Here is a 103,579-nt window from a genome sequence, read left to right on the forward strand (position 1 = left end):
CCGGCCGAGCACCTCCGCCGTGATCGACGGCGGCTGCAAGGGAGGAGCTTAGAGCTGAGGATATTTAGGCAGGTTCCCCAAGGGGGTGCGCTGGGGGTGGGATGGTCTCCCTCCCCCCAGGCCCCCGTCCTAGCTTCGTGGCCTGCAGCTCCTCATCTGGACAGCGAAGCTGCAGCATGAAGTCCCCTTCCACCTACACCTAACAAGTCGACCATAAAGTTAGTTAAGAACCACCGATAAGTGCCCAGGCAGGGCTTTCAGCTTTCCGCAGGGCCGCCCGCCTGCCAGCTGCAGCTGCGGGGAGAAGCAACAAAGGGCGGGGGCTGTTCTCCTCCCTGGACGGGCCGTGGGGGTGAGCGGCAGTCCGGGCTGACCTCCACCGGAAGCAAGGCCACGGGCCGCGTCTCAGGGAAGCCGCTGGGATAACAGGTCTCCCACTCCCAAAGCAGAGTGACGTCTAATAAACCCTCGGGAGACAGCACAGAGCCCCCGCTCCTCCGTTGGCTTCCATACTGCTTTCCCCTCTCCAGACTAACAAAAAAGGGGGATTGCATGCAATGCCCAGCCCTTACACCAGCTCAGCGGCAGGCCAACAGACCCGAGACACCTTGCAAAAAAGACTTAGGAATTCATCCATTTAGTAGCAGAGGAAGTAGACATTCAGGAGAGAGCCGGGAGGGTGTGTGAAGGTGTGGCCACATCCACGGCCGCAAGGACAGCAGGGGGCGGGGGTGAGGCGCAGCGGAAGAGACCTGAAGAAGCAGAAGACAACTCCACAGAAGCCCTGGCATCTTAGGAGCTTGACAGAATGTGAGATTGGTAATCAGAAGTCAGAGAGTAGATGGCGGGACAGCAGAATGAGAGCAAGGTTTAAGAGCTGAGGAAACACAGTTCCTCAAAATCATGCCGTCGCTGGAACAAGAAACAGCGAGGGGCAGGATGTCGGGTGACTAACAGGGAAGGCTGTGCGGTCCAGTGGGGAGCGGGGGAGAGGTGATAAACATGACATTGCGGGCCTTGAAGACAAAGTGATGAGGGTCAGGGGACAGGGTGATCATCGTGGGGGCACTGTTTGTCTGGAGAGGCTGGGACATCGGTGAAGGAGGGACCCATGGGAGTCCAACGGTGGGTGAAGTGGCCCAGAGGCCACTCGACGGGGCCGCGTCCTTGTGCAGGGCCTGGAGAGCCCCGAGTGACCTGAGCTGACCTCTGGTGAGGGATGGGGGAAGCAGCAGCAGATGTGGAGGCAAGAGGCCTCAGAGGAAGGCACACGGTGCCAGAGGCCATGCGCGGCTAGAAAAAACTCTCAGAGACTCACTACAAGAAAGTTCCCCCGGAGTCACCTGGGAGCCTCCAGGACCACGGTGGGGTGCAAGTCACACGGAGACCCACCTTGCCTGCTTACTGAACTTCAGGGATTCTTACAAGTGTTTTTCAGAGAAAGCATGTCACATACAAAGACAAAACCCCAAGTTGGCCCTGTTCTCTCCAGCAACATTCAAAGCCTGAAGAGCAAATCGCGAGGGTAAGAAAGCTAAACTGAAGAATCCTGCCCCAGCCAAGTTCTCATGCGAGTTTAAAGGCCTCAGGAAAACGTTTTTAAACCTAGAAGAACCTGAGAAATAAAGTTCTTTAAAAATGTGAAAGCTGACCTTTAAGACAGCCAATAAAGATGTGATTGAAACAAAGACTGAATGGGCAGGTGCTGGTGGTGAGCTCGGCCCCCCGGTGGGATGCAGTTATGACACGTGGCGGGCAGGGGACGGGAGTGACTTTGCAAGGTGGGCCGGGGCCAGCGGGGAGGTGCCCACACACTTCACCGTTCAAAGCCCGACATCGGATGGACGCACACCACCCAAACCCCAGTGACACCCATCTCTCAATGTTTGTTGTAATTTCTAAAAATAATCTTAGCAAAATCTTGTAAACTTGGGGTGAAGAAGCGTTCATCTAATTTCAGCTATCATGTTTTCCCTTAAAATTAAATTTTTAAAAATTTGAAAGGAGAATTCTACACTTATTCTGTTTTTTTTCTTTAAGATTTTTTTTTGATGTGGACCATTTTTAAAGTCTTTATTGAATTTGTTAACAATATTGCTTCTGTTTTATGTTTTGGTTCTCTGGCCACAAGGTATGTGGGATCTTAGCTCCCCGACCAGGGATCGAATCCACACCCTCTGCATTGAAAGGCTAAGTCTTAACCACTGGACAGCCAGGGAAGTCCCTATTCTGTATTTCCATATATCCTCTCGCCTCTGCCTAGGCCTTTAGAAATATCTGAACAACCTCCACCTAATGTCGACAGCGGTCCTCTCGATGATGAAATTGTGGGCGAGATTTTTAAACTCTATTGCTGGATCGCTGAATAGTGAGCAAGTGTACTTGTAAAGCCAGTGAAGTCATTTTTTTCAACCGGCAACACTGGGCAGTGACTGACTGCGGCCCTCGGTAGGGCACGAACTGCACACACCTCCCAGGCGCCCTGCCAGCCCTCGGGGGGGGGGGGGCGTGCCCTGTGGGCTGGGCTGGGGGGCCCCCCGTTCTGCTTGGGGTGTCCAGAGTGGCCTCTGCTCCTGCTCTGAGCCCACCTCATCCACGAGCACAGGCGGGTGCTAGGGTACAAGGGAGACCACACGGGAAGGTGGCCGTCCTCTCTGCCACAGGAGAACCTAAGCAGACCCCCTGCCCGGCGGTGTCCCTGTGAGTCTGGGGAGGTGCATTGCTCCTCCTAGACTTCAGGAAGGGACCTCCCGGTTGGGAAGCAGAGCAAAGGGACACTGCAATGCCCACCGTCAGCAGTGACCGGGGGCAGTGTCCTAACCAGAGTGGTGCTGTCTGACCTGTCTGCTGGGTGACCCCCTCCTCTCATCCGGGTTCCCAGGCCCCCTTAGACCCTCCTCTCTTCCAGGGGCTCCCAGCTGGGTCACTGGTGACGTTGGGACCCGGTCATTCTCAGCTGGGGGCGGGGGGGCGCGTCCTCTGCTCTTGGGATGTTGCGCGGGCCCCAGCCTCCAGCCACTCGATGCCAGAGTGCCCCTCCCTCCGAGATGTCACATCTTCACCCCAAACCTGTGGCCGGCTGGGTTACGCGGCAAGGGGGAAGTTGAGGTTGCTAACCATGTGGCCTTAAAATACCATCCTGGGGTGTCCAGGCGGCCCCTCATCATCACAGGGTCCTTAAAAGCGGAGGAGGAGGCGCTGCGCTGCTGGCTTTGAAGATGGAGGACGGGGCCCCGAGCCAAGGCGTGCCGGCGCCCCGAGGAGCTGGAGAAGCCTGGCGCCCCCAGCGGGAAGGCAGCCCTGCCCACGCCTTGATCTCAGCCCAGCGAGACCCGTTTCAGACTTCTACAGAACTTAGCGTCCATGGATTTGTGTGAAGACACTAAGTCTGCGGTAACTTGTTAGGGCAGCGATAGGAAACCAACACACCCAGGGTGACAACAAAACCATCTCCAGCACCGTCACCTGTCCTGGGGCTCCACGCCTTACTGGAGCGGGCCACGGGCTCCACCAGGGGAGCCCCGCGACTTCTGCTGATGTGGTGAGGAGTGCTGGGTGGTCCCAGTGGGGGAGACCTGGTGCAGAGGAGAGGCCCTCTCGCAGGACAGAGGGCCGGCCAGCCCAGCATCCTGGACCCACCCCATCCAACTGCGGCCTCATGAGACACTCTAAGTGAGACCAAGAGACCTGGCAGGGTGAGCCCAGTGAGGCCCTGGACATGGAGTCCTTTAAGGTCACTTGGGGCAGAGAACTCCACAGCACTTGTCACCTCTATCATAACTGTTGGCACTTTAGCATGGGAGGGGATCCTCCTGGCCAGCATGGAGCCTGGCCCAGAGCAGGTTCTGGCCTTTGACACCTACTCCCCACTTCACCAGGGTCCCTGAGAAGGAGGGGGAGGGAGTCGTGGTGTCCCCCAGGGCCCAGCCTAACCCTCACCTCCACCCTTCTCCCCCACGTCTTAGGACACCTCCCCCAGCCCCAGCCTCCACCCCACATCCCTGCGGCCTGCCACTAACCCTAGGGGTCAAGGGATCCTGAGAAAGGCACAGGCCTGGAACAAGATTATACTCAGGGGACCCCAGAGAGAACAGGGTGGGGGCCTAGCCGCATGATCTTGGAAGGCTTCCTGGAGGAGGGGCCTGCGCTGAGGCCAGGATGGGCAGGTGGGGTCGCAGCACCTCAGCAGCTGGCTCTGGGAGGGAGGCGGAAACCCCGGCATTGCCCTCACCCTGGGCCTGGGGGTGGGGGTTGATTACCTCATCTTGCCCAAAGCCCCCCTCCCTCACGGCCACCCACACACGCTGCCCCCAGTCAGCCCCTGTCAGTCACCAAGTCCAGGGGATGGCACCGCACCTGCTGCCCTCCTTCCACCCCCCCACACGGGCTGGGAGCCTATCATCACCTCCCTTCTTCCCCTCCTCCCACTTCCTCTTCCCCTCCAGCTTGGTCTCCCCAAAATGCAGCCCCATGTCACCCCCAGCCCAGAACCCACCCGCCCACCCCTCAACCTCGGGGCATAGGCAGACACCGTGGCAGGCCAGGGCCAGCTCCTCACAGCTACCCCACCCTGCCTTCTCAGGCCCTGTCCCGCTACAAGCTCCCTGTGCAGAGACGGGTGGCGTCACCTCCTCCAGGAAGCCTCCCTCTGTGTTGGGAACCTCCTTGGCTCCCGCAGGCTCTGGGCTTTTCCCCATCACGGCATCACCCCCGAGTTACATGTGCCCCTATGGGCCTCCTGGAGAGCCAGTGCTCCTGGGCTGGGCGGGCACCAGTACCAAGCAGTTCATGACCAGAACCTCCCCGCTCCTGGAAGATCGCTGGTCCCACCTCACTGCCCCCTGCAGGCAGGCACCCAATTCCCCAAGGGGCTAGGCTCCCCAGCCCAGACGCCTTCCACACAGGCCAGCTAAGCGGCTGTCCATGAACCAGGCCCCGAAGGGGGGACTGCCAAGGCCTCACACCCCTCCCAGGCCGCCCACAGTGGCTGGTCCCCAGGATGACGGCCCCTGGGGGGTGTGGGCAGCCTCTCCTGGCAGCCCAGAGGGCCATCTTGGAGGGCCACTCTGCCCTGTCCCTCAGGCCCCGCCAGGTGGCCTCTTGGAGATTGGGCTGGGGCAAGTCACCCCAACCGGAGGTGGCCTCCAAGGCCTCAGGGGTGAGTGTTCTGAGGAGAGGGCAGCCAGACGCCCTCCCAGGCCTGTTTTCTCATCCCTGGGCTGGTCATGACTGTCTGGTGGGCACTGGGGAGGGCGCAGGGGCCGTGCGCCCCAGACCTGGCAGGCCGCCTCCCCAGGACCCACAGGAAAGGCACCGAAGGCAGACAGGCGGGGCTGAGTCGTCTCTTAGGAGGGCGGCGACCTCGAGGCCTGGGCCTCCAGAGTCACGTTGCGCCAGAAAGGCGCGCTCCGGACCAGGAAGCCTTGGAAGGCGCTGCCGGACTCGGCGGACGTTGGTGGATGGGGGAAGAGCACGTCCTTGTCCACGTCCTCGGACACCAGCTGGGCCACGATCTGCGCGAGGTCCTGCGGGGACGGCGGGGCCAGGGGGCGGGGCGAGCGGGGCTGGGCGGGGCGAGCGGGGCGGGGCGGGGCAGGACCGGGCCCTCGGCGCACCCCGCCCCGCGCACCCTGTAGGAGAGGGTCGCCCCGGCGAGGCCCGGCCTCTCGCCGCCGCCCAGCACGGCCGGCCGCCAGCGCTCGTCTACGCTGACGTTCCGGCGGCGGCTCGGGGGCCTGCTCCCCTGCGGCTCGCACACCTGCGGGGACAGGGCAGGGGTCCGCGCCGGCCGCGCCTGGGGGTCCCGCACCCGCCGACCCTCTGCACCCCCCACGCGGAGGGGGCCGCTTCCAAAGTGCGGTGCGCTCGGCCTCCCCAGTGCCGGCGGGCGGGCAGGTCCTCAGCCTCTGGTCCTGGGGCCTTCCGTGGCCGTGCCCGGCGGCTCGGCCCCTGGGCACCCCGGCCAGCACCTGCCCTGCCTTCCCGTGCACGGGTCGCCCCCCTGCATGCTGGGGGCCATTACCGCGGAGGCCGTGGCCCTCCGGCTGCTGCCCGGTCCTGGCTGGGCAGAGCTGGCCCACACTCGGGGGAGGCCCCAGAACAGGCAGCGAGACTGCGGCCGCCTCAAGAAAGGCGGACCCAAAGGTCAGCCTCCTCCCCAGGCCCCTCTAAAATGACCATAAAGAGGCGTAGGGCGAAAAATATCGCTCAGGCGTCCATAGGGACACAGGAACAGGCAGTGAGGCACGGGCGTTGGAGGGCTGTCGGCAGAGGCTGGAAAGCGGTTACTAACAGGGAAAGACCAGAAGCGGGCTGCACCGCTGCAGGCACCCTCCCCGCAGGGAGAACTTCCCAGGTGGGCTGTCCGTGAAAGACCCTCAGAGCCTCTCCTGCTCTGCCCAGCCAGGGAGCCATCCCGCTGCCTCCCTGGGGGAAGCCAGGAGGTCACTCTCTGGAGTGCCTTGGGGGGCAGGGAAGGGTGCCATGCTAAAAATAAAGAGAGGATTAAGACAAACTCAGTCCCCATTCCTCAAAAAATTAAAAATAGAACTACCATATGATCCAACAATCCCACTTCTGGGTATAGATCCAAAGGAATTGAAAGCAAGTCTCAAAGAGATATTTCTGTACTCATGTTCATAGCAGCATTATTCACCGTAGCCAAGAAGTGGCTGCAACCCAAACGTCCATCAACGGATGAATGAATAAGCCTAATGTGGTCCATCCACACAATGGAATATTATCCAGCCTTAAAAAGGAAGGACATTCTGGCACAGGCTGCAATATGTGTAGTGAAATAAGCCAGTCACAGGAAACACAAATATTGTTTAGTCCAGGGATCCCCGGCTCCCCCCCACCCCCGCCAACCAGGCTGCGCAGCAGGAGGTGAGCGGCGGGTGAGCGAGCGAAGCTTCATTTGCCGCTCCCCATCGCTCTCATTACCGCCTGAGCCATCCCCCCCCCCGCCGCCGCCGGCCCCACCGTCGGTGGAGAAATTGTCTTCCATGAAACCAGTACCTGTGCCAAAAAGGCTGGGGACCGCTGTCTTAGCCCACTCATACGAGTTACCTAGGGTCATCAGATCTGTAGAGTCAGAACATGTAATGATGGCTGCCAGGGCTGGGCGAGGGCGAGGTGCTGCTTAATGCGGACAGAGTTTCAGGTTTGCAAGATGGAAAAGTTCTGGAGATGGGTTTCACAGCAATGCAAATATACTTAACACTACTGAACCGTACACTTCAAAACGGTTAGGATGGCCCAAAAAAAAAAAAAGTGGATACTTGGACCCAGAAACACGCACAGAAGGAAGATGATGTGAGAAGACACAGGGAGAAGATGGCCGTCTACAAGCCAAGGAGAGAGGCCTGGAAGAGACCCTTCCCTCGCAGCCCTCAGAGGGAACCAGCCCTGCTGACACTTTCATTTTGAACTTCTTGCCTCCAGACTGCGAGACGATACATTTCTGTTGTTTAAGCCAAAGAAAGTGAAGCCCCCAGCCCCTCTTCCCACTCTGCACCAAGAACAGTGGCAGCCTGGCTAAGCTCCTCTTCTGCGCAGGAGAGGGGAGGGGTCCTTTCTGGGGAGAAAGGCCAGCCCCAGAGAAGAGGCCTACAGACACTAAGAGTGGGGGGTGCCCAATGCAGAGCAACCCAAACCTGCCCGATCACCCCACAAAGAGCGTGACCACTGGTGAGGCTGCCTGGCGCACGGGGCCTTTAGCCTGCCCTGCGTGCCCCACTCTTCAGTGTAGACCAAGAGCGGCCCCCGCCCCCAATCTGAGAACATCTCCAGTGTGAAACACAGAGGCCAAACCACCAACCCGGGCAGAAGAAACTCAGAGGACAGGGAGCTATTACAGGGAGCAGAAGAAAGCAGGCCACCTCCCCCTGTAACTGTTGTTCTCCTAGATTCAATGTACCTATGAAACAAGAAGAGGATGATGTGAAAAAGGGCTGTTCAGAGAACAGGGATGAGCTCTTTCAAGTTAAAAATATGATGTCAGAATTAAAACTTCTATAGAAGGTGCTGGGGTACACTGTTGACCCTAGTTCGTCACTGCCTTCCTGTCATCAAATCCTACACCTCCCCTTTAACATGTGACGTCACGCCGGTTCCCACTAGAGTATATTTTCCTGCCTCAATGATGTTGGGCAGGTCCACAGGATGCTGACAGAGCACATGCATCGCCAGTGTGGTCTGAGTGGGCCTCCTGAGATTCTGTGTCCACACGAGCACAGGGTTTGCTGGGAAGACCTCTGAGGGTAAGAGGCATGGAAGACACACAACCTGCGAGAGGAAAAACAAAAGTTTGCTGTTGTGAATCATGGAAATTTTGGAGTTGTTTATCACAGAGCATCATTACAGCAAATGCTGATAATAGAAGGGCTGGCAGCAAAGCCCAAAAAGCCAAGGTAACAAAATATGAGAAAATGGGAGAGTCAATCACGTAGGCCCAACATCCAACTAATAGAGTTTTCAGAAAGAGACAGAACAGAGAAGATGAACACACACACACACACACACACACACACACACACACACCACGAAGGGAACAAGGCTCCAGATCGAAGGGGCTCACACAGGACCAAGAAAGGGAACAGACTGGCACCAGAGGACAGTGTGGTGATATTTCAGAACCAGGGCAAGAGGAGAAAGAGGCTGACTTCCAGAGACTAAAAAGCAGGGCACATACAAAGGATGAGAAGTCCTCAGGGTCCAGGGCATCAAGCAACCCCACTGGAAGCTGGAAGGCAATGGAACAACGGCCTAAAAAGCCTGAAAGAAAATTATTTGCCACCGAGAATTTTCACCCAACCAAAGTATCACTCAAGTGTGCAGGCAGAATAAAGATATTTTCAGAACTTTAAAGTCTCAGGACATTGAGTATCTTCAGGGCCTTCTGAGGAGCTGCGAGATGAGGGGCTCCAGCAGACAAGGGGGGAGCCGGCAGGAGGGACACCCAGGGCCCAGGAACTGGGGTCCCGGCCAGGAGCGGCAGGGAGGGTCCCTGGGTGAGGCAGGTACAGGGTGGCACAGAGGCAGGGGTGGTGGAACCCCCAGACCTGAGGGGTCAGGTCATTTGCGAGCCGAGTGTCACAGTTTCTCTGGAAAGTTTGGGAAAGAATCAATAATCAGTGCACAGAAAATGAAGAAGAAGGGGCAGGAGGGCGCGATTATTACCTCCAGGGAAAAAGAGAAGTGGTCCGAGAAGAGAAACCTCGACATTTTGAGGGAAACGTCCCCACATTCAGCTGTGGGCAGGCTTCCAGAGGTCACTGGGGAGCAGACATTCGCAGCAGGTTGAGGTAAAAGGATGGGCCGACTCCAGGTCCGGGGAGGGGGAGGTGTCTTCGGGGCGGGTGCGGCCCGCAGTCCCTGTGGGGGAGCCGGCAGATGCAGGCAGCTGGGCCATGACCCGCAGGGCCAGGCAGGGCTGCTGTTCTCAATTATGCGCCCGCGAGTGGTAATAAAACTGGCATAAGATTTTGCAAAGAGATCGAAGCAATTAAGTAGAGTGACCTAACAGAGAGCACACACAGGGGACCCCCATTCTCACCAGCAAGAGGAACCATCGTGCACACTGGCCGGGCTCCAGGCCACGGGCAGAAAAGACCCCCCGTGGGCCCGACTGGAAACCAGAACAAGGTGCTTCTGTGGGCGCGGACGCAGGAGTGGAAGGGAAACCCAGTCCCCGGGAGGAGCCAGGGGGGACTCCCACCGGCCAAGAGGGTGGCCAAAGCTGCCCTCTGAAGACACACGATAGCTTTAAAGGCTGGAAAATTAGAAAACAGCCCTGGAACGAGGGACAAAGCAAACAATTCAAGAAGCTAGGAAAACAGCAACAAAAGCAGTTCACTGAAAGTTTAAAGACAGAATTAGGAAAGACTGGTGAATAAATTAAAACGAAAAAAATAGTGTCCAATGATCACAAACTGGTTCTTTGAAAAACCAGTAAAACAGAACTACTGTTTCCCTTGCGTCCTCACCGACTCCACACAGATCTGTCTTTATCATCTTGTTTTCCTTTTCTTAATTCTAGTTTTATTAGAGTATCGTTGATTTACAATGTTGTGTTAGTTTCAGGTGCACAGCAAAGTGATTCAGTTACACATATGTTCATTCTTTTTCATGTAGGTTATCACAGAATATTGAGTAGAGTTCCCTGTGCTATACAGTAGGTCCTTGTTTGTTATCTACCTTGTATATAGTAGTGTGTGTATGTTCACCCCAAGCTCCTGATTTATCCCTCCCCCCAACACGTTTCCCCTTTGGTAACCATATAAATGAACTTATTTACAAAACAGAAACAGACTTAGAGACATTGAAAACAGAAACAATCTTCCTGGAGCACCAATCACTTCCTTGTTCAAAACCATTCCCTGGCTTTGTTCACACTCTCCCTGGAGTTCTTTGCCCACTTGCCATGCCATCCTCCTCTTGGGCCCTCATCAGGCTAACTTCTACTCATCCTTTGAGACTCTGGAAGCACTTCTTTGCTCTCCACTCTGCTGCCAGGCTCTACCAGATAGCCCCACTATCCCACTCCCCTTTGAATGTGTGTACTGTAGCACTCACTGCCTTAATTGTAACTGTGCCTGCCTCCCTAACGGGGCTGAGGACTTCCTGGGAACAGAGGTATATTTCATCCCAGTCACCTAGCAGAACTCCTAGCCCATACTAGCTACTTAGAAACTTTAATTAATTCATGTTTTCTCTGGGTCCAGAAATGTCATTGATCTAAAGCAGAACAGTCATGACCCAGCCACCTCAATCTGTTCAGTGAAGCAAAGCAGAGGTGGGCTGAGATGCAAGCCCAGTGCCCCAGACAGATGCCAGAGTCTTCGTTGGACACTGGTTTCTGCATGTGGCAAATGCTAAGTTGGGTCAAGTTGACGCTAACAAACTGAGGCAGAGCCATTCTGACGGCCGTTTCTGTTTCCCAGTGAACGCTGCGTACAGGAGATGCTACATTAGGCAATTATTTTACACAAAATGTAATCAATTTCCCGGTGTTGCTTTCTCTCCAGCAAATGATTCTGCATAAAGCAAAGTTTAATGTTTTGGCCTGGCTAAGAGGCTTTATCTTGGATGGAAAAAGAAGTGCTCCAGAAACCTTGCCAGAAATTTCCAAATATCACTGAGTCTTCAAATATTGCACTACGCTGATCAGTTTTCGTTGACTTCCACATACAGCGTTGACTCAATTCCTTTGCAAATCACTCCGTTCTTTAGACCTCATTTTCTCCATCTGCTGGTGTTGGAGGGTCTCCTGCGGAGGCGGGGTGCGCTGTGTCTCACCGTGAGGACGAGGACACTGGCAGCGGAAGCCCCGGGGAGCAATCCCTGGCGTGAGCCCTCCGAGAGTCCGCCATTAGCCCCACCAAACAGCCCGGGTCTGTCTTTGTCATTTTTGCCAGTCTTTTCACATTTAGCACCCATTTCGTCTCTCCGTTATGAACTGTAAGTCCATAGACTTAACACACTTTTCTGCTCAGTTTTAAAAACCGTTTTCTCTTTGCTCTGAAGCATCTCTCCACAGATTCCGGTTGGTAAACATTTGTTTGTTCTAAATATTACAAGTATTTTCTTCCAGAGTGTCCTGTAACACTTTTGTGTCTTTGATTGTACTAGCCTTTAAAAACGGCAGTCAGATTTGTCAGGATTTTCCTTTACGGATTTGGCCTAAAATGGGCATTTCCCACTTGGATTCTAAACACTGCTACATTCTCCCTGTGCTTCTGTGGTTTGGTTTTAATGTTCAGCACGTGCGTGCGCGTGTGTGTGTGTGCGATGAGTGGTGGGGATCTACTTTACGATCTTCTAAATGGATAGCCAATCACCCCAATACCATTCATTGAAAAGTCTGTTTCCCACTGCTCTGCAGAATCTCGGAAATTAAATTCCCAGATTTAAACCAGGGTCCATTTCTGGACTGTTTGTGCAGGTCATAAGTCTTCTTGCCAACTTCTGCCCCAGCACCACACGACATGCCCTGCTCTTCTTTTTTAAAACTCTTGCATGGGGACTTCCCTGGTGGTCCACTGGCTAAGACTCCACGCTCCCAATGCAGGGGGCCTGGGTTCAATCCCTGGTCAGGGAACTAGATCCCACATGCTGCAACTAATGATCCCGCGTGCCACAACTAATGATCCTGCGTGCCGCAACGAAGATCCCGAGTGCCACAACTAAGACCCGGCACAGCCAAAATACATAAATAAATAAATATTAAAAAAAAAAAAAACTCTTGCATGGCTTCTTTTGCAAGTAAAAAATTTTAAAATCTCTAATTTTTCAAATTATGTTGTTCCTCTGCAGTAATACACTGTTTTCTTTTGCCCACACCGCATGGGTACCCCGCCTCCTGCTCCTTTCCCTGGAGGGCGCCCACCAGGCCGCCTTGCTGTGTGTGGAGGGGCGTCCACCCGCCCTGACCCCAGAGCCCACGGGACGCTGGCGGCGTCTGGCAGCTGAGCACCGCTGAACTAATGCCAGACTGTTGACAGTAGGCCTCCTCCCACTTGTGGGAATGTTCCATCCTTCTCTCCGCAGCCTTCCATGTGCGTGTCGAGGGCTTGGGTGGTTTGCAGCCCGCTCTGACAACAGCTGCCTTTAACCTGAGTTGACCGACACTGCTAATTCCCCTTCTGCCGCGTCTCCTGCTTTGTTGGTCTTGCCTATTTTAGGGTCTTTCTCTGTCTTCTTCTGGCTCGATCAGGTGTTGTTTCTAGCCACTTCCCCTCCACTTGTTCAGAGGCAGCTCTCTTCCTAGTCTTGTGATGTAATCAAAACCCACCAAGCCCACCTGAGCCTGAGGTTGACAACCATCTCCACCGGCGTCTCCACCAGCGCCGGGGATCTAGAACACTGACTCGCCAGCCGCTCGAGGCAGCCACGATCTCCAGCCTTCCTCAAGCTTCCGGATGACTGCAGCTCTGCCTGGCGTCTTGGAATAACCTCACGAGAGACCCCGAGCCAGAGCCACACAGCTAAGCAGCTCCCAAACTCCTGACCTATAGAAACTGGGACAAAAATATTTATTATTGTTCTAAGCTGCTGAATTCTGGAGACTTTTGTTATGCACTAACAGATAACTAATACACTGCCAGAAACGCTGTGTACCTTTAAGATAAAATTTTCAAGATTCATGAAAAACGTTTTTTCTTTTTTCTAATTAGGATTGCCCTGAATTATTTATTTTGGGAAAATCTGGCAGGTTTAAAACATTAAATCTTCCCACCCAATAATATGACACAACTTTCCCTTAGGAATTCTCTGTCATTTGTCGCATTTTATAGTGTTCTTCACATAGGCATCAAACGAGAACAGATTTATTTCTAGGACATCGTAGTTTCTGTTGCTAAAGTGAATGGATCCTTTCTGCTACTACATTTCCTGGTTGGTTATTTTTAGTGCATTGGAAACTATTAAGTTTTGAATGGTGATCATATATCCGACCTTCCTCTTTCATTAGTGGTCTTTTATTTTGATTGTCCCGCGTGGATTTTCTAGGTAGACGGTGTGCTAGCTGCAGATGGTGGCTGCTTCAGGCGTTCACGGTTCATTTCATTCTCCTGACTCCTGCGCAAGCTCCATGTGCTGCCTCATCGTCATGGTGATGCCCTGCCTGCTGCTTGACGCTTCAGGAAGCACGTCCACTGTGGGCTCTGGATGCTCCCCTTCGCCAGGTTACAGAAGTGTCCATTTCTTCCTACCTTATTAAGAATCGACAGGTTTTGTTTTTTATTTTTTTAATTTTATTTTTTATTGATTTATTTTTGGCCGCCTTGGGTCTTCGTTGCGGTGCGCTGGCTTCTTATTGCGGTGGCTTCTCTTGTTGCGGAGCACGGGCTCTAGGCACGCGGGCTTCAGTAGCTGTGGCACGAGGACTCACTAGTTGCGGCTCGCGGGCTTAGTTGCTCCGCGGCATGTGGGATCTTCCCGGACCGGGGCTCAAGCCCGTGTCCCCTGCGTCGGCAGGCGGGTTCTTAACCACTGCGCCACCAGGGAAGTCCCCTCAATGTATGTTCATCGAGCACCTGCGACGTGCCGTGCACCCTCCTGGCGCTGGGGACAGAGCTGTGAGGAACGGAGGCCCTGCTGTCCTGGACGGGGTTACCCTTCGTGGTCGTGCAGTTTGCTGCTTGGTTCAATTAACTTCCTGCGCGTTCAGGACTTTTCAACCTGTGCTCCAGTTAGAGGGCGCATCCTTTCCTTTCCTTTTCTCTTTCCCCTCCTCCTCACCCAGCACTGGTGTCAGGGTGATACTCTGGGCAGCGGGAACCTCGTTGATGGGGAGGACTTGTTTCTTAGCTGCTTGGGGACGCCTACCCACAAATCCTTCATTAGGGAAGACCCAGGCCCACTTTAGAATTTCCTTTGTTATCAGTCTCTTCAGGTTTTTGACAATCAATTTGTAACACGGATTCCGATCATCACGGTTCGGGGTCCTTGCTTTGCTCCTCACGTGGCGAGACTGCACAGTGAAGGCCTCCCGCCGTCTGTGGGCGCTGGCCCTGGGGGCTCGGGTCCCACTGGCCTCAGCTGTGTTTGGGGCACTCCTGGGTCACCCCAGGCGAGGGGAGGGCTGTGCCCACCACGGAGGAGTCCCTGCAGCCAGCCCCCGGGCCTGCACACAAGGCCCCGTCCGTGGAAGGGCTGTCCCACCCTAGCCCGGCCTTAGGCACAGTTTAGTTTAAAACTAATGGTAACCACATGAGAAAAACGCAAAGGAAAATACATGAAAAAACCCAGGAATCCACTACCCAAAATGAACAATGCCATACTTGCTTCCGACCTTTTCCCCCAAGAAATAAAACATATTGATATGGTCTCGTGCAAGGCTCCTCTCTCCACCCCCAGTGAGGGAGGTGAGCCGGGAGCCCGGGTTTGCTTCCCGCTTTCCGGTCCTGCCACCAGCAGATGTGGCCACAAACCACGCGAGGCACCAGGCTGGTCTCTGACGCAGGTAACCGGAGCCACGGGGTGCGGAGTCTCTTCCGCGTGCTTCTCAACCTGCTTCTGAGACATTTCCCCGTGGACTTGCAGGGGCTAGTCCATCAACTGTCACTGCTGTGCTGCCCTCACCTGAACCAACAGCCCCGATTACTTCACCACCCCCACTGTGGGGACAGCAGGCTGGACACGTGGGCTCCTGCGGGGCAGCTGGCGTCTCGCCTTCTCCAGGCGCTGCCTGGGGCCGCCCCAGAGCTCCCACCAGCAGGGGTGCTGGCTCCGCACCCCGCATCTTGGCCAGAACTCTGGCCTCTCATGCTTTTGTCAATTGAACTTCATTTATTTCCCTGACATCAAATACCTTTTAGTTTTCTTTCTAGCCAGTGGGGACTCCCTTTCTGCGAAGGGCCTGTGAATCCTGGGGACCATCTGCCTCTCCTGCAGGCGTGCGTGTGGTGTGTGTGTGGTGCGTGTGTGGTGTCTGTGTGTGATGTGTGTGGTGTGTGTCGTGTGTGTGCATGTGTGTGTAAGGTGCCCCTCTGGGCCTCACACTGGCCCTCTGTCCGGTGTGGGTGTTGGGACAGGGATGGGCCTGGGGCTTCCTCAGGAAGGTGACAGGCGTTCACACTGTTTCCAGTGCAACCTGCTGGTCCCGGCTGCCTAGGGTGTCCAGCCCAGACTGGCCCGAGCCCTGTGGGGCCAGCGGTGGGAGAATCAGGCCCAGCGTGGCCTTGCTCAGCCTCTCCCCGGTCCTTCTGGAACTTGTTCTGAAGTTCCCCTCCGGGCCTCTAGCCCTACTTCCCCGCTCACCTGCGATTCATCTAAGCCTCTCGGGGCTGTGTCCTCGGTTAACTCAGGACCAGCCGTGCTCACCAGCCCTTCCTCCCGGGCCAGGCCAGACCCTACTCATTACAGGAAGCTCCACTTCCGGGACCTGGAATTTGTTTTGCTTCGCCCTGTTCCATCAAGTGATCTCTTGTTCCTTCTATTTTTTTCTTCCCTTTTTACATAGTTTTTTTTACTGGGATAAAATGCACATAACATAAAATTTACCATTTTGACCATTTTTAAGTGTACAGCTCACTAGCATAAACACATTCACATTGTTGTGCGACCATCTCCAACATCATCTCCAGAACCTTCCATCTCCCCAAACTGAGACTCTGTCGGCATTAAGCTCACTCCCCACCCCTCCTCCAGCCCCTGGCACCCACCCTTCTACTTTCTGTCTCTAAATCCGACCCCTCTCGGGACCTAACGAGTGGACCATACAGTGTTTGTCCTTCCGTGTCTGGCTTATCTCACTCAGCGTCACGTCCTCAAGGTCCATCCGTGTTGTGCCATGTGTCAAAATGTCTTTCCTTTTTAGGGCTGAGTTATACTCCCATTGCATGTTTTTACCACATTCATCCGTCAATGAACACTTGGTTTGCTTCTACCTTTTGGCTATTGTGAATAGTGCTACTGTGAACATGGATCTACAAGTACCTGTTTGTGTCTCTGCCTTGGATTCTTTGAGATATTTACTCAGAATTGGAATTGCTGGATCATATGATAATTCTATGCTTAATTTTTTGAGGAACCTCCATACTGTTTCCCGTGGTGACTGTGCCATTTTACATTCCACCCAGCAGTGTACAAGAGTTCCAATTTCTCCACATCCTCACCAGCACTTGTTCTTTTTAAAAAAATTATTATTATAGCCATCCTAACAGGTGTGAAGTGGTATCTCACTGTGGTTTTGACTTGCATTGCCCTAGGACTAATGTAGTTGAGCATCTTTTCATGTGCTTGCTGACCATTTGTGTATCTTTGGAGAAGTGTCTATTCAAGTCCTTTGGCCATTTTTTTTTTTTTTTTTTAATATTTATTTTTGGCTGTGTTGGGTCTTCGTTTCTGGGCGAGGGCTTTCTCTAGTTGCGGCAAGCGGGGGCCACTCTTCATCGTGGTGCGTGGGCCTCTCACTGTCGCGGCCTCTCTTGTTGTGGAGCACAAGCTCCAGACGTGCAGGCTCAGTAGTTGTGGCTCACGGGCCTAGTTGCTCCGCGGCACGTGGGATCCTCCCAGACCAGGGCTCGAACCCGTGTCCCCTGCATTGGCAGGCAGACTCTCAACCGCTGCGCCACCAGGGAAGCCCCCCCTTTGGCCATTTTTGAATCGAGTTATTGGTTTTGTTGTTGGTGTTGTTGAGTTTTAGGAGTTCTCTATATATTAAGGATATTAATCCCTGAGCAGATATGGATTTGCAAATACAGTTGACTCTTGAACAACATGGCTTTGAACTGCATGGGTCTGCTTATACGTGGGTTCTTTTCCATAAATGTGTACTAGAGCAGCGGTCCCCAACCTTTTTGGCACCAGGGACCGGTTTCGTGGAAGACAATTTTGCCCTGGGGGTGGGGAGGGGGGATGGCTCAGGTAGTAATGCCAGTGATGGGGCGTGGCAGATGAAGCTTCGCTCACTCACCCACCGCTCACTTCCTGCTGTGCGGCCCAGTTCCTAACAGGCCGCAGACTGGTAGTGGTTAGGGTTAGGACGTGGGACTTCAAATACAGAGGGCCAACTATAAAGTTTTACTCAGATTTTTGACTGCTGGGCAGGGGGTCGGTGCCCCTAACCCTCAAGTTATTCAGGAGTCGATTATGCTTTCTCCTGTTCCGTGTGTTGACTTTTCACTCTGTTGGCAGTGTCCTTTGATGATCAAAAGTTTTTAATTTTGATGAAGCCCAATTCATCTATTTTTACTTTTGTCGCCTGTGCCTTTGGTGTCCTATCCAAGACATCATTGCCAAATCCAGCGTCAGGATGTTTCCCCGTTTTCTTCTAGGAGTTTTATAGGTTTAGTTCTTACGTCTATGTCTTTGATCCATTCTGAGTTAATTTTTTCACGTGGCATTAGGTAAGAGTCAAACTTCATTCTTTTGCTTGTAGATATCCAGTATTCCCAGCACCGTTTGTTGAAAAGACAGGGAATTCCCTGGCGGTCTAGTGGGTAGGACCCTGTGCTCTCGCTGCCAAGGGCCTGGGTTCGATCCCTGGTCAGGGAACTAAGGTCCCACAAGCCATGTGGCGTGGGCAAAAAAAAAAACCCAAAAACCAAAAAAACCGCCTTCTGCCATTGAACAGTCTTGGCAACCTTGTCAACTATGATTATTTTTTATTTCCGAAATGAAAATATAGTTTATTACAAAAAGTTTATTATATTCATAAATTATAAGGGAAAAAACAATGAAGTCATTTCCAAAGATGCCAAAAAGGGACTTAATATAATTTAACAGGCCTTTCTAATTCAATAAAAGTTATTAGCGTATTACAACAAAAAGAATATAAGAGAAATTAAAGCAACATTAGATTAGATTAACAGTGAAACACTAGCAGCCATTCCATTAAAGTCAGGAAGAAGACAATGATACTCACCATCACTGCTATTTAAATCATGCAGGAAATCAACTTAATAGGCCAACTAAAAAAAATTCTAAAAATATTAGAAGAGACAAACTTTTCACTATTTTCAGATGTTATCATTGTCTTCCTAAAAATTTCAAGAAAATGAACTGGGAGAGGACTTCCCTGATGGTCCAGTGGTAAAGAATCCGCCTTACAATGCAAGGGACACGGGTTCAGTCCCTGGTCAGGGAACTAAGATCCCACATGTCGAGGGGCAACTAAGCCCATGCGCCACAACTAGAGAGGCTGCGTGCCTCAAACTACAGCGCCCACGTGCTCTGGAACCCGCACACCACAACCACAGAGCCCACGCGCCCTGGAGCCTGCATGCCACAACTAGAGAGAAGCCTGCGTGCCTCAACAAAGAGCCTGTGCGCCACAACAAAAGATCCCGCATGCCACAGCTAAGAGACCCGACACAGCCAAAAATAAATAAAATAAATAAATATTAAAAGAAGAGGTTAACTTGTTTTTTAAAAAAAAAAGAAAATGAGCTGGTAAATTATTAAAAAAATAAGAGTGTAGTATAGTAACAAATTAGAAAATAAATATTCTGAAATAAGTAGCTTTCTATATACTGGCAACAGACTGAAATATAACTGAGAAAAATCCATTCACAGTTGTGACAATAAAACGATCAAATATCTAGGAGTAAGTGTAAATTGAAAATAAATGAATAAAATCTATATGAAGAAAACTGTTCAACACTGCTGAAGAACAGAGAAGAAAACCTGAACATGTGGAGTGACATACCATGTTCATAGATGAGGAAATTCGATATTGTCAAGAAATCAATTTTCCCCCAAGTAGATTTTTAAATTCAAAGCAATTCCATTAAACATATTCTACATTTGAAATAGTGAAAATGTATAATCTACATAAAAGATGAAAATAGTGCAATAAACATTTGTACACCCCTCACCTCAATTTACCAGTCGTTAGCATCTTGCCACCTTTACTTCATCTCAACTACTTTTATTTTCTGAACGTTTCGAATGTAAGTTGCAGAAAGCAATGTCACTTTGCCCCTGAATACTTCAACATGCATCTCCTAAGAATTAAGGCATTTTGACACAGCCATACTCATCAGTTTCACACTTGAGACAGTTAACAATAATCCTATAGTTCCACCAAAAACAGTGCTTGTCAAATTTTACTATACATGTGAGCCACCTGGGGATCTTGTCAAAATGCAGATTCTGATTCAGTGGGTCTGGAGTGATGGCTGAGGTTCTACATTTCTAACAAGTTACCAAATGATGATGATGATGCTGGTCTGGCAGAACACACTTGGAGTTTCAAGGATCAAATGTTGTTCCTTCTATACCCCCTTCCCAGGTTATCACTCCTCTCTCCTCCTCTAAAGAAGGAACCATTATCTTAAACTTGGTGTAGTTTATTCCTATGCATGTTTTCATACACTTATTAGATATACGTATCCCTTAACTATATACAGTATGTTTTCCATATTTTTGAACTTTACATACGGTATCACATTGAACATATTCTGGGGCAACTTGCTATCTTCATTCAGCATTATGTGAGGTTTATCCATGTTGATAAATGTAGTTCTGAGCCATTCATTTTAACTTCAACAAATCTTCCCCAAGGAGCTATGGCTGGTGGGTAGGCTGGCTGCAGAGAACTCGCAGAAGTGTGGTGATGGAGGAGTTGGTATTTGGAGTTGGACATTAACCAGGCTGCTTCATTTTCCATTGTGAGGTTGTAATTCACAAACAACCTAGCTTATACAGTTCTGGAGGTGGGAATTCCAACATCAAGGCTCCAGAATATTCGATATCTGGCAAAGGCCTGCTTCCTTGTTCATAGATAGCCGTCTTCTTGCTGTGTCTTCATGTGGCAGAAGGGCCCTTGTCAGTTATTTTGACTTTGCTCATGGTGTATATTTTGCCTTGATGGAGGGTTTTTTTGTTTGTTTCTCACATGTGGTTAAATGTATCTCTCTTTGCTTTTATGGCTTCTGGACTTTGAGGCTTGGTTAGAAAGGCCGCCCCTACTCCACGGTTATAAAGGGATCTACCCAGGGTTTCTTCTAGTACTTTTATGGTTTTATTCTTCTACATTTAAAACGTCAACACATTTGGAGCTCATCCTGGTACTCTGTGAGAGGTATGGCTACAACTTACTTTCTTCTAGGCAGCTGCACAGTGTCCCAGCGTCAATCAAAAACACCACCGCCTCTCCCCCACAGCCACGGATTTGAGGTGCCATCTTCAGCCCACACTAAGTGTCTGCAGGCATGTGGGTCAGTTTCTACATTTCCTATTCCGCACTGTGGCTCATGCATCACATGACAGGACCCTATCGCCCTGATAATCGAAGCTTTGTGATATGAATTCACGTGAGAGCTGAACCTATTCTTGCTTATTTTTCCATTTGACCAGTTTGCCAAATTGAAAAGGGAAGATGAGCTTTTAGCAATTTTTATCGTTGATGACACTGAGCTGTGAAGCACCTGGGGAGAACCCTCTGTGCTGGTGAGTCTTCCTCTCCAAGAACATGGTGTCCTCCCACCGCCAAGTCTCTTGATAATGCCCTGCAGTGTTTTAAAGTTTCTCTCAAACAGGTTTGCGCTATTTCCTGTTAAGCTTATTCCTGTTGTCAAATGTGCCTTTTTCACTCATTTATCTTCTAGAGTCTATTTACATCTGTAAAGACCACTGACTTCCGAGCCGCTGTCTGCACCCTCTTCCCGCCGCACCCTCTGCCGTGGACGGATTCCAGTCCACTCTCCTGTGCTGGCGGGGCACAGTCACGTGTCTCCCGTGATGCTGGCGTCACCTCCTCCCCAGTTGCTCATGTCCTCCGCCCCTCTTGCTCGGCTGCGTGGGCCAATGTTTCCAAGATGGCGCAGGTCACCTTGGGGATGGTGACACACCTCCAGCTCTGCTCTGCCTGGCACTGTGGTTCTTCTGACTCCTTTTTTTCCAGGTGTTTTGCTCTCCTTCGTGGCAGAGATCCTCCCCGAATGTCTGGTGCCCTTGGCTGTTAATTCGTGTTTAAAGCGGGGACTGGGGCTTCCCTGGTGGCACAGTGGTTAAGAATCCGCCTGCCAATGGAGGGGACACGGGTTCGAGCCCTGGTCCAGGAAGATCCCACATGCCACGGAGCAACTAAGCCCGTGCGCCACAACTACTGAGCCTGTGCTCTAGAGCCCGCGAGCCACAACTACTGAGCCCGCGTGCCTAGAGTCTATGCTCCGCAACAAGAGAAGCCACCGCAATGAGAAGCCCGCGCACCACAACGAAGAGTAGCCCCCGCTCGCCACAACTAGAGAAAGCCTGTGCACAGCAACGAAAACCCAACACAGCCAAAAATAAATAAATTAAACTAAACTAAAATAAAAATAAAGTAAAGCGGGGACTGACAGCTGACAGCAACGTGGGCAGACTGGGGCTTGGTAGCTGGGGCAGCTTCCTGTTTCTGCGGCCTCAGCCATGCAGCTGGGAGCTGACTCTCCAGCTCTGCCCACCCCGTGGCCACCCACCGGAATGTGGCTGCCACCTCCTGTTGACCGGTCCTCCAGTCCAATTCTGTCCTGTGGGTTCTTGCCTTCCTCAGAGCCCTCTGCAGTCATTTCGGTGGGACTCCTCGGAAGCAGAAAGGCACAGGTTTGCCCAGCTCTCTGTGGGAGGCTGGACGTCTGCAGACCCTTGTCAGGGGAGGTCTTCTGAGACCTAGGCCTCAGCCTGAGGTCGCTGCCCTTCTGTGAGCACGGGTCCCCACCATGCGGGGCACTGGGGGCCTGCAGTGACACTGCAGATGAGGGCGGCTCTCGTGGGGCTCGGGCTGGAAAGGGCAGGGACCAAGGGACTGGTAGGGCTAACCTGTGCCAGCCGGGCTTGTCCCTGAAAGACGACGCCTGACAACGCCCAGGTGTGGGGAGATCCCGAGGAAGAGCCTTCCGTGCCGAGGGTGCGCCAGGAGGGGACACACAGGATGGACACCCTGCAGGACAGAGAGACGGCAGCCTGGAGCGCCCGTCAAGGCCACAGCAAGTGGCTGACATCGCCCAAGGGCTGGCAGCAGTGGAGGGAAGAGGCAGCATGACACCGGCGGAGCGGCCAGGGTGTGGGGGACACTGCAGGGACTCCGTGCCCCCAAGTTAGAAACCTGGGAGTCTGCGGAGAGGGGTCTGCACCCCTTCCCCGCCGCCCCAGAAGCCCCTCTCCTCTGCGCCGCCTCCTGCCTCCCAGCCTCGTCCCCACACACCCCTTACCCACAGGGGCCCCCACCTCCCGGAAATGCAAACTTGGCAGGTCGCCCCTGCCCAGGAGCCGCCCGGGCCGTCCATCGGCAGGTGCGCGGTGGGATAGAAGCCCCATGCCCCGGCCCCTCCCGAGAGGTCCTTGCCCCCGACAGGTACACGCTTGTGTGTTCTATGTCCTAGCTGGCCCATCCTGAGACGTCGGCCTCATGGAAGCTGAGGGGCGGCTGGTTTCCGGCAAGGGCACAGCTGGTAAGGCACACGGAGCCCGCTTTCCTTCTCCACCACCTTTTCACGTAAACCTTCGACCTCGAGAACACCCACGCAGACGGGTCCAAGCACACAGCTTCACGGGCTCCACTGAGCCTGGCCTGCCACAGCCCGGATCCATCTAGCCTGGCTTTGACCCTGACGCCCAGGGAACAATACAGAACTCCTGGGGGCGTGGCTTCTGTTGCTTGTGAAGCGCCCCGGGGGCCAGAGGAGCTGTGACCTGTCCCCTCGCGGCTGCAGGGCGACGAGCAGCTGCCCGCCCACCGGGTTGGGAGGCAGGCAGCGGTACCTCCAGACTGGGGCTGGCTCAAAGCAGCGCCTCCAGAACCATTTTGGCCAGACTCTGGTTGACAAGTCCTCCGGCTGACTGCCCGCCTGCCTGGTCAGTAGGACGCCGTCCCTGCTCTGGGGGCAGAGCTCCCCCTGACTGGGATCCCTCCGCTCGGTGGCGCCCGGGGTTGGGGTGGCCGGCAGAGGGGCAGAGCCCACGGCTGTGGGGGACAGGAGGGGCCACGCCCACCCTGGTGTCCACCCAGGGCTCTGGGAAGAGAATGCTGACGCTCTGCATGGCCCCCAACCCAGCACCTGCTTCTCATCAGACGCTGTTTGGCCCTCCCCCAGCTCGAGAGGCCCCCTCTCCACCCACACCTCCCCGGCCAGTCCCCGGGGTTTCCAGAGAGGAGCCCGGGGGCCCAGAGGCCACAGCCCGCTTCGGCTTACCCAGTCCTATCAGCACCTGCTGACTGCTGCTCGGGGCACTGCGCTGGCCCCAGGCCACCGCTGGGCTTGGTGGAGCCGAGGGCCGCCCATTCTCTTGGGACGGCTGCGACTCTGGCATCTTCCCCAGGAAGGCCTTAAACAAACGCTTCCCGCTGTCCACCTCCAGCCCCTTGGGGGGCTCGCCTGCACCTCTGGGGCTCTGGGGGTAGGTGCCCGCAGCTACGTGTGCCCCTCGGGCAGACGGAGGCCGCGTCAGGGTCAGCGGGGCTCATCTTCCAGCCACTGCCCAGACAGTGCCGGGTGGGCCTCAGCCAGGGACACCCAGCAGGGTCGACCCCCTTGGGTGTCCTGGGTCCCCAGCTCCTACAGCCATTCTTCTCCACATGGTCAACCCAGGCCGGAGCAGCTGCGGCCGCCGCCCTGCCCGGCCTCCTGCAGGCTCCCCCAGGGACGCCCCTTCTCCCACCGCGGCTCCAGCTCCTCGGATCTGCCCCCAGACGGCCCGGGTGCGTCTCCTCAGGACCCTGCCTGCGGGGCGCACTGAAGGCGCGGAACGACCAGGCGAGAAAGAAGGGCCGCCCTCGCTCTCCCCGCCTCCCTCCTCCCGACCCCTGTGACCTCACCTCGACGCCCCCCCGGCCACACCCCAAGGTCCAGGCTCTGCGCCCCCAACCCGCACGACCACGCGTGAAGACGCCGCAGCAGACGGCAGCCGGCCCTCTCCACTCCACGGGGTCTGGGGATGAGGAGTTCGCTGAGGGGTGGCAGGGCAAGGGTCATGGGTACACACGGCGAGCGTCAAAGGGAGGGAACCATGGGAGGCGGCGGTCAGCGGGGGAGGGGCGGGATACACTACGGGTACGGAGGTGGGGGAGAGGTGGGGTACACAAGGGGGGCAGGGGTGGGGGAGGGGCGGGTACACAAGCTATGGGACGGGTGCGGGGAGGGGCACACTACGGGGACGGGGGCGGGGTACACTGGGTGGAGGGCGGGGAGGGGTGGGGCACAGTAGGGGTACGGGGTGGGGGAGGGGAGGGGCACACTGGGTTACGGGAGCGGGGGGAGGGGCGGGGCACACTACGGGAATGGGGGCGGGGCACACTACGGGTACGGAGGTGGGGGAGAGGCGGGGTACACAAGGGGGGCAGGGGTGCGGGAGGGGTGGGGGAGGGGCGGGGTACACAAGCTACGGGACCGGGGGCGGGGAGGGGCACACTACGGGGACGGGGGCGGGGCACACGGGGTGGAGGGCGGGGAGGGGCGGGGCACAGTAGGGGGTACGGGGTGGGGGAGGGCAGGGGCACACTGGGTTACGGGACCGGGGGGAGGGGCGGGGCACACTACGGGTACGGGGGCGGACCCATCGTGGTGGGAGGGTCAGAGGGTGGGGCCCACAGCGGTTCTGGAAGGCTCGAGGGGGCGGAGTCGAGCCCCACGAACTTCCGCTTCGACAGGCTCCGCCCTGCCGTTTCCGCTTCCGGCCCGTTTTCGCGCCTGCGTCCTGGGCTCGGTTGTCAGGGGCCGGCCGGGGTTCCGCTCGCCACGCGGACCTGGTCCCACCCCGGTGTCCATGGCCCGGGGCTTCATCTCGGGCTCTCGAGGAGTCCCGGCCCCGCGCCGCTCGGAGGGGATCGCCTCGCAGACGCCCCCAGCCGTCCGCACCCTGACCCCAGGCCCCCTTGGGTCCCCGCCTCGCGTGGGGGCCTCGGAGCGCCGGCCCGCGACGTGCGGGCGGAGCTCGCGCCTGGACGGATGGAGGGGCCGAGACCGCTCGAGAGGAATCACACAGCAGGCGAGGGAAGGCCTGGGAGTGCTCCCCGCGTTTATTAGTGTCGCATCAGCACCTTAAAATACTCCACGTGGTCACATAACGTGACAGATTAGAATCTGTTTTCCAAAAACGCTATTTACATTAATCCTGTTTTCCATTAAAAAAAACAACAAACAAAAAACCTAGCAACACGTACATCCTAGAAACCAAACAATGCACAAAGAACTGGACGGGGGGTCTGCAGGAACGCACGGTGGCACCCCTTAGCCTCCCCTGGGGGAGGGACCCCCAAGCCCAGTCCTCAGGCCCCTGCCAAGGACTTATCTTCCTCTCCACCGGAGGACAGGACGGGTCTCGGGAGGGGGTCAAGGAACAGGTGCAGGGGTCAGGCAACTGGCCTTTGGGAGCGAGTGGCCCGGTCTTGTCATGAGGAACCTGTTCTGGGACAAAGGCCAGTCAGGTCTTCATATCTGGGAGTGAGGACAGGGCAGCAATGCTGGCCCTGGCCGCTCTGATCTGCCCGCCGCTGCACAGAGACCTTTGGTTCTGGGCCCAGAGTCCCTCTCCTTCCGGACCTGCAGCCGTGACACTGACTCGGGACACCGGCCTGCATGCCCTGAGGAGACGGGGACCCAGGGGACCAACACGAGGAGGGAGAAGCAGTGGCCCGGATACAGGGCTGGAGCTCACCTCCACGGGGCCTCAGCGAGGGCAGAGCCTGCCCACACCGTGCCACCAGGCCCACGAGGAGCCTGGCCTTACCCGAAGGTAACTGGTCACCCAATGGGCTGAGAACCCCTGCTCCTGTCCTGTGCGTCATGGTCTGGGGCCCGTGTTCCTCACAGGGCCACACCGCCCTCCATGTGCTCACGGCTGCACTGGCTCAGTCACAGACGGCTTTGGCTTCTGCATCACCTTCCTCCCAGGGACAAAGTGCTTTTATATGTATCCTCAGAACAGCTCCATGAGGTAGGCAGGGGAAACGTGACCATCCCCGTTTAGCCGATGGGGAAACCGAGGCACCGGCGTGAGCAAAGCCCAGGTCTCCAAGAGAGTTATGGTGATCGGGGCCATCTGCACGACTCCTGGGCCCATGAACAGTGTGGCCGGTGGGCCCCGTGGCACTGGACAGACCACAACTGGGCTCTGCAGGCCCAGCGGCACAGGGTGGAGGTGCTGGGTGTCTTCTCCTTGTGGGTACAAGGACACAGGGAGGCGTGAGGAGGACAGCTCACAGTTGGGATGGATGGGACAGCCCCCTTTGGCCCTTCTTCTAAAACTAGCTCTGCAGCTGTAAAGCTAAGTCAAGGGTGTGTCACCTGCACCTCCTTCCTGTTGAGTGTGACCTTTGGAAACTCGAGCAGTAACCAAGGCCCTGAGGCCAGTGGTGGGAACAGGGGTGGGGAGGCTCAAGGTCCCCAGGCTGCTTCTGAGTGTAGCCGCAGATGGGTGCTGCACAGGCCGCCCAAGGCGTCCTCAGCTCAGCGGCCTGCACCCTCACCCAGGTCCTTCCCAGGGAGGGTCAGGGCCCCTGGCCCAAGGTCATGTCCAAATCCTGTCTGCCAGCTAGGTCCAAGGCCCTCAGCCATGGACACTCGGACCCTGTACAGCCGCCTGGGGAGGTAAGCAGGTAGTCGCAGGTAAGAAAAACAGGCCATTTTCCATCCACCAAGTGGGACCCCTCTGTGCCACGGGCTGTTGGTGAGGCCGGTCCTCCAGAAGAGCGGGAAAGGCCTGCAACCTGTCTGCGTTTGGCACTGTTTTTCCGAGCACAGCACGTGTGGCTCTCGGCCCTAGGAAACTCGGCTCACGGCTCCCTGGGTGGGTCACCACGGTCCTACAGCCACAGCTGCCAAGGGGCAGGAGCTGGGGGGCTCTTCCTGTGGAGTGCTGGGGTGCAGGCCTGTGGGGGAGCAGGACTGGCGAGGAGCCTGGCCTCAGGTGGAGGGTAGGCTCGCCCCCCTCCGCAGGGACCCAGACCCCACACCCCTCCGTCCTGAGGAGCCCGGCCTAGAGGTGGGGCCCCAGCTTCACCCACAGCCCCGACGGGGCTCGGCCCCTATGGTCTGGCCACATTAGTGTTGCAGGTGACAAACACCTGGCTGCCTGGCCAGACACCTCCCAGCCAGCAGGGGGGCTGGGGTGGGGGCAGGAAGTGGCAGCTGCGGAAGCCACTGTGCCCACTAAGTTTGGGGCGGGCACAACCCGCAGAAGCAGAGCGGCGCCGCAGGGACGGCCGGGGGAGCAGTGGGTGTGGGGGGCTGGGACTCCGGGCAGCACAGCTGGCTCTGCCTAAGCCCTAAGGGGCTGTTGGGGCTTCATAAGAGCAACGTCTGTTTGGCAGCTACATTGCAACATGTATTTGAAAGCATTAAAAATATCCGCTACTATAAAACCTCCACTGCCCCCTGTGGCTGGAGTTTACTGGGATCCACGAGTGGGCGGTGCTGGGGCATCTCTTGGCTGGTTGGTGGCTGGAGCCCAGGGCTGGGCTGACTGGCCTGACTGGCCTCTGTTCCGCCCAGGACGCCCCCAACAGAAGGCTGGACTTTGGCCTCTGGCCACCCAGCTCGGTGCCTGGGCACACAGGCAGCCTGGGGTCCGGGGGGCCGCCCGCCGGACCCTGGCTCCGAGGAAGCAGAGTCCTGGCTTTCAGAGAGGACAGGACGCAAAGGCAAGAACCCTTCTTGTTGGGGGGCTGGGTGGGGGGAGTCCTGAGGCCACAACACACCTTCCACAATTCTCAAGTTCAACACTGTCCGCCTGACCTCCCACCCCTGCCGGAACGTTCTGGTTAATAAGCAGAGCAGTTATGGGGTCCCGGTGGGGGGCCGCCCCGTTAGTTTCCAGGTAGTGAGCATGTTCATACTTAAGACTGTTTTTCTCTGGGTTTTTAAGGGTCTGTCTCTGCAGTAAACTGAAATGTTAACAGAAAAGCAGCTGGGCCCTCCCGGCGCTCGGCCATCGCAGGGCTGCAGGGCGGGGAGCCGGCGCGGCCCCTCGGCAGGCAGGGCTAAAAGGTGGACTTGGAGTGTCCGAAGATGCAGATGGGGAAGTGCTTGACGTGGGAGGACCACTGGGCCGCCAGCTGGAAGAACTTGACGTCGTTCCACTCCACACCATCGATGAGGACTGTGGGGGACAAGACCGCCTGACCCACCTGCCCCTCCTCCAGGCCGCAGCACAGAGTGAGGCTGGAGGGCCTGACACCCCCGGGGATTCCCAGGCTCCCGGGTGACACTCGCCGGTTCTCAGTGGCCCCTAGGAGGAGGAGGTGCGGGACGGCCCAGCCCACCTTGCTGACCTTCCTGCCACCTGCCCACCACCGCCCCCATGGCCAGCCCCTCCCCGACTTCGGGGGAGCTGCTTGTCCGCAGCCCCTCTGCCTCAGCAGGGGTCTGCAAACCCAATTTAAAACACTCTCCACTTAAAGCAGAAAATCAACAGAGGCAGGCCAGGGTGGTTCTTGGCCACTGTGGTCAGACTCAAGCTCGTGAAAAAAGAAAAATCTCGAGAGCTCCATATTCTGTTAGTTGTAGAGTATCTTCTATAGAGAGTCTGAGGTAAAGCACAAAGGACTGAGAAATTACTTCTCAGAATTGGAAAAGCCACTCCACGCACACAAATAGCCTCATCCACGTGTGTTCAAAGCTCAAACTACGTAATATGACTTCATAGCAAACAAAAGCATTTCCTGAGGTGAACTTAGAAAAGCCACCCAGTTCGGTTCTGGTTTACTTCCATATCCTACCGCCCCCCCCCACTCCCGCTGGGGGACAGAGAGAGAGGGAGGGAGGGAGAGAGGGAGGGAGGGAGAGAGGGAGGGAGGGAGAGGGAGGGAGGGGGAGGGAGGGAGAGAGGGAGGGAGAGGGAGGGAGGGAGAGGGAGGGAGAGAGGGAGGGAGGGAGAGGGAGGGAGAGAGGGAGGGAGAGGAGGGAGAGAAGGAGGGAGAGGGAGGGAGGGAGAGGGAGGGAGGGAGAGGGAGGGAGGGAGAGGAGGGAGGGAGGGAGGGAGGGAGAGGAGGGAGAGAAGGAGGGAGAGGGAGGGAGGGAGAGGAGGGAGAGAACGAGGGAGAGGGAGGGAGAGGGAGGGAGAGGGAGGGAGGGAGAGGAGGGAGAGAAGGAGGGAGAGGGAGGGAGAGAGAGGGAGGGAGAGGGAGGGAGAGGGAGAGAGGGGGAGAGGGAGAGAGGGGGAGAGGGAGGGAGGGAGAGGAGGGAGAGGCAGAGGGAGAGAGGGAGGGAGAGAGGGAGGGAGAGAGGGAGGGAGGGAGGGAGGCAGCGCTCACCCCGCAGCATGTTCTGCTGGTGCTTGGCAGTGCAGATGAGCCGGCTGATACCCTCAATGCACTGGCTTTTGGACTCTACATCCTTGTCCTTGGTTTTCTTGGGCAAGAACATCACTAGGAGGAAAAGGGGCTGTGCTGTCCTCCCGCTGTCCCTCAGGGGTGGGGGGCTAGCAGGGGCTGTGGGCGCACCTCGGCCCTTGGACCCTGCTCATCTGGACCCCCTTCCGCACGGACCCTGCCTGCCACCGCCCGCCCACCGGGAGGCCTTTGCCCGGGGCTCTGGTCAGAAGCGGCCCCCAGGCCTGTGGTGCCCTCGGGGCCTGCCCGGCGGCCCCTTCGATTGTCCCGACAGCCAGCCCGCCTCCCCACCTCACCCTTCTTGTTCTTCTCCTTGGTGACCACGGTCATGGACATGGTGGGCGTGGCCGCAGCCTCGCCGCTGCTGGGCAGCCTGCTGACCTGGAGAGACCGGAAGGTGCACTTGAGTGTGTTTTTGGTGGTGGGCGGGTCCTTCCTCTCCGCATCTCTCTTCCTGTCTGTGGGCTGGGCTGCCGTCCAGTAATCCACCTGCAGCCCCATCAGCTCGGCGCCGACGCCCTGGCTGTGAAAGACGAGGGAGGCTCACCCCTCCATCCTCAGCGGGTGACGGCAGCACCCCCGCGGCTGGCACAGGCAAGGAGGCGCCCGCCGGGACGTCAGGGGGCCGCCGGCAGTGGCTGAGGACGGAGGGGAGCTCGGGGCCCAGAGCCCGCTGGCGGGCCGTCCCGGTCTCCTGGGGCAGCCCCGTCTGCGCCCGTGGCTCCAGCGTAGTCACGATGCTGGGGTCACCCAGGAGTGTCCAGACCTGCCGCCCGCCCACGCTGCCGCTTTGTCTGGCGGGCCCAGGCCAACCGCCCCCTTGGAGGTGCAGCCTCAGGGCCCAAGTCCTCCCCGACCCTGGGGCAGTCCTGCCTGGGTGAGTTCTGCTCACGAGAGCCCCGAGGGCAGCCGAGAGGGGCTGCGGACCCCCACCCACTGTCGCCACGCCTTCTACTCACATCTGAGTTTCCAAAATCCCCTCTGTGCGCAGAGCACCCCGTATTTATACTCTGTAGCTCCCGTCTCTAGGAATGCAGGGGGTGGGGCGAGGTGGGGAGAAACCAGGCCAGGACTGAGCAGTCCAGCGCCCCAACTCACTTGTCTGATGAGCCTGGGTGGACACCACCACGGCCCCTGCGGGGCCGCTGAGCCCACCTTCCGCCCTGACCCTCTGCTTCCTGGCACCCCCGGGTCCGGCCAGGGACCACGAGGAACCGCCAGTGTTCTCAGCACAGCCCCTGCTGCGCTGGGGGGACGGACGGCGTGAGCTGGTGGGCAGCGTCCGCCCACATGGCTGCATTTACCTGGGGGAGGACAGGCCCCCGCTCACCGACGGGGAGGAGGGCGGGGTGGGTGAGGCCTCCTTGGCCGCGGGAGATGTGGACGGCGGGGTGGACGAGAGTGCGCTGGAGCCCGAGGGGGCCGCGTCATCTGAGTCACCTTGGGAAGGAGTCGGGGGGGCACCGCTGAGCTCCCCCGCTGCTCTGCCCCAAGCAGCCCCAGGCCCTCTGGACCCAGACATGGCAGGGAGGCCAGGCAGCTGTGGGCTGGGTGGGGGTGTGTGTGGGAAGCGGGAGACCCCCCCAACCCCGCCGCTCAGGGTCAGGGGTGGCCCATCCACGGGGAACAGAAGCCCGGCAGCAAGGTGCGTGTTGGTGCTAAGGCTGCCCCAGCCCTCCTGCGTCCCAGCCCCCCCCCCCCCCACCCCCCGTGCAGGGATGATGGAGTTACCTGACGTGGCCGAAGACGGCTCCACTATTCCAACCTTCACCACCTAGAAGGCAACAGGACGCTGCTGGCAGTGGCGCGGGGGTGGTGCTGGGACTCCACACCCGGGCAGGGACCTGTTTTCCTACCACCCGTCCTCCATGTCCCCCATCCCCCAGGAGCTCCTGGGGCCGAGCCAGGTCCCAGCCCCTCGGTCTGTGGGGCAGAGCTAAGCTCCAGGGAGCCACCGCCTGGGTGGGTCCTGCTGAGGGACCGCCCTGTGCCGGGGGCGTGTTTGGGAGACGCCCTTGAATTAAAGCAAGCTCTGTGGCCATCCTGCACTCCCGGGACGAGGGCTGCCAGCCAGCCCCTGGCCTGGCCCTGACCTGTGGCCAGCATTCGGGACACATGTGGCCTCCGGCAGGACTGGCGCCCTCCCTCCACGGGCGAACCTCTCAGGTCCCACTCCCCGGACTCAGCAAACTGCGTGCCCGTGAGACTGGCTGGCGCAGACGTCAGCGGGTCAGGTGCTGGAGCGAGGGAGCCCTGCCCAGCGGGGCACAAAGGCAGCCCTGGGGCCTGCACCAAACCCGCGTGGGCTGCCGGGGGAGCCCGGCCCCACCCCGACCAGGGCGGGAGCTGTGTCACGTGAAAGAAATCACGACAACGGCTGCTGCCTCGGTCACACGGTGGCATCTCAAGTGCAGCCAGCGGGACAGGCCCTCCTGTCACTGCAGCAGCTTCCTCAGGACAGGCTGCTCCGGACCAGCACCCTCCAAGTACAGCCAGCAGCCACCCGACGCCTGAGCAGACTGAACCACGGCCTAGAGGCCCTGCTGCCTGCCAGGCGGCCGTACGGCTCTCACAGCAGACGCTGGGCTGGAGACCACGGTGGGACCACAGGCTGTGGACGCGTGGCCTGGCTGGCGAGGAGTAGCCCTTACTCCTTGGCAGTGGGAAAAAGCAAAACCTCCCAGCTTACAGGGATGATCCCAGATGAGCAAGCCTGCCCTGCGGCTCCCAAAGGACAGAGGCAGCCCTCTGCCCCCACCCCAGGCGGGGCCTGTCCTGAGGCCCGCCGACCCTCGGTACCCCCTGAAGAGCCGAGCCTCACACTGGCCCCGGACACCCAGGACGGTGCTGAGAACTGGACCCTCACCCCCAGGTGGGCTGCCTGCTTCCACATGTCAGGCCGCAGCAGAGCCGGGGCAGCGATACGCCTGGGCTCACCCCCCCACTCAACAAGAAAAAACAGAGAGCTTTAGGGTGGGAGAAATGTATAAGGCAAGTCCTCAGCTCAAACTGGTGAGGAAGGTTCTGGAACATATCAAGTTAATGCAAGAACAGACTGATTATAAAAGACCTCTTGGCAGATAAACGGCCTCCCAGCAGCAGCTGGAGCCAGCCAAGCGGCAGGAAAGCTTTGGGCAAAGCGCTGCCTGCCCGAGCAGTACTCACCCCTACGAAGGGAATGAACTTCTGAGAGGACTCTTCGTCGGGGCTAAGACGAGGGAAACAGACAGTTAGCGCTCTCCCCGAGGGACAGGCCCTTTCGGAGTGGCCCTGCCCCACCCACTGCCTCGCTCCCACCTTCCCGCAGGACGCCTGGCCTGGACCTCGGACCCGCAAACCCTTCTGACATAGAGGAAGGGCAAACGCATCTCTGCACAGAGGTCCAGAGGCCCACGGGACAGCCCAGAGGGGAAGGGTGGAGAGTGCAGCCTCGCCCAGGAATCTGCCACTCTATCCTGGGGGCCTGGGGCTCAGGGCAGCCAGCCCAGCCCAGCCCAAAGGTCTTCCTGCTGGCCCCACTCACTGAGCCCCAAGACAGGCCGGCTTTCTGTGCCCCCAGGATGCCCCAGGAACAGTCTGGGCCTCCACCAGTGATTGGGGGTGACTGTCCCAAGCCAGACTAGGGAGGTTTTCTCCCACATGGTCTGGGTAAAGTTGGTGCCCACTGTGGGGTGGGCCTATTTCCAGGACTTTGGCCTCGGTGATGGGGCGCACATGTCACGTTCTAACAGAACGATGCCCCAAGGGTAGCCCGAGGGCGAGACCAAGGCTCTGTGGGCTGTGCTGCTGTACTGTGCCCACGGGCTCTGCAGGACTTCTGGCAGAACCTCAGCCTCGCCGGAACCGCTGGTCGCGGCCCATCGGTGGCAAAGGCATCCAGTGTCCAAGGGCCCTGGGTGTGGGCGTTGGCAGGAGCCAAGGGGGTGCAAACCCCTGTCTCTTCCTCCCCCTCTTCCCCAGCCAGGGCCGCTGCTGTGGCTCAGCTGGCAGCAGGCTGCCCCCACCTGGTGTCTGCCTTAGCCTGGCCTGTGGTCCGAGGGGCTCTCCCGCAGGACTGAGGCTCCACCGGCAGCTAGGAGAGCGCCTCTTTCTTGGCCCCCTCCGTGTAGGTCCCCAGGGCGGGGCCGGTCCTGGGCCTTCTGTCCCTCCCCCAGCTTCAGGGAAGATAGGCGCCCCCTCCCCGCTTCCTCGGCTGGCGGCGTCCACCCAGCCGCGGGCCTGCTCTCTGAGCTGACCTCCCAGTTCCACTTGTCTCATCTCCCTAAACCAGAGCCTGTCGTCAAAGATCGGCTCCTCTGCGGGTAAGTCCACACGTGCGTGCCACGCAAGGCAGTGGCCCAGGGGTGTCACTCAGGGAGAAGCCTCTGCTCCAAGCAAGCTGTTGGGGGGCCTCCCTGGGCACCAATTCCCGGGACCAGGAGCCCCACGTCGCCAGAGCCTTCAAGAGGCCCTCCCCTCCCTGCCCCTGCAGGGGGCGGAGGCCTGCACCTGGCTGGCGCTCCCCGTGAAGTGTGGCCACCAGCTGGCCAAGTGACCGTGGCCCAGGGGCCAGCACAAAGCGCTGTCAGGCTGGTCCTGGCAGGAGGTGCCGCCCCACACCCAGCGCCACGGCACCCACCAGCAGGAGCCGCGCCCCCCCCCCCCCCCGGGCGCCCCTGGGAAGCGGTCATCCACGACCTCTGCCCCAGCACCACCCACCCCACCTTCGCAAAAGAGACAGCAAACATCTTTGGGTGAAAGACCCTACAGGTTCAGTCCATCCAATTGAAAATAACCAGATGACCAGTCTCTCTCCCCGTTGCAAGGAGAGTACAGTTGGAAGAAAAAACTTCTCTTTTCATTTCAAGCAATGAAACAACCCAAATCCTGCGCCCAGACCTCCTTCTGCATGCAGGGTGGCAAGAAGCAGGAAGCCGGGTGGGGTTCCTGGCCCAGCGCACAGGAGTCTCGGGCCCTTAGGGCTCCCACCCTCAGCGAGCCACTGCCCCCACCCCGCCCCTCCGCCCCAGGATTGGCACGCAGGAAGGCAGGCAAGTGGGGGCCTCAAGAGATGGGACTCGGGAGACTGCACGCCACAAACACCAAAGCCAAGCCGTGCCCCTGGGCCATGCAGACCACATCCAGCACGCGGCACGCGCCCGGCGAGACTGGGGTGACACCAGCTTCCACTGAGACCCCTCAACCTGGACCCTGGATGCGGAGGGGCACATGTGTTCTCGGCAGGGACAGCGGACAGAACTCCTAGGGCTTGAGCCGTGGCTCTGCGGCAGGGCCCCTGGGCGTGGCTCCTGAGACCCGCACATGGGGGGAGGTGTAGCGTGCCTCTACTTGACACGGGGTGGGGGGGGCTTGGAAGCTGAGGGGGCGCAGCCCACACGAGGCCGGCGTGGAGGCGCTGGGCAGCCCCCTAGCGGTTGCCCGGGGGGACCAATGGCGGGTCTGACCCCAGGCCGGGAGCTGGCGCTGAGCAGATAGGCTCCGCCCTGCAGGTGCCCTCACGGGGCCCGGGCTGGAGAGGGACCGGAAGGGCCATGCCCGCTGCCCACCCTCTCCTGGGTCTCCTGACCCCTCCAGGTGGACAGCAGCCTGTTCTCTGTCACAGCAGGCAAAGGCCGACCTGCTACCCTTCCAGCCCCGGGCTCCAAGCGTGGATGGCACGCTGCCTTCACAGGGCTCAACCCAGGGCATCTGGAGCCCCCACCCGACCCCCCGTGCTGGTGTCACCACTGTAACGCGGAGGCAGGGGCATGAGGCATGGAGTTGGCTCGGGGTCTCCTAAGCCCCGGCCCGAGGCTCACGAGCGCCAACCGCAGCACAGTCGAGAAGCTGTGGCCCAGGCAGCGAGGCACGCCGCAGACTCCTGGCGCCTCGGCTAAGGGGGGGTGGGGTGGGGTGGGGAGGGGAGGGAAGCCGGCGCAGGCCCACAGGACAGCCTGAGGGGTCAGCAAGGCACACCACGGCTGGTCTTTCTCTAGCCCCTGAGGCTTGTTTAGCAGGACAGTCGAACGAGCTTAGACCCCCTCCTCCTGGTCTGCCCCAGGGCCCAGCAGAGAGGCCACTTGGGACCCAAGGACCCTCCCTGGGGGGCTTTCCCAGGAGAGCAAATAACCTGAGACCCACGGCAGAGAAGCGCCCTGAGGGACCCAGTGCAGGACGCCAGGCAGGCAGGGGCCTTGTGTGAAAGGGCAACTCTGGGAGCATCCGGAGCTCAGCTCCCAACGGACAGCCAAACCGAGGGTGGAGCCGCCTCAGGGGAGAAAAGCACTTCGCCCCTGTGCAGCGGTCCCATCCAGGTAAACTCGGCCCGGAGCTGCTCTCTGCCGCCTGGGTGCGGGGTGGCGGGGGGCTTGGAGCTGGCCACTGAGCACTGCCGTCACCCAGAGCGAGCTCCCCATCCCCTCTCCTCAGCGTCCCCACGTGGAGGGTCAGCAGGAACGCCAGCCTCCCGCAGCTGCTGGCACCACGTGCTGGGAGCAAAGCCCGCAGTCGGAGTGGTGCCAGCACCCGGCAGCTCTCGGGGTGAAACCAGCCCCTGCTGCTAATTTAAGAGGTAGCGCCGCCAGGCTTCAGAGATGGAGCAACTCAGGGAGAAGTCCAATCGGCCACTTCTTAAACCCAAACTCAGGACTGAAACAAAGAGCCCACCCAGCGACTTGCAGGCAGCAGGCTTTTGTCGCTGCAGCTGGGTGGGGGCCCGAGAGTGCAGGCCTGGCTAGGGCAGCTGGCAGCGCACCGGGGCCCACCTGACGGAGGCCTCCCCTCCTGACTCCTGGCGGGGAAGTGGACGATGGGGGATGGAAACCTGAGGACGCACCCCACCTGCTGACACTGCTAAACAGCCCTAAAGACCAGCCAGCGGGTGGAAGGGGGCGCGGCCCCAGGGACAGCGGTACCTGAGGGTAAAGTCAAAATGAAAGTTCTTTCTCCTTTTCAGAAAGCCACCAAAGAGAAAAACATGACGTTATCAGGTGCTCAGGTGCGGCGAGGCACCCCAGGCACGGCACCAGCACAGTGGTCCCCGTGCCCCTCGCAGAGGAAGAGCCGGGAACCTTGCACTAGGCTGTGTGCTGGGCGCCTGCAGAGGCTTTGGCTCGATTCTACCTCCGCCTTGGAAGCCGTGCACCGTCCCCCAGCGGGAGTGGGGGAGCTGTACTTCATCAGCCCGGCCGGCCATGGTCTGCCTATTCCTGCCCTTCCCCACCCGGGGCGCCTCTGTCCGGGGGCTGGCTAAGGGGCCGCTCGATCCCCCAACCTGTGCGCCCAGCCCCACCCCGTCCTGGGCACGGCCCCTGACCACCGTCCTGCACTGGGCGGGGTGAGAAACGGGTCTCCCTGCCAGGAAGCCCCGCTGTTGGAGGAGCGTGTGCCCAGGCTGGAGAAAGCAGGTCGCTGCTGGGGGCCAAGCACCAGGACCACTATTCCTGTAACTTTTATTACCGGAAGTTCAAACACATACAAAGAGAAAGAAAAAGCGACCAGCTCATTCTAACTCCGATTCGCGTCGGGAAAGGGTGCGGTGGTCGAGGAGAACTGGGGGCTGCTTGGATGGCTCACAGGCTCCCCCTGATCCCAGCTCGGCTTCCCTCCCGCAGAGCCCAACGAGCAACCCAAGGAGCTGGGACAGCGAGAACTGCGGGCTGCCCGCCGAGACCGCAGAGGGACGGCGGGTCGCTGCCGCCGCCCCACGCCCGCCCAGGCCCCACGAGGTACCTCTTCTGCTTGTAGGTCAGCATGGCCTCCGCGATGGGCAGCTGGTGGGCGCAGTTGGCCCCCGAGATGTACTGCGTGATCCTCGACACAATGTCCGGCGTGTCCTGCACTGCACGAGGAGACCAGAAGGGGTTCGTGGGGTGCTGCACGCCAGCACCCCGAATCCAGGCGGCCATGCTGGGGGCGGCTGAGCGGCTCCTCTGGCCGCCACCCTCACGGGGTCCTGGGGAGGGCAGCGAGGCCTGTCCAAGTCCTGAAGAGCCCTCCCCGGGGGCCCGGTCGCCAAGGACCTCTGCGGCTCACGGTGGGCAAAGGGAAGCATCCTGGCCGAGGCTCCACTGGCCCTGCCCGCTGACCCCACCTCCCTCCCAGGCGCTCAGGCCCCCCGGGGGCCTAAGAAAAAGGCAGGCACACAGGTCGCGTCTCAGGGGACAGCGAGTGACTCAGGCTCTCACGGAGGCTTGGTGGGGTGTGCGCCAGGGCTGGGGGGGCGTGGCGACGCGGGGACGCGCGTGAGGGGCGTGGCAGCGTGGGCTCGAGGGCGGGGGCGCAAGGGGCGCGGCCTCACCGGCGCTCTGGGCCTCCAGCTTGCTGAACAGGTCTCTCCAGGTCAGATCCTGGAAGAAGTTGTTGTACCTGTAGTCCACGGAGCCCAGGTATCTGGCCACCGGGTGGGAGCCTGCGAGCGAGGGGAGAGCGTCAGGGCGTGCGGACCCCGCGCGCAGTTCCGCGCCGCCCCGATGACCTCGGCCCCCAGCCCCCGGTCCCCAAGGAAGCGGCTTCCCGGCCTCCTTGGCACACAGATCACTCGGCCGGACCAAGGTGTGTCCTGCAGACCAGACGGCCTCTCGCGCTGCGGGGAGGGGTCTCCTCTAGACCTCAGCCCTTTGCAGGAGACAGATTTGTTTGCAACATATTGTGTAAGCCAAAAAATGGGATTTTGGTTCTGACTTGCAGAGGATTTTGATTAACTTTAAGAGGTTAATAACCAACCCCTGCTTGGCATTTTGACAACAAATCCCAGCCGGCATCGAGTCGCCCAAGCTGCGGGGCCTGCGGGAGCTCGGAGGGCGGACACCGCTGCCGGGCACCCGCGTGGCTCCTGCGGAACCAAGAGCGCCCCTCACCCAGCGGGATGACGAGGAAGCGCATGTAGCCCAGCCAGTCGGGGGTCTTGTGGGACAGCTGCTCCACGAAGAGCCGCAGAATGGCGCTGAGGTAATGCTGCGCCCCCGCCACGGCGATCTTCACGGGGGTCGGGGGCTGGGAATTGCAGTTGCAGCTGCGGCCCCGCAGGCAGGACGAGAGGGAACAGGCGCCTCAGGGAGCCGGCCGCGCCGCGAGGGAGGCCCCGGGGCGCCCCTGCTCCCCTCCACCCGGCCTCTCCCGCGGCCCACGCTGATGGAGCCACCGGAACCCAGGCCCCCCAGACCCGCCCGGGGTTCCCCCAGCGCTGAGGAAGCTCCCGCCTGGGCCGCTGCTCTCCACCCCGCTCTGGCAAGACTGCGGGTCGGCAGGACGGAGCCACACGAAACGCTGGGGTGCAGAGATCCCCACGGACTCCCGGGCGGCGGTGCCCCGCGGCAGCCACGGAGGGTGTGGGACTCACTATCTCTGTATCCGAGAGACGATGGTGCTGAAGGCCGCCTGGACGTCGGCAGCAGAGCACGTGCACACCACGGGGAGCGTGTGCCGCTGCAGGACGTCTGAGAGGAACTGGGAGGCGGGGGAGGGTGAGCCTCCGAGCCACCCACCACCAGCCTGGCCTGTGAGCGCGCCTCGGTCAGGGTCCTCGAACAGGCAAGGCTGGCCAGACACCCCCGCCACTCCATCCTGCGGGGAGGACGCCCAGCCCCTGGACGCTCCACCCTGCAGAGGGGCTGCGCCGCCCCTCCCCCGTCCCCCCTGCGGGGAGGATGCGCCGCCCCCTCCCCCTCCCCCCTCCCCTCTGCGGAAGGATGCGCCGCCCCTCCCCCCTTCTCTCTGCGGGAGGATGCGCCGCCCCTCCCCCCTCCCCTCTGCGGGGAGGCTGCGCCGCCCCTCCCCACCTGCCCCTGCCAGTCCGAGGTGTTGACAAGAATGATGTTTTCGGGGAGCTGGTCATCGGAGATGAGGATGTGGTTTAACTGGTCATACACAGTCTTCCTGGGGATCTGAAGACACAGAGCCCGCAGAACCCAGCGTGAGGGGAGCTGCGCCCGCCGCCCCCTCACCTGCTCAGCCCACTCCCTCTCCGGCAGCCACCTGGGAGCACTCAGCCCCCTCTGCGCTCAGACACACGGGCTGAAGGCGCTGCAGGGCCACTGCAGCCCACGGGCAGTGGGGCGGCAGGAGCGGCGGCAGGGGGCTGTCCCGACAAGCCCTCCAGGTGCAGGACAGGCGCCCTCGCCTCGGAGCTGGGCCCGCCCTGGGCCAGCCGGGGGTGGGGGGGCCGGGGTCCCCGCGCTGGGCGGCGCACCCACCTGCAGCGGGCTCCGAGTGTCCGGGCAGCGCTCGTTGTCCAGGCTGTTGGCCCGCTCATTCTGCGGACGCGCCGGCTGCCGCTCCTTCAGCGACGTGCTCCGGCCCCGGCGGCCGGCCTGCTTCCCCTCGGACCTGCGGGGGGAAGGGAGAGGCTGGGGCAGCCCGCAGGCACGCGCTGCCCCAGGCAAGGGCCACCCAGCAGCAGAGGCAGCTGAGGATGGTGGTGCGCGCTGCCGGGCAGCAGGGCCGGAGGCCACACAGAGCCCCCCAACCCCCGAGGGCCCGAGGGGCACCTGCGGGGACCGAGACCTCCCACGCCCTGGACACAGCCTGGTGCAGCCCAGTGCCCGGCATCCTGGAGCGCCTCCCCGTCCTGACACCGGCCTCTGCGCGCCCCCGCCAGGTCAGTGCCAGCACCCAGACCCACCGCTTCTGGAAAATTCCTGTCACAGAAACAAGACAGGGCACCCTGGTGCTCGAGGTGCCTGTCCCGCTGGGTCTCACGCCGGGGCAGGGGCTGCCGTTGGGTGAAAATCTAGGCTGGGGGTTTCAACACCAAATGCCGTATTAATGCTGGGTTTTGTTTCTCGTTTCTGTGAGTAGACTTGCGTGGGGTGGCGGGCAGGCAGTGGGCAGTGAGGGCTGATCCGTGGGGTCCCACACTTGAAAATCGGGGCGTAAGGCCTGATGCAGCGTGTTGAGTGTCGGCTGCACGGGACCGCAGCCCCGGGAGAGGGCGGGGGGGAGGCCCACGCCAGCTCTGTGGCCCTCCAGGGGCGCGGCGAGCTGTGGGGTGGGATCCGAGGCCCTGAGGCAGTGGTGGGCATGTGGCCAAGTGCGGCCTGCAGGGGGGTGGGGGGAGGTGGGAGGTGACCACGCACGGCAGCTCAGAGGGCGAGGGTGGGTGCCCAAGTGCCCAAGAGCAGCAGAGCTGGGGCAAGGACCTGACCGAGGTGGGGGAGGGGAAGAGGGCACGTGAGGGACCCAGAAGGCTCATCCACCACCAGGAAGCCACCCGAGGTCACTGCAACTCAGACCCCAGCTTTCGACACTGCGCTCACCCCATCACATGACCCACTCTGGGAGGCAGGGGCCTCGGGACCCCGGCCCAGTTGCCCCCCGCCCCGCAGACGTCCCGTGCTGGACCCCCCACACTCCGTGAGGGCTGCTGTGCCCGTCCACACAGGCGCTGGGTCCAGCTCCTCCGACGCAGCGCACGTGGGCTCAGCAGGGCACACCCTACGTGCTCCGGCGCCCAGCGGCACCTAGCACAAGCCCTGCTGCACTCGTACAGTCCCTGGTCCAGGACAACGTGAGTCAAGGACAGCGGGGCCTCCCCTGCCCTTGGAGCAGGCAGCCACACCTCGCCCCGGTCAGGCCTGCAGGCGGCTAGTTAGGTGCAGATGGGGAGTGGGGGTCCAACGTGGACCTCCCGGGACGGGCCTGGAGACCTGAGCGCTTCCCGGGTGACGCTCATCCGGTCTGACGGTCCCTCCCACACTGGCCCACACAGGCATCGCCGGGCTGATGGCTTCCCCGGGCGGCCAGTCACCTGGTGGAGGGAATGACCAGAGACTCTGTCTTGGTGATCCGCCCGCTGGGTGGCAGCTTCTCGGTGAACATGTCCAGGGCAGAGGTCTCCACCTCCGGGCTGTCCTCGGGCTGGGCTGGCTGCTCCCCCGGGGCAGGTGGGCTCTGATGGGCAGAGAATGGCGCTGGTCAGGAACACACGCCCCTCCAGGGCCTCCTCTCGGCCGTGCACTCCTGTGCCAGAGGGGCCTTGGTTTGGGTGAGACTGCTTAGGCCTCTCTTGGTCTGGTGGCTCCCTGCGTGTGGACACGGCCACGTGCTGCCCTGGGAAGCGAGCTGACTTCACCCTCCAACCACAGGGCTCCCAGTCCTGGCTGCCACCGGGAGACCAGCACCAACCCTCCCCAAACCTCCTCGGGACCTTCCCTAAGAACCCTCACAAGGGCAGCAGGAACCAGCTGTGGTGTTCACGGGCCGTGCCTGACAGGGAAGTGTGGGGACGCCTGCTGCCCCCCAGAGCTGCGGTGAATCCAGGGCGGGCCTTGACCATGCCCCTGGGGTGTGGTGATCCGGGGGGCCCTGACCACCCCCTTGGGGTGGGGGTGAATCCAGGGAGCCCTAACCACATCCTGGGGCGGTGGTGAATCCAGGGGGGCCCTGACCGTCCCCCTGAGGTGGGGTGAATCCAGGGGCCCTGACCGTCCCCCTGGGGCGGGGGTGAATCTGGAGGGCCCTGACCATCCCCCTGGGGTGGTATGAATCCGGGGGGCCCTGACCGTTCCCCAGGGGTGGGGTGAATCCAGGGGCCCTGACCGTCCCCCTGGGGCGGGGGTGAATCTGGAGGGCCCTGACCGTCCCCCTGGGGTGGGGTGAATCCGGGGGGCCCTGACCGTCCCCCGGGGGGGGGTGAATCCAGGGGCCCTGACCGTTCCCCTGGCATGGGGTGAAACCGGGCCCCCTCCCTGGGGTGGGGGTGAGTTCAGGGGCGCCCTCGTGGTTCTGTGCACAGGTTCTGGGTGGCGGAAGCAGGTGGACCTGCCGGTCAGGGATCAGACCCCTAAAGGCAGCACGTAAGTGGGCTCTATCCTGGCACCCGTGAACGTGGCCCCGCCTGCTTACATGGGCCACGGAATCGGAGATGCTGTCACTTGGCTGCTTCCCTCCGAGGGCCCGCGTCTTCTCGGGCACGTCGGCCTGTGTGGACGAGACGGGAGGGAATCAGGCTGTGTCCGACCATGGCGCCGAGGCTGGCTCACCTCTGGGCAGGGGGTTCTGGGCTTGGAGGCAGCCTGGGGAGACTGGCCAGGATTTCCTGGACTGTGGGTTCAGGGTCACCCCACGACAGTCACCTGGAACCTGGCAGGGGGACTCGGGCCACACCAAAAGCCAGGAGCGCGCTTGGCCTTGGGTTGGTCCAGCACCGATGTGCAAGACGCCTCGAGCGACTCAGACAGACAGGAAGGAACAGGTCGCGCCCCACCCCCACCCGAGGACCGCAGTGGGAGCACGGGGCTGCCTGGTTCCGGGCCGCTCACCGGACTCGGAGGCTCCTTCTGGCTCCGGGCACTGTGGATGCTCCCGATCTCTGTCTGCGAGCTGGAGTGGGACAGGCCTTCGAAGTACGGCCTGGGCGGCGTGGACGGAGAGCGCGTTATTCTCCAATGCCTCCCCAAGCTGAAGGCGCAGCCACGGCGCCTGGCGGGGTCGGACGCGGAGCAGGGCCCCCACCCTCGAGGACCACGGCACAGGTGAGGACACCGAGGGCCTGAGAGCAGCTGAGCAGACCTGTGCCCCGAAACCCCATCGGCTCTCGGCCTTGGCCCTGGCGGGGTGGCCGGCGGCACACGTTGACAGCTGCACCCGACACCCGGGCTGGAGGCCTGTCTGGTGGGGAACCCACAGCCAGCTTGCAGGAGCTGAGATCAAGCTAAAACGAGGGGCGGGACTCACGCAGTGTCTGGTGATGAAGCCACGTGGGGCAGGACCACGGTGCGTGGCAGGAGGGTCAGGCCTGAGACGCCACGCCTCAGCCCCAGGACTGGGACGCTGGCTGGCCAGGGCTCGCCCTACAGGCACAGCTAACATTATGGAGGGAGCTACAGGCGGGGACGGCCCGGGTCAGCCGGGCGGCCGAGGTAACCACAGCGGCTGATAAAAGCAGAGATCTTCTCCAGCTGAAGGCAGAGAGGGGTCAGGGGGCTAATACTGAGGGACATGACCACCGTGTTGGCCTTAAAGGTGGCGGGGGCAGCAGGTAGAAGGGAGGCAGGAGCCCCGTCCTGCAGCCGCCTGGCTGAGCCCCCAGGAGGCCCGTGGCTGACACCCTGACTTGGGCCCACAGTCTCCAGCCTCCCAGAGGAGGAAACCTGGGCGCTTGGGTCAAAGGGCGCTGGTCAGCAGCTGGGGACCCTGCACCGGGAGGCGGGTCTGCGAGGCTGCGGCGGGAGCCGGAGGGCGGGTGACAACGTGGCCACCCCTTTCTCGTGTGTGCTTCCCTGTGTCTGACTTATGCTTGTTTTAAGTTTAAACACCAACCGGTCCACAGACCTTCCCACCTCTGACTTGGACCCCCTCCACCCCCACCGGCTCCTGACGCGGACTCAGACCCGTGCGCTCTCCCCACCGGGCCGGCCGTCAGCGCCCGCATCACCTGTCCCCCAGGCTCCCTTCCAGCACCAGCCACGCCACACCCGTGCCCCTGGGGGGCGGCCCCAGCACGCCCCTCACCTCCCCATCGGACGCAGAGCCCTGTGGCCCCGCGCTCGCCGGTCCCCTCCTGTGATGCCCAGCCAGCACCCCCTCCCCAGCCCACATCCCACCCGCCCCACGCCCAGGGCCCCTGCCTTCCACGCAACTTCCCAGCCCGCCCCCCTCCTGCCCCAACACCACGGCCTCCTGCAGGGAGGACCCGAGCTGCTCCCAGCAGATCCCAGAGAGACCTTTCCCAGCTGCAAACTGGACCCTGTCACTTTGCCACTTCTCACCTCTGGAAGCACCGCAGACCTGGGGCACCGTTGGGGTACGCGGCTCCTGCCCTCCCCTCCCCAGAGCCTGCACCCCCGAGGGCCTGCTTTCCCACAAACCACCTTTCCCTCTGGCCCCGACAACCCCCAAGATGGACTTCCTCCCAGCCTCCGGCTTTGAAAGCAGACGGCCGTGTCCACTGTGCCCCGGCATGGTGGCCTACGCCAGCCAGCGGCTGTGCCCACCTGAGCTTTGGCTTGGGGGTGCTGAGGACGCTGTCGTCGTCCTCCATGTCGGGGCCGCTGTCGCTGGGGTTCTCCATGTCCAGCGTGTCGTACAGAAGGTCCAGGTCCTCCTCCACCTCGGGGACGTGCTCTGCAGGGTCCTGCTCCGAGTCCAGGACCTACGTGCGATCAGAAGTGTGAGGCCGGCCCGGTGGGAAGGGGCGTCTGCGGGACAGACGGGAGGAGGGCGCAGGCCGCCCAGCACCCTTCCTCCAGCCTGCGCCACCAGCCAGTCCCTGGGGACCTCCGGTCACCCGGGCGCTGGGCAGGGCTCTTCTCCCCAGCCTCGGAAGCTTTAACACCCCAACGCACCCTTTAGAGCACCAAGCGGCGCTGTGACGGCGTGTGCTGTGGTGTGGCACCACCGTGATCAGGATGTAAAAGGCTTCCCTCCCCAGGCGCCCCCTGCCCCCGGCGGTCCCCCCACCCAGCCCCCGTGCGCTGGGCCTTTCCCGGGACGGCACGTGAATGGAACTGCTCCGCGTGCAGCCTCCCCTCACTCAGCGTGACGTGTGTGTGTGTGTGTGTGTGTGTGTAAGTGTGTGTGCCCACAGCCTGCTCCTTCTTGGTAGTGGGCCACCCACGGGGGGTCACAGCATGTCTGACCAACGGCCGGTGGAGGACAGGGCGATGGTCCCGGCGTCTGCACCACAGGTGAAGCTCCTGTGACGCTTATCAGTCTGTGTGTGGACTTGTTTCCATCTCTCGTAGGGAAAGACGCAGCAGTGGGACTGCTGGGTGCCTGGCGGGCCTTCCGAGGCACCGCTGGCCTGTTCTCCAAAGTGGCTGCACCGCTTCCGTTCCCTCCAGCACGTGTCACGTTCCCACTGTTACACACCCTTGTCGACACTTATCTTCCGTGTTCCTGGTGACGGCCGCCCTGGTGGGTATGAAGAGGAGTCTGTGGTTCTGATCTTGTTCCCCAAAGACGAGAGACGCCAAGCACCTCTTCACGGGCTGACTGGCTGTCTGTATTTCTTCTTTGGAGGACTATCCAGTCAGATCCTTTGCCCAATTTTTAAAGTGGACAATTAATTTTTTAACTGCATTGTTCTGTTTTTGAGATGTAAGTGTTCTTTATGTACTCTGGATACAAGTCTCTTATCAGATATATGATTTTTTAAAATTTTATTTTATTTATCTATTTTTGGCTGCGTTGGGTCTTCGTTGCTGTGCGCGGGCTTTCTCTAGTTGCGGCGAGCGGGGGCTACTCTTCGTTGTGGTGCATGGGTTTCTCATTGTGGTGGCTTCTCTTGTTGCGGAGCACAGGCTCTAGGCGCGTGGGCTTCAGTAGTTGTGGCACGTGGGCTCAGTAGTTGTGGTTCGAGGGCTCTAGAGCGCAGGCTCAGTAGTTGTGGCGCACAGGCTTAGTTGCTCCACGGCATGTGGGATCTTCCCAGACCAGGGCTCGAACCCATGTCCCCTGCATTGGCAGGGGGATTCTGAACCACTGCACCACCAGGGAAGCCCCAGATATATGATTTGCAAAAAATTTTTTCCCATTTTGTGGGCTGTTGTTTCATTTTCTTGATGGTATTGTTGTAAGCACAGCAGGTTTAAATTTTGATGTAGTCCAACTTACCTATTTTTTCTTCGTTTGCCATGCTTTTGGTGTCATTATCTAAAAAACCATTGCCTGACCCAAGATCACAAATACACCTATGTTTTCTTCTAAGAGGTCTATAGTTTTAGCTCATACATTTAGATCTTTGACCCATTTTGAGTTAATTTTTGTACGCTGTGGCATGAGGTAAGGGTCCAACTTCATTCTTTTGCACGCAGATATCCAATTGTTCCAGCACTATTCGCTGAAAAGGCTATTTTTCTCCCCACTGAATGGTCTTAGCGTCTTGTCGAAAATCAACTGATCATAAATAGAAGGATTTATTTCTGGACTCTTAACCTTACTTCATTGACCCATCATAGTCTGATGACAGTAGCTTTTGGTAAGTTTTGAAAATGGACAGGTGAGTCCTCCAACTTTGTGCTTTTTCACGATTATTTTGTTGATTCTGGGTCCCTTGCATTTCCACGTAAGTTTCAGGACTAGCTGTTGGTTTCTGCAAAAAGGCAGCTGGCGATTTGACAGGAATCATGTTGACGCTGTGGGTCAGTGTGGGAAGGACCGTGGCTGAGCCGGGCCCGTTTCGAGCAGCTGCACCTGCTAAGAGCTGCTGCAAGAGGATGCCCCACCACCGCGCGTGGACGCATAGCCGCGGCTTCCGGGAAGCACACAGCTCGCTTTACAGGCCATCGTGACACGTGTGATGACGACGTCTTGGGGCTTCGATACTTAAATGCCACCTCTCCTGGGTGGGTCCAGAACCTGGGGACTAATTTTCCTCTGATCACATTAAAAAAAAAAAAAAAAAAAAGATTTTTTTTTTTCTGGTTACCACAGTTACGCAAAGTCATCGTTTGGAGACTAGAAAAAAGCTAAAAGAAGAAATTTTAAAACACATAGTATGTTGATCATGGGGAGGCAGTGTGTGGGGTGACAGGGCACGTGGAAACTCTGTACTCAGTTTTGCTGTGAACCTAAAACTGCCCTAAAAAATAAAGTTGATTTATAAAAAAACACAAAACACAAAAACCCATGGTCACACCCCGCAAAGACAATGTACCGCTCTCCTCCAGGTCTGTTCAGCAAGCTGTCAAGAAACGCAGCAGGCATCGCCTGGGGCCTCTGCCTGCCCCTCAAGTGTCCCCGGGGGCAGGCGCCACCATCACCCTCGCTCCCGGAGAAGACAGTGGCGTGCAGAGGGCCACGGGGAGAGGGAGCAGCAGGGCGGGGCCTGGCCGGAACTGGCCTGCAGAGCCCTCCCCGCACCGGGACGCGGGGCTGCCACGGGGGGAGGGGCTGCTCACGCACCTCATCGGAAACTTTAAATCTCCGCAGCAGGGCCACGACTTTCTGCTTGAAGTTCTGTTGCTGCAAGACAAGCAGGACGGCATCAGAACCCTTGGAGCCGCTTCCCGGAGGACACAGTGGGGCCGGCACAGGGCTGCACCGCGAGGGCGGCCTCAGCAGGCGGGGGGCGCAGCTCAGACACGCGGCAACACCTGTGAACTTGGACACGGCTGCTGGCACTTTAACAACAGTAAGCGTTTTCACAAGCATCTGAAACCACAGCTGTGGACAGACTTAGAAATGGACCCAGAGAGGAGCTGCCAGCCTCAGAGCCGGCGACGGGGAGCCGCAGGGAGGGTGTGTCCATGGTTGTTCCAGAAGCCTCTGTGCCAGTGAGGCCCCCGCCCTCCCTCCTCGGGACCTAGGGCGCGGTCAGGGCGCGCCGGAGCCTGAGCCCATCTGCTCCTGGTGCTGCCCTGGCCACTGGCCTCCGACCGAGGCCACCCAAAAGGAGGCCCACGCCCCCTCCACAGAAGTTGGGCATCGGGTCCTGGACCTGAGGCTCAAACAGGTACTGTCACAGCAGCGTGCGGGCCTCCACACCCGGTATACGGGGACCAGCCCACGGTCTCCCAGCATGGCCGGGGGGGAAGTGGTCTCTGGGGCTGGGCTGGGCCATCAGCACCGGGGCCTCCCGGGTCTCCCTTCGAGCCGGCCTGGCCTGGGGCCGCAGGGCAGAGTAGCTTGGCACTGTGCGCTCGCCCAGGGGCTCTGGCACCAGCGGTGGACGTTCCATGATGGGCAGAGATGGTGGGGGGGGCTGGCCTCACACTGGGCGTGTCTGGGCCAAGCGGCAGGGGGCCGGCCCTCGGCTCTGCTCGGAGAGTGGCCTTGCCCGCTGTCCTCTGGGCTGTAGGCCACAGCCCCCCTCCCAGGGCAAGGCCGTGGCATGGGGTCTCCCCACCTTCACGCTGTATTTGGGGAAGAGACTGGGCCTCTGAAGAAGCCACAGGGCTGGGCTCAGGGGACAGCCCGTGTGCCCATGCGATCCCAGGGCAGGCCGCCTCACGTCCTGACCCGCCCCTCCCGAGGGCTCCACCCGGCCCCCACCCCCTGCCCTTCCCCAGTGTTAGTAAAACCAGTTTCCACCGACCCTGGTCATGGACGTCGTTCTTACTATCGATCGCCGTTGCTTCTTGGGCTTCCCCACGTCGAAGTCATCCTCGTCCAAGTCCTGCAGAGACACGTGGCACCTGGGGCCAGGCTGCCCTCAGTACCCGTGGGACCCCGCCCCTGCCTGCTCTGCGCCTGGCCCGGGGCCTACCCACGTGGACGGGGGGCCTCCCCGGGCGGCCTGGGGAGGGGACTGGTCCCCTGGGCGTCCCAGAGCGTCTGCTGACACCCTCCAGCCCGGGGACGGGGACCAGGCTCCCAGCCCCCTGTGCCCCCTGCTACCCTGGCAACAGTGGCTCTGGAGGGGCCTGGGCCCATCCACGGGGGGCTGCGCAGCTGCTGGGGGTCTTGGCAGGAGCCGGGGGCCCCGCGTTACCTGCCCCTGCGCGGCGTCGTCACTGGCCTCCTGCTCGGAGGAGAAGCTCTCGTCCTCCTCCTCGGAGTAGTTATCTGTGGGGGGAGCAGACGGGGGGGGGGCACCGCGACGTTCCAGCCGGCGCCCCAGTGACAGCCCCCCGCCCCCGGCGCGCAGCGGAGCCACGGGACACAGCCCCGCACGCGGCAGGCGGACAGTCGAGGGGGGAGGGGCCGCGCTTTGTAGCCCCCACGTGCCTCCACCCCCCACCGTGGCCCCCAGCCCTTCTGCCCGTCACGGGGTTCAGACTGGATCTCCTGCTCGACTAGGTCCCCACGGTGGCCCACCCTCACCTCAGGGGAGACGTGACCCCAACTGCGACGGAGGTGACAGCCCACACCACGACCGTGCCAGACCCTGGAAGGCACCACGGTCGACCCCGTGACCTGCTTCCTGACCGTGTCCCAGTGTGAAGGCAGGGCTGACACGCCCACAGCCCAGAGAATAGCTGCAGACCCTCACATCCCCTCCCCAGCCTCTCAAACCCACGGGCCAGTGGCCAGGAGGCGGCATCCGTGACGGAAACGCTGCCAGCAGCTGCACTCACCGGTGGACTTGGCCTTGGGGCCGGCCTGCATGCTGCTGTCCTCGTGGTCGATGGGCTGGCTGGACAGGGAGAAGATCCAGATCTCGGCCACCTTGACGGCGGCCTCCTTGATGTTGCTGCAAAGGCTCAGCACCTGGCCGCCCTCGGAGGGGTGCTGCATCACCTGTGGGCGGGGCACACGTCACCAGCCTCACCCCGCGGGGGGCACGCGCTGGGGGTCGGGTGGGCTTTCCTGTGGTGGTGACAACAGGGGATGCACTCAGCAGGGCAAGCACGGTGGCCGGGGGCGGTGCAAGAGGACACGAGGACAGGGGGCCGGTGGACGGGCCACGAGAGGAGACACGGGAGCAGGGTGGACGGGCTGGGAGGGAGCACACGGGGCCAGGCTGGGAGGTCAGCCAGGCCCAGCCCCTGAGGGCTGGAGGCCATCACGGAGGAGGGTCGGCGGCAGCGAGCAGCGTGTGAAGCCACGCAGGGGCCAGTCCAGACACAGCCACCGACCCTCCGGACTCAACCCCAGGAACCCGTGTCCCTGGGGGACCAAGGAGGACCGGGCCCCCAGTGCAAGCCAGGGCTCTGGTGCCGCGGAGCTGACATGCGCCAGGTTTGGCCCACTAGGATGATGAGGCCTTGCGGCCGTTCCGATCATGAGAGAATCAAATAAACTGGGGGGAGCGGCAGAGCCCCCCCGCGTCCCCCTGCCCGGCGCCGGCCTGAGCCCCGCGCTGGTCCCAGACACCCAAGCCATTCACCTTGATGGGGTCTCGTCATGACAACCCAGCGAATGCGTGCCTCTGCATTTTAGAAGCTGCCTTTTGGGTCATTTGATCACATCTAGATGCTGGGGTTTTATGGACCAGATTCTTTTTTAATTTGGGGGGGCTTGGTTAGGGGGGCCAACTCCTTAGTCAAGTAAGAAGATAAGAACTTTGAGAAAAGTAACATCGCCTATCACCATCAGTGAAAAAGCCAAGTTAAAAAGGTGAGCCGGCGGCCCCTCTGACCCACACGAGCACGTGTCCACCCACCCCAGGGAGCCCCCGTCCTGCCGAGCGGGACGTCCAGGAGGACAGCGTGGGGCAAGGGCGCCTGGAGGGATGCCCCCCCGGGGGGGCACAGGAGGGAGGTCTGGCCGCCACCCAGCCTCCCTCACTTCGGCCATGTTGATGGAGCCAGCTGCCAGCGTTTTGTAGCCCAGGATCGTCCGGTTCTTGTACCGCTTTCTTCGCTGCAACATGATCTGAAGCTTGTTGCCTTCTCTTTTCAAGAAGTGGGGGTACTGTGGGAGAAGGACGGGGTGTCACAGCGATGAAGGCAGCCACGCCCACCGACACCCACGAGGTCTCACGCACCCAAGCCCCAGGGCTCCCTCCCTGCTGGTCATCAAGGGCCTCGGTCACCAGGAACAGCCCCTGGCGGCAGATGTGTGCCACATGGCCAGGCCCTCGGGAGGGGCCCGCGCATCTGTGGACACGCGGTAACTGCTCAGCGGTGCTTCCGCCTGGCGGTCCAGGGGGCCGTGCCCACCCAGCACTCCTGGTCCAGGCCGCCTCGCCTGCTCGTGGGACTGCAGGGCTTTTACACGCTGCAGAGCTCGTGTGCACACAGCAGACGTGCACGTTTCCTCAAGGTTCACAAATAAAAACCTCCTTTAAAAGCTGGGGCACGGGGCTTCCCTGGTGGCGCACTGGTTGAGAATCTGCCTGCCAATGCAGGGGACACGGATTCGAGCCCTGGTCTGGGAAGATCCCACATGCCGCGGAGCGACTAGGCCCGTGAGCCACAGCTACTGAGCCTCCGCGTCTGGAGCCTGTGCTCCGCAACAAGAGAGGCCGCGATAGTGAGAGGCCCGCGCACCGCGATGAAGAGCGGCCCCCGCCTGCCACAACCAGAGAAAGCCCTCGCACAGAAACGAAGACCAAACACAGCCATAAATAAATAAATAAATAAATAATTTAAAAAAAAAAAAGCTGGGGCACGATGGGGCTGCCCTCCACCTTGACTGCGGTGGTGGTTACATACCTGTGCACCACGAAGCCGTAAACTTAAAAACAGTGAACTGTACATTTTGGAAATTATACTCAGTAAACCTGACTCCCGGGGAATTCTCTAGTGGTCCAGTGGTTAAGACCCCCGCCTTCCACTGCAGGGGGTGTGGGTTTGGCCGGGGAACTAAGATCCCACATGCCTCGGGGCATGGCCAAAAAATAAAAATAATAAAAAAACCCAAAAGCTGCTGTGGGTCTGGGCTCCGGCAGAGCCAGGCACGGCCGGGTGAGGTGGTCTTGGCGGAGGGCAGAGGCGGACTGCCAGGCTTCTCACAGACTCGCTAAAGCACGGCCCCGTCTTCTACACTTACAGGGAGAATGGAGAAGCTTAATGTATCGGAAAAGCACTGATACTAAATACAGCAAGTGTATTCAGCCAGAACTACATCCACTGAATTTAAATAATGCAGATCTTAATTATGCAAAGAGAAGCGGAGGGATGAGGAGCCTGGGGGGCGGGGGAGGGCTGACCTACTCACACCCCCCACCCCCCATTCCCCATCGGGGGGCCCTCTGTTTCACACGGTGGGGGGGGTCCCGGTCTAAACAGCCCACGTTCACCCCCAGCACACCCCAAAATAATACTCCCGAGGGGTTTGAACTTGCAACACTGAGTTTCCATAGGTTCCTCCCCATCTTTCCTTTTCTTTTTTTAAACAATGTTGTTTTTTTGAGTGGCTTCCCTCAGCCCCCGCTCCCCCATCTTTTCTAAACACAGGAATGAGGCGACCTAAACCGATCATCTGAGTTTTGGCCTCACTACGTTCTCTTCCTCATGGGAATGCGACGAGAGACTCGACCTAATAAGCAAGCACATTTCTAACCTTGGAGAGTGAGCCCTGTGGGAGAGGGGACCTCTGTGGCCACAGGGGCTGCGGGAAGGGTGAGGGTGGGGGGTCCCCCTGGAGGCCCACCTGCAGGGAGAACGTCAGCGCCAGGTCAGTCTCCACTTGTCCACTGGGGGGCAGCACGATCTCGTGGGACCGCAGGATCCGCTTGGAGCCCTGGGACAGAACAAGACACCTAGTTCAGAAGAAGGCATCTTAAAATGAAACAGCGAAGGTGTCAGCTTGTCAGGTCTCTTCAGACTGTCAGGCAAAGACCCGCAGATGGCGGGGGTGAGGCCTGAGCGCGTGTGACTCCCAAAGGCCCCGTGGGGAGATTTATCCAGAGCCTTAAAAGAGCCCATATCCTCTGACCCCCAAGTCCTCCTCTAGAAGTCTGTGCTAAGCCATGAGAGAGGAGATGGAGAACAGTCGCTGCCAAATTTCACGCAGCTGCAGGACAGAGATGCAGGTGCACAGGCAGGTGTGCAAGAAGCCACACGCTCCCAGGAAAGCAGGACGGGGAGCGGTGACGGCCCCCTCCCCGCTGAGAGCCGAATAACTGAAGCCCAGCGGCACCGTCACGAGGACAGAGAGAGCAGTACAAGCCTAGAACCAGATTCAGAAAACACACAGACTCGTGTAAAAACAAACCTAGTGTGTAATAAGGAGCCTTCAGGTCGGCAAGAAAAGCTAATCACTAAATGGCTGAGATACACGGGTGGTGAATCATCTGTATAAAACACACAGGTCCCGGGGGTTTCCTGGTGGCGCAGTGGTTAAGAATCCGCCTGTCGATGCAGGGGACACGGGTTCGAGCCCTGGTCCGGGAGGATCCCGCATGCCTCGGAGCAAATAAGCCCGTGTGCCACAACTACTGAGCCTGTGCTCTAGAGCCCGCAAGCCACAACTACTGAGCCCACGCACCACAACTGCTGAAGCCTGCGTGCCTAGAGCCCGTGCTCCGCAACAAGAGAAGCCACCGCAATGAGAAGCCCGCGCACCGTAACGAAGAGTAGCCCCCACTCACCGCAACTAGAGAAAGCCCGCGCGCAGCAACAAAGACCCAACATGGCCAAAAATAAATAAATAAATTAATTAAAAAAACAATTAAAAAACAAACAAAAACCCCCCCCCCAGTTTCCAACCTCAAACCTTGTACCAAAATAAGTTCCAAATGGATTAAAGATGTTCATGATAGTATTGTTTTAAAAATAGCTCTCCCAACATGGACGAGCCTTGGAGATGTTACACTAAGAGCAGGAAGCCAGACACAGCAGGACAAACCCCGTGAGCCCACGTCCAGGGGGCACCATGAGGAGCCAGATTCGCAGAGCCAGGCAGGAGAGCAGAGGTTACCACGCGGCTGACAAGGCCAGGGGTGGCCTCGGGAGCTCCCAAGGCGTCTCACCAAGATGAGGGGGTGCAGAGAAATGGGTGGGAGTGGGGTGTGGGTCCAGGACAAAGACGTGAGCAGCACAGACGTGTGAGCTGGCGGGAGTGACGGGGAGGGGGCCTGGGCACCAGTGTGGGGTGGCCGAGCGGCTGAGAAGAAGTCTTGCTGGAGACACTGCCCTCTGGATGCACGAGGCGGTGGCGCCGAGGCCGCGCTGCCTGCAGCTGCTCCCAGCATGCAGTGTGCCGAGGGGGCCCCTCCTGCCACTCCTCCCCCACCCCTAGCTCTCCCAGGGGCAGGCACCCCGTGTGGGGTCTGGCGCTCTCCCCACCCCCTGGCCCATTCCCCTTTGTCCCTCACAGCCGTTTCCCCCCAGTTTCCTGCACATCTGACCCCACTCAGGTCAGGACCTGAACCGATGGGCCCGTGCCCGGGGAAGGGGGATCCATGCGCAGACGGGGCGAGGGGGCAGCAGTGGACACACGCATGGAGGCTCGGGTCAGCGAGGGAGGCCAGCTCGTCTGCTTCCTCTGGGAGTCAGGACACAGGGGCCTGGGGGCAGGGGGCAGCTGAGGAGCCAGGAGCAGGTGTGAAAGGCAGGTGACCCAGGCAGGAGAGGATGCACCAAGAGAAGCAGGCAAGGAGCTGTGCCTGCCAGCTGGGGGTGGCGGGGGCCAGGCGGGTGAGCTGGAGGAACGGGGTGGCTCCAAGGGGCCTGGGACCCTGATCAGAGGCTGAGTGCTCGATAATGACGGGGTCCAGGGCAGGACCACAGAGACGGGCAGCGGGAGGAACGGGGCCAGAGTGCAGGGGGTCCCGTCGTGTCAGAGGTCAACAGTGCCGGTTTCAGAGGCCAGGGATGGGTAAACCACCTTGTTCTGAGGACCCGGAGCGCAATCGACCCCTCCCGAGCCACGAGGCCCAGAGCACAGCCGCTGCTGCCCGCAGGCCGGCGGGGCTGGTTCTCGTGTGGGCACCTTCCCACGTCCCAGGCGTGCGGCCGGGCACGGCCTGCTTCACGCTGAGAGCAGCAGCACCTTCGGTGGGGAAAAGCGTTTCTTCGGGTCTTTGTTCAACAACGTACTGCTTTTCTGGTGACGGCAAATGACCGGGAAGGGCGGGCCTCACGCCTGCCGGGCTCCAACCTGAGCTCCCAGTTTGGAGGAAGGCCTGGCGCCGAGGCCCACGAGCTGCTCCTGGAGGTCCAGCCAGGAAGCACTGGTGAGCCTCATCAGGAGCCGCAGGCCAGGTCCCGAGCACCCACGCCAGCCGCGAGCCTGGGCTCCAGCAGCCTGCGGCTGGGGGAGAAGCGGGGCCTCCGCCCTGCGTGGTGCCGACGGTCTGGGGGTCCTAACAGGACAGGCCTCCGTACCCACTGGGCCCCAGCCAAGGGGCCGAACCCAGGACGTCCCCACTTCCAGGAGCTGCCACACAAAGCCACGCGTGAGCAGTGCTGGGGGAGGGAGGGCCCTGCCGAGGTGGGCCCGACACACGGCCACAGCCGCGGGGGACGGCTGCAAAGGGCTGCGCGAGGTAGAGCCCAGGCCCGAGACCCACGTCCCACCTCCGGGGCCACCAAAAGGCCAAGGCAGCTCGCACGGCTAACGGGGCCCTCCTCCAGGGCTGCTGGGGAAGGGGGCGCTGAGCGCTGGGGCAGCTGGGTCCCCCTGAAACACCAACACTTGTTCAAAGGCAGAAAGAAGGACCTGTGAGGCCCAAGGAACACGGAGTATTATGGCCTGGGAGCGAGAGCTGAGCACAGCCAGGCTGGGCCCGGGTGGAGGGCTGGCGGGCAAGGGGTATGCAGTGCCGGGGGGCGAGTGGGGAGCAGGGAGGGTCTGTCCGAGCTTCTGCATGGGGCCCGTCTGCAGGTGAGCTCAGCACGCTTGCTTTCCCCCCCATCCGGGGACCCTGGTGGCCTGCGCTTTGCTGTGCCCGGGAGGGCGGGGCCTCCTGCACAGGCAAGGGTCCAGCTGCTGGTGCGGCTGTGCCCCTCTCGTCTCCTGGGCAACACAGGCACCCTCATGGCCCCAGGTCAGTGACACAGGCAGACTCTCACCTGCATCTTGACAGCAATCACCACCGAGATGAGCTCCTTCTCCAGCTCCTTGAAGACCACCAGCTTCTTCAAGGTCAGGCTGCACAACCTGCAAAGGGCACAGACGGGCTCAGCAGTGACCGTGCACTCCGACGCCTTCTCATGTTCCAGGAAGGCCCCAAACCGCAGCAGCCCCAGCCTCAGCTGGACCGCGGGCTCTCTGACCCCAGCACCTCGGTCACTCATGGAGACTGGCCCTCACGTCTCCCAGGAGCCCTTGCCCACGCCCGGCCAGACTGGGAGCCACCCTCGGGGTCCCTGCACGTAGGGGGCACCCATCAGCACCCCCAGGCTGTTGGACCAAGTGCCCCTCCGCAGAGGGTCTCCCTCTGGTGAAGGTGGCCTGGGTGGGTCCACGGGCGGGCAGACAGGAAACCTGAGACCACAAACCCCAGAAGCCCCCAGGGACCAGGGTACCAGCGCTTGGGAATCCCACTCCCAGCTGCCAGAGCACAGGCCTCCCAGGGACCCTGCCCTCAGGGTCCACTCGAGGCCCCGCTCCCCCTCCTCTCCAGGGTCCTGCCCACCCACATGGCCCCACCCATCCCACAGGCCCCACCCACCCCAGCTGGGCTTCACCTCAGCCTGTCACCCTGGAGACTGTCACCTGCCCTCCACTGAGCCCAGAGGGGCCAGGAGACAGACATCAGGGCTTCCCCAGGCAGGGGATGCCCCTTATTTGACCACTGCAGGTTAGAGAGAGACACAGTACGTCCCTGATAGTCCCTGACACACAGCAGTGAAGCAGGGGAGCCCAGCAGGACCCCTCTCATGGCGGGGCCACTCTCACAGCTCAGCCCCTCTACCACGGGGGCTGCTCTGATTCTGCAGGGCCAGGGAAAAAGCTAGAGAAGGAGACGGATGAAAGCAGTTAACGTTCACCAGGACAGACCACATCCTGGGCCATAAAACAATGCTTCACACGCACACACTAAAAGAACCGAATCACATAAAGTATGTTCTCTGATGAAAACGGAGTTAGCTAGAAATCAGCAATAGAAGGACAGCTGGAAAACACCAGCTACTTGGGAAATTCAACCGCACACTGCTAAATCACCAACAGGACAAAGAGGAAACCCGGAAGGACATTAGACATATTTTGTGTGGAATGAAAGTGAAAAACAACATGTCAAAAATTGTGGAATGCAGCTAAAGCAGTACTGAGAGGAGAATTCACAGCATTAAATGCTTATATTAGAAAAGAAAGACATTCTCAACTATACAATCTAGGCTTTACCTTAAGACACCAGGAAAAGAGCAAATTAAACCCAAAGTGAGAAGGCAGGAAATGAGGATACAAGCAGAACAATGAAATTGAAGACAAAGAAACAATTAGAAAAAATAAAACCAAAATCTGGTTCTTTGGGAAGAGTAATACAATTGACAAAAACTCCAGCCACACAAAGGAAAAAAAAGAGAGAGAAGGCAAAAATGACCCACATCAGGAATCAAAGAAGGAACATCACTACAGAGCTCACAGACATGGAACAGCATGATCAGGGATACTACAGATAACTCAATGCACACAAATCTGAGAACTGAGATTACATGTACCAAATCCCTGAAAGCTACAAACTGCCCAAACTCACCAGGACGAACAACAGCCTGATCTATTAAAGAAGTTGAATTAATAGTTAAACACTTCTGAAAAAGAAAACTCCAGGTGAGTTTAACCAGATATTAAAAGAAGAAATAACACCAATTCTACAAAATATCTTCCAGAAAACAGAAGAGGAAAGAATACTTCTCAAATCATCTTATGAGGTTAGCAAAAACACCCTGATACCAGCACCAACATCAGACAAAAACAGTACAAAAAAGGAAACTACAGACCAGTATTCCTTTCTGAACACACATATAAAAATCTTCAACAAAATATTAGCAAACTGAATCCAGACATATATAAAAGGAACAACGGATAATACACCATAACCAAAGGGGGTTTGTTCCAGGAATGCAAGGTTGGTTCAACATTTGAAATCAATGTGATACACACCAACAGAGTAAATACGAAAAACCATAAAATCTCAATCAATTCAGAAAAACTTCTGACAAATTCGATATCCATTCATGATTAAAAACTCTCAGAGAATGAAGAATAGATGGGAATCCCCTCAACCTGATAAAGAGCACGTCCAAAGGTCCCCAGCGAACATCACGCTGGATGGTGAGAGAGAGAATACTGTCCCCTAAAATCAGGAACAAGGCAAAGCCGCAGCCTTTCACCCCTGCAATTCAGTGGGCACTGAAGGCCCGCCCAGGGAAAGAGGGCAAGAGAAGGAAACAAAAGGCAGGATAGGAAAGGACAGAATAAAGCTCTTCTTATGTGCAGACAACACAATCATTATGTAGAACGTCCCAAGGAATGTAGGAGAATGTGAAAACGAGCTCCAAGAACTAATGAGCTTAGCAAGATTGAACGACATCAGTTCAACATATGAAAGGCAACCACATTTCTATATACCAGTAATGAACAACTGAAGTCAGTGTTTAAAAAACCTTCCATTTACAAAAAAGAAATACCTAAATCTCATAAAATAAATGCACAATCTGCATGCTAGAAACTCCCCACTGCTGTCACAAGGAATCAAAGAAGATGTGCCAGGCTCATGGACATTAATTCTCCCCAAACTAGATCTACAGATTTAATGCAATTCCAATGAAATCCCAGCAAGACTTTTTTGTAGTTATTAGTAAGCTGACTTTTAAATTTATATGGAAAGGCGAAGGAACTAGAATAATCATAATAATTTAGGAAAAAAGCAAAAATAAACAAATGGTACCTAATTAAACTTAAAAGCTTTTGCACAGCAAAGGAAACCACTGACAAGACAAAAAGACAATCTACGGAATGGGAGAAACGATTTGCAAATGATACGACCAATAAGGGGTTAATATCCAAAATATATAAACAGCTCATACCACTAAATATTGAAAAAACAACCAACCTGATTAAAAAATGAGCGGAAGACCTGAATAGATATTTTTCCAAAGAATACATACAGACGGCCAAAAGACACATGAAAAGATGTTCAACATCACTAATCATCAGGGAAATGCAAATCTAAACCACAATGAGGTATCATCTCACACCCGTCATAATGGCCATCATCAAAAAGTCTACACATAACAAATGCTGGAGAGGATGTGGAGAAAAGGGAACCCTTGTACACTGTTGGTGGGAATGTACGTTGGTGAAGCCACTAAGGAAAACAGTATGGAGGTTCCCCAAAAAACTAAAAATAGAGTTACCAAATAACCCAGCGATTCCACTCCTGGGCATATATCGGTTAGAGACAAAAATACTAATTTGAAAAGATACGTGCACCCCAATGTTCACAGCAGCACTGTTTACAATTGCCAAGGCATGGAAGCAATCTAGGTGTCTGTCCAGATATGAAAGGATAAAGAAGACGTGGTATGTATGTATGTATATGTGTGTGTACATATATATGTGCATATATATATATATATATATATATATATACATATATATATATAATAGAATATTACTCAGCCATAAAAAAGAATGAAATTCTGCCATTTACAACATGGGTGGACCTAGAAATAAGTCAGGCAGAGAAAGACAAAATACTCTATCATTTATATGTGGAATCTAAAAAATAAAATAAATGAATGCATATAACAGAAACAGACTCAAATATAGAGAACTAGTGGTTACCAGTGGGGAGAGGGAAGGCGGGAGGGGAGAGATAGGTATAGGGGAATGAGGTACAAACTCCCATGTATAAAATAAATAAGCTACAAGAATGTATTGTACAGCACAGAGAATATAACCACTACTTACAGTCACTTTAAAGGGAGTATAATCTGTGAAACTATTGCGTCACTATGCCGAAACTAATATAATATTGTAAATCAACTACACTTTGATAGAAAAAAATAATGACTTTGAAAAAGGAGAACAAAGTAAGCTGGGCACCTCTCACTGACATCAAGACTTGCTATAAACCAACAGTCATCAAGACAGAGTGCTGTTGACAAAGGAAAGGCGTATAGATTAATAGAATAGAAAAAGAAAGTCCGATAAATTGGATGTCATCAAAATTTAAAACTCTGCTCTGCGAAAAACACTATTAAGAAAATGAGAAGACAAGCTAAGAGTGGGAGAAAATATTTGCAAATCACATATTCAACAAAGGATTTTATCCAGAGCATATAAAGAACTCTCAAATCTCAATAATATGAAAATAAACAACCCAATAAAAACGGGCAAAAGATTTCAACAGACTCTTCACCAAAAAAGACATATGGACAATAAATAAGCACATGGAAAGATGCTCTACGTTATTAGCTATTAGGGAAATGCAAATTAAAGCCAGAGCTAGATACCACACACCTATTACAAAGGCGGAAACAAGATCCAAAGGCCCAGTGCTGGCGAGCCGGCGGGGGGAGGGCCGTGACCCTGCAGGTTGAGCATCAGCTCCCAGGACCCCCAGCCCCACTCCTGGGAATCCACCCAAAGACTCGGACACGAACATGCACAGCAGCTGAGTTCACATTCGCCCCAAACTGGAAACCCAGACATCCCTCAAAGCCACCAGGCCATCCACACCAGGGGGTGCTGCTGGGGGACCGGAGGACCGAGCCCCGCCATGTGCACACGCATGCAGGGGCGCACACGCACGCTGCAGGAGAGAAGCCAGAGTCCAGAGGTCGCGCCCTGCATCTTCGCCCACCTATGTACCTTCTGGGAGAGGCAGTGGAGGGCACAGGGCGGAGGGTGGAGCAGGGGCCCCGAGGTTTGGTCTTGGGTGTCCTGCCCTGCCTGAGGGGTGACAGGGCTCAGAGCTGCAGACAGAAAAGCAGGCAGGGTTGAATTTTACTGCATATATGGGTTTTGTTTTTTTAATTAATTTATTTTATTTGTTATTTATTTTTGGTTGCATCGGGTCTTTGTTGCTGCACGTGGGCCTTCTCTAGTTGTGGAGAGCGGGGGCTACTCTTTGTTGCGGAGCACGGGCTCAAGGCGCGCAGGCTTCAGTAGTTGTGGCACACGGGCTCAGTAGTTGTGGCTCGCGAGCTCTAGAGCGCAGGCTCAGTAGTTGTGGCACACGGGCTTAGCTGCCCCGTGGCATGTGGGATCTTCCCGGACCAGGGCTCGAACCCGTGTCCCCTGCATTGGCAGGCAGACTCTCAACCACTGCGCCACCAGGGAAGTACCTGCATGTACGTTTTTAAAGTACCTTTTCAAAAGTTAGAAGAACCTAGAAGACCTAAAGGATATATCAACCAACTGCAAAACGGGGGCCTTATTTGGATCCTGCTCTGAATCAATTAATCATTAAAAAATACTTCCCAGTCCTTATTTGGGGGTGGGGGGTCTCAGGATCTCGATCTCTTACTTTCAGGGCTTTCACAACCCCTGTTTCTAGAAGCTGACGCCCCTCACGATGTGTCTGGCTGGGGAGGGGGTGAGTCCAGCGTTCAGAGTCCACAGCGCAGAGGGGACCATCCAGGAAGAGCCGGGTGCCCACGAGGACGTGGCAGTTAAGAAACCACTCCATGAAGGGCGTGGCTTCCAGGCCGTAAGGAGGGGCCGTGGATCTGCAGGGAGCCCGGCTCCACCCCGGACGGACTCACTTCAGAGGCTCATCTCCCAGGTGACTGTGACACCTACAGCCATTTGGGATTTCCTGTGGGGTGTGTGTGTTCTAAGGTATGTTCAAGCTGATGCTATTTGTGCAAACAAGAGTAAAAGAATCGAAAGGATCACCTGCACCCAGAGACTGAGCCGGATCAACAGAATAAATGCTATTTGTTTTTTATCCAAGGTTGGTTCTGAGAAATAGGCCTGAGGGCAGCCAAGGATGAGATTTACTGCAGAATGCTTGGCCCTCAAGGAAACCATAAACAAGTACACTGAGAAGCCCCCACAAACAGTGATTCATCACTAAGCTGGGACCATTACTCCGTCAAACACCCTGCATGGCACTAGGTTCCGCAGTGACACACAAAGAAGCCAAGGGGATCTTACACAGTCCCTATAAAACTCCACCCCATCAGCAGGTGAAAACCCAGTCTTTCCACGGGAGGGGGCCTCGCTCAACAGCCAGTGTTCTCTTTCCTCGGACCGTGTCTGCTCCGAGCAGGAGAGAGGAAAGAGCCAAGCTCCACACCTAACCCAGAGAGGCAACATTCTGGTCTGTCTTCTAAAATAGAGAAAAGTTACAAAGAGTGATGCCACAAAACCCACATACCCACCACCAAGCGCTAACAAATGTTCTCCATGCTAGCTGCAGATCTCTTTAGAGAAATAAGGCGCCCATGACCACAGAAACACACTGTGTGCTCTCCTCACCACCCCCTCCCTCCAAAGGAACCACCATCTGGAGGAGGGGTCTCCTCCCAGGATACTGCCAGCCGTCCCCCAACTCCGGTGTCCCCGTCCTCCCTTGATAACAGGCCTCCCCCATGTTAGCTGGGCACCTGCCTCCTGGCAAGAGACCACAGTCCTGTCTGGGGCAGCTCGGCATGGCCACTGAGCAGCCGGGGCGGCAGAACCCGAGCAGAGGCCACGTGATCATATTCTGGGTGGCAAGCCCTTGCTCACTGCCTTCCCCCTAGATGCAATGGCAGGACCCAGGCAGGCACCTTGGATCCAGAAGTGGAAGCCACACGCTCAGGACGGCAGAGGGCCCAGCCAGCCCTGGACCCCTAACCCTGGGCTGTACAAGAGGCAGGAATCAGCACCTTCAGGTGGCTCTGCCTTTCTGACTCCCTGTCACAGAGACATCGGCTGTGCTCTGGACTGCCAGGCATGTCCCATTTTCACTAAATTTGCATGTACGCGTAAGCGTGCATTGCTCTGTTTCTCAAGTCACATGCTAACACCACCCTGCAACTTGCCCTTCCTTCTCTCCCCACCTCTCATTTCTTTTCGAGAGCCATGGGCACGTAACTAGTGTGCACTCCCCATGCCCGCCATGTACTTCCTCTCTGTACGAGCATATGGCTTCTCCATCTCCCTGTGATGGCCGTTCAGGCTGCTCCAGTGATCCGACACTACACGCTCTGGCCCCGTCTTCAAAGGGCTGCGCGGGCACCTTCTGCCCAAGTGGGGTTACTGGGTCAGCTCCACACACTCAGAACCTGTCCAGGGGTTTTGTCAAACCGTTCTCCCAAGCTATGGGGTTAATGTGCACTCCTGCTGGCCCAGGGGGGTGTTGGTGTCCTGGGCCAGCCATAACGAATACCAGACAGGGCGGCTTAGACAACAGTCATTTGTTTCTCACGGTCTGGAGGCTGGCGGTCCGGGATCGGGGTGCCTGCAGGGCTGGTTTCCTCTGGTCATAAGAGAAGTATCTGTTTGGGCCTCTCTCCCTGGTTGGCAGACGGCCGCTCCTCACGGCCTCCACGTGGCCTCCACTCTGTGCACGCCCCCCACCCCCACCCCAGCGTCTCTCTGGGCGTCTAGATCTCCTCTTTTTAAGGACACCAGTCATAGTGGAGAAGGACCTGCCCTAGGGCCTCATTTTTAAGCTAATCGCCTCTTTGAATACCTGTCTCCAAATACAGTTACATCCCGACGCACTGGGAGAGTCAGGGAGTCACAGTGTGAACCTGGTGGGGGCGGGACACAATTCAGCCCCTAGCACTCAACCCCCCAAACGAACAGAATCACTAGACTTGGGGGATCTCGCGGTGGTTTTATCTGGTATCGCCCTGACCTCCAGGGAGGCTGTGCAACTTCTCAGGTGCTTGCTGGCCGTGAGCGATTCCACAGCCTGCCGGTACAAAACCTTTGCCCATTATTCTATTGCACTGGCATTTCCTCACTGTCTAGGGATTCTTCATTTATTCTAGGTGTAATCATTGGCCTATGTACATCACATCTATCATCTACGTCCTAGCTGCGGGCTGTCACATGAGTGGGTTTCTAGACAATGTTTATTTAATTAAATGTCTTTTATGATTTATGCCTCTTGGATAATACATTCGTTAATTTCACACCCCTCCTCCCAGTTTTTTTTTTTTTTCCTCTTTTCACTGAGGTCATTAATCTATGTGGAGCTGTTCTGTGTATGGTGTGAGGTAGGGACCTGATTTTATTATTTTCTATATGGATGCCCACCTGTCCCCCAACCACTTCTGAAAGAGTACATCCCTTCCTTACGGATGAAGAAGGCTGTTTCTGAAGCGTGCTGCGTTTGTGTGTTTCTGTGTCCTGCTCTATGCCCCACAGGTCAATCTGTCCATACTTCTGACAATTGCATATTGTTTTCATCAGTATAGCTTATTTAAATAAACATGCATCTGCTAAGGTGAACACAAGCATACTTCATTTTTCTTTAAAGTTGCTTGTCTGTTTCATAGAAACTTCATAATTTGCTTGCCAAGTTCAATTCCTTCACGGCATTTTGTAAAACTGAATTGCATTTAGGGAGAAGTGACATCTTTAGGTCATCACGGAGCCTCAGCACCTCCTTACTCAGGTGTTTTATGTCCTTGAGTCAGTGGTTAGCTGTTTCTCTGGCGAAAGTCATTAATGCCCTTTGGCCAACTGATTCCTAAATAAGCTACTAGCTGCTTTTCTGAATAACACTGTTCTTCTTATTTTCAAATTGAAACGCTGCAGGTGTTTCAACACTATTGATTCTGTGTGTTGATCTTGTATCAGTCAACCTTCCAGGACTGTTACTGGTTCTAACAGCTTGTATGCTCTCTTGTATTGTCCATTTGAACAACAATGCCATCTGCAACTGGCAGTTGTGTTTCTTTCAACCCATTCCTATCTGCTTTTCACGTCTTGTTGCACCGTCCAGTACCTCAAGGATAACAGCAGTTACCTTTCTTCTTGGTTTTAGAGGTAATATTTCTAGTGTTTAAGAATGATGTGTGTACAGCAGCGAAGTCCAGTAACCTTTCTGCAGTGATGGAAATGTTCTATAGCTGCACTCTCTAATGTGGTAACCAGTAGCCAGCAGTCGGAATACGGCTGGTGCTACTGCAGAAGTGAATTATACATTTTAATGGATAAATGGATTAATCAGTAGCCAAATGTAGGCTAATACATTGGATAGTGCAGGTCTGTAGATTTTTAGTAGGTGCCCTATAACAGGTTAAAGTTCCTGTTTATTTCTACATCCCTAAGAATGTCTCTTAAATTTCATCAAATGCTTTTTCTGGATAGATCATATGATTTTTCTCTTTCACTCTGAATGTGATAAAGATAATAGTCTAATGTTAAGTAAATCACCCACACACTCTTGAGATAATTCCTATTTCATGAAATACTTTTGCAATTTTATACCTTGTAGGGATTTTTTTGGGGCTCAACATTTTCTTTAGGATTTTCACATCTATGTCCATGAGGTCAACCCTACCCTTGTGCTGCCTCTGGGAGTTTTGATGACTCTACTGCCCTCATAAAATTGACAGCTTTGCCTCTTTTTAAACATCTTTTCAATCTCTGGAACACGTCATACAAGACAGGGTTTATTTCTTGAACATTTGGTAAAACTCACAAATAAAGCCATCTGGTGCTCTTTGGGGAAGAGAGGAGGCTTTGATGTAACTGGTCTCCACACATTTTCTATTTTACTAAGTCAATTACTAAGTAATTCATATTTTCTCTAGAAAAGCATCATACTTATTTTTCATGTTTATTGACAACGTTGTTTAGTGTTCTTCGACTTTGTCGCTTCGTTCCAAAATTGTTTACATGTGTGCTTTCTCTTTCGATCACTTTTGCCAAAGTTTGCTACATTATTAGTCTTTCCGAGCAGTTGACTTCTGGCTTTTGTTAACATTTCATATTGTTTTCTTATTTCATTAAGCTTGCTCTGTTACCTCCATTCCTCTATTTTTTTCTAAGATTTGCCCTGTTCCTTACATAACTTGAGTTGGAGGGGCCTGTGATTGAAGGCTCAGTCTCTCGTTCTCTAACACTTGCACTTGAAGAGGCATCTCAGTGCTCAGAATCGACACCCACGCACGACACCAACGTGGGCTTCTGACGGCACGTGGCGGTCCACCATCCTCCTCACAGGGGCAGCCTCCCTGCCACTTCGGGTTCCCTAACCCCAGGCAGGGTGGCCCCAAGCCCCCCACCGAGTGCCCCGGTTTCACAAGCCCCTCACAGACGTGCTTCTGAGGCCCCCCAGCCACCCCCAGGCACCTCCCTGGCCCAGGTCCCTCTTCATCCAGATGAAGTCCCCCCTGGGGATTTCCCCTTCCTTTGTTTGAGCATGAACACGCAGCAAAGAACTGTTTCTACTCTGTCTTCCCGTGTGTGGTGGCCTCTTCCCAACGCAGCTGCTCTCGCTTTGTGTGAGTGTCCACGGACAGTACGCCCGCCCCTTCCTGCAGCATCTCATTGGATGTCCAGCCACAGGTCATCCTCGGCGCGGGGAGGAGCCGCTATGACTGGGGCATCACCTTAAAGACGGGTGTGGAAGACGCCTCTGCCCCCGGGAAGGGAACGCCCCCGCGTGGGTGTGAGAGGGGCCCTGACACACACTTCAGTCCTCAGGGTCTCTGGTTCTTGCTGTGCGGGAAGAGCTGGGCCTACAGGATTGAGGGACCCAGGAGACAACCGCGCACTCGCAAAGCAGAGACTGAGGAGTGCCCGCGAAGTCAGCTGTGAGGGCCAGCAGAGCTGCGGAGCTGCCCACAGCCCAGGGCAACTAGGCACCCAGGCTGGGCTGTAATCCGGCTGAAGGCAGCTGCGGCCCCCTCAGAGCCGCCTCCCGCCACCAGGTGGGTCCCAGGAGGTGGGGCCGAGCCCATGCTGCCGGGTCTCTGTCCCTCCGGGTGACACCCGGGGCTGGGGCTTCCGTGTGCTCTCAGGTCAGTGGGCCCCACGGGCCCTGACGGGATGGGGCGCCTGGGCCGCCGCACAGTGCCCGCCCCTGCCCGCAAGGCGGGCAGGCCTCCCGGGGCTGGTCCTCGGCCGGCCAAGGTGTTGGACAGAGTCTGGAGGAAAAGGGAGGTGCCAGCAGGGTGGTGGAGCAAGGAGGGACAGAAGAGGAAGGGAGCGGGGAGATGGCACCCTGGGGGAGCGCTGGTCACGTCCTCTCTGGGGTTGACCTGAAGAGGCAGACTCTTAGGGGGACCTGGCAGCATGGGGTGCTGGGCCTGGGCCCTGGAGGGCAGGGGTCACATCGAGCATGGGGTGAATGGACAGAGGCGCTGGGACAGAAGGCTGGCACAGGGGACGGGGACAGGAAGATGAGCAGAGCAGGGCACCCTGGGAACGGGAGAGCGGGGGCGGCAGGGACCTCCCCGGGGGCGTCATTCAACAAGGCCCACGTGAGCACGCACTACCCGGGGGAGCAGGGGCACGGGCTCTGCCGTGGGGTCAGGCTATGCTGGGACCCCGAGGTCAGGGGAGGCGTGCTGGGGGGTGAGGAGGAGCCACCGTATCCCGACACCCCTGGATTTTGTGAGTTACGAAACAAGTGACATTTCAGAAAGTTCACGGAAAGCTGGTTTCGCAGATGTTTTTATACACAGGCCCGCAGGGTGTTCCCACTGACAGGAAGGTCTCACGATTAATGCCCCCCAGGGGCTGGGGGGGGGACCAGTCTGCCCAGCCCCCCCCAGTCACCCCGCAGTGGAGGGAGCTGAGGGTCCCCCAAGGCCCCGCTCCCCGCTGCTGCCCCAGGAAACCTGGCCAGCACCTGTGCCCAGCCCTAGAAAAAAGACCTCAGCCCACCCAGCTTCGGAGCCTGGGTTCCAAGTGGTGGGGGCAGGCCCTCCGGGGCGGGGAGACGAGGCTGCAAAGAGCACAAAGCCCCCGATTCCTCTTTGGGGGACTGACCACCCCCACGTCCCGCGTGGGGGACACGGGAGCCTGCGGCCCTGCTGCCCCGGGGCACTGGGGTCCCAGAGGAGCAGGGCGGCGCCTCCTTTAAACCAAATTCCCCGAGCTTCATTCAGCTGCGGGAGGGGAGGGCAGCGCCAGGTGGCGGGTGGGGACAGGCTCCCTGATGGCGGAACGCCACAGGGTCCCCAGGGCCCCACGTGGGCCAGGAGCGGGGGAAGGGCAGTCCCCACCGGGGGACTCAGCAGGCCTCGGGGTCTGGAGACGGCTCCCCACCTAAGCAGGACCCCAGGCGGGTGGGCCCCGAGCCCCTCCCTGGGTCCCCGCCTGGAGTCCAGCCAGGCAGCGTGAGGGTCAGCGCTGGTGAGCCCCGAGGCGTCCGGCTCTAACTTTTCCCCACCCTGGGAGAGTGTAACTGCTGCAGCCGCGTGTGGGGGAACAGTCTGGCAACGCTACCTCGCTCCTTTTCTATTGCAGTAAAATGTATACAACATGAAATTTACCCCCTGCAAGGAACCAGTCCAGGGGCATCAGGCACATTCACACGGTTGTGCCACCATCACCACGTCCCGTAACTCTTATCATTTTGTAAAACTGAAACTCTGTCCCCATTCAACACTCACTCCCCGCCTGTCCCCCAGCCCGCGGCCCCACCATCCTACTTCCTGTCTATGAATCCGACTGCTCTAGGGACCTCGTACGAGTGGCTCACACACGATCTGTCCTTCTGTGACTGGCCCATGGCACTCAGCGTGTCCCTCCATGATGCAGCCTGTGTCAGGACCCCTTCGTTTTCAAGGCTGGGTCACCGTTACCGTACGGACTAAGCACACTTGCTTGTCCAGCACACTTGCTACACCCGCCAACGCCCTTGGGCTGCTGCTTCCACGTCTCAGCTCATGGGAATCGTGCTGCTAGAGACACGGCGGGGGTGGGGGGGAAATATCTCTTGGAGACCCTGCTTTCAATTCCCCCAGGATACTCACACCCAGACGTGGGATTGCTGGGTCTGGGGCCAGTTCGATCCACTGTTTTACACAGAAGATGCATCATTTAACATTCCCACCAACAGTGCACAAGGCTTGGTTTTAACTTCTGATTGAAAACCTTTGCTAAAGGACTTCCCTGGCGGTCCAGTGGTTAAGACTCCACTCTTCCAGTGCAGGGGACCTGGGTTCCGTTCCTGGTCGGGGAACTAAGATCCCACATGCCACGAGGTGCGGCCAAGAAGAGGAAAGCAAAAACAAACAAACGAAAACCTTTGCTAAGAGGGGCTCTTCCTCAACAGGGCTCCCCACCCCTAAGAGGAAAGCAAGGCTGTCTCACCCGACTGCTCCAGGCCCACCAAGAGCGCGGGGGCCGCACAGCGGGACCTCACCCCCTCCCGTGCTCGCTCTCCTCAGGACGGAAGAGGCAGGACCAGTCAGGAGGAAAGACATCTGAGGAGGGGACCGTCCCCGCCTGGGCCCGCTTGCCGCGGAGGGAGGCTCTGCGCGCTCCGGCAGGGCAGCGACCTTCCCGCACGGCCTGCGGAGGGCACCTCTTGGCCGCCCTGTGGACAGAGTGGACAGAGCACAGGGCCAAGGGCAGCAGGAGGACCGGCGGTGGGTGGGGGCTCCTTCCTGCAGGAGCGCCAAGACACCCCTCTCTCCACACGCGGCGCCTGTCACTGCGACACTGGGGCTCCCACGGTCTCTCTCCTGCCATCTCTGTGCACCTCTGTTTCTGCTCTGCTCCCCGGGACGGCTGCTCAGCTTGCACTTGGCTCCTGTGCCGAGCCCGTCCGCGTCTGCCGTCTAGCTGGGTGTTCCGGAACGTTCTTTCACCAGAGCCTCCTGTCCCCGCTCCACGGGTGCAGGGCTGCGCTGTCGTTGATGCTTCCTGCTCACCGTCACTCTGTTGGACCCGGATGCCGGCGTCTGCTCGCATCCAGAGCAGGGACGAGGAGGGCTCCGGGCTCCTCTCTCCGCCCCGGTGTCTGTGCCTCTGTCCTTTGGAGAATCTGAGGTCTGGGCCTGTCCTTGGCTTTCCCTGCAGTGGGCCCGACCCGGTGGTCCTGGGCTCCCCCCGTACTCCTCCTCCTCCTGGGCCTCCTCCCAGGTCTCTGGCCATTCCTGGTCTTGCTGGCTTCAGAAGGAGGCAGGAGTGCCCGTCTGCACGCCAACCACCATCTTTGCCACCTTTGCTCTTCTTGACATTTTCACTCTAAAATGAAACGTTCCAGCCCAACGTGCAGTCCTTCCCAAAACACGGCCAGTTCCCTCCTGACTGCCCAGGGGCCGATCCCAGGCCCCCCGCCCCTGGCTCTACCCACCTCCTGGAAGCCCCTCAGCCTCCTCTCCACCTGACCAGCCCCCCAGGAGGACCCTGCACTGTCCTGTGGCCGCCAGCCGGTGTGGAGGCGCCTGGCGGAAAGAACCCAGTGACTGGCTCTGTCCAGCCTCCGGGAAGGCCCTAGAGACCTCCTGCACTCCCAGCCCAGGGCCCAGCACTTGGGGCCTGGCCCCGCCCTGCTGACCGGCGCCCCAACATCAGGGAGGTCCGTATCCCACCTCGCCCCACCTCACCCCCCATCACTGATGGTGCTCAGGTGGGAAGTGTCTGTCCCGGTTCACCACGCATCCCCTTAAGCAGGGCTGAGTTCCGCGAGGATGGGACCAGGGCCGGGGCCTAGGACGGCACCTGGTGCACCCAGGTCCTCGGAGGAAGGGGGCCAGATGTGCCCAACTCAGCGGCTCCCCCAGCTCCGCGAGACACTAACTCTTCCTGAGACCGGAAACGTGGACGTTACCGCAAGCAAACTCAGAGCTGGGACAATGGATGTGGGAAAAGAGCCGCGATGCCGACGGCAGACAAAGGACTAATGTCCCAAGTACAAAGGCGCCTACAGAAGAGCAGCAAAAAGACAATCAACCCACAGAAATGTGGGCGACGGCGCAAAGAGGCGACTCACAGGAGTGCAGACCCATAACCCACAACGCCCTCGGGCTCCAGAGCCTTCCAGGGCCTGCAGGTCACTGCCCACCGCCCGCCGCCCTGGCTTTTATGAGGAAAAGTTCGAGCTCCACAGAAAGTTACAGCAAGAGCTCAGCAAACACCCCGCCACCAACAACCAGGGACCCCCTCCCCACGGGCACCTAGGATTGGGGGGCGACCCGGCTGAGAGCAAGCTGGGGCATCAGGACGCCAAGCGCGGGGCCGTCGCCCACGGCGCCCTGTCCTCCCTGCTGTCGGCGGCACGGGCCGAGCGCTATCGCCTGCCTGGCTGGTCTCCTCGGATCTAGAACCATCCCGGCCCCCCTCCTTAAAACTCTTCCCTACTGTAGTAGAACGCGGACAACGTAAAATCGACCACTTTAACCACGTTCAAGCGTACACACCAGTGGCACGCAGCACCTTCACGACGCTGAGCAGCCGTCACCTCTAACCCCAGGACAGCTTCCTCAGCCCACAGAGGCCCGGCCCGGCGGGTCTCTCCTGGCGGCCCTGCCCGGTCTGACGTTCGGTACAAGGGGGTCACACGTGTGGCTCCTCCGAGGGGCGCCACGTCCTGGATTCACCCACCTGGCAGGTGTCGGGACAGCACTCGGCCCTCTGGGCAGCCGCCGTGAACACGCGTGTGCAAGCGTGGCTCCAGCCCCCGTTCCTCTTCTTCTGAAAGAGTGCCGTGCTGGCCACGTGGCGACGTGGCTGGGCCTTTTGAGGGGCTGCAGACCGCCGCCCAGAGCGGCCGCCCCACTGCAGTCCCGCCAGCAGCACTCAGCTTGGGCGCAGGGCGACCACACGGGCCACGAGGGGCTGGCTGGGCCCAGACCCCAGCACAGCGCGCAGCCCGCGAAGCGCAAGGAGAGCGCCCCCCGGGTTTCTCCGGGCCGGGCTGGCCCCCCGAGGAGGACGCTGGCTCCCCCGTTTTCCTCCCGGCACCCAGGACGTCAGCGGTTAAAACGGGGCCACGTGCGGGGCTGCCTCTGTGGCCCCACATGCGCTGGGTGTTCTGTGGGAGGGAGAACTAAGGGGCCTTTTGTCTCCAGGAGCTGACCCTGTCTGCACAGTCCTGCGTCTGCCCCGGTGGGAGCGGGGACCCTACGGCGGCAGGTGGCCACGCGGCCCCCGCGCCCGGCCTGCCCCCAGGGACGGGCCGGCCCACACGTGGCACCCTGGGGGCTCAGGCTCCAGGCCCACGCAGCTTGGCCACGGCAGGGCTGCAGGGCGAGGCTGGGGCACCTGGAGGCCTGGAGGGTTCTCAGGGGCAGAGCCTGCTGGGGGCCAAGGGCTCCAGTTCCACCCGCATCCCGAGCGCTGGTCACCTTCCTCCGGCAGCCTGAGGCGGCTGCCAGCTCTCACTGGCCCAGCTCAGCTTTCTCTGGTGATCGAGCCTTATCTGGACATGGCTGCTTCCTGCTAATCAGGAGAGAAGGTCAGAGGTGCCTTCTCAGCTTCCCTGCCAGCGGTGTGGGGCTGGGATGGCCCTGCAGGAAGCAAGGGACAGTCAGGCACCCCAACACCAAGGCCGGGATCCCTGGAAGGGGTCACTGTGAGCCCACCTTCCTGCCCCAGCAGAGGCTAACCTGCGACGGGGGCCAGGGCACGGGGAGGAGGGGGCAGAAGAGCCAGTCCCCCTGAGGTAGTGGTGGGTGTTGAGTCAGAGGCCAGCATGGCCCCACAGTGGACGAGCCGGCCGGTGGGTGGGCCGGGCCGAGCACGGGTGCCCGGTAGAGGCCACATGGGCCCAGGCGCCTGCAGAGAGCACCCTGTGCCCACAACGGGGGGGGGCCCCGAGGGGGCTGGGCAGACAACACTGGGACACATGCATAACCTCAACACAGGGCCTGGGACCCAGAGGGCTCCGGCCAGCCGGCCACGAGGCTGTTATACGTGGGAGCCGTCAGCCATCCCAGGACCCGGGCCTGGCCATCAGGACCTCCTTCCTTGGGCCTGCTGGGCTTCTGTCCCCCGCCTCAGTGACCAGAGGCCCCGGGCATGCGGGCACACCTCACTAGCCACTGGAGGGGAGCCCCGCACTGTCCTGGCCGCGAGGGAGATGGGGTCCCCTGGCGGGAAAGAGCCCCTGCCCAGCACTTTCCTGCGGGTGGGGCCCTTCCTCGGCAAGGGGCTTTATTCGGGTGGGACGGCAAGGCCAGCACAGGGAAGCTGGGCGCAGAGGACGGCCGCAGGCCACAAGCACCTCGCTTGGGCCACATGCCCTCCTGCACAGCCTGCCGGCTGGACCGCACCACAGGGGACTTCAGGGACCAAGCAGTGGCCCCGCTCAGCCTTGCTCCAGGCGGGAAGCTGTGGCCCAGGTGACTCACAGCCGGGACAGCAAGGGCCCAGCTGGCCGCAAGCCCTGCGGTCTGCCTGGACAGAGTGAAGGTGACGGCCTTCCTCCTGCTTCTTTGCCAAAATCTACCCATCTCCTGCCCCGCTCCCAACTTCCCATGGGGCGGGGGGGAGGGGGGGAGGGCACACTCGGGGGTGGCCCTGGAAGGAGGTGCCCCGTTCCCCGGCTCCTTTAACATTCAGCTTTCCCAAGGGCTGAGAGAGACCACGCTAGCCTCGCCCCAGCCCGGCCCGTCCAGGCGCGTCCCCAGGCCACACCAGCAAGGAGCCAGAGTCCCCAGGCTCCCAGCCCAGTGACAGGCGCCCACGAGGGCTGGCGGAGCGGGGCCCACGGCGACGGGGGAGCACCTGGGCCGCGTGCACTGACAAGCAGAGCCGCCGCGGGACACCGTGACGGGGCAGCCTCTGGTGGCCCCGCAGTGGGCAGGCTCACGGAAGGGAGAGAGCACGCCCTGCTGGGTGTGGAGCGTGGCCGTCTCGGGGAGTTCGGTGGCTCCAGGTTGTCAGACAACAGGGGGTCGAGAGAGCCAGAGCAGTCAGGGCGGGCGAGGTGGGACAGGCGCCTCTGGTGTCTTACAGCAGGTGGTCTACAAGGACCCGACAAGCTCCGGGTCCCAGGCTGTGGGCACGCTCCACTGCAGGCCCACTGCCCACAGGCACCGGGTCTGGGGAGGGCGTGGAGGGCAGCAGCTACATGCACCCTGGAAGCGTCTGTGAGGGGAGCAGAGTGTGTCCTGCCCCAGGTGCCCCTGAAAACACTGGGGGCACAGTGGGGGCTACAGGCTATTGTTTCCCCCAAATCCGTATGTTGAAGCCCTAAGCCCCAATGTGATGCTATCAGGAGGAGGGACTTCTGGGAGGTGATGAGGTCAGGAGGGTGGAGCCCTCGTGAATGGGGTTAGTGCCCTTGTAAAAGGGACCCCAGGGAGCTCCCTCACCCCTTCCCCCAGTGAGGACACAGGGAGACACCATCTATGAACCAGGACGCAGCCCCCACCAGACACCGGACCTGCTGGCACCGAGACCTTGGACTTCCAGCCCTCGGAACTGTGAGAACTAAGTGCTGTTTAAGCTGCACGCCTGTGGCACTTTGCTACCCGCCTGAGCTGACAGTAGGGATGGGGCTCGAGCCTTCTCAGAGGATTTCTGCTCTGCCCCAGACGGGGCGCGTCTAGGACTGAACTTCTCACTTAGGAATCAAGACCCGCTCCTTGGCAGGGGGTCACAGGGGCTGCTGTTCAGCAGGAGACTGAGCCCTCAGCACCCGCGCCCAGGGGCTGGAGCCCCCAAGAGGAGCCCTGGACACTGGACCAAGACCTCCACCTGCGCCTCCTCCAGTTTGTGCCGCGTGGCTCCCTGCAGAGATGCCTCCCCCGGGAAGCCTGGGAGGCCCTGGGGGCCGAGCAATCCCACCATCTGAGGGCCGGGTGCAGTGCCCACCGGGCTTCACCACGGCCAGGAAAGGGTCGGCACGGCCAGGGCTTCTGTTCAGGGGCTCCTGTGTGCCCTGGGGGGCTGCCCGCGTGGCCCAACCACGGAGCTGAGGGTGGCCCCTCATGGTCAGAGCTGGCACTGGACGCTGCCGGGCGCGGCTCTCGCCAGGAAGGGCAACTGGAGACAGAGGAGGGGAAGCAGGACATCCGACCAGACCCCAGATGAGAATTCCTCCAAAACGAGCTGGGCAGACCAGTGTCATCCCAGGGAGGATGAAGTAATAATGTGATAATAAACACACCCAGACATGCCAAATCCAAAGAAAAACACTTCCTAGCAACGAGGGAACACACGCCGCCCACAGGGGAACCACCGGCAGGCTTACCGCAAACTCGTCAAAACCACTAGAGAGGCCAGCGGACAGAGCCCCAGCGGCCCCTCCGTGCCCAGGGTGCGAGGACCGAGCGGGCGCCTGGCCAGAGCGGAAGGCGTGAGGAGGCTGACCCCCTCGTGAGGAGGAGTCTGGAACCGGGGGGCCGGGAGAGGGGTGCAGAGCCCCACTCGGTAAGGCCCTCACTTGCTTGCGAGGGAGGGAGGGATGCTGGTTTCCCGTCAATGCTGGGAATTCTCACTTTTCAAGCACACGATAAAGGAACTTGAAAACAGATTTCCTGGAGAAGGTAATAAACAAAACTCAATCAATCTTCACCAATTTCCAAGGAATAAGTGACCAAAAATAGCAGAGGAAGAGCGAAACAAAGAAAGAATGATGGCAGAAACGAGCGCCAGGCTGACGTCACGGACCGGGCGGGCACGTGGCACCAGACGGGGCATCAAGCGGGATCCGGGTGAAGGCGCCAGAGGTGATAAAAGGGCTAGTCACCAGGAAGCTGAACCACGCGGCCCTGCCCCCCATCACCAGGAAAGGGAGGAACGCTGCGGGTCCCAGCTGGGGGGGCTGGCCGGGCAAGTCACAGAGGCCCGCGCAGGACGCGCCTCAGCTGGAACGGATGCCCCAGACAGCGGAATCCCAGGAACCCCACGTCCCTCCTCCTCCCACGGACACAGCCTGCAGGCACCCACCCCACCGGGGCCTCGTCCTGTCTCCAGGAGGCCCCACGCTCGGACCTCCTCTCGGACCGCCGCCCATCTTCCGGCCCACGTCCTCTAGCGCTGGACCCACTGCGGGTCACCCCAGGCCAGCCCCCAGCCTAGCACCCCATCTCCCTCCCTCTGGTCCCTCCTGGGGCACCCAGTTCACCAATATTCTGCACCTGAGACGCTGGACACAGCCCCGGAGAACCCCTGGCACCACCTGGCCACCCAGGTCCGCGACACGGACGTCCGGCCCCCAACCTTCCTGGGCCCGCCGTCCCTGGACCAACACCTCCCACCGCCCCCCTTCCCCCCACCTCGCTCCACTGCTCGCTCTGCTGAGAAACGGGGGTGACCTGAGGAGAGCTGCTGCTCACAGCAGCCAACACACGGCCATTCCTCCCGGTACCCCCCCATCCCGGCACACCCTCCCGAGCCCCCCCAGCTGCTGCTGCTACGCCCTCTCCAGAGCAGGCTCCAGACCGGGTCCATGCTCACCGCACACCTCAATCCCAGCAGCTGGCCCTCCTGGAAACGCTGGGTCTTGGGCCCTGGCTGTCTGGGACGCTCTATCCTCCGACCTCCGTGTGCCCCGGAGCCCCAGGTCCCTCTCCTCAGCCACACCACTGCCCTCCGTCTGGGCAGGCGCTGGCCACACCAGGGCTGTCACCGGGCGAGGGGCAGGGTCACACTGAGGTCGGGCCAGCGATCAGACACACCAGCCCCCCAGGCTCGGCCACTTCCCACCACGGGCACAGCGGCCACCCCTGGGGGCCCCCGCTTCCCCGGTGGGAAGCCACCACTGCGTCTGCTCAGGTGGGTCCTGCCTCATGGCCTGTCCTCCACAGAGAGGCCCCGAGACCCCAAGACACAAGGGGGCGGGGTTGGTGCCGGCTGGAGCCTCCCCCCACCGGGTGCGGGTGCGGACGCAGGGGTTCACCCCGAGTTCCCTCTTCCAACAGCAGAGGTCCTGGCCCCGCTCGGTGGAGCCCAAGGTCTCCTCCCTGAGACAGGCGCCAGGTGCACCTGCTCTGCGGTAACGCAGCCGCCGTGGACCCACAGGCTTGCTCTCAGTGAGGGCGTACTGGGCCCCGCCAGTCCCCAGGGGACGCTGCAGGGGTCCCTGCTGTGCCCACACAGAGGGCCGCCTGGACCGCGCCCAGCCATCGCGAGAAGCCCGCTGAGTGGTTACAGGTCCTGAGGAGACCAGAAGGCTCCGGCCACTCGCCCCGCCCCACACTGGTGCCCCCAGGGGACGCTCAGGCCCCCAGGCCCCTGACGCACTGCACCACAGAGGCCGAGCCTGGGGGTCCGAGCACCCTAGACTCCCCCAGAGCTCCTGGAGGCCCGGGGTCCCCTCCTCAACCAGGTCCGGTCCCCAGGACGTCCAGGTGCCAGGAAGCAAATCTCGAACGTCGATGGAAACGCCAAGTCAGGCACACAGGCGCGAGAGGCGAGGAGAGGGTCTGGTCGGGGCCATGCGGGGAGGGGCTGCAGCCCGCCAGCCATGCCCAGGGCCCCTACAAACCACAGGCGCGACTCCCCGGAGGCCTCTGCCCATCACCTGGCTCCACGGCCTTCTCCTTCACAAACCCAGCGCACAGCAGCGCCATGGCCGCCCGCCTGGGGAAGGGGGCGTGGGTCAGCCTTGAGAGGCCTCCTGGGGGCGGCCCACAGCCCGCTGAGCTCGCTCGGGAGGAAACAGCTGTGTAACATCCTGGCTTCACCTGAGTTAACTCAACTCACAGCAGGGGGAGGAAATTAAACTAGAGCCCCGGACATCTGTAATGCTCTATTGCTATGAGTTTCCGAATTTCCCTCCCGCAAGGCTCTGGGTCCGGGTGAACCTGACACCCCTTTCTCTCTAGATCAATAACATGCAAAAATGGGGCTGCCAGGCTGCATGTCTCCCTGAGAAAGACTCTCACCTTCACTCTCCTCTTACAGGGAATTGGAGAGACCCCGAGTAGGAGGGGATTCCCGAGGAACTCTCTTCTAAACGGTCTGACCACACGCGGCTTCTTTTTATTCCTAACACAAACAGCCTAACTGGAAATCCCGCTTATCCTGTTGCCCACTGTGCCCTCCTTTAAAGGAGCTGGTTTTCAGCAGGAAGGCGCTGGGCTGGGGCCTACGCAGCCGCCCTCTCTTGCCCCACGGCCCGTGCACACTGCCCCAGAAACCTTCTCTGCAAAAGGACGGCAGCGCTGGGCGCCTATCTTGGGTACAGAGCACGTGCGGGATGGCATGCCCCAGCTTTCCAGCGAGCGTCCCCGAGCAGCTGGTGTAGCAGCTGCCCCCCTCCCCGAGGCCTCTGCGGTGGCGGCGGGATGGAATGTCGGCCTGTCCGCTGAGCCAGGCCCGAGGCTCTGGGGGAGGGGGGCGTTTCTACCAGGCGCTGTCCCCTTTTCTCCGGGAGGCAGATGTGAAAGGGGAGAGAGGTGTGGAGTTCTCTCCACCGGTCGGGAGAGGCCTGGCTCAGCGTCCTGGCCGCACAGGGCCTCCCTACAGACTCGCTCCTCCCGCTGGGGAGGTGGGGGGGGTCCCCGTCTGTGCCGCGCTTCTCTCCTAGAACGACCTTCACCATCGCCCCAAAGCTGGCATGACACCGAGACTGTAGGTGACCCCAGCACGGCCCCAGGGGCTCAGGTGCAGTGGTCCTACCCCCGACCCCATTTCTAATAAACAAACGTCTGAAGCCTTCGATGACCTGCCAGAACCAAGCCCACAGGCGGGTGTTGGCGAGCTGCGGCTGGGGGGTGGGGTGGGGGGAGGCATCAGACCCCCCCGCCGCCCAAACCCTGACGGTCACGGTCCCGTGTCCTCTGTGGGGACCTGCAGCGGGGCACCCCCATCAGCTCTGCCTCGGCCGCTTTGGCACAAACCCAGGACAACGGCCTGCGGGGCAAGCACAGGGCCGTGCTCACAGCGCGACCAGCCGAGGGCCCGAGGGGCGAGTGGCTGGTGGGGGAGCCGGGTCCCTGTGCCACTCGGCATCTGTGTACAGCCCACCACCCGCCTGACCCCAGGGGCGGTCCTCCGGTGGCCCTGATGGGCCCAGACGTGTGCCTCTCCTGCGGCCTCAGGCCGTTGCCGCCGGACCCTTGGCCTGTCCCATGCCCCCTCCTCTGGGAAGCCCTCATTCTGAGTGGGGCCCACGCCCACCCCCCAGCTGGCAGCTCAGTCTCGCCCCATTCTCACTCCTCTCCGGGGGGCGGGCGCCTGGCGCTGCATCGACAAGCACAGTGTTTGGAAACATGCTCGACACGGAGCTCACCTCCTGCCAGAGCCGGGCCGGCCAGGGGCACGCAGTTCGGGGTGTGGTGACTGTCACTCTCCATTAACTTGCCAAAGTGTGACAACCCTTAAGTCACACTGCAACCAGTTAAAGCAGAAAGTCCGGAGCCCGAGCGGGAATCAGCAAGAGACAGCGCGTTCCTGGGGGTGGGTGGGGGCAAGCACAGCGGGGGCACAGCCGGGGGGGACCCCGTAGGGACCCTGACCGAGAGCCGGCAGCAGTGTCCTGGCCGTGGGCTCGGTCACAGGAGCCCAGAACCAAGGACAGGTCTTTGCAGCCAAAGCTCACCCTGCCCTCACTGCCCGGCGCATCCAGCCTGGGCGGGCAGGGCCGGAGGGCCCTGGGCCACCGCAGAGCGTGGAATGGCCACTCCCTCCCGTGACCCGCCACGGGGCGCCTCCGGTGGCTGTACCCAGCCGGCCCCTTGGCGGAGCTCAGGGAAGGAACCGAGGGGGCGCCCAGGGCAGCACCCACCAGGACACTCGCCCCAGCACGACACCTGTCTCAGGCACTTACGGGCTCCTTGGAGATGCACTGTGTCCGCTCCCGGACAACAGGGACCAGCCCAGTCACGACACCCCCGAGCAGGGGGGAGCCCCCCACCCGGGTTCAGAAGCAGGGATGCGGGTGCTGGTTGCCGGGGGCCCCAGTGTGGTGACACTGTCCTCCGAGGCCTGAGGACACCTGCCCAGAGCCAGCCCTCACACGGCGGCACCTGAGGCCCCACACGCAAACTGTGCCGAAAGGCTCATCCCATCCTCTCTGCATCTAAAAGTCGGAAGATCCTGACTGGCCGTGGTCCGATAAAAGATGACACACCATCACTGCCGCGAGGTTGGCTGCAGGGCTTGAAAACGAGGCTCCAGTTAAGGGAAAGGTGCCAGTGTCCCAGCTGTCAAGGGTCCAAGGCGCCTCACTAAGGGTCTCCCCGTAACAGCGTCACCACTGCCCCCGTGGGGACGCAGGCCCTACAGAGTAAAGTGGGCAAGGACGAGGGAGCCCAGCGCCAACTGACGGAGCACGCGGCCCGTGCAGGTGACGCGGGGCAGAGGCGGTCGGAACCCAGGCCGCCGAAGGCCACAGCCACGTCTGAGCAGAGGGCAGTGCCTCTAAGGGCCAACTGCCCGCCAACAGGGTTCCACCTTCAAGGGGGCAGAGACGCCCAAGCCCACGCTGCTCTCCTCGGGCCTCACGGTGTGTGTAGGGCTGCACGTCCTGGCGGCGGGGGCGGAGGGGGGAATCGCCCCACGGACAGTGGAAGCGGAGCCAGCTGATGGCCAGGACGGGAGACAGGAGAGGTGCTTCCCTTCCTGCCAAGGGCAAGACCCGGTGCGTCTGCCCAAGGAGAAGAGGCCAGGCCAGGCTCCTTGTGACGCCTCCCAGCCGCCCCCCTCCGTCCTGACCACTGGGGGGCGGTGGTCCTCACTGCTGGTGGACCTGAGCCCCCTGTGCAGACCCTGCTTGCCCCAGTCCCTCCCCATCCCTCCCCATCCTCTCCTAGCATCGGGACAAAGGTGCCCTGGGGCCAGGCCACCAGGAGCGTCCCTTCTCAGAACGGCAGCTGGATGCCGCCCGGGACCAGGGGGGCGGCGTGGTCTGGCCGGGGAGATGAGGAAAGGCCGGTGGGGGCAGCAGGGCCTGGCGGGCTGCCGCGCGTCTGGCAGGAAGAAGGGCAGCTGCGCCCAGTCCGCGGCATGTCCCACCAGCCTGTGGTTCCAGACGCCCCCCCCACCCCAGGGCCCACTCTGGCCCATCCATGCAGAAGACCGCAGACCTCGGCCTTGACCTCCAATGGGGAGAACTACCAGGCCGGCAGAGCTGGGCGCTGCGTGCCCACTGCTGCCGAGAAGGGGCTCCTGGAGAGCACGCGCGTCTCACCCTGTAAAGCACAGAGCACAGGGCGCCGCCTTCCTCCCGAGGCGGGCGGGGGCCGTGCAGGCTGGAGACACTCAGGAGTAGAAAGTGCTTTACTAGAAATTCTGTTCTTCAGGACAAGGGTGTCCCCACCATGCACCACAGCCCCCTGCAGAGTCCTGCTTGGCTGAGGGCACATCCGTGACAACGCGCCTCCAGGGCGGGAGGAAACTCAGCTTCCACATACACTCACAGGCTATTTTTAGGGCTACTTTCAGGGCCACCGTCTAACAACCCACAAGAGCAGCCAGGCGCAGGCGGCTGGGGGAGGCAGCAGCTCCCACACTCACCGCCCAGCGCATCCTGGAGCCCAAAATACCCAGCACCAGCGGGAATGACAACTGCGAGCCAGTTCCCACCGGGACCGGAAGCTGAGGGGCCCGGTCTGGCGTGTCCGATGAGACCTGGTCGTACCGGCGGGAGGACACGCCGGACTGGTGGGGCCCGGCTGTAACAGCAGCACCAGGCCGCTCAGCGTCAGGAGCGCCCCCCATCCTGCCGTTCCCTGCCCGCCGGCCCCTGAGCACCCGGCTCTGTGATGGGTCACTCTGGCCACACCAAGTGACGCTCGGGCTCCTGAAGGACCCTGAAGATCCAACCGTGATGCCTCCACGTGGCCGTCACAGGGGCAAAGGCTCCCGTCATTCCTCCCGACTGCACAGCTACTCTCTGGAACAGTCCCCCAGCCCCACCCACCTGCTCCCAGACGCCCTTCCTCATCCAACCCTCCTGGGGTGGGATGCTGGGCGTGCTGGGGAGAGGGGGAGGGGAGCTTGTTTTGGAGCCCAGATCCCGGGAAGAGAGGAACAGGCAGCGGGGCGACTGAGGGGCCCCACCTGGTTGATGGGTCACTAAGCATCACATGAGAGGACACCTGCCCCACGTGGCCACTTCCTTCCGCATAAAAGCCAACTCGGGAAGATGGTACGTTTACAGCACTGCGCCCACGGAGGGCTACTGCCCACCTCGATACCTGCCGGAGGAGCAGGCCACCGCCCAGGTGTGCGCCGGGGCCGGGCACTGCCCGGCACAGGGCTATCGGGGGCGCTGAACGGAGCCGCGCTGACTGCAGCAAGGGGCCAGGCCTCCCCCAGAGATGCCCAGCCCGCAGGCCTGGATAGCTGAGGTCAGATGCCTCAGTCTCTCCCTCAACACGGCTCTCATCGCTCGGAAGCTGCCGAGCCCCGAGCCCACTCTCAACCCCCCGTGCTGCCCTCCCCGCCCCGCCTCCCCCCACCCACATGCCCAACCAGAGCTCAGCCTCCAACTAAACTCACACCCCCCAACAGACTGGTGACTTCCCCAGACCTCCAAACGAAGCCCAGGGTCCTGAACACGGCATCCTGTTCAACCACAGGCACGTGCCAAGTGCCACTCCATGCCCGCTCTGCGCACGGTGGGGGACGGCCGATCCCGCCTGCCCCGCATACCCTCCTGCAGGCTGGGGTGCAGTGGGACGCGGACGTGCCTCTGCAGAGAAAAGGGCTGAGAACTGGCCACTGAAACAGGGACGAGCAGAGACTGCCCAGTGGCCGGTCTCAGTGACATCAGAGGGAAGGGCTGCCAAAGGGCCGGCGTGTTCCGGAGGCGAGCAGACAGACAGGAAGAGACGACCACTGCAGAGAAAGTGCCTGAGAACTTCCTGGAAGTCACCAACCCACAAAGTCAAAAAGCCCAATGACCCCAACTCAGGCACACAAGAGAAACCCTCACCTGGGCACAGCAGAGAGGTGACTGCAGAACCACTAGGGAGAAAGGACAGACCTTCCAACCAATCACGGCTGACTGACACTGACCTCTCAACAGCAGAACCGAGAGCCAAGTCGGGGGAGATGCTGGCCAGGACCCCACGACCGGGAGGACACCCTCCGGGACGAGGGTGAACGTTTTCAGATGCACTGAAAGAACAGTTAGTTATCTGCAGGTCTTCACTGAAGAAAACCCTAAAGACGCATTTTCCGACACAAGGAGCAAAATGATTCCAAGTCCTGAGATACAAAAAGAATAAAGAAAAGAAAGTAGTGAGAGTTTTGAGATTAATCACGTATTAACAATATGAAGTAATAATAACCTCATCTGGGCTAAAAAAGAAGACAGTTAAAATACTCTAAACAAAAGCATGTGAACGTGAAAGTGTTGGGTCAGAATAATGTGCTCTAAGGTCCCGGTGTTGTTCAGGAAGAGAATTTACGATTAACTTTAAAATATAACAGCAAGTATGCAATTTACAATTTATATGGTAACCAGTGAAGAAGTAGTGACAAGTTTCAAACTAATAGAAAGGGAAATAGAATAAGAAAAAAACGCAAAATAAGGTATGACAGAAAAGAGAAACAAATGTAAAAAATGTAGGACAATAATAAGCACAAAAATAAAATGGTAGACATGAACCCAAATATCAGTAATTTAGATAAAGGACAACAGACTGAATGTCCTAGTTAAAAAATAAAGATTGTCAGGGCTTCCCTGGTGGCGCAGTGGTTGAGAATCCGCCTGCCAATACAGGGGACACGGGTTCGAGCCCTGGTCTGGGAAGATCCCACATGCCGCGGAGCAACTGGGCCCGTGAGCCACAACTACTGAGCCTGCGCGCCTGGAGCCTGTGCTCCGCAACAAGAGAGGCCACGATAGTGAGAGGCCCGCGCACCGCGATGAAGAGCGGCCCCCACTTGCCGCAACTAGAGAAAGCCCTCACACAGAAACGAAGACCCAACACAGCCAAAAATAAATAAATTAATTAATTAATTAAACGAAATTCGAAAACGAAACGAATTTCGAAAACGAAATCTAGATTGTGCCAAACAACCAAAGATACATGTAACCTGTAAAGATACAGGAAAGTTTAAAGAAACAAGGTGAGCAAAGATATGACAGGCAAATATACCCAAAAGAAAGCTCAGAGAGCTACACTGTTACCAAACCTTTGCTCTGATGAAAAGCACCGTCAGGTCAGGAGTGAGACAGGCTGAACAGTACAAACACCGGGAGGGATTGTGATTTCTAAACAGGACGTACATAATGACAGAACTCCAGGAGAAACAGACAAAGCCAAGCGTGACCTAAAGGGACAGGTATCAAACATGACACTGCCAAGTGCCAAACACATGACCCTTTTCAGGACAGACAGAACGTGTATGAACACTGACTTCAAACAGGGCCACAGAGTAAGTTCCAAAGCATCGTAAGGACCTGGTGTCACACTGACCACCCTCTGTGACAACAACATAACTAAGTTAGAAATGAATAATGGAAAAAAAGAGAAGAAATGAATTCGGCAGTGGAAAAGTAACTAAGGAAAAAAACCATACGTTTGGATATTAAGAGACTTTGAAATATCCCATCATGCCAAAGAGAGAATAATGGAAATTTTTAAAAAGATTTTTAAACTGAAAGATTTTATATATAAAAGCTTGTGAAACGCAGCCAAAGCATTACTTATTTTGTATTTATAAAATCTTATGTGAAAGGAAAGGAGGAAAAATAATAAGCTATTTATTTTAAGAAATTAGAGCATCCAAAAAATTAATTAATTAATTAATTAATTAATTAATTTAAAAAAGGGCTTCCCTGGTGGTGCAGTGGTTGGGAGTCTGCCTGCCAATGCAGGGGACACGGGTTCGAGCCCTGGTCTGGGAGGATCCCACATGCCGCGGAGCGACTGGGCCCGTGAGCCACAACTGCTTAGCCTGCGCGTCTGGAGCCTGTGCTCCGCAACAAGAGAGGCCGCGACGGTGAGAGGCCCGCACACCGCGATGAAGAGTGGCCCCCGCTTGCCGCAACTAGAGAAAGCCCTCGCACAGAAACGAGGACCCAACACAGCCAAGAACAAATTAATTAATTTATTTATTTATTAAAAAGAATCTGCCTGCCAATGCAGGGGACACGGGTTCAAGCCCTGGTCCGGGAAGATCCTACATGCCGCGGAGCAACTAAGCCCATGCGCCACAGCTACTGAGTCTGTGCTCTAGAGCCCGAGAGCCACAACTACTGAGCTCACGTGCCACAACTACTGAAGCCCGCGTGCCTAGAGCCCATGCTCCACAACAAGAGAAGCCACCGCAATGAGAAGCCCACGCACCACAACGAAGAGTGGCCCCCGCTCGCCGCAGCTAGAGAAAGCCCATGGACAGCAACGAACACCTAACGCAGCCAATAAATAAATAAATAAATCAGAACAGGAGCATAAAAATAAAAATAAAGCGCATAAGTGGAAAGAAATAAAGATACGAATATTCATTTTTTTAAAAAAATGATGAACCCTTGGTGAGACAGATCAGAGTGTGGATGTCCACGTGCAGAAATAGTCACCAACGGGAATGAAAAGGGGACAGCTCTGAAGGTCCTGCAGACATTAAAAAAAAAAAAAAAGGAATATTAGGAACAACTTTTTGCCAAAAACTTGAGAATCTGGACGAAATGGACAAATTCCCAGAAAAATATATATCCGAAACTAACTTAAAGTGGGGGTGTGTGTGTCCTACAATCATTAAAGAAATTGAGCCAGGAGTCACACTTGCCCCAAAGCAACTTCAAGCTCAGGTATTGTACTGGTGATTTCTCCCACACATTCAAGGAACAAACAATTCCTGTTTCACACAAACAATACCATGCAACAGCTCATTCTGCAGGATATCTTGGCACCAAAATCTGATAAGGGCAGTAGATGAGCAGGAGATTACAGACCCTAGACAGAGGTGCAAAAGTCCTAAGCAAAATCTTAATTTCAGTCTACCCACGTACAGGAAGGGGAACATGGCATGACCACGCTGGTATTTTTCCAAGAGTGAACGGTTAGCTTAATGCTAGAAAATCCACTGACGTAATTTACCAACCACATCAGTCGTTAAAGGAGAAGGACCACGTCAGGCTCTTGCTTATACCCAACACCCACGCACAACAAGTGCAGAGTGAGACCCCAAGGAGAAACTATCGTGCAGCCACCAGAATGGCTGGAATTGAAAAGATGGTAACACAGAACGTACACAGAACGTGCACAGAACGGCTGGCAGCCTTGGAAGGTGGTGCCACCACTCCGGAAAGCCGGCAGTGTCTTCATAGTTGACACACCCCCGCCTCCCCTGCGACCAGCCATCCTGAAGAGAAGAGCGAACGCAGCCCAAGCCCTGACCCTGGATGGTCACAGTGGCTCTGAACACATCAGCCCCAAAGGAAATGACCCCAACACCCACCGGCAGGAGAAAGTTCAAACCACGTGCGGATGCCACCAACGTGGAGAGGGAGCCGCGGGGCTGCCGTGGGCGATGCCCGGGGCACCTGGCCGGTGGGGGAGCCTGGCCCCGAGCGCTTGACACTCATCTGCGGGGTGACAGAGACGTCCCCATCCTGCGGGCTGTGGTGGACCCGGGCACGCGGCTGCCAAAGCTCACACTTCCAGCTGAAGGCCCTTCTGCGAGTGTGAGCTCACCCTCCGTGGCCGGCAGAGGACGCCAACAGGAGGATGTGGAGGAATGTGAATGCGCAGTTAGCCTGTGGAACGATGTCCGACTCCGTGAAATTAATTCATAAACCTCAACAGGAAGGAAAATTAAGGGGCAAGTGCAAGGGTCCAAAATGCCCCAGACCCCGCTAAAGCTGGCGGGGAAGGAGGCTGCTTTGGGAATCCCAGCAGAGGGGCAGGGATAGGAAGACGCCAGGGCCGGGGGTCACTGGGGAGGGGTGCTGTCCGCTCCCTCGAGGAAATCCACGAAACCGAGCCTGCCTCTGTCACAGCCCCGTGGGCCTGGCACCAGCTCCTGGGAAGAGCAGAGAGCTCTCCCACCACCACCAGGAAGGAAAGACCACAAGACAAGACCAAGGACAACGCCGGGTGCACCTCAGGAGTCAGCACAGACCTCGAAAAGACAGCCAAGAAGCCTGCATCATCAGAGGAGGGTGGTTTCAACACATTGCCGAAAAAGGATTACCAGTCCCTAAAAAGCTGCTGAGACTCAAGTAGGGGGGAAAAAAAAGGAGAAAAAAATTGGCAAAAGAAATGAACAGGAATTTCGCTGATGAGGAAGTACAAATGGCCTACATCAGTAATCAGAGAAATTCAAATTCAAACCACAATACCATTTCACACCCACCAGATTGGCAACAATTGAAAGTCAGGCAGTGCTGGCAAGAAGGCAGAGCAGTGGGGACGCCGGGGTGGGGGGTGGGGGGTGGGGGGTGGGGGTGGGGGCCAGAGCTGGCATCACCGCTCCGGGAAGGCTCCTGGTGGTGACGCCGAGCACACGCCCCCCAAACCCTACTGCCGGCGGCAGAGGGCCAGTGCGAGAATGCCCGCCCACAGGGGTGCATTCATAACTGGCCCAAACCTGTGGACAGCCACAGGTCCCCCCACAAAGCAGAGACACGTGCTGCTGTCCTACAGGGAACACCACGCCGCAGGCACAGCCATCAGCTCGACGCCGCTCAGAAACTTAGAGACCGGGCAAGAGGAGACGCGCACACGGACAGAGAGTGGGATCCCTTCTACATAAAGTCTCTGAGCGAGCGGAACGAAGAACAGCCTATCCAAGGAGGCCTGCTCGGGGGGTACAAGCGGGGGACCCGCAGCACCTTGCGGGGACGGCCGCGCCGGGGCGGGGCTGTTCTGTGCCTCCGACCCCTGAGCTCTGCGCCTGCCCACCCCGACGGCTGCTCAGCCCCACGCCTACAGAGCAACCCGCCAGGCCCCGCCCCGCGCCGTGGACCGCCCCCACCCCGCACCTAGCGCTGCACAGCCCCGCCCCCGCCCTCCCCACACGCCCACCCGAGGGGGCTTCCTACACCAGCTCCGCGAGGGGCCGACTGGGCCCCTCGACCACGCAGCCCCTGCCCACCTGCCACCTCCCTCACCTCCCCCTGGTCAAAACTTTGGTGGTCTTTCGGGGCACCCCAGGAAGCTGCTGAAGAGGTGCAGGAAGGGGGGCAAGCATGCCCCCAGGGAGCGCCGTGGGGAGGCAGCCAGCGCGGGGGTGGGGGGTGACGATGCAGGGGTGACAGACAGGAGAAGCATGGTGGGGAGGGTCCAGGATGACCCTTGGGTGTGACGCCCGACACTGGGCCAAATGCCAACACGGGAAGTTGGAGAGGGTGGGAGGCCAGGCCTGGGAAGGTGCCCCTGAGACTTTGCAGACAAGAGGCAAGCAGGTGGGTCTCCCGCCGACACCACACCCTCCCAAGGTCCCACACAGGTCTGGGAGCACCCATCCTTCCCACTCGGCACAGACAAGGCCCTGAGCCACCAGCCTCATGCTTGGGAGGGCAACCCTGGCACCCGGCACCCTCTGCGTCCCCAACACCTGGCTCGCACACCTGTTGAAGGAGCCGTGGCAGAGCGCACCCCCCTCGGTACACACTGGCCACTTCCTCTGGTCCCGCCAGGGGATCTCCCCAGGGAGAGCTTTTCCCTTCCGCCCCCCTGCAGCCCTTGTGGCCTGGTGTCCATTCCAGAACCAGGCCCTGGTGTGAGTTTGTCTCTCTTCGCCCTCAGCCTGGGAGCTTCCTCAGCAGGGACCACTGAATCAGGAAGAAACCCGCAGAGCTTCAAGCTGGCAGGAGGAGCAGGGAAGCGACAGGCCTGAGTAGAGTCGGGATGGCCATGGCGCTGTCCTGTGGGTGAGCCTCGTCCAGCTGTACCGCTGGGGACAGGGCACTTCCCCCCAAGTGGAAAGGGCAGCGTCCTTTGCGATGGCAAAATTAACAGTATGATGTAAGGAGCAGTGTTTATGTACAAGGAAGTCCCTAAATTACACAGCATAGTGCAAACAGGCAAGGGGCAGATACCTCCCCCCCGCCAGCAGGACAGAGGGGGTAGGGCCAGACCCTCAAAAGGACGAAGGATGAAGGAATAAAATTGTGGTCCCAGGTCCCAGATCTGTATGTCCTCTGGACACTGCGTGCCCTGAGTGACTCCCAGGCCACTCAGGCTTGACAGTGTGGCTGGACGCGAAAGGAAATCTATGGTACCCGGTGGAGAGAGGAGACACCCTGAGTCAACTCCACCGTCACCGCAATGGTAGGCAGGTGCAAACGATGCCGGTTGGGAGCCAACCAGGTAGGCGCCTCGGAGAGCCTCGGGGGACCGCGGGGCCTGAGAAACCCAGCGCCACTTCCTCCGCTGCACGGCACCAGGACCTCAGGGACCATCCACGCATCAGGGGTTGTCTGCACGAAAGGCGCGTGCCCGAGGTGGGGCGCAAAGGCGACGGCCCGGGGTGTGGGTCCCGAGTGGGGATCCCGGAGTGAACGGTTCCGGGTGGACTGTCCCGGGTGGGGGCCCCGGGTGCAGGTCCGGGGTGGCCAGTCCCGCGTGCAGGCCCCGGGTGGGGACCCAGGCGCGAGGTCCCCTGTGGCCGGTCTCGGGTGGCCGGCAGGTGCGCGCGGGAACAAAGCGGCAGGCGGGCGGCGGCGTACCTGGGCACGCAGCTGGGGCTGGAGCCGTCCACCTCCCAGGTGGCGAACAGGTTCATGGGCACCGGCGTGTTGAGCGCGGCGGGCGCGCCGGCCAGGCCCAGGCGGCCCCGCTCGGCCATGGCGCCGGCCCCGCCGCTCCCTCGGCGGCCTGGGCTGCGGCCGGGCCGCGGACGCGCGGCGGGCGGGCGGGCGGGCCGGGCGCGCGGAGGGCGGCGGCGCGGTCACATGGCTGCAGGGCGGCGGGGACAGCCGGGCGGGCGTCGGACAAGCCCGCGGGCGGCGACCAGGCTGCGGCCGCCCCGCCCCGCCCCGCCCCTCCCGCGCGCGCCCCCACCGCGCTCCCCCTCCCCCGACCGCGCCGCCGCCTCCGATTGGCTGGGCGGGCGCGCGCTCGCTGCTTTGGGCCCAATGACGGCCCGCGGAGGGCTCACCGGAAGTGAGATTAAGCGCCCCCCTCGAGCCGGCGCCCCAGGAGGCGCCCCAGCCCGCGGCCCGCGGCCCGCGGGAGCGCGCGTCCGCGCCTGCGCACAGGCCCCGCCCAGAGCGCCGCGCCCCGCCCCCCGGGAGAGGCAGGGAGGGGCCAGAGAGACCTCAGGGTCCGCCTGTGGCCCTGTGCCCCGCGAGCCCCCCAGGAGCACTTATTGTCCCCCTGTATCTCCCGGGCCTCTGCGCGTCCCCGACCCCCCAGTCCTACGCCTCCTCAGAATCTCCCCGCGCCCCCGCGCACTCCGCGTGTCCCCCGGCGCCCTCCAGTCCCATGCCGGCCCCGGGTCCTCCGCACCGACTCCTAGACCACCGGACCCCCGCGCCTCTCGTGTCCCCCGGAGACTTGCCCACCCTGCGAACTCTCTTTGTCCCCCCACCGTCTCCTTGTACCCTCCCCCCGCGCCGACTCCCTTGGCGGATCGCCCGGGTGGGGCGTGAAGTAGGAGGACCAGGGTCGCGGGTGGCACAGACCCATCAGCCCCCCCCAAGGAGTTCCTCCCTGCGGGCGCACTGGGGCTCCACACAGGCTCAGTGTGCAGATTGGTCCTCCATAAATCCCCTCTGGAGTGTCCTCTTTCTGCCTGAGCCTCCTTATTATCCAGCAATGCCCTTTCTGCGGTTTTTACACGTGACAATGGAGAACAAATGTCTGGGGGCAGGGGTGGCTCCTGGCCATGGGGCTCACAGTGAACTTGGGGATCCAGGCAAGTAGGAGGCAATGACCAGAGCTACCTATTGGGCCCATGGGGCAGGGAAGGTCAGAAAAGGCCCTAGAAAAGAACAACTAGTTTTGGGGGCCCAAGGAGGGGTCCCCTCCCCCCATCCTTTTGGCGGTGGTTCTGATCAGTCACCAGATCCTGCTGCTGAGATTTAGGAAAAGCTTTTCTGGCATCTCTTCTGTTTCTTTGTAGCCACAGTATTCACAGTTGCTTTTCTCTCTAGTTGCTGTCTGTGTCTTGTTGTCTACTGAAAGAAGCCCAGCCCAAGCAAACGGACTTTCTTCCCTCACCCTTGGGGTTTACCATCCAGCGCCCCGTTAGCTCTTTCTCCTGCAGAGGACCCCATGCTGGCTCCCTCCTTTGTAAGAGCTCAGCCTCCAGCTCTGACTCCCTATCTGGAGCTGCAAACAGCTGTGGCAGCTTAAAGCCAGGGTGGCATTTTGGAGAGAACAAGAGAATCTGTGTTTCCCACATGTTCCTGCGCCTTTGGGGTGGTACAGCTGAAAGCCACGCGGGGCTGTCTGTCCTCGGCCAGCTGACTGGGTATTGTCTTACATCGCTGCTCCTGCCATGCAGAGTGCCTGTGGGTCTCATACCTCTGAGATGGGGGGAGGGAGATGTCCGGAGAACGGGCACCAGCCCCCTGTGAGTACAGGGGCCCAGTGACCTCGGCATTTGGCGTGCTGCAGTGCCGGACGGAGAGAGGTGCGGTGGCATCAGATGAATGGGCCACCTGACACTTTGTGTCTGTGTGTGCTGGGATCTCACCCAGGAGAGGAGTATACCTGGGGGTCAAGTGAGGAGATGTGGGGTGACTAAGCCGTACACAAGGGGGCTTGACACCAGCTGCCTGTACCATGGAGCTGTGCCCCTCCTTGGTACCAGGGACCACTGTGAACCCTTCATGGACTGGACAGCCCTGTTCCATCCCCAATTCACAGATGAGGAAACTGAGGCACCCAAGGGTATGCAACCCCTAAGGGGAGGGGCCCGGGTGTGGGCTCACACAGTCTGGTCCAGAGCTGTCCCGATAAGCCGACAGTGGAAATGCTTAAATCTTTCTGCAAGGCAGGGAGGCAGAGACTGAAAACAGGCTGTGTGCTCTGTACCTGTGACTCTGTTTTTATTTGTTCCTTTTTTAAGGTAGGACCATGTGGACACCACAATGTTAGTGGTGCTGAGATGGAGTGGACAGGTATCACTTTGTGATCAGTCACCTTTTTGGCCAGAACCTCTTCCATGCATTGCCACCCTCTGTGTTTGAAAATGACTCTGCACTGTGTGTCCCAGGATGAGTGCCCTGAAAGCTGGGAGGATGCCCCTCCAAATGGTACAGGGTGACACATACTCCCCCCCGACCCCGCAAATGTTTGGAGGACATCTGTTCTTTCTGATGGCTGTTTCTTTAGAACAGGAACTTGGTTAAAGAGGCCCCTCTCTGGACAACTGGTGTGGCACGGTTGGGGATGAAGCTGGAGGAGAGGGTTTGTCTGGAGCACTGAGGTCCCTGGAGGGCACCCTGAAATCCTTTGCTGAGGACCTGATAGTGCGCCACCTGCCTGCCAAGTTTTTCAAACGCATTAAGGCCTCAGCTTTCCAAACGGGGCGGTAGGACTGCCGCTGTGTTGAAGCCCCCCGACTCCCGGAAGACGGGACGAGGTGGAGGCTGGCGGCTCCTTCCCTGCGATCCCACCCATCGTCGCTGGGGGCCCGTGCGCCTTCAATTCCGGGCTCTCGCTTTTCTACTGGGGCGCTCTGGACCTCCGGCTCTTTGGAAACTCATTCGTCTGTGCAGCCCGAGTTAAATCCCCCCAGGCGTGGGAGGCGATGCAGCACCAGGCAGGGCGGCCCCTGACGGCAAGAAGCTCCCCTCCGGGCGCGGACACCGCGGGGCTCCCTCCGGCAGGAGCCTCGGTGCGCGTCTTCCCGCGCCTGGAGCGCAGCGGGCTGGGGCGCGCCAAGTCGGGGGAGGCTGGTGTGCTCCTCCGCCCTGTGGCCTTTGGAGCGGCTCCAGCCGGTCAGGTGAGTGGCCAAGGCCTCCTGCAGGACGCAGACACCCGTTCAGCTGGGTGGTTCCAGCCTGCTCCAGCCCGCAGCTCGGCGGCATCTTCTCTTGCTAGGGCGGTGCTGGGGGAGAGGCGCAGGCGCGGAGCGAGACTCTGGCCGGCCCACGCTCCTGGCAGAAACCCCTGGATGTGACCTATGCCCCATCCACTCCTGTGGGTGGAAGATGTGGTGTGGCTGAGGCACCATCACTGAAGTAGGGATGGGAACTCTTCACGGGAGCCCCAGCAGATGACCAGCAGTGGCCCGGGAGGCAGTCCTCTTACAGGGGAAGAACAGCTGTGACCTCCCAGGGCAGGGCAGGTGCGCTGGGAATGCTGTGAGCGGAAGTCTGTGTCTGAGATGCTCCCGGAAGCTGCAACAGGATTGCGGGCATCTGGCACCAGAGCCGCAGGGGTGGGTGGGCTCAGCTTGAGGGCGGCGTCAACGCTCCTTCTGTTGATACTCAACATAGGGTTAGAGGTTCAGACACTTAGGATGCCTGCCTGTCTTATTCACCTGTCCACCCCGGCTGAGCTTCGTAAGCCAGGATGGCATCCAGCATCTGTCTCCCTGGGATGCCCTCTAAGTGGCTGGCAGGGAGCAGGTGCCCCACTGATCCCTACCGTTGACTGACTGCGAAAGAAGCTAGAAATTCCATCGGGAGCTGCCCAGTGAAAACGTCCCGGGTGACCCTTACAGAGCTGAGTGGAAAGGTTCAGACATTTGTTCATTTCATAAATGACAATCAGGCTAGTGTCCAACCCTAGGAGCACAGGAAAGAAAAAGCAGAACCTGGTTCTCACCCCCGTGGAGCATACATTCTCCCGGGGAGAGGATATGAACGGGTCAACCAACACACAAAAACATTGTACTTTCCAATAACGGGTGTTGGGACTGAGAGAGCGTGGGCAGGGAGGTGACGTGGGGCTGAGGACGGAAGGACAGTGAGGTGCCAGTTGGGGGGAGGGCAGTGCCGGCCTGGGAGCTCCCTAGAATGCTGTCTGCTGGGCTCAGGCGCTGGAGGGCTGGAGTGTCCCCAGGAGTTTAGGGCGGGCCTGCCCTCAGCCAGCTGAGTGTTACTGAACAACAGAGAACAGAGACTGAGGACCACGGGCAAAGGCACAGCGGGGTGTTTACAGAGGGGCCAACGGCACGTCATCCAGTGTGCTGGGGGCACAGAACAGAGTACGGGGAAAGGAACCACAAGCCAACCATCTGGAGAGGTCTGCACAGGGGCTCATCTCGGCAGCCTTTTTCTATGCATACCCATACTTTTTAAAAAAATCTGGGTGGAAGTACAAATACTGTATTTTTTTTTCACCTAACAGCGCACTATGAGCATTTTGCTGTATCCTTAAATGTTTTTCTGGAGTGTGGTCTTCAACGGCCTTTTGGTGTTCTGTGATGTGGATATGGTACAATCTGTTTACCCAGATGTCCATTTGCGGGCATTTAGACCAACATCATATATGTGGTAAAGCGTTAGTGGCATCCCATTAAAATGGTCAGTTAGTCTTTAAGACGGTAGTAAGGGCTAATGTTTTAGTGGGAGGAAGGAAGAGGTTACACTGTCATTATGAATAGAATTTGGTTATATCCTGAGAAAATGCAAGAGAAGAACCTGGAAGAGTGCTGTAACTAAGCAGAAGTGAGACTGTTACAGGTTGTAAGATACAAAGGGATGGTCCACCCCTGAAACAGCAAACAATAAAACAAAATACCTCTCGTGGCAGAGAGAGCTAGTTGGCCCCAACATCTGTTCTCTCTCTTCCAGAGGGACGGAGCTCTTGATGTGGGGCTGGACACAGGAGGAGAGATCCCCTTTTCCAGCTTTGGGAGCGTACAGCTGGGTTGTAAAGGAACATTTGCCTGTGCGGACAGCGATGCCGTGTGAGGAGTCTTCTCTGCGAGGGGACTCATCAAGTGCTCCCCACAAGCAGACGGGCCCCAAATGGTCAGTGCAGGGGGCTCGTAGGTAATTTTGTGTTGACCCGATGGCCACAGGTGCCCAGATTAAGCACTGTTTCTGGGTGTGTGTGAGGGTGTTACTGGATGAGGTCAGCACTTGGACAGGTGGACCAGTAACACAGGTGACCCTCCCCAGTGCAGGTGACCCCCCAGTACAGGTGGGCCTCATCCATCCGCTGAGGGTCTGAATAGAACAGAAGGTGGAGGAAGGAGGGATTTGCCCTTTTGCACCTGCCTCACCATCGAGCTGGTCCCGTCTCATCTCCTGTCCTCAGATGGGAGTGATGCCATCGGCTCCCCAGGTTCTCAGGCCCTCGGACTTGGGATGAATCACACCACCTGCTCCCTGGGTCCCCAGCCTGTGGACGGCAGCTCGTGGGACTCCTCAGCCTCCGTGACCGCATGAGCCGACTCCTCATAATAAAGCTCCCTGTCGGGGTACGTCCTATTCGTCTGTGTCCCTGGAGAACCCTTAGTACTACAAGGAGCTTGAAAAACTGCTGCTAACGTTCAACTGGAAGAATAAACAAGTGGTCGTACCCGTGAGATGGGGTGACTGCGGTACCCTGTCTTCTCACTTGTGAGATGGGGTGACTATAGTGCCCACGCTGCCTTGTCGTGGGGTCAGCCACAGGGGTGGGTGTAAACGTGCGGAGCTGCTGCCCGGAAGGCCCCGGAGAAATGGGCAGTGTTGTGATCATCACTGCTACCACGCTTCGGAGGAGGAAGGGGAGGTGTCCTAACCAACTGTCTCATGAGATGACAGGGACCGAAGCCATGACTGCCACTGCAAGAATCCAAGAGGTGATCAGTAGCACAGAACAGGTAAGAGGAAGGCTCTTCTCAAGGCTGCTTGCCAGAAAATCAGGTGTGAGCCTCCCTCGTGCAAAACACCTACGCGAAACCCAGGTGGACGACACAGTTAAGCGTCAAATACGGCAAAGCCACCTCTGGACTTGAGGGGACTTTCTGAGCACAGAAACACTCTAGGAAGTCACGGGCTGATAGCCGGCGGTGTCTGGGTACCTGGAGATGCCCACTGTCTCCGAAGCCAAAAATCCACCGTCAGCAAAGTTAAAAGGGAGAAAGGGGCTTCCCTGGTGGCGCAGTGGTTGAGAATCTGCCTGCCAATGCAGCAGGGGACACGGGTTCGAGCCCTGGTCCGGGAAGATCCCACATGCCACGGAGCGACTAGGCCCATGAGCCACAATTACTGAGCCTGCGCGTCTGGAGCCTGTGCTCCACAACAAGAGAGGCCGCGATAGTGAGAGGCCTGCGCACTGCGATGAAGAGTGGCCCCCGCTTGCCACAACTAGAGAAAGCCCTCGCACAGAAACGAAGACCCAACACAGCCATAAATTAATTAATTAATTAATTTTTTTAAAAAAAGGGAGAAGGATGTCTGGAATGTATGTCGTAGGCCAAGGGTGGTAACCTGGTTACCTAATGACCACCTACAAATGGATAGGAGCGATGCAGACAGGGAAAGGGCATTCCAGAAGACCGGTAGACAGAGGTGGGTTGGCCGGCAGTCATGGGAATCGAATTCCCACGTACAGAGACACCCGTTTTGCCCTGAGAGTTTGAGGATCTAACACTGGGATCCCTGCGTTGGCGCTGGCAGGGAACGGGTGCCGGAGCACCGGAGGGGCTGAATCAGGCCCCCTCTGGGGGAACCAGAGGAGGAGGGGTCAGGAGCACAGGACCCCGCAGGTGGCACTGCCCTGCAGCCACACTGCGGGAGGTTCCTGAGGTCACCTCTGACCTGTGGGAGCCGTGTAGGCCCGGGGCCGGGCCAGCGGGGCTTCTCAGAGTGAAGCCTGGAATCAAGTCCAGGGTCGCAGAGCCGGGGGAGGTCAGGCCGGCCACCGCACAGCCACCCCTTGGAGCATACCCCTGTGCGCAATGGTAGGTTAGGACACGCCTAAAAATACAATCCTTTCTGCTTACAAAATGTGTGTGTAAGTGCATGTACATGTAAAATATATATTTACATGTAAGTGATTATACGTGTAGAAGACCTATTTTCAAAGTACAAGGAAAATACGGAAGGTTAAAAATGAATCCAAAGTGTTAAGAAATTATCTCTTTGGCAGGAATTCAGTTGATCGAACTTTTCTTTTTGCTTCTCTTTATCTCATATTTTCTCTATGATGAATATGTATTAATTGTGCCACAAAAATAAAGGAAAAGAATAGCAGCTTCTGTGGTCAAATGGCACGGGCGGCCTGTGGAACATAAAGATGCCAGTAAAATGGGTGATTGTGCAGCTTTAACAGCATGGAGAAAGCCCACCGCACGTGACTGTGTGAGAATATCAGGGCGTGTAGCTGAACAGACAGCACACCTGGGGTCAGGATAACGCGTAGGAGCCCTCCTGCCTCTTACTGGGGGTTGTTCTGGCCCCTGAGTGTAAGGGGCACCTTTGTAGTTACATTTTAATACTTTTCTGTGTTCCCCACAATGGAAATTGTGTCACAATAAGTCAGTACAAGAGTTAAGCGTTGGAAAAGAAAACAGCAAGGCCCTAATACAGAAATCAACAGAGGACATTCCTGGATAATTCACAAAAGGTGGAACACCATGGTGGCAGCGCCCGTGAATCAATGTTCGACCTCAGTGCTGTTCAGATTAACACAGGAATGATTTCTGGCTTTCCTTAGAATTTTCTTTGTTTTTCTAATGTTTTACAATTAGCAAACATGTTTTTGATACTTGAAAGCAACATTATTTCTCAAGCAGAAGAAATAAAGTCCGGCCAGTGGAGGGTGGGCCCCGAATGCCGGGCTTTGTGCAGTTTTAAGCAAAAAGACACCTGAGTGACACAGCATTTTTCAAATATTGGTGTTGGTCACGTGGCACACGGGACAGGGACATCTGGGGCACCAGGGGGGCACTGCCACTGCCGGGGGTGGGCCTAGCTGGCTGCTGAGAGCCACGGGTAGGTGGGCCTGGGAACGACCTGGTGACCACTTGGGTTTGGGGCAGAGGGGAAGAGAGGAGTAAAAACCAGCTCAGGCTTGGAAACTGACAGTCTCCCAGGAGAACGAGCAAAATTCCTGAGGGGGAGATGCAGTACAGAAAGCAAAACAAACACACAAAGAAAAAACGGGAGAGTGTCTGGGATGCGGAACGGTCGGGTGGGGAGCCTGGCCCTGTGTTGTGCGCTGCAAAGGGACACTGAATCACACAGACACAGCACACCGCCCAGGACACTTCAGGCACTGCGAACTAGTGAGAGTCCCCTGACAGGTCTGTCAAGGGGTAACTTTAGCTGGGACGGGGAGGAATTCACTGGAGGCACAGCGAGTGGCACACGCACCCCAAGGGCCACCTGCATGACGTGGAGGGCGGGCGTGAGCTTTGCGTGGATGAGCCAGCCCAGAGGAGAGCGGGGGCAGGGTGGTCCTCATCCAAGGAGGAAAACTTACCCATCCAGTGAATAGCTAGTAGGCCTCTTCCCCTTTGGGGAAGATTATGTGTTTGTACATAATATTAAATTTTGCAGTAGGCTGGGGGTTTGCAAAAACAGGTTCAGCTAAAAAAAAAAAAAAAAATCCAGCTATTCTACTAACATTGCATGCCGATTTCTCTCATCCAGTATGACCCTGGCGCCGGGGCTGTGTCACCGCTGTGCTGTCCCGTCCCCAGGCCCTTTCCTTCTTGGGACATGTATTGGAGTCATGGGGGTCAGCCAGGGCTTGGAGACGTGAGGACATCCAGGGGACCCTGGGCTTTGACCTTGGGGTACACTCCCCAAGGAGGCCTGGTGCGACATTCCTCTCTCAGATCCTCTGGACCCGGAGTGTGCACCTGATGGGGGCCCTCAGTGTGGCCCCAGGAACAGTCAGGGGAGGCGACACCGTGGCTGTAGGCGGCCTCAGAGCCGGAGAGTGTAGCACCCACGGCGTCCTTAGATTCTTCGTTTGTGCCAAGTCCAAGCCTTATTAACTTGGTCTTGACGACTGTCTTGCACTGGTGCGGATGGGGTGATTCCAGGCTTGCTAAACTGTACACTGCTGGCCGTTGCTCTCCCTGGCCCATCTCGGCACGTCCCCAGGTGAAGGTCCTCCTGACCATCGAGGAGGCACCTTCTCTGAGCAGGTGGAACCAGGAGAGGCTCCGTCCCCAAAAGGCAGCAGCCGCAGCCACGCTCCTCCTCCCGGCGATGCTGTCTCCGAGGACATTCCAGATGTCTGGCGTTCAGGAGCGGTCCGGCGGCCGCAGAACTCAGGCGTGGCAGGAGCTGTAGAAAGGGGTCAGGCCCCCGTCACCCCGTCCACGGGAGGAACCAGAGAGATGCAGGCGGGGCAGGTGGCCCGCTACACCAGGGACCTCTCCTGCCCCTGGTGGAGGTGGGAGCCTGTGACCCACTGTGCGTCGGCCCAGGAGGTGGGACACGAGGGCGCCGGTCCATGGCTTCTGTGGCGGAAGATGGACTGCCCCCCCCCCCCCGCCCAGTGGCACATGATGAGGGTGGGCGGAACAGACAGAGACAGGGGTCTGCGATCGTCACTGCTGTCTGTAGCACATACGCCATTTCCCCTGCTGTGCCCCCACGGCCCCCGCCAATGCTGGGATAGAGGTGCCATCACCTCTGCTACGCAGACGAGGAGATAGAAACTTGGAGACCTCGCCCACGGGCACTGAGCTGCTGATTTTCAGGTGAGGTGATGGAAGCTTGCGTGCCCAGCCCGGTCCTCTCACCTGCGCTGACTGCCACACGTGGGGAAGTGTTGTAAATGTGTTAGGACCAGGGTTATTGTCCTCCTTAATCAACAGAAACTGATCAGAGGCCAGACAAGAAATTCACGCGAGGCTTTACTGGGGCCCCTGCTGCAGCCGGGGGGAGCGAGAAGTATCAGGCTCCCTTGCTTGCTCCCCGAGGTAGGGCGAGCTGGTTCCTTATAAGGGGTAAGGATAGGGGCGTGTCCAGGGGTCAGGCTGGAGGGGCGGCTGAGGTAGTTTGCCTACCCTTAGGCGGCACTGTGTGCAGCGGGCATGCGCAGTCCCCTGCTTTTGCTCTGGGCTCTTCAGAAGCATCAGCTGGGCTTTTTGGTCTTTTTGTATCTTGTTGTCCATAATTTGCCCCAGCTGTTTGCAGGCACGCATTTATTTTCAGTCCCTTATAGTTTCTTTGTACTTTGTTGCTGGAGGAGAGGTGTGTCCAGGTGCAAGCCCTGCAGCAAAGGGTCCCAGGTCCCAGCCCGTCTCAAATGTACCTGAGATTTGTTTTAATCAGGTGTGGTAAGGTGACAGACACAGAGACAACTGCCTTTGAAAGAAGGTGCCCGAAAAGCAGGAAGACAGAGAACCCTACAAAGCCTGGAGTAAAGCTTGGAATCCTATCAGCGCCTGATTGCATCAAGGTATGGGACGCCCCCACCTGTGTGACTGACGGAAGGAAAATAAATTCTCTCTGAATAACAAAAACATCTCCGAGCCTCACAGTTTTTCTTTACAATGATCATCATTTATTCCAAAATTACCAGGTGTGCCAGGAAACGATTTCACATAAGCCAAGAAAAATGATAGACATAAATCCATAGGTCACCAATATTGGAATGATTAGAATGAACCTTACAATGTGATTTATATGTTCAAGAAAATAAATTTTAAAAAATGGAGAACTTCATCAGAGAATTGAAATCTAAAGAAAAATAATCATGAAAATTCTAGAACTGAAATATGAAATAGCTGAAATGAACAACAGAAGAGATGGTTTCAAAAGCAGATTACACACAGCAGAAAAGAGGATTAGTGAAACAGAAATTACGTAAGTAGAAAATACCCAGATGGAAACAAGGAGGGGAAAAAAGAAGTAAAATATAGAGTATAGTACGAGGAACGTGAGCAATGGAATAGATGCTTTTAAAAGCAGATTACACAGAGCAGAAGAGAGGATTAGTGAAATGGAAATTACTTAAGTAGAAAATACCCAGATGGAAACAAGAAGGAGAAAAAAAATGTGTAAAAATACAGAGGCATATAGGACATAGCAAAAATCTAACATGGGTGTAATTGGAATCCTAGAAAGAGATTTAAAAATTTTAAAAGCATCCAGGAAAAAAATTGTAGCTTAGCTTCAAAGTGCAACAAAACATAAAAAAACAGACTTTTTCAACAGAAATGACGCAAAGAAGACCATGGAATGAGCCTTGAAATTACTGAAGGGAAAGGACTGACAGCTTCCAATTCTATCTTGGTTGCCCGCAGCGTGGCCACTCCCGCGGGGCCCTGTCCCCTCTCCAGCCGCCCAGCTGCTCCCATCTGCGCCTCATCACCGAGGGCAGCGGCCAGGCTACAGGGTCCCTCGTGTGTTCTACACTCATCAAGCCCCCCACACCCTCTCATACCCCCACCTCGGGCGTCCACACCGAGGATTCCTGCAGCTGGGCAGGTCCCCAGCCAGGGTGAGGGGCGGGCTCCCTCCTCCAGGAGCCCCCATCTCTCCTCACAAGACCCCAGGGTCGACCCCCACTCCTCTCCCCGAGGGATGGGGAGGAGAAAAGCCACCTGCCCTCAGGACTCCCTGCAAGGAAGGCAGGTGTCTCTCCAGCCCCCGCCCCCCCGGCCTGCAGCCTGAACCCGGGCCTCGGCCTCGGGAGGGAGGCGCCCTCCAGCCTGGCGCTCCAGGTGGGGCCTGGGAGCCCACTGCTCTGACTCGGGGGCCCAGCTGGCTGGGGAGCCCCACCCCACGCCCGGGCAGCCTCTCCTCCTTCCCTCTATCGGGTGACAGGGCAGCCTCTCCTCCTTCCCTCTATCGGGTGACAGGTGCGGGAGGGAGACAGCCGTCCAGCGTCCTCCGCATCTGCTCGTCCGGGGCTGGCCTGGCTCTCTGTTCTGGACACTTCCCTCCTCTGTGTGGGTCGTGAGGCACTCTCGGGGCCCCCGGACCCCGGGTCTCTCCCGCGCCGGCTGCAGCGGGGTCCCCGCGCCGGTCACCATCCCTCGGAAGCCTGCAGGGGTCTGGGCGCCCGGGGTGGCGCTGGACGTCTGGTGCCCCGTGCGCGTGTCAGGTCGGGTCAGGGGGGCGGCCGGCGGCGCTTTTAAATATGTTGTGAGTCTTCCCCCCTCGGGTGTGGGCCGGACGCCCAGGTGGAGCTGTTGCAGCGACGGCACTGGCAGGTCAGTCATCCAAGCCTCGCAGCTTCTGTCCTGCGGGTCCCGGCCCCCCTGTGAGGACGCTGTGGGGGCCGCCGGGCGAGGCGCTCAGGCCCCACCAGGAGCCACGTGGGGGAGCTTGGAGGCAGAGCCCCTGGTTCCGGCCAGGTCTTCAGAGGACGCGGCCCTGGCCGACACTTTGACCGTGGCCTCGGGAGACCCCGGGCCAGGACTGTCCCGCGAAGCCGCTCCCAGACCCCTGACCCACAGAAACTGTGAGATGATAAAGGTTTGTCATTTTAAGCTGCTAACTTTTGTGGTTATTTGTTAGGCAGCAATTGATAATTAGCATACAAAAAGTTGGCCAAAATGTGGAACAGTATTGAACTATGAGACAGTAATTTCATGGGACAATTTTGGGGATCAATTTGCCCATGTATAGTGTGTTGAGTGTAGGAATACTCTGCGCTCCAGGGATGCCCCTTGGGTCTTCCTTGGGGAACATCCATGTGTGCATGGGGGCACGAAGACAAGGGTCATCACTGCAGCAACCTCTGTTTCCTCAGCATGAGACCGGTGACCAAAATTCTGCTCTGTCCTTCCAACAGAAGACTATGTTGTCCTGACCATACGTGCACTGTCTTCTAGCTTAACCGGCTCGACTGCCCACGCCCTGCGGTGAGGGCGGCCACCTGCAGGGGGAGGCGATGATGAGCCACACAGCGAGGGGGCTCAGAGGCCAGGCACCCCCCCCACCCCGTCATGACAGAGACCCACTGCAGATTTACGATACCCTCTTGTATCTCATTCTAGGAGTCTTGCAGTTCTGTTTCTACATTCAGCATTTAATGCCATTTGGGATTTATTTTTAGAACAGGGTGAGGTTGGGGCTCAATTTACCCTTTTCCTCCTCTAAACGGAAACCCCAACCCCACTGAAAAGTCTGTCTTGTCCACAATGATTGAGCCCCCCTAAATTTCCGTGTATAGTTGGGTTTGTTTCTGGACTCCTGGTTTTATTCCACTTGTCCATTTGTCCCTGTACAAATACCACGTGATTTAATGGATGTAATTTGATATAATATTTTGATATACAGAAGGGCAATTTTCCTCTTCTTTTAGAATTTTCTTTTTTTTTTAAAATAAATTTATTTATTTTTGGCTGCGTTGGGTCTTCATTGCTGCGCGTGGGCTTCCTCTAGTTTTGGCGAGCGGGGGCTACTCTTCGTTGTGGTGCATGGGTTTCTCATTGCAGTAGCTTCTCTTGTTGTGGAGCACAGGCTCTAGGCGCGCAGGCTTCAGTAGTTGTGGCACATGGGCTCAGTAGTTGTGGCTCGCGGGTTCTAGAGCACAGGCCCGGTAGTTGTGGCTCACGGACTTAGTTGCTCCGCGGCATGTGCGATCTTCCCGGACCAGGGCTCGAACCCGTGTTCCCTGCATTGGCAGGCGGATTCTTAACCACTGCGCCACCAGGGAAGTCCTTTTCAGAATTTTCTTGACTGTTCTTGTGCAGTATCTCTTCCAGATGACTTTAGGGTCAGCTTATCAAGTTACTTGAAAATCCTGTTGACATTTTGGTGGGGATTAAATCGACTTTACAAACTGACTCGTGAAGATTTTAAGTATTTACAACATTGCTTTCAAATGGGAATAAGGCATTTTCTGATTCAGTCAGAGCTCCTGTCAGTCCTACAGTCAAGGTTTAAGAGTTTTTAAAAAACCTGGTCTTGGGAGTTTCCTGTTGGCCTAGCGGTTAGGATTCCGGATTTTCACTGCTGCGACCCGGGTTCAGTCCCTGTGACTGAGATCCCGCAAGCCGCGCGGCCAAAAAGAAAAAAAAAAAGTGATCTTGCACATTTCTTTTCAGGCTCATTCCCGGGGACCGCATGGGTGTTTCCGCGACTGTGAATGGCATCTGAAGATA

The 103,579-nt window shown here is 58.5% G+C and overlaps 1 protein-coding gene across 2 annotated transcripts; it reads right to left on the reverse strand.

Annotated features, from left to right (window-relative positions):
- Positions 1 to 25,420: 25,420 nt before the first annotated feature.
- Positions 25,421 to 89,481, reverse strand: PACS2 (phosphofurin acidic cluster sorting protein 2). 2 transcript variants are annotated; one of them, XM_068539365.1, is made up of 24 exons: positions 89,334 to 89,481; positions 56,020 to 56,107; positions 52,655 to 52,744; positions 50,846 to 50,971; positions 49,693 to 49,855; positions 49,107 to 49,180; positions 48,735 to 48,791; positions 47,579 to 47,638; positions 44,668 to 44,825; positions 42,994 to 43,084; positions 42,578 to 42,652; positions 41,481 to 41,623; positions 39,928 to 40,060; positions 39,514 to 39,618; positions 39,075 to 39,181; positions 38,593 to 38,747; positions 38,034 to 38,144; positions 37,466 to 37,574; positions 32,921 to 32,963; positions 31,487 to 31,529; positions 31,060 to 31,195; positions 30,052 to 30,278; positions 29,678 to 29,791; positions 25,421 to 28,524 (listed from the first exon to the last, which is right to left on the reverse strand). In XM_068539365.1, the coding sequence occupies exons 1-24, from the start codon at positions 89,450 to 89,452 to the stop codon at positions 28,406 to 28,408; spliced, it is 2,646 nt and encodes an 881-aa protein (XP_068395466.1). In that variant the 5' UTR covers positions 89,453 to 89,481; the 3' UTR covers positions 25,421 to 28,405. The 2 variants fall into 2 exon arrangements, with proteins under 2 accessions (XP_068395466.1, XP_068395457.1); XM_068539356.1 differs by having other exon boundaries at positions 48,711 to 48,791.
- Between the last annotated feature and the right edge of the window lie 14,098 nt (positions 89,482 to 103,579).

The sequence above is a fragment of the Eschrichtius robustus genome, chromosome 1 (genome assembly GCF_028021215.1).
Source record: "Eschrichtius robustus isolate mEscRob2 chromosome 1, mEscRob2.pri, whole genome shotgun sequence".
Lineage (NCBI taxonomy): Eukaryota > Metazoa > Chordata > Mammalia > Artiodactyla > Eschrichtiidae > Eschrichtius > Eschrichtius robustus.

Coding starts and splice junctions, on each gene's coding strand:
- PACS2 (XM_068539356.1), bottom strand. CDS start 89,452: ATGGCCGAGCGGGGCCGCCTGGGCCTGGCCGGCGCGCCCGCCGCGCTC. Junction 32,964..37,465: donor CTGACCTACAAGCAGAAGAG/GTACCTCGTGGG, acceptor CCCTCGTCTTAG/CCCCGACGAAGAGTCCTCTC. Junction 28,525..29,677: donor CCAGCAGAACATGCTGCGGG/GTGAGCGCTGCC, acceptor TGTCCCCCACAG/TCCTCATCGATGGTGTGGAG.